Raw genomic sequence first — 144,179 nt, 5'->3', positions numbered from 1 at the left:
TGTGGTGACATCACATCTACTCTGTTGTTCCTAAGGGCTTGGACATAAGCAGAGCTCACATTTTCATTGGAGTTGATGTGTTAGGGACAACAGTGGTCACACAACTAAGACTGAATTTGGCTTGAGAAGAATTGAAATCAGTTCTCAATTCAGCTAAGATTTTACTTGTCTCTGGTTTTTAAATGGAAAAAATACCCAAAAACCAAAAAACCCCAAACCAAAAAAACAACAAAACCAAACCCAACACCTTCCAGGCCATTAATTTGCTACTTAGTGTATAGTGTCCAGCGAGAGGAAATGTATAAAATATCTTGTGAACTAGCAAGACCTGCTAGGAAATAGTATTATGTGTCTCTCTGTTCAACAGGCTGGAAAGTCTTAATGTTTCCTGTCATCTTAAACTTCCTCTTTGCTTTATAAATAATTCCTGGATGCAAAACATTTTCTAGTGCCTTGGCCCTGCACTCAGGAATGCGTGCTGAGACAATCTCCCAGAGACACAAAACACTCAAACAATTGTCCTTTTGGCGCATTGCCAAGTGCTGTAGATTTTCAAGTGGGTCTTGCATATTGAAATCCAGCTATGCAGATCATCATCACGTGGAAAACAGGAAAATTGCTTTACAGGAGAGAGGGTTTGCAAAAGTGGTGAAAATAATTTTCTGGGTCTCATGATGATTTGTACTGAGTTACTGAGCCAAATTGCCCTTTCCCTCTTCTCAGGGCAGAAAATATCTTCTCTCATACTCCTAGGATTAAGGAAAAGTCAACCCTGGATCTTCCCAGAGAGCATCCAGGACCCAGTGTTGGGGACAAAGAAGGAAAGACGCCTCAGATCCTTCCTCATTCTGCTTTCTGCTCCTTGAGCAAACCCCGCCAAGAGGTGGGTGAATATGCTTACACCTGATGTGACCTGCCCAGATCAGCAGGACTCCCAGGAGTTTTCTCCTGGTATTTGCTTCAGGGTATTACACCTCTGCTCATTCAGTGTGGGCAGGGCTGGGATGCCACAGCTGAATCCATCAAAACCAAGCTAAATGTGCCCACTGCAGCAATCCTGCTGCTATTTCATCAGGTCAATATGTAATTGTTTCTGTTGCTGGAGGGCTCCATCACCCCCTTCATTAAAATGCAAATTTTACATTAATTAAAAGTGCTGAGAGCATTTGCACAATTTATGACCAAATCTTAGAGCCCAGAAACCCCCACACTGGGGAGGGGCAGCAAGACAGTTTTGAAACTGCTGAAATAAATCCTTATCTCGGAACACTGGGGATGTTTTAGCTGATAAGGAAGGTTCTTCTTGGACTTTTAAAATTAATTTGCTCACCTTAGATTGGAAAACAGATGAAGCAGAAGGAGTTTGAGCAGAATTATATTCTTACAGATAAATGTACAAACTAAAACTATTCATACACAAAAGAAAGAAGCAAGATCCCAGATTATGCTCTGATGCAGCAGTAAAAATTTTACATATTCCCCTGTATAGCTGATCTACTCTTACAGCACTGGGAACTTGTTTGACGGGATCCCTCAATTTGACTGGAGTAAATCCCAAATGCTCATAACTGGTCAGGAATGGTAAAATTTCTCCTGAGATGTGCTGCTCCTTTGTGGCAAGTAACAGGCCAACAAGAGGAGACCTTCAGGTTGAAGCTGTCTGTTTTTCATTCTTTGAGCTGGTGCCTTTCTACCTGCTCTTTCCTCTGAGGTGAGGAGCTGGAGAGGTGCTGGGAGAGCCTGGGCTCAGTGGTGCTCTGCACCTTGCTCTGTTATGGGTATGGCTGCAGTAGGGTCCATGCCTGGCAGCAGGAAGATGGGATTGGTTGGGGTCTGAAACTCTCTGTGTGACCTCCTGACACATTCACAGCATGTGAAACCACCCTTGGCATCCTGGCAGTGACTGAAGCCCTTTCACTCTGTTCAAGGGGAAGAAGGTGTGTGATCTTCCTGCTTGGAAGTGCCTGGGGTAAAGGATCATGTGTAGGAAGTCTGTAGCTGAGGCTCCACCTCCTGCCTGGATTCAGCTAGCCCAGCTTCAATTTCCAGTGCTTTCACCTTTCCTGACAGTCTGGCAGCCACTGCCTGATGGTCTCATCTTGCTGGTCTGGCATGTGCCTCTGAGATGCAGTCTTTCCCTTATTCTCCTTAAGCTATTAGCAATTCCTAGCTCATTTACATCCTTCTGCCTTGGGGAAACCTGTGGCAAACCCGTTCCTTACTTCTTCTGGGCACAAGCAAATCACAGCATGTCATTGGGGGAAAAAACCCCATCCCCACAGCTGGAAAAATAAAGCTGATGTGAACACACATTCCATCTCAGAAGTGAAATAAATGGCAGTGGAGGGTGGCAGGTCTGTACACACCCTGACCTCATTGCAGGAACAAGAGAAGCAGAAGTGTGACCAGTGTCCAATGCCTGTGCCTGCTGAGCATGCCAGGCTGTGTCGGGAGAGATGGGTGGGCTGACACAGGGATCTCTCCCAAAGTGACATTGGAAGTGCCTGCTTCTGCTGCCTGTCATGCCTGTGTTCAAGATTCCTCTTTGTGTTTCATCTCCTGGAGAGGGTAAACACATGCACCAACCCCAGCAATGCCTATCCAGAGCCTACTTCTGGCACATGTATAAATCAGCAGCAATTTCTACCAAGGTAATTTTGTTACTGATAATAAAATTGGTGTAAGTTAGGTCAGAATCCAGCCTCCAGAGGGACAGTTAATGGGCCCTGGAGAGGCTAGGTATGTGTGTGTACGTGCATGCTTATGTGAGCAAGAGGAAGGGAGGCAGGAACTCAAGCTACTGCTATTACTTTCATTGTAGTGCCCTGTCTGAGATGGGCTTCTCTAGTGCTAAGGTCTCTACAACCCAGGAATAAGGCAAAGGTTCCTTCTGCAGAGACCCCACTCTTTGGCTCAGTACAGAAGTAAAGGTGACAGGCATGAAAATGCAGGAGTGTAGAAGGACAGAGTAATTATAGACACTTGCCTTTGCCCAGCTTCACTGTGGGCACAGTGACACTGTCAGTCCCAGAGCACACATGCCTTTCTGCAGATTAGGTTAGTGTTTTTAGATTAGTGAATTCCTGCAAATTTAGGACAGTGACAGGTCTGGTCTGTTATTTATACAGTGGCTGAACACAGGCATTAATTTCTGTAAGGTAAGATGCTTTATGGCTCCATATGGATCGTACAGTGGATACCAAATTGCTGTTCTGGTCATAGATAAATCATCTACAAGAGTTCAGTATCATCTGAGACTATGTTATTGGGATCATTTTCACATTCTCAGCCCTGGTACTTAAATGCAGTAAATAAAGAAGAGAAAGATGATTTGTTTTTCATTCAGTTGAACTATTCCAAGATTTCAGGGGAAAAAAAAAGTCATCCTGATAGGTCCTGAGTTATAAATAGCAACACTGCATGTACAGGGGAAAATGCTGCATTCCCCCAGATACTTGTAAGAAAAAGGACCAAGAGAATGTGCAATTTGTAAAATTTATGGTGGTTCTTGGCCAGATGTGATGTGTCAGTGGATGCAAGGCACATACCAAACATGAAGTTGAACAGCCAGCGAAGATTTATCTCTCTCGGCATCTCCATCCCAATAACACCATATGTTTATATGGACTGTACATATATTATTGGAAATTGAAGGTCTGCCTCATCACTTCTTACTGGAATATCATGGATTTTTTTTTCTGAAGGACACTGAGAGTAATCCATGCTCCCACTTATCTCCTGGGTCTCTTTTCGTTTAAAATAAAATCTAAAATATGCATTCCTTTTTCTTAATAAGCAACAAGATTCCTGAAATTGGAGAAGGGCAGCAGGCAGCAGGCAGCCACCTTATTTTCATGCTTCTTCTTGTAAAGCCTTGTTTTCATATGTAAGGATTTTTTTAAAAATTACATTTTTCATTGTGCTGTACACATATCCCATCATTCAAGCTGGGTGTAAAACAACTCCCCCGACTGAAAAGCTGCCAAAAATCCAGGATCATCCCCAGTCTGCAACAGGAGTAGTCCTGGAAATCTGTCAAAGCAGAAGTGAGAAATGGGGGCTGGGGCTCGTGTGCTTCCCCAGCAGTCTGGGATCCTCAGCCAGGCTGGAGCTCAGAGCCCCAGTGCCCCGGTTTGCCCTGTCGGTGTCAGGGACATGGGGACAGGACAAAGCTGCTGCTGGCAGAGCCTGGTGTGGTGAGAGGGACACACATGGGAGGAGCAATGGGCAAGAGAAAGTCCAGATGTGAAGTGGGATATGAGGGCAGGGCTGGCTCAGTGAGAACTGCCCAGGATAGAGGCACTGCCCTGCTAAAAGTCCCCCCTGAGCACAGAGGCAGCCAAGGCCACTCACTGCTGTTTTGGCTGACTGTCTTGTGCAGCTTGGAGGGATGCAAGCCATAATATCCTAGAGGAAATCAAGCTGTTTTCCCAGGCACGCATTTCCATGAGCCGGTGGCAGGTGGGGATGCCCTCAGGATGGCGGCCCCCACAGCCTGGCCAGGGAAGAGAGGGTCCCCCTAACCCTCTTCTGAGACTGAAGATTTGCCAGCAGCAGGAAATGGTATCTTAAACATGCATATCCTTGGGTAATTGTTGTAACCAAAATAATATTCCATGCTCCATGGAGATGGGATTGTTGTGGTTAACCATGTGTAACTCACCCATTAAGCAGTTCCTGCTCACAGTGAGGGCTACATTACATTTAATGTCATTTTATTTACCTATAGTGTAAGGTGTTGCTTTTTTCTAGTCTAATCCAGGTCTATGTGAATTTGTCACTTCTTCTGCCCTGCAGGGCTGCTCCCAGGTCACAGTTATCCCATGGAGAGACACACAAATTTACAGGGTATAGCCTCACTGGTGAATTCAAACAGCTGGGACCTGTTCCCCAGCCTCAGACAGGTGTTCTACCCATTAGTGCCATCTCCACATCCCCAGTCAGGTTGCCCACATCCAAACACCCAGCTGGGAACAGGCTCTGGTCCCTGTAAAATCCTAAACTGTCCCCCTGGATTGCAAGGGCCGTGCTGGTGGCCCAGACCTAAACTGAGCTATGTCATTGCTGCCAGTTTAACAGTACATGTGATCAAGGTTTGGGGTTTAAACCTGAAAACCTCGACCTTCAGGATGAGCTTGCCAGTATGGATGTAATCTTTGTTTACTTATGGGGAAGGAGAAGAAACAGGAAAAACTTTTCTCTTATTTACATAAATTATTATTCTGCTTACCCAAAATGCTGTTTTACTAACACATTAACTTTGCTGGAATCTGTTTAGGTTTTGATTTCACAAGAGATAAGAGACTCTGTACATCACCACTGCTGGGAAAGGAGGTGCAAGAGGCAGTAGAAGGCTGTGAGCATCACCCTGGTTACTCAGGCTTGGATTGTAGGTCCAGACACCGTGCTTTCAAGGAGTGCAGCACTGCCTGCAGTGTGGTCTGGGCCAAAACCAACATCCTACCAGCTTAGTGACATTCATTGCTTAGCTTTCTAGCTGAGATGGAGCCAGGGATACCTGATTTTGAGCTAAATGGTGTAAGACGTGCTTAAAAGTTACCTGTCTGACCTCAGGCACAGCAGTGACAGCAGGACTGAGAGAGTCTTGCCTCTTGGTGAGTCTGGCCATCAGAAATACATCTGAGATCACAAATGAAATGTTTGGAAGTAGCAGGGTGAATGCAGGGCCCACCCCAGCCTTGTTCAAATAAATCCAGTTTCTCTCCCACCTTTCTAACTTTGTGCTGCAAAAACACAAACCACTTCCTGATACAAAATGAAAAGGCAAAGAGAGTCACTCCTCGAAGTGATGTTTATTTTCCAGGCTGGCAGGATTTCAACCCTTGGACCAGTCTTCTAAGACAAAAATTGCCCAGCTAGCTGAAGACTGCCTTTTGTTTCTGAATTAATGTGTTTGGCTTCTGTTGATTTATGGGAGCTGTGACTTCATGACCTCAACACGTGCTCTGAAGAAAGTGAGCTTGCACCAGAAACCAGGAGTTACCCACTGGAAAACAAAGCAAAGGGTGATGGATTCAGATTGTAACTGTGCACCGTGCCTGAGGCTCAGATGCCCAGTGCCATCACCATCAGGGAGCATCTGTGGCTGCTTAGCTGGGAGGAGGGAGCTAGAGAGAGACAACATTTGCCATTCCCTTCCTGAGGTGCTCAGTGCTTTCCTCCTCTCATAACCCACCGGCTACCTGTCCTCAGCTATTTCCAGCATCCTCAGGGGATTTCTGGGGTGGCTGATCCCCTCTGGCCACTGGCTCATTGGCCAGTCCAGCATAGAGGATGCTGTGCCTCCAAGTTCAGCCTAAACAAGGTGAGGGGCCACAAGAATATTACTTGATTAGAGCTATATCATGGTCCAATCACAGGCAGTCTGATGTATTTTCTTTATCTGAGTGGAAAAAGCACCAGCTGCAACTCTGCCCCAGCGTGAAGGTAACCAGGTTGATCCAGGTATCTACAGTAGGCAAGTCCTCACAGGCTTTCAGCAATGGCAGAAGGAAGAAAGACAGACCAGCGATAGTAGAGGGACAGCTTTCCACACACACTGAGTTAGGCAAGGACACAAAGGACACACACAGATGATTCAATTTTTTTTTCGTAATTTCATCTGACATTTAGCAGTCGTAACTTTTCATTCGGGTAATAAATGGGTTTGTCCTTTCCAGCAAAACTGCCGTGGACATATTATTCCCTTTATGGTGTGCTTTGCTGAATTCCAGATGTTGCTGTTTATTCAAGTCAAAGTTCAACCAAAGAAGGGTCAAGGAAAAAAAAGATGTTTTGATGAAAGCAAAAAAGAAAATGAAAGATTTTGAAAACTGTTAGTTTGTACAAGTACTACTGTTATATGGAGCTTTGCACTGAGCTGAATTACAGCAATGCAGTGAATCATACCAGGGGAGTGAAAATGACTGTCAGTGCTTGCTTCTCCCATTAACCTTTTTTAATGTGAACTTGTAAAATAATATGTGGTCTGGGAGATGAGGAACAAATGACAACTCACTGAGCTGACCTCCACAGGAGAAATTAGCCTCCTTCCTGATGTAATGATGAAAGAAATAACCCTTTGCTTATCCAGGCTACTCCTATATTAAGTGCCTCTCTCTGCAGGCAGGGATGGAGCAAGCAGAGGAAACACATGCTTATTTGGGTGCCTGTTTGGGTTATGCCCAGTTTCTGTCTCAGATGAGATCCAGTGTGCTACGTGCTGTACAAAAAGAAACTTGACCCATACTAGAGCACTGATAGGCTAAAATAAGACACCATAGTCCTTTCTCAGAGATGAGAAGATGAAACATTCTTCAGTTGCTTTCTCAATAATTGAAAAATCATTGCTTGCATTTTAACTAGCTTTTAATCTTGGGAACCAGTCCCTCTGGAATGAGTGCAGGTGGCTGTGGAGCAGTCTTGGGGTGGCTCTGAATAGCAAACCTCTGACTATACTCTCATCTTGGTTCTGAAGTGAGAAGATGACATAAAACCAAATTTATTTTCTCTACGTAATTAAACTGTCTGTGAATTTGCCTACAATATTGGTAATTTCCTCCATAACGCAAAGGAAAAGAAGCAGAGCAAAATCAAGAGGTTTCTTTTAATCAGATGGAAAACATTCACAACAGTGGCTTGCTACCTGCTGTTGTTAGCTAAATGCTGCTGAGATATTTAGCAGCCTATTTGAACTAACTGCATTCCCTGGAACTGTATTTTAGAATCCAAATTCAGCTTTTTGTTCTGGTCAAGGGGGATGAAACTACCCCCGATGGGTTACCAACCCCGCATGAGGAGGTTTTGATGTGTGAGTCCTTCCTGTCTGCCCATCTGCCACTGGGCTTCTGTGATGAGGGGCAGAAGTGGAGAGACAGCATTCTCTGTGACCAGTGGGCATGATGGAGAGTTTTCCTGGAGCCTTTGGGAACTGGCAACTGCCTCCTCAGGAGGCCAAGAGGCTGATATCTCCTCAGTCCTATAGAGGTGGAAATAGAGGCGTGTGGCATCAGGTCTGAAGAGACCTTATGCTGGGCTGGAAATGAGCAGCAATGTAAAATCAGCACAAAGAACAGTGGGTAGCTTTTCCTTGTCCTGTTTTCATGTTTGGCAAATTCATGAGTAAACTTTTGCTTCAATAACACTTGTTTCTTACAGAGTTGAGCTTGCCACAAGGGATTAGTCACAGTGACACATGCTGGGGGCCTGCCTGTGCCACCTGTCAACTCACAGCTCTGCCTCCACCCTGCAGCCATCCAAGAATCACAGAACCTTCTGGTTGGAAAAGACCTCTAAGAACACTGAGTACAACTATTAACCCAGCACTGCCAAGTGTCCCACTACACCATGTCCCTAAATGCTACACCTACACTTCTTTTAAATACCTCCAGGGAGGGTAACAACTTCCCTGAGCAGACTGTTCCAGTGGTTGACTACCCTTTCAGTGAAGAAACTTTTCCTAAATAGCCAACCAAATCCTCCACTGGTGCCACTTGAGGCTTCTGCAATCCATCCTGTGAAGAATTCTGGGTGGCCTTGGCATGGGTTTCTGGGTGCTGGCAGGAGACTGACACACAGCCAGAAATGTTGGTGAAGCCAAGTGAAGGGCTCCTTCCAGGCTGATCTGGCCCTGTGTCTTCATCTTCATGTGAGACATCAGAGGGAGACAGGAAGGACTTGTCAGTGCTGGGAGCATTTGCCCTGAAGCAGCAGAGCCGAAGGGCAAAGAACAAAGACTAAAATATGAAATGCTTGTGTTCATACAGATTTTTTGGAGTACCTTTTCCTCTGCTCATGAAGAGATTTGATCTTATTTCCCTCAGGTGCACTTTCTCCCTGCTCACAAGGATTAGTAGGTGGTTGTCCTTATGAACCTTTGTGGCTCCTTGCCACAAAACTACCAAAAGTCACTTGACAGCTCCCCAGGGCTTCTATTTCCCTTGGGCTTGGTACCTCCTTAATTAAAAACTCATGTTATCAAACAAATTTTTTTTAATTTGATTTGGCTGCCTTTGGGAAGGGGGAAGGGGAAATAACCTCTACTCTGCTTCCTAGTAGGAATATTTGCCTATGGACAGAGCCTAATCTGACTTTTAAGCAAACAGTTCAATATTTGCTTTTCACCACATCGAAACTTGCTGTTAGCATTCCTGGAACAGAATTTAATACATGTTGATGTTAGTTAGGGACCAGTGATTTGGCTGTTGTATGTAGGTATAATCTGCTTCAATTCAGCAGAGTCAATCTATTTCAGCAGAGGAGCTGTACTCATATATTTCACAGTTGTATCAAGTTTTGTTTCCAAAGTGAAGTTGCAATCAAGATAGAAAAAACCCACAATGAATGGAAAATTACCTGCATGAGATTAAACAGGAATCAGCATGGGCACCTGGCAGGGGTGGAGGAGAGATTCATTTTAAGGAGGGGAGTGCTGGTGCAGGTTGAATTACTACTGTCCCCTGTCTGACTGCCTAGACCTACATATCTCATGTTTCCTAGGTCATAAGAGTATTCATTTTTGCTTACAGTATAGCATCTGCTAGGGGCACTAATGCTCTTTTACATAGCATTATTCAGCCTGCAGTCTACACAGACAAGGTAAGTAGAAAGTGGGAGATAACGTTATTGTTATGCTTATTTATGAGCTGGGAAGATTCAGGCAAGGAGATTAAGGGACATGCCTGTGGCATATGGAACAGTTACAGGCTGATCTCCCAAGATCCCTGTTATTGTCTTCCTTGTATGAGCATCTCTCCCCTGAGAACAACCTTGTTTCATTGGGACAAATGAAATTTGAGCTATGCCAACTAGCTCTGCAACAGGACCTTTCCAAAGGAGGGACTTATTTTGCAAACAGATATACTTTTTCTTTGCAACTTAGTAATAGGTACCCAATAGATCTAACCCATGTATCAGTGCTGCCTTTGGCTTAACTGGGCATATGAGACCCAGCAGAGCTGGATCAGACTCCATCCCAGTGGTCCCTGGGGAGCTGAAATAGGGTAATTTGTCCTCCCTGTATCACCAGGCGATGATGCTTTGAAAGCAGCTGCTACTGAATGTTGCCATGGGAAAGACCAGGTGCTGGACTATCTCCTCTGGGCCTGTAAACACCTCAATGTGTAATATGATGGCCAAGCTGATGTCCTTGCATCTTCACATGTTATCTATGACACATAAACAGTGGGTTGTCCCCTGCCTTCTTGTTTCTCAGTATACCTCTGTGCATTAACATCACTGTGTCTCATGCTGATGGCGTTAATGGCTGTGTTGAAATGTGACTTGAACAGACAGTGAGCTGGCCATAGATGCTCCTAGAAATAGGAACACAGAGCTATGTACATGTCTGGTGCCAGCCAGGAGGTCAGGGTTCAAAGGTCACCTTTGAAATCCATCTTGATGGTGTCCCTGAACAACTATTCCACATGGAGACTTTTGGTTTAACCAATCATTAAGAGGCATTTTAATACAATGGTATCACCACCTTAACTAGTCAGAGAGGGGCTCCCTTCCCTTATTCCCAAAATTGCACTTGGGCTCCCAAAGTTATCCTGTCATGCCAGTGAAAGGCAGAGACTTCAAGCTGTTCATTTCCCATGGCTGAAGCAGACAGAGAAGCAAAGGGATGCTCCTTCATGCCCTTCCTGGGGTCACAGAGCTGGTGAGGAGTGGTGACAAGGGTTTAATCACCAGAGCACTCAGGGTCTGGGACATGTGCCCTGCACAGTGGTATGATCTGAGAAGCCATTTAACATCTCAGCTGGAAAACAAACACAGAAAAGATAACCATGGATTACAGGGCTGTTTGGGATCTATGTACATACACTGTTTTGACAGCAGAAATTATAAACAGCTCATTTTTGTTGACCTGTGCCCTACAATCTGTTTGAAAGCAATTCCTGCTTTTTATCTGAGAAACTGGTAGTGGAAAACATTGCTTGCATGGAAAATATTGTCTTGGTCATCTCTTGCCCAATGGTTTGTTTCCTAATTCTGATTAACCAAGCTAATACTCATACTTCCTTGGCACTACCTGAGTGTGAGTCCCAAAGGTGGTGTTGCTGACTGTTTGGATGGGTCTGTGTTGATGAGTCAGAGCTGACATATCTATGATGAACTGATAAAAGGAGGATAGCACTTCAGGCAACACAAACCATGAGAGAGCCACACATATCAGTCTATTCCATAATACTTTCACCAGTGGTGGAGGAAGAAAGTGGAAAAGGAAGATACAGTAAGGAGAAAGGGAATAGGAGGGAAAACAGAGCATGAATCAGGCAGGACACAGAAAAAAAACAACCAAACCCAAACATTTCCAAAGCAGAGAAAAGTGGCTCCCACACAGAAATCTGTTCTGTTTTGTCCTGCTTACTTAACAGAAGTGCTGCAGGCTTCTCACACCTCTCTTTTTGTTACTGATGAGAGTGTGAGAGAACCAGGCTGTGTCAGCATATTGCTCCTTCTCACTATTGGACTTGACCTCCTTCTTGATATTCCCTTCTTGGGAAAGTGACAAGGTTGAGGCAGGGGGCTGGAGGTCCAGGGCATCCTTCCTGCAAGGTGAACTAAGGCCAGCAAGACACGTATGCATCTAGGAGGGGACAGGCTTGACCAAACAGTTGTTGCAGTGTTACTGCCAGAGTCTGATGCTATGAGCAAGGCAGGAGCTGTAAGGGGATGAAGGAAAGATCACGCTTTCTGGTCTGGTTTCACTCTACTCTGAGGTGTGTAGGTGGGAGTCAATGGTACCTGTGTGGGAGCAAGAGCATTGCTGCTCCTGTGATTGGTAGAGAATTTTGCTCAATTAATCTAAAAAATTACTCCTCTCTTTACAAACCTGTCTGGAAAAGGAGAATAGCAGCTCATTTCAGAAATTTTAAGTATGTTTCTCTGGGTCTGAGGTTCAGGTGGCTCCAAGAAACCCCTCACAACAGAGAGAGCCATTGCTAGACTTATGTCTGTGTCCCCCCAGCCATTGCTCAGCCCAGTTAGCCCCCAAAAAACTCCTTAAGGAACTATAATTGCAGACTACTTGCCAGTCTGTATCAGTGCCTGCTACTTGCATATGTATTTGTCCTTTGATCTTTCCACAGCACTGTTGCTGCCAGGACCATAACTGGGCTTTCCCCATTGTTGCAGTTACAGAACTGCAGAGGATTCAGAGTCAGAGCCAAGCCAGGCTGTTTCTCCTCTGAGACTGGTTTTTATCCACCTGCTATGGTGCTAGAAATCTGCATTCATGGAATGTATTCTTGGTTGGCTGTGCTCTGACTACCTGCTGCTGGCATAATGCTCTCAGGACATGACAGCCAACTGGGTGCCAATTCCACTCTGCTTCTTTCCTTTCTAAAGCACTGATGTTGGCCATCTCTGACATAAATCAGTTGTCATCCTCACCTCCCCAGCTCCATGCCATCACTGCTACCCTATGCAGGTTCACAAGCCCTAATCCTCTCTCCATTCAGCTGTGCTCTTAACTCCATTGAGCAGAGAAGGACAACACGAGGCCAATTGCCCTGGAATGACTCATCCACGACAGTTGCACTCTTGTCCCAAAACCAGGGTAGAAACAGAGAAAGTGCCTGGTGGGGACAGTCCATAGTTCATGCCCTGTTCAGCAGTTGCTTGTGAGAGTGTTAGATGGCTTGAGGACAAAAACCATGTTGGCAATGGAGCAAGTATTCCATTGAAATGGAAGACTCTAGGCCTGTGCTCTGTTCCTATTTATTCCCTAAATCAGACATGATCCAAATTATCTAACTTCAGTAAGCTATGTAGGGAAAATATCAGGCTAATTAATTGTAAAAGATAGATCCTCACCCTGGGAATGTCACAGATCCTACCCAATGCTCAACGCAAAGCCTGGAGGCTCTTGGTGGTGAAGGAAAAACAAAAGGCTGCATTCCCTGCCCAGCTCTGTACCCGCACATGGAGTGTTTGCACTCACTGGGCAGCATTTGTGCTGCTACCTTTGTGTCCTCTTGCTCACAGATATTTCACAGACACATCAGCTTACAATTAAGCAGTCACATTTTTGCTGTGGTGTCCTCTGTCTCACCAGTTCTCACAGAGCAGGATCTGGGCAGGAAACATCTGCTTCAGTGACTACAGCAGCTGGAGTGGTCAAGTGAGCTGTGGCAAAATGGGGAGTAAACATAGCCCGTGCATAACAAAGCGGTGTCCGGGAACAAATTCCTTCTATCAGAAAGAAAACCGAATCTTACCTTTGTTTCCCTGAATCGTCTGTTTCCCTGTTAAGCCCCAACAATTTCAAGCATCTCAGGCATGCAAGGAAATACTGCTGACGTCAGGCAGCCAGAGGCTGGGAAGAGGGGATGGAGCTCAGGAAGTCTGGGTCCCTGACAGTAAAACATACACTGTGTGGAGAGCATATTCTGGGTCATAAAAGGGTTTCCCTGGTGCTCAATCTGTCTGAGACAATTTTCTATTTAAAGTCCCCAGCTGTAGCCTGAGGAAGGGGCAGCAGAGCACCAAGTGACTCATCCATCCCGCCCAAGAGAATCCCAAGGCAGGAGGTTTCCTGCCTTTGGAAAGAAAACAAGACACTCGGTTGCTACTATTGCCAGAGGGGAATCCAGCACCATCCAACAGGGATCTCAGTGATGTCATCCAGGAACCCAGATGTAATGTCCCTCTGCCATTAATGCCTCACATTCAGAAAAACACAGGCCGAGGGCTCTCTCATTGATGGGTCCATTATGCTGGAGTAGGTCCACAAAATGAGTGCAGGCTGCCGCACCACAAAGACCAGTTGCAGTCAGGTTGTACCAGTGTAGGAAGTTGTTCATGGTTCCTGGTGCCATGCTCTTCCTGGATGCTGGAAAAAAGGGGAGCCTCCCATTCCACTCTGCTGCTCCTGAATGCCGACTGTGGACAAGGTGACCAAGTCCATCCTTGCACTGGTTCATGAGCTTCAGAGTATGTCAGGATCTGGTCACCTCATAAGAGGACTTCTATGGCAAATTATTCTATAGAGGAAGGTTCAAGTCACAAAACACTGTCATTCACTGAATCAACATTGAATCATGTCCATACTCAGCACAAAGGCAGACTTTAGCCACAGAAATGCTTAAACTGATGACTCTTAGGAGTAAAGATGTAAAGCTGATAAAATACAGGACAACATTAGCTGAGCTCTACATCTGTTTAAATCCAGTTATCAACAGCACTCAAGTTTTACATTTTTACTTCAGACTAAACTTCATGGCATTTTGTATATTTAAAATGGGATTAAGGGAGATATTTTCAGATATTTTTGGGTCTGTTTTCTCCCTCATTGAGTGTTTCAATGAGAGCATCCCAGAGAGCATAGAAAAGCAATTAGTCTGCATCTTACCAGAATCATTGCAGTCAGACCTGTAAAATGCTGACCTGCTAAAAATTCAGTGCACTGATTCAATCACGCACACATCATATTAATAGCTTAACTTTTTACAGGAATGTTTCATATTGGATCAGACAGTTTTTATTGTCACTTTCATCTCACATGGTAGGTCACCTCATCTGTCAAAGACAATACAGTTTTTAAGAACTTAGTCTACTTCTTAACAAGCAATATTTGTAACCATTTTCTGCATCGCTAACGTAAAAAAACATTTCCATTTATTTGACTATCTTTGCATTAGCTCTAAATTAAGCATTGTATTTAACCATGGATTCCATAAAAAGTCCTCTTTTTATTTTATTCATTAAAGCAGAGAAGTAAATTTCTATTTGAAATATTTAGTAAACAAATAAGGGAAAAGTATCTTTGTCTACAAGTGTGCAATTCTCGCTAATTGTGTCTTTATGGAAGAAGTTTGTAAATGTTTGACAGAAGAAGTAGGATTTGTCCAGCCAACTCCAGATGTTCACAGTGTAAATTTCTGCCTATGAACTAAGAGTCTAAACTGATTTTATAGTCAATGGAGATACACAGGCACTTCAGGAAGTATTTTCTCTTATCCTAATATCTGAAATGGTTCTGAAAGTGCCTGTTTCTTTTCCCTGGCTGTAAAGGGAACCTGAAATGACTGGCACTGATGCAGGTGTTCATCCTATGCCTGCACTAGAAAGTTAAAATGTCATGGATCATTCTTCAGCACAGAAGATGAGGGGCAAGGAATGGCACTAAATACTCTTGCCCTCAGAAGCAGTGAAGAAATGTCAAAGTGACTACTACTGCCCTGACCTGAACCTACCAGGCCACTACCTGGGGAGAGCACTAGATGGCCCAGGCTCAAATAATGCTGGGGCCTGTTCAAATAGCTGGGGTGGTGTAGAACTGTGGATAGCTACAGGAGGAAACCATGGTAGCTGGGCCAGGAACAGACATTTACATTGCCAAACAATAGAAGAGAATGCTACCAAATGTCATGGAGGTGTTCAGGTCCTCCTCTGCTGCCTTCACTGCCTGTAATTATGAATTATTTGGTTGCTGTGTGGATGCTGTTGGTGTTTCTAGTGCCCAGACTATGGTTGTTGGTTAATATTTGGCTGCTTTGACCTTTTCTCCTATCCTTCCTGAAGCATAAAGGTATTTTTTGTCAGTGCCTCCAGCTCTTTTCACAAACCATGCGGGAAAAGGATGGCTCATTTACCTCCATAGAGATTTCCCTAAATTGATTTCCCTCTAGTGGATTTGTGCTGCTGGAAAGATTAAGCTTTTCACTTACTATTTGGTGATTTCTAAAATAATTGGGGATAGGATTGCAAGATCAAACAATGCCTTTGCTAAACCCAGAGGATTTCCTGAGTGAATTTTTGCTGCTCCTTTGATGCCAACACATGGTTCTTCTCCTCTATACTGGAGTCAATTGCCAACTGCACCCACCAAGGCACCAGCATCCTTTCATAAACCCTCGGTCTGGTTGGAACATTAGTTGCCAATATAATGGAAAAATCTAATCATTTTTTCATCTAGATTTCATAGTGGAAGCACACTGTTTTACGTTTATTTTTTTGTACAATAAAAACATTTATTTGTAAACTGTTTCAATATTTTTATGGAAAATGTCTCATTTTCCATCTTTCAGTAGTCCTCTCTTGTGTCTGCAAGACAGAAAGGTCACAATCACAAAGAGCTATTGCTGTGGGTATGTACCATGTATGCTAAATCTAACCAAGACAGATTCTGACCACAGTTTTAGCAGTGCAAATATAGCATGACCATGACCAGAGTCCGTCTGCTGGGGAAATGGCACCTGAATTAATTTCATACAGCTGGGGCATCTGACTCTTCACATTTATAGGCTTTATCTCATCAGTTTCAGTGAGACTTCTCCATAGAGCAGCATAAATGAGGGGCAAGTCTGAGGACAGATAGAAATGAAAAATAAAACTCAAAGCCAAGGAACTGATGTTTCAGTCCAATTGCAACATAAAAAGTAATAGAAATGAGATGTGAGAATCTGAGTGGAATCTAGAAATCCTGACATGGCATTACAACTGCTTCTTTGTAGCCTGAAGTGTTGTTCTTTAGTGATGCATTACTGAGTATTTTATCTATATGCCTTCTCTTCCATGTAAAAATATCAGTATTCAATTAAGGAAGCTTATTTTTGTTGTGAGTTGTTACATTTTATTCTTGAAGCTTTAAAACAGAAGAAAAAAGCATTGACAGGAAGAATGCTCATATATATCACAGGCAGAATTCCTAAAGACAAGGATTTTTTTGAAAATTGGTTTGCAGACCAATTTTTGCACAAATGAGAAGTGCCATGAAAAATGATAATCGATATTAATTAAATCTCTTGGTGTTAGAGAACAAATGGAGACACATGTGAAAGCTGAAGGGATTTGTAATGTGACTCAGTCTTTTTGCCTCTAGGTCACCACTTCAGAGTTGGTGTGGGCTAGTAGCAACTGAAAGTCATTATTCTCTGACAACTGTTTGGAGACCTCTGGGAAATGAGTTTGTGTTATCCTGCTAGCAGTGGTAGTGACTGAAGCAGCATCAAGTAATCTATCCTCCCTGCAGGGGGTAATTGGTGTTTTCCTCCATGATAATAAACAGAGGGTCTGTAGCTAAAACAGGCATAGAGAAAAATTATCATCCTCTCATTGTATCACCAGCATCACCACACTGTTATTTTCAGCTCCTAAAGTGCTAATGCTGTGTGCCCCTTGTCACCATGGGGTCTGGACACCAGAAATAGGCACTGTCACCAGGATACTCCACTATCCTCGGACTACCATTGCTCTCCTTATCAGTAATGCTCCTGCAGAAGGAGGAGTTGCAGAACGGAAGGGAGGTGAACCTCTCCAAACATCCCTAGGATCTGTCATTGCTCTGTACCACATGTGATGCCTGTGATGGCACAGCTTCTGTTCATTTCTGTATATGGAACATGGACACAAATCACTATAAATGACCTGTTGGGCAGTTTTCTCCTGCTCACCACCTGACTCCCCTGCCAGTCACTCCTGCCCTCCTGAAATTTTGGCTTGGACTCTTGACTGGCAGTATCAGCATGTGCCCACCAGTGGTGCACCTCTGAGCACATGATCATGGTAACCAGAGTGCCCAAGGCAGCTTTAGATGAGCTGCTGAAGTTAAATATCAACAAGCCTTGGATGAGGAAAAGCTGGTAGAATGCGTTTGGGCCTTGTTGGCATTTTACATTTTTGTAAAGAAATGTCTCCATCACATTTTGGTCCAGTACAAACACTCCCCAGATCCAGGTTTACTGTCCAATTGAACTTCAGTGTTAGAGATGCTGACACACATCTCAGTGGAAGCTATCTCAGTTTACCCTGACCAGGTCCAAAAAGTTGGGGTTCAACCTCCACTGAGGTTTCCTGTCATTTCCCTGGCAGAGGCTGACTGATGCAGGGGTCTGCACCCAGAGATGCTTTCCTGGCAGAACTTTTTTTCCCATGCTTTTTTCTTCTGCCTTCCTGTGCTCTCAGACTTGCTGTGCTTTGTGATTGATACAGCCTCCTGCAGACAGTGTTTCACAATAAAAAACCAAAGATTAAGCCAGATGCATTGCCGATTGGAGAGGCCTGTCTCACCCCACTGACTGAAAGCTGCTTGGAATGATGCAGTCACAACCTAGATATGGACCTTTGAGGTGCCTGATAGAAGGACACCTGCATCTTAACATATGTATTTCTAGAGAGAAGCAACAAAATGGAGCTAATATTCAGAAGAAGGAAAAAAATACTTTGGAGGCCTGGAAAAATATGTTAAAAGAGTTGAAGGATCAGTTTGATTTATAAAGGAAAACAAGATTTAGTGGTAACACAAGTTGCAGTCAATAAAAGGTCACAATGTTAAAGAGCTTTTAAAATCTAATGGAGAAGGACATGATAAGAAGTAGTGGCTGGAAACTGAAGCCAAATTCAAGAGCAATCTCATAAACTGTAACTCCTATAAAGCACTATGCAACCAAGGGAAATGAAGTTTAATGATGAGCCTGACTCGAAACAGATCATTATTGGGAGGTGACAGCTATGCCACCATCTGCAACAAATCTTTAAGCATTGGGACTCTCTGGGTGTTATGATCAGACTCAAAGGATGGTCAATTGGCCAATGCATGGCCTGAGGAACTGCAGTCCAAACCTGGGATCCAATTGCATATTAATAGGATCCTCATGCCATTTAAGGAGTTCTGGGCAGTCAGATATACACACAGGATTGGCCAGTTATGACACATGGCCTACAGAAAACCCATTTGGAGTAGAAGCTAGAAATTAGGAAGGCTATATTAATGAGTCTGCAAGGATGGTGGACTATGACAAGGAGGTGGCTGAATCTTGTCCTAGTTTCTAGAATCCTCTTACAGTGGAGAGCTCTAAGTAGGCTGTTCAGAAATAGGGATCTGAAAAAAATCTGATGAACCATAACAAGAAAACCCCTATTTGTCTCTGTTCCTTGCAAAATGAAAGCAGGGAAATTTGGCTCAGATGTTGATATCTTACTGTAGACATCTAGTGCTATTTGAGATGAGTCCAGCACTCAGTGACTAAGTAAAGTGACCTGATACTGTAATAATGTTTTTAGGTATCTTGGATTCTAAATTGCAAGATTTTAGCTTTTTCATCTAAATTAACAAAATAAACAACCAAAGGCCACCAATTCAATGTTTTACCTTAGGCCAAACTAAACAAATGAGCTGGACTATGAGTTATTCCCATGCTCTCAAAATAAAAAAAAGCAAAACCCCATACACACACTGAAATCAGAAACAACCCAGGCCAACTTGTGAAGTTTGATGAATATATAACTACTGATGTGATAAGTATTGCTACTTCTCAGAGATCTCTTTTCTCGAATATAGATGCCCAGCAGTTTGATGACAATCCCATGCCAATGCGTTTGCAGTTGCGCAATGTCCAAAGACTCTGAAAGTTGCTCAGCAATACAGAGTGAAGCAATCGGGAAAGAAAAGGAGAGGAAGAAATACACCAACCCAGAGTAAGGGAAAGATCAGAAGATCATTTGCTCCAGTGTCCTTTGACATTGTGTTGCCACTGTAGCTAAGCAACATAAACCCTTTCCAACCCTTTCCTTGGACTTTCCATCTGTAATAGACAATCATACCCTTTGAATGACTGCACTTTCCACCCCTCCTGCATGAGATTAGTGTGTAGTCTAGGACTGAATCATGAAGGAAGGTGCAGAGAAGTGGCAGCAAAGACAAACATCTTGACCAAGGCTGGCAGGTGTGCAGGACAGTGAAGCCAGCTGGGTGTGGGGAAGCAGAACTTTGCTCAATGCACACCCAGTGCTGTTGGAGAAGCACGTGGTACCACACCCTGGAAACACAGCACAGCAGGAGTTAGAGCTGCCAGTTTGCAGAGGCACACAGAGGTCAAGATTATTTTTAGAGATCTAAAATTAATGGCCTTCTTTCCTGAGTCACTGGAAACACAGTGTTTGTTCGGGGGCGGTTTCTGCTAAGAAATGCTCAACACCTTTAAAGGTGTGTTTACCTGCTGTATGTGCTGGTTGGGTTTTGGAGGGCTGACATACTCAAAGAAAAGGCAGTATCTGAATCAGTCATGTTGTCTTTTAGGGCAAACAGAGTATCACATTAAATTGGGCAACAAGTGCTGCTGTCAAGATGTCCCTATTGTCCCAAAGGAAAGCTGGGGCATCTTCTCTTGATGTGATGCTGAGGAAGGGTTTGGGTAAGAATTCGAAGTTCATGCCAGAGGCAAGGGGAAGATGTACTGTAGTCTCTGGATGAAAATGGCGGTATCAGGCCTTTGACCTGATTACAGCAACTGCACAAGTGGCACTTTCAAATTGCTAAAACACTCTGGTTCAGGTTTATTTGATGTTAATTTGTCCTTTTCAAACAATTCCCAGCACCTCAGGCTCATCATAAGCCTAGGACCATACTCTCCTGTTTTGGAAGACAGTGGCAGTCTGGACCCAACCAAGCTATGACAGCTGCCCTCAGGAACAGAATATGTGCTCTAGTAGTGGTTTGTTTGTCCTTTAGATGAAACTGTCATGTCTGAACAGCACAAATGAGACTCACAAAAGCGTTGTGGTAGTTTTGGATTTAGTCAGCATAGGTCCCCATTTAGGCCTCAGTTTTTAGCAGGCCTCAAAGGATGTGACACAGATTAGAGGGGACAGGTATCATCTGACTTAAGCAGCCAAAGAGGTATCTCATATCATCTGACATCATCAGGAAGTGTCGGGGAGTATGGGAGTGGACTTTTTGACTGGGTACCAGGCAGCTGGCATTTTGCCAGCTCAAACTCTAACAGTCAGTCAAAGCTCTGAAGAAATATGTATGGTTTCAAGGTGTCAGCAGGGCCTGTCATTGTGTTAGCAGGTGTTACTTACAACTCCTCTCTCCTTTGCAGGTTTCCTCTAAGCTGATTAACTATTTTAAAATAATCTTGTCTATACTGGGATTTTAATACTTCATCATAACTCCTGGAGTGTCCCTGGAAATTGAAATAGCTCCCAGTCAGCAAAAGATGCTCTCCTGGCCTCACAGGGGATGGAAGGACAGGTGACAGTGAGAGATGGCCAAAGACACTCCCCTGGAGTACTGCTTAAGTCCTTGGACTGCGGAGTCTGGGTCTACAAATGTTGCTGCATGTGCTCTCATCTGAGTTGGTCTCAAGCTGAGCTCTACCAGCTCTTCATGGCAAGAGTGCAATTGCACTTGGGTTTGGTTGCTGAACATTTAAGGTGCTTGAGAAATCTCATGGCATTCAGGTCTTGACAAAGTCAAGAAGATGGATGTGTAACTCCTGCCTTAGCCATAGGACCTGGAGTCTCCACAAGGGCTCCAGACACTGGACCCAAGCAGGAGTTACAAATCCATCTACTTGGGTGTATCAAGACCAGAGCCTTGCGCCAGCTACCATTTAGGTGCTCCAGAAACTCAGAAACTAAAACACAAGTGGAGTTTAGATGCCCCTGGTTGAGGCAGGATAGTAGGCTGAAGTTCTTTATCTAGAAATTCCCTGCCTTTGAGGAATTTCACACTGCAGAGTGTCCTTCAGCCTCTTATCATGCCAAAATACTCACCTGAGCCCTATGGGTGAGTATTCATCCTTCATCTCATGATGACAGGAAGGCTGCTGTCTGGATCCTGCCCAGCTAAGGATAGATCCTGGCTGGGTTACATGCCCAGGCACTGGGAGGACAAGCATCTCTCCCTGGATCTCATCCAAACTTTCAAAGCAGCAGGGCCAAGGGAGTCATGTGAAACCTAACCACAAAGTCAGTAGTTAAAGGGCTTCAGCACTTAAATCACTGGCAGTCATTGTTTAAAAGTAAAAAATTTATTGACCCTGCTGATACCTCCCTGATGCGCTCCACCAAAAATGTACTGCTTGCTTTTTTTTTTTCCTGTGGCCTATGTTACCTTCTTAGGTAAAAATTTAGGAAGAAAATGTCCATGAACAGCCTAATCCAGCAGAATGAAATGGCAATTACTGTGTAGTCAGACAGCATGGAGACTGTACTTTTAATGTAATTAATTCTTCCATGGCTTAATAAATTCATTACACTGGTGTAGTCAAGACTGAAAAAGTACAATGATGAGGGTTCTTTGGTTTTTAAATGTATAAGCATTTAGATATTTAAAGTGAAATTTTGCCTATTCTGAGGCTTTGGCTGCTGCATTATTGAAGTAAGGCACCTACAAAAATATGCTTCTTTTCTGACATAATATTTTTATTTGTTTCCTTTCCATGTGCCTCATAAAATTGGACTGATTTTTAAAAAAGGTAAATGAAATTACCTGTACTTTTAGATCCTCAAATCCTCTGAAAACAAAAAGGAAACCAGTTTTACTGTGCCTCTGTGTATCAGAAGAGCAGGACTTCTGCAGGTTTCACCACACCTTAAAGGTGTGAATGGAACACTTGCATCCCTTCTAGAAAAGCGCTCCATTTTTCAATACAGGATGATGTGTCAAAGGGTTCAGAGAAGACAGAATGCAGTTTGAGTGGGAATCACCCAAATCCCAAAAACTTCGTCAGCATTAAGTTACAGTCATTATGAAAGAGTGGCAGACAACTCTCACCTTCCCTCCCATGGCTCTGGCCACTCATTCCCATTAGGTTATCTGTGACACTTTAGGGTTCATGCAGTTGTACCATCAGGGTAAACATCTGATCTCAGGAGAAAAGGAAAAAAGAAAGAAGTCTGCTAGTGGATTAGTTCCCTGAACTGACTTAGTGGACACTTTTTTGCTTTTATATTCCTCTAGCCAGAATCATCTTCTGGTGGCATGGATTTCTCTTCATTAGCCAATAGTACATGGGCTCAGTGGTAGCATGTCCAGAAAATAATTCCTCCTTTTGTTTTGGACCAGAGTGGGAGTACCAAGGCAAGAGCCAAAGTGACATTCCAGGGTCTCCAAGGTCCAGTCTGTGCTTCTCAGCCTTGTGCTGGGTATGAGAGCTTGGCTCATTCTTAAGGGACATTGCAAAGAATTTGCAGACTTATTTAGAATCTTCCTTGTCCACACAGTCTCAGTCCAATATAACATATACAAAAATGATAAAAGCCTACTGAAACCTGGCTTCCCTTGGCTTAGGCACAATCTCAGATGCCTCAATGCTCACTTTCATTTGTTAGCTCTGAAGAGCTAATAAGCAAGGTGAGGGATGTGCCAGAGAGGACAGCCGCTGAATCCACTCAACTGTATTTGTGACTCTCATGCTGAGGGTATTTATTCGCACCTGCAGTGCTGGTGAGTGTCCAGGCAGTGTGCTCCTTCTTTATAAGGGTGACAACTTTGAACAGTGCCATCCCTTGGCCATCTTGTTCTTCAAGGACTGATCCCAATGACAGCTGGAGCACTGGCATTTATCAGGGCCTGGCTGGAGTCTCATATGCACTTTGGTCACTGTACTTGCAGAAGCAGAAGCTGGAGGTGCTTCAGAAGGAAACAGCATGAATTATTTAAGGTCTAGAAGATATGGTTTGTGGATTAAAAGTACTTGAAGAACATCAGTGTGGGACAGGGAAAGATAAATGTTTGAAACAAGGCAAAAATTCCATTGGAAAGGAAGGGAATAATCTGCTTCTGGGCCTAGAAATAGGTCAGATATTATGAACATTGACTGCAGCAAAAGGATTTCAGTTAGAAATTATGAAAAACTTTCTCAGCCTAAAATAACACAGAAGTTTGGTGCCCAAGGCAAACTACGAAGTTTTCACACCGCAGTCTTGGGGTTTTTTAAGAGCTGATTAGAGGAGCTCCCATCAGGATTAGTTTCAGTACTGTCAAACCTGTCGTGGGGCAAGGGATCTTCACAGTGACCTCTTGAATTCCCTTTCAGGCTTATTTTCTCTGATGCTATTAACCTGTGGAACTTTGTCACAGAAAGTCATTTCTTCATGTCAAGCGAGGTTTCTGGGTGTGATGTGGCACCTTCACAATGCATGGCCGTGCTGCAGAGCTGCTCAAAGCAGGAGTGCAGAGCCCATCGATGTGGCACAGAAATACAAAGCTGAAGTATGAACAAGAGCCTTCAATCAATGGTGCAGCTCTTGAGAGGGGTTCCCTGCAATTCTTAAGGACAGGAGATGGTCAAGACCTCAGTTTAAGTGACTGATCTGAAAGGGCAAGGTGCATGTGTACTGATTTCTGCAGGGAAAGAGGTTGTGTGTGAGTTGAGCATTTGCCCTTAAAGCTCAAAGCCATTGCAGACTCCCAAAAGGCCATAAACTGTGTGCCTTGATGAATCATTTCTGTACAAAGAAGACTTGCTCCGTAACAAGACAGTGGAAATGTGTCCACCCCAAATGTGTACCCACAGTCACCAACAAATGTAGTTTTGCTCAGTAAACCTTGACCCATGATGTCTGAAGCAGTTTTGTAACTCCAAAACCAAATGCATCATCCACCAAATGGCTTTTCTTATTTGGATTCCATGGAAATGCATACTCTTTATTGGCGTCCTGAGCTTCATTTGCCATCTCCAGAGTGATAGATCCTGTCTAGGTAACTGAAAAAGAGCATACCAGGACTTTTCTCATTGTAAACACATTAGGGGCTCAGAAAAATCTTGAACAAGACGGGCTCACAGCAAATGAAATATAGTAGGAACAATGCAAAGCTTTCTAGTCCCACAGAGTGTCTTGGTTTGAGGGGGAAAAAACCAAAATGTTTACCCACAAGCGGGGGAGGGGCCTCCTCCACGATAATCACACCACTCTTTATCAAATTTAAGAAAAGGAATTTTAATACAAGAAGGATAACTGATATATATATATATATACAGACTAGTGCAACCCACTTCCCCAACACCACAAGAGAAAGAAAAAAACAAACAACAACAAAACCCAGCAGGTTTTCCTCCGGGAGGAAAAGTTATACTTAAGTGTCAATGTCACAGCCCGGCTGGCTGCAGAGTGAGTTTCAGTCCCTTTTCCAGCGAGACAGATGAGCAGTGAGCTTTTCAGGTGGACTCCGTCTCTTCCCCCTGTGTTCCCTGTCCAAGAAGCAGAAAAGCATGAGCAGCCAGAAGCAAATCCAAGGCAGGCAGCAGCAGCAACGGGGCCAGAAAACAGTCAGGGGCAGGCAGCAGCAGCCGCGTGGCCAGAAAAGCAGTCCAGGCACAGCGGCAGCGAGACAGCCAGGAAAAGCCCCAGCAGTAGCCAGCAGGGCAGCCTGCCTCCTCAGAGCCCCCACTCCCCCGTTCCACCCAGCCAAGACTGGAAAGAATATCCAAAAAAACCCAAAAGAGACAAATCTGCTCCCACCCAAGTGATCAACAGTTAACTACTTCTTTTGTTAACTGCTGGCCTGGGCAGTTAAGTGGCAGGGGAGAAAATTTACATAATAATCCCAAACTACAACACAGAGGCAGTGGGGCTGACTCTTGTATTCAAATACACATGGACAGTTACTCATCTGTACAGGTATACACAGAAAATGGGAGCTGCTCCTGGTAATCCCTTTCCCAGCTGTGAAGCATTCACAGTTCACAAGTGCTGTAGCCAGGCTGAAAGTGTACCTCCCACGTGGGATGTGCCTCCACAGGGAGAGCTGGAACCAGCAGCGGGTCTGATAGGAAAGCATGGTTCTGAAGGAGGGGTGCAGGCTCAGAGAGGGAGGTGGAAGAGGAGGAGGTGATGCTGCACCCATGACAATTCCTCTCACATGAACACCAGGCACAGGATTCATGGCAGGAAATATTGCCCTTGGATAATTTGCTTCAATATCTCACAACACCTTTGAGGCTGTGAGGAGCAACAGCCAGGCATGTTGTGGTTGTGTGGGTATTTTGGCACAAAACCTTCCATGACCATTTTTTTTGGTATCAGCAGACTCCCCAGTACAAACATGATCTGGGTTTATATGCACATTTTCCATGGGCTACTGACATGGCAAAAAAGAAGGGAATATATCACAGTCCTAAACTCTCAAAATCACACCAGCTGCTGTTCCTGTGTGCTCAGTGATGCACTGCCAGCTTCCTTTCATTCTCACCTTGAGAGCCACAGCTGGTCCTGTGCATACAGCTGCTGCTACAGGTTCCGTGTTTCAATGAGACTCTGCTTCACAGTGCAGCTTTAAAGAGGCTTGGGATGAGCTCGGCTGTTTTGGGCACCTCTGAGAAACAAAGGAAATAAAACTTTCTTTTACTTCATCAGTCACACTGTTTAATGTTGGCAATTGGTGTGTGCATTTGCCATAAACAGTTCCTGCAGGGTAGGAGAACTAGCCAAGCCCCAGTGGCAATATAGCAAATAATTTTCACTAATATTTCTCTGGTTTTGAAGCAGTAAAAAAGATGTGATCTGACAAAAAGCTGTGGGAAGAAAGGCCATACTTCTAACCAGCCAAGACTTACATCATCATCTCCAGGAATTTCTTCTATGCAGGTTGCACAGAGCAGTCCCTCTCTAGAAGGTCAACAGGGTTACTTAAACTTGGATAGTTTTACACAGCTGGGCAAATGAATCTGGCAAAACCGAGGTGCCAGAAACCTCTGTCATTCAGACTAAAAGGGTTGAGAGGCCAGGATAACTCTGGAGCTTCAAACCACTGCTAACAGTTGAAATAGCTGGTCTGATGGTGTCTTTTCCAACAAAAATGTCTGCAGCCTCTGTCATCCATCACTGTCTTTGGAATGGGAGTATGTGCCTAACCAAGAGGCTACCCAAACCCAGTGCCTCTTCTATTTGTACCAGCACATGGGGAAATAAGACCGGGAAAGCCTTAGGAGCCTTTCCTAGAGTGCAGCACGCCACTGGAGCAGCTCCAGTCAGCAAAGGTGACACCGGAGTGCTCGTAGGGAATGGGTGCCTGCAAGGACTGTGCCCGCTGCAGGAGCAGGGTCTAGTTGCACATTCCTCAGCCCTGAGTCACAAGGGGCTGCTTGCTGACCCCTAACCCCACTGCAGCTCCAGGCACAATTTTCCTGCCTTACATCTGTGGGAGAGTGTCTTCTCAAAGAGGAGTGATGAAAAGCGACCACTGAAGTCTATAAAACACCACTCCTCTGAGGCAATGCTGTGCTTTGAGGATTCAGTCGGAGGTGGCTCACAAAGGGACTTTTCTCCTTTCCTCCAGCTTATAGGGATGGAGGGTGGCCCAAAATGCTTGTTAATTTTGCAAGACATGCAAACGGCATGATGCAGCGATGGCAGACATCTGCAGAGCATGCAATGAGAGGTTTCAATATTCATAGTTTATCTGGAGTTAATGAATGATCAATAGATGATCATTAGCCAGATGCTCTGCTAGTTGCTGGTCCTAGACAGGCAGCTTGGTGTTTTGGAGGCTGCTACAAGCCCAAGAAGGCCTTATTAAAATGTTTCTAGCAAAAGCTTCCATAGGTAGAAAATGAGGCGCAATGTCAGCTCAGTCCATATACCTGATGTGACTGCTGGTTGCAAAGAGACAGCGCACACACACAGGAGATTCCAGCCTCACAAAAGTGATGGAGGAAAGGCTAAAACCCAGCTTCTGGCTGAAAACCCTGGGGCTATTTTTTGGTATCTTCCACATGTTGTGACCTCCCCTGCAAACTGAAGTCCATCAGGAGAGGATAGTCTAAAAAGTTGTGTATACTGAGCTGTGTGAGGTTTGCTTGACAGGCAGCGGACAGACTCGTATTTCCCAGGAATGATATAGGGTTTATTGTGCCCAGAGCCTTGTCCCACAACCCCACGAATGGCAGCAGATGTTATAGCACATCAACACACAAGGCTAGGAGGGGAGGGATGCATTTCACCTAAATCTTGACACCTGCACCATCTGAACTAGAAACCTGAAATTCTCTCTCTGGTTGTTACACAGAAAAAGACACTTTTAGGATTTGGTTAATGTTCAAATAGAAGTGTAAAATGGGATAAAAATATTGCTCTCCTAGAGCCTTGCAGCTGACTCCTGGGAGCAGAACAGGCCCATAATACCATTCTGTGTTTTCCTAGCACTCACCTGAAGCACTTCTCATTCTGGCTATTTTTCTTAAAAAAACCCCCCAAACAAAAACCAAAAACCACAAACAAACAAAAAACCAAACAAAATCCCCAAACAAACACCCCCCCCCCCCTTTTTAACATTCTGTTTAAACAAGTATTAAGTGAAGTAAAGAGAGCTGAAAATGACAAGATTGGCTGTCCTGCCTCAAGTATGTGTAGTTAATCTTGTATAAAAGAAGCAGATGTTGCTTTTTTCCAATGACTCTCATGTGCTCAGGGTGAAAATGCAACATTCTGCAGTGATGGTGACAGGGAGGTGATACCAGCAGGGCTGGACAGTTAGCTTCCTGCTTAAATGCTCCAGCAGCCTGCAATCCCAACTGACAGGTGAATGGATTGGTGTAAAAAAGAGGAAAACTTAGACAGACAGTGTTTTTCCAAATAAGGGAAGCTTTAGTCTTCATCCTTCCCTTACTGGCTTAAAAGGATATAATTGTCTCAGAATACAATCAAGTCATATTCCAGATGTCCAAAGTATTTTGAAAAAGGATGTTTATTAATGACCTGGGGACTGAAGATAAACAGACTGCACAAAAATAAGCCCTGAAGCACAATGGTGGAGTTAACCTCTGCATGCCAGAGGTCTGGGTAGCCCAGGGAGTGGACAGATAGGGGTGCACAGGCGGTGAGCCTGCTTCAGGCACAGGTCAGAGCTTCTGCTTATGGTGGTAACAAATTACAGTACTGCAGAGGGTGAATACAGATTTGCTGTAGAAGTGTCTTCTCCTATTGTCTGCTTACATGATCAATTATAACAAGAGAAAATTCTGGTCTCATCGCTCATGTCAAAAGGGGCAGCCAATCCATCTTCATGTAGCAAACACTGCCACGAGAACAAAGGGAGGTTTTACCAGTCTTTCCTTTAGGACACCCATAATTTATAAACCCGCAGCAATATTTTTGCTGGAACAACATCCATGCAAAAGCAGCAACCACAATAAAAGAAATCCTCTTTACTCAGCTTCACATCCCCCCATCTAGCACATAAAACCTCCCTGCTCAAGATCAATAATACATGTTCTGAGCAGGCTGAGATTCAGCTTACCCATTCCGCACACACATATTCCCATAGGGAAAGGCCAAAAGATTCAAATTCCACTTCAGAACTATATTGCACAGTCTGAAACTCAGTGAGTTTGGGCTCTGTGATAACCATGGAGGAGAGATACTCGTGTCAAGGACACACTGTTAAATGGCCTTCCTGTCAGCCCAGTTTAAGCAGTGTCAGTCCCAGCTGATTACACATATCACAGGCCTGTGCAGGAAAAGCCCAACTCCATCCACCTGCCCTTCAGGGTGGATTTACTCCATCTGTTCAATGGCTCAGTTGGTACTCATGTCAAGGGATGGAGCAGTAAATTGCCTCTACTTAAAAAACTGCTACTGTCTCAAGAGTGTTGATGTAAATAAATAAATAAGCTTGCACATAATTTATTAAAAATATATAATATTGTAAATAAACAATTTAAAAATAAAAACATTTATGTACATAAATAGAACTTAAATAAACTCAACCATAAAGGATTGTGTTTAAAATATAATGATAGTCAGGTATTGTCCTTCATTGGGACACTACAGCTAAGTAATTGCTAGACATGGATGAGGCTCCCAGTTGGCTCCTTCTGGTTTGATGTGCCTGGCTTTATTTAAAGTCTGCACACTGCTCTGGTGTATGTGTCAGGCACTCTGCTGTCTGCGGGCTCAGAACTGGAAGCAAACCCTTTCTACCCACTCTGAGGAGCCCCTGTCCTACCCAAGCTACTCCCTGTATCTCCCTGGTCCCAGCCCATTACTCCAGTCAACCTCAGCCTCACCAGCTTAGCTCTTCATTTGTTCTATTCTACACTGACCTCTGACATCTCCCTTCCTTATCCATTACTCATACTCAGCAACTGATATTTTGGATGTGTAGATCAGGGCTGAAGAGACTTCTTTCTTGACCTTGCCTAAGCCACTGAATTTCTTTGTATAAGTTTGTAAGCTATAAAATTGAGCCTTAATTCCTGTGTCAAACTGTGCATCATCTGCTTAGTCTTCAGAGTAGGTCCTTAAATCTCTCTAGTATGTGACTCAAGAACAGAATTTCAAAGTAATATGGAAAACCTGGGCCAAAGCTCTTTTCAGACTCTGTGATTTCTTACTACATATGGATATACAAATCTTTGGGGTATGTAAAAACTTCATGAACCTTGGTCTTACCTGAGACCTATGCCAAGCACTAATAATTGATGCAAAAACCAGGAATCCCATGGACATATGTCAAAACACCCATCCTGCCCACCCACATGCAGCTTTTATGGCTTGTTCCCATGTTCTCCTGGTAGAAAAGGGTTAATATGACCTTTATGTTCCAGACACACTCGTACTAAGATCTAAGACTTTTCAATATATAAGAAAAATAAAGGTCAAGTGAAAATAAAGTGATAAAAATGCTTGGCACATGGCAAAGTACAGTGGAAAGACCCAGTTGGGAAAACTGCATACTTGACCTCTTCAAAAACATATGAAAAATACTTCCCTAACTGATCAACTCTTTGTCTCATTTACCTGCTGTGTGCAGTCTTCCCAGGCTAATAGGAGTCAGCTGGAATTTGTCTGCATTTGCAAAGCTGTTGCTGACAACTAACCTAATAACTCATCATTTCTGCTGGTGCCTTTATCTCAACCAGGGGAAACAGTTTCACATTCAGGTGGAGTAAGGGCCTGTTGATTCAGAAGAGCCCAATTTACTCAGCCTGTTTGTGCATCGCCAGTTGAAGGTCCTCTCAGCAAACATACCATAGTGTCTGAAGTCTGTGAGGTGTTTACCAAGCCCATTTCTAGGGCTCTTCCCCAAGGAAGCACCAGGCATTATCATCAGTTGACATTAGTTAACTCTTCTACTTAATGCATCCCCACAAGAGATATCGCAAACACACACATATCAGCTGGCATTAAGATGGAAAATAACTCAGGCCCCCATTACAAGCCATGTCCAGCTCTATTCATGCTTTACTGCAGTTGCTACCTCGAGGTCAAAAGTTGAAATAAAAAAGTTTTCTTGGTATTGCATTTATAATGGTCTTATTGGCAATGAGCTAAGCTGGCAGGATCATTGAACTAATCCTTGTATTCACTGAGTGGAAACTCCAAAATGTTGACAAAGTGCTGCTATTTAATCTCCAGGAATGCTTTTTGTTCTAAACCAGAGACGTCTAAGACATTACAAATGATACCAAGAGGCTTTGAGTTTATCACAGTATTTTGATGTCTGGAAGAGAGAAGATCCAAAGAGAAGATGTTTGAGAATTTTTCAACTCCTGTTTTTTAACCATTGCATATCAGCTTTTTGAAATAGAAGCTTTTAATGGAAGTAGTAGTTTTGGTTAAATACAGGTTTGTAGCTCCACAGTAGACTCAGTAGTCAGTCAATCCTGAATGAATACACTGTTCAGTCAGAAAATTAGGTATTTGGTTTAGATCTCTGTTTCTGTTATTCAAAGTAAAGATGGCTCTGGAAATGGCACAGTTCAAGCAAGTGCTTGACTAACTACTACTGCAAGCAGGTTTGATCTGCCTTTTTCTTTTAAAATCCCCTAAAATTATCACCAAACTGTAAATGATCCTCTTCTCCATACACGTGCCCCTCACCCAGACACCAGACAATTCAAAGGATTCCACTTTGCATCCAGGGTGTCACTCAAGAGCAAGTTCCCACTGCCCAGGAAGGTGGTTTGGCTGGCTCCTCTCATAGGGCCATTTTCCTTCTGGCTGGCTAGTGCTGAAGAGGATGGGTCAAGTGGAAGGCCTAAGTAGTGGAGCAGAAGAGGAGCAGCCTAGGGTGAGTCCATCTTGTCTGAAGGCAAATAATTTGCTTGGTTCATCAGTGGCTACCAACATCATCTCCTACCTCAGGCCACCAAACAATCAGCCAAGTGTTAGCTACTATTTCCCTGTGATTGGAAGCTCGGTGAGGTACCATGGCATGGATGACATGCAGCAACCACCATCCTTTCCAGCCTCATGACCAATGTGCTTCTGATGGGATGCAACTTCCTAGTAATGCTATGGGAAACAGTGTTTTGGAGATATCCTGATCAAGAGCTGAGGTGACATGAGGGAGCAGTGCTGGTACAAAGCTCACTGTGCCATCACCCAAGGAAGAACTCGAGCTTCTGGCCTAGAGCACAACCTCGCTGAAACTAAGGAAGCCCCAGCTGCATACCTAGTCTGTCCCTGGCTTTGCTGAAACCAGAGAGAACAATTCAAATTTGGGGATTTTAGGTTCCTTGTGGGCTCCCATTTCTCCTCTCAGTGTTGTGTGAAACTGAGTATCATTGTTTTGAGGAGCCTATAAAACTGCCACTGGGGACCTGGTTGTCCTTGGAAACAGATTGCAATCTCAACATGTTTCCAGATTGAACAAGAAATATCTGGGGACTGAACTGAATTGGTGGGACAGAAAGAAAAACTACTACCCCTGTGTTTTAAAGCTGCCAAGGAAGACGCAGTTCCATGAGGAGGTTAACGAAAAAGCCTTTTGAATGAAACAAAAAACCCCAGCCAAGAACATTTGCAACTTCCCCAAAAGAATATGAGCTACTTTCTAATTAAGTCCTTTCTAGATGCTTAAAGATGTGCAAAGTGAGAGGGTTCCTGGCATGACAGTAGCAATGTCTTTTGTTTGGCAAAATGCCACCTCCAGCGTATTTCAGCTCATAAGTGATTATTTTCCCTGCAGGCATCTCTGAGCCTTGATATAGCAGCACACAGGAAAAGGGGCACCTTTCCTCTGAGCAGATTAGCAGCAGTTAGAAAGGAAATACAATGAGTTAGTTGGACAAATATTTTCAGCTCATGGCTGTTTTCTGAAACCTAAATAGTCTTTGGAAGGGGAGCGAGTCTGGCTGTTTACAATCCAGACTTAAATATACTGACATGCTGCCAGGTTTGGAGCTGTGTATGAGACAAAGGTCAGTGAAAGCTCAAACTCCTTCTGACAGGTTATTTTGTGCTTAAATAAATTCAGATAAATCGTACAATGAGTTTATCTGTAGCTCTCAAAAGACTGGCATGCACCATAGCAAGGCTGCAGGCTGTCAGCCAGCTGGTATAGGTGCTAATCTGTACAGTCCAGGACAGAGCTGCTTTATCAGAGTACAAGTACCTGAAATGAGTATCTTTCCCAAAGAAAGGAAGGCTCATGATAAGGAAAAATAATGGAATATTGATGATATTGTTTACACTTGTAGCATAAGGCATGCTAGTGCTTCCAAGTTATGTCCATAGGAGCCCAAATGTGGCCATATTTTCTCAAATTGTTTTCTGTCAGTGGCTGGTGGAGTCTGCAGAGGAAATGGTGCTCTGCTCAGTTTCTGCAGATGGGGATCAGACCCACTTAGCCCCGCCATCCCATGCCTGCTCCTGCAGAGCACCAAGGCACTCTGCATCTTCAAACCCATGCACAGAGCATGGCTGCACAACTCAGCCATTTTCATTCTTTTCACTCAAAAATTGAAAGGACTTGATGCGCCAAACCTGCTCCCTGATAGTGGTGTGCACTTTCAACACCACCAAAGAGACAAGTGTTCAGTTTAGAGCTGTGTGTGCTTAGGCCAACAACCACCTAGAGACCCCTCTCCCCCAAACACAAGCACACATGCAAGGATTAAATCAGGTTTACAAGGAATTTATTAAAGGATGGTTCTGCATTATTGGTTTTATTAATTGAGATGACTACTCCCATGTAGTAAATGATAACATTAATTATTCATCTTTTCACTCCCTCCTCCCTGCTTTTTCCATTTTGACCTGCTTCTTTCTTTGTCTCCTCAATTGTTTCAGGAACAGCAACATAATCTTCCCCCTGTTTTGCAATCCTTTGTAATTACACTTTTGCCAGCGTGACCCCATGAAAATCCTGGCACTGTGAACAAAAGGAGTCAGTGATAACAGGGTTGTATATTAGGCAGAGAGAAAACTGTCATTTACTTGTGTCTTAAGAAAGACACTCATCAGGAAATAGGCAGACATCAGAACAGTTATTTATCAGAACTTCCCTTTTATTTAAGGGAAGCAATGATGAAGCAGTAGGAGTGAACTGAAGAAAAACTTTGCAGGGATCACTTGTTGCAGTAGAAGGCAGTGAGTTGTGTCAGTGATGTGCAGCTTGCTCATTTTTAATTTCTCCTCATTGATTTATCAGAATTAATTTATACTGCCATTATTCAGGAGTAAGATATTGTTCTACAATTACATGACAGGATTACAATTTCTCCTGGGAATCAAAATCCATCTCTGCCTACCCTGCAGAATAGTCCTTGGTAAAATACCTGGGAAAGTGGGCTGGAAGAGCAGGTGCAATGTCCAGCAGCACTGACCAAGCACTTTGAATCACAGAATGCTGGAATCATTAAGTTTGGTAAAAACCTTCTAAGATCATTGATTCCAACCACTAACCCAGCACCACCATGCTCACCACTAAGCCATATCCCAAAGTGCCACATCCATGCATGTGCTTTTTGAACCCTTCCAGGAATGGTGATTTCACCACTTCCCTGGGAAGCATATTCCAAGATGCAACCACTCCTCCAGTGATGAAATTTTTCCTAATATCTAATCTAAACCTCACCTGGTCCAGCCTGAGGCCATTTCCTCTCACTCTGTCAAACTTGTGCCCTTGGTTGGAACACAAGTCTTCCCATACAGAGAGGAAATCTTGCTGGTACAGGAAGTCAGCCTGCCCACCCCTCCTTGGGCATTGCCTCCCCTCAGGAGGTATGTCTTGCTCTGCCCCAAACCCCAAAACTGGCAAAGCAACTGCATTCCTCAAAATCACTTGCTTTTGCAGGCACAGGCAGGGATAACTGCAATGAAGGCTACATCACTTTGGAAGACATGCTTTGGTGTGGGCTCTTGTAATGTGGATTTTCTCCATCCTGGACAGCTCTTGATGGTTTAAGTCATGTGAAGGCATGTGTTACTCAACACCAGAAAATGACCTGGAGAAAACCCAGCTTGCAGGGAAAGCTGTGAAAAAAATTAATCTTTTTCCTCTAATGGGATCAGAAAAAGGTCCTGAAAGTAACTGTGGGATTGAAGAGGGATGATTAGACAGTCCTGGCCTTGCCCATGAGCAATCAGGGTCTCTCAGAGGCAACCAGCCTTTCAGAGGGCAAAACAGGCATCTTTTACAATGGCTGCCTTGGGCACTTAAATCTGATATCCCTGTCCAATCACTTTTCCCACTGGGATAAAGAAACCACTCCAGAATAGTTCTAACAACTAGAGCTTTTTTCACAATATTGACATTTTGGAACAATAGTCAGAAAGCTAGGAGGGAATGTTCTTCTGAAGGTGACATGTAAGACGAGCTAATCCAAACACCAGGTCCTATCATGAGGCTTTTTTAATGACATAGCACTGTTCCTTTAAGTCAAACATGTTTCAGCTCACAGCACTAATAACAAATTGCATTGATGTTTAAAACTGTACCAGTCAGTGTAATTACTCTGTCATCCCTTGTGGCTAAGTCCTCCTCCTTTCTCTTTACGAGACATCCATAAATACAAAATGATTTATCCAAGTACCACCATGTTGTAAACTTGGTCACGTGGAACTGTTGATGAGGGACATCCATAAAGTTTAATTATGCCATTGATTCTTGCTAAAATATTAACTTGAAGGTGGCTTCAGGGTACTCCAGTCACTTGAAATCAAATGAAAGTATAAAATGTCCTGTATTTTAAAGATGTGCAGCATGTACTTTTCAAGTAGTGATCTACAGGGAAAATCTTTCATTGCTTGCTATAAAGATAACCTCTTCTATTAGGATTTAATGTGAAGAGTTATAAAAATCAGAGCCAGAAAGGATCTGTTAAATCACCTCCTGTTTCTCTGCCAACACAAGTTTATTCCAAAAAAATGTATTATTGAGTGTTATTGGTATAGTAAAGCTTTTGAAATGGCCAACTAATGGGAATTCTGAAACTCTCTTTGGATTATGTCCCCCAGGCTAATAGACCTTGGCTTTGGAAAAAGCAGCTCTGACATTTAATCTGCAGCTTCTCTTATTTAGTTTCACCTCACTGCTTCCAGCTGTACCTGCTTGAATCAGCTTGAATTTTGGCTCTCCAATGCTGGTATTACACAACCTCCAACACAGAGCCTTTCTGCTGTTCTCTGAATAGCCTGGATGCTTGGATCAGTTTTTCAAAGCAGACTCAGGGATTCAGCCACAGCTGTAAATGGAGAAAAACAGAAGCAGACCAGAAGATTCAGGTTTATAATTTTTCACTTATTTTTGTGAGAGTCATATAGTTGCCACCTAAAATTAGCTTTGAAAACCTCATCTGTTTGGTTTCCTGTCATTCCACAGAGTGGACATCCCTCCCAGCCTCCAGCTTGATTTTCCTAAGGTTTTTTGAGTGCCCTCCAATTTTTAAATATTTCTTTAACATCACTATCAATTCGATGACTAGTCCAGCTTTCAAATTCCTTGATTTGGACTCTAAATGCATTGTGTAGTGTGCATAAGTACTTGTATGCACAGATATATATGTACACATATCCATACAAGTACCAGCACAAACCCTTGGGGCTGATCTTGTCTGTGTCCACAAGCATGTTAAATTTCTTTGAACTGACATTTTGGGGCTGGGGATTCTTCAATTCCACAAAATAATTGGGTTTCTTTTCATCTGCAGAGTGTAGCAGACTATGATGAAACACCAATAGGCTATGATGTGTCTCGGTTTGAGGGGAAAACCCAAAATGTTTTACCCACAAGCAGGGGAGGGGCCTCCTCCTCAATAATCACACCACTCTTTATCAAATTTAAGAAAAGGAATTTTAATACAAGAAGGATAACTGCTATATATATATATATATATATATATATGTAAACAGACTAGTGCAACCCACTTCCCCAACACCATAAGAGGAAAAAAAAAAACAACAACAACAAAACCTAGCAGGTTTTCCTCCGGGAGAAAAGGTTATACTTAAGTGTCCTTGTCACAGCCCGCTGGCTGCAGAGTGAGTTTCAGTCCCTCTCCAGCGAAACAGACGAGCAGTGGGCTTTCAGATGGACTCAGTCTCTTTCCCTTGTGTTCCCCGTCCAAGAAGCAGAAAAGGTACGAGCGACCAGCAGCAAATCCAAGGCAGGTAGCAGCACGGCAGGAAAAAGTAATCCGAAGTAGGCAGCGGCAAGACAGCCAGGGAAAACCCCAGCAGTAACCAGCAGGGCAGCCTGCCTCCTTGGAGCCCCCACTCCCCCGTTCCGCCGAGCCAAGACTGAGGAGAATATCCAAAAAAAAAACCAAAAGAGACAAACCTGCCCCCACCCCAGCGATCACAGTTAACTACTTCTTTTGTCAACCGCTGGCCTGGGCAGTTAAGTGGCAGGGGAGAGAATTTACATAATAATCCCAAACTACAACATTATCCACCCCTAAATTCTCTTCCATGCCGATACTCTACATTAAACTTAAATTTTCTTTCAAATAATTAAGTGTTTACAAGTACAGTAATATGAGTCGTTTACCCAGAGATAAGTTCCCCTTGAGGTACACATCGTGTCTCTCCATCTTCCTGCATCACCCACCAGGTGGAACCAGATCCTTGAGCAAAGACAACCCCACGAATGGGTTTGCCTTTGCCTGAGGCAGGGTTGATCCAGACTGTTTTCCCTAGCATACCTCTCAGGTGTATTACAGGGACTTTGCCTCCATCTACAGTGTGAAGGGGTTCTGATTGGGCAGGGCCGGCTCGATTGACAGAGCCTCTAGTGTTGACTAGCCATGTAGCCTTTGCTAAGTGTTGATCCCAGTGTTTGAAAGTCCCTCCACCCAACGCCTTTAAAGTGGTTTTCAACAGTCCATTACACCGCTCAACTTTCCCGGCAGCTGGTGCATGGTAGGGGATATGATACACCCACTCAATGCCATGTTCTCTCGCCCAGGTAGCAACTAAGCTGTTTTTGAAATGAGTTCCATTATCTGACTCAATTCGTTCTGGGGTGCCATGTCGCCACAGCACTTGTTTTTCCAGGCCTAGGATGGTGTTCCGAGCAGTGGCGTGAGGCACTGGGTGTGTCTCCAGCCACCCTGTGGTTGCTTCCACCATGGTGAGCACATAGCGCTTGCCTTGGCGGGTCTGTGGCAGTGTGATGTAGTCAACCTGCCAGGCCTCCCCGTACTTATACTTATCCCAGCGTCCACCATACCACAGGGGCTTCACTCTCTTAGCCTGCTTAATGGCAGCACATGTCTCACAGTCGTGGATAACCTGAGAGATAATGTCCATGGTTAAATCCACCCCTCGGTCTCGTGCCCATTTATAAGTGGCATCTCTGCCCTGATGGCCCGAGGCATCATGGGCCCATCGAGCCAAGAACAGCTCTCCCTTGTGCTGCCAGTCCAGATCTGTCTGTGATACTTTCACTTGCGCAGCTCGGTCTGCCTGTTGGTTGTTGAGATGTTCCTCATTGGCCCGATTTTTGGGCACGTGTGCGTCTACGTGGCGGACTCTCACAATCAGCTTCTCTACTCGGGTGGCAATATCTTGCCATATATCGGCAGCCCAGATGGGTTTCCCTCTGCGTTTCCAATTGGTTTTCTTCCATCGGTCTAACCATCCCCAGAGAGCATTGGCCACCATCCATGAGTCGGTGTAGAGGTAAAGCTTTGGCCATTTCTCTCGTTCAGCAATGTCCAGGGCCAACTGCACGGCTTTAAGCTCTGCAAACTGACTCGACCCACCTTCTCCTTCAGTAGCTTCTGCAACTTGTCGTGTGGGACTCCATACAGCTGCTTTCCATTTGCGATTAGTCCCTACAATGCGACAGGAGCCATCGGTGAAGAGGGCGTAGCGTATTTCCTCTTTTGGCAATTGATTGTATGGTGGAGCTTCTTCCGCACGTGTCACCTGCTCTTCCTCTTCATCTGCTAGACCAAAATTTTCACCTTCAGGCCAGTTTGTGATGATTTCCAGGATCCCAGGGCGATTTGATTTTCCTATACGGGCGCGCTGCGTAATCAGGGCAATCCACTTGCTCCAGGTAGCATCAGTGGCGTGATGTGTAGAGGCAGCCTGTCCTGACAACATCCACTTCAGCACTGGTAGTCGAGGTGCCAGAAACAGCTGTGCTTCTGTGCCAATCACCTCTGAGGCGGCTTGAACTCCTTCATAGGCGGCTAGGATCTCTTTCTCTGTGGGGGTATAGTTGGCTTCAGATCCTCTGTAGCCTCGGCTCCAGAATCCAAGTGGTCGGCCTCGAGTCTCACCAGGCACCTTCTGCCAAAGGCTCCAAGACAGGCCATTATTCCCGGCGGCGGAGTAGAGCATGTTCTGTATGTCTGGTCCTGTCCTGACTGGTCCAAGGGCTACAGCCTGAGCAATCTCATGCTTGATCTGGTCAAAGGCTTGTTGCTGCTCAGGGCCCCAGTGGAAATCATTCTTCTTACGGGTTACCAAGTAGAGAGGGCTTACGATCTGACTGTATGCTGGGATATGCATCCTCCAGAACCCTATGGCACCCAGGAAGGCTTGTGTTTCCTTTTTGCTGGTAGGTGGAGACATTGCTGTGATCTTATTGATGACTTCTGTTGGAATCTGACGGCGTCCATCCTGCCACTTCACTCCCAGGAACTGGATCTCTTGGGCTGGTCCCTTAACCTTACTCCGTTTGATGGCAAAGCCAGCTCCCAAAAGGATCTGGATGATTTTCTCTCCTTTCTGAAAAACCTCTTCTGCTGTGTCCCCCCACACAATGATGTCATCAATGTATTGCAGGTGTTCTGGAGCCTCACCCTTCTCCAGTGCAGTCTGGATCAGTCCATGACAGATGGTGGGACTGTGTTTCCACCCCTGGGGTAGTCGGTTCCAGGTGTACTGCACGCCCCTCCAGGTGAAAGCAAACTGTGGCCTGCACTCTGGTGCCAGAGGAATGGAGAAGAACGCATTAGCAATGTCAATAGTGGCATACCACTTTGCTGCCCTGGACTCCAGTTCATACTGGAGCTCCAGCATGTCCGGCACAGCGGCACTCAGCGGTGGGGTAACTTCATTCAAGCCACGATAGTCCACAGTCAATCTCCATTCTCCATCAGACTTATGCACAGGCCAGATGGGGCTGTTGAAGGGTGAGTGGGTTTTGCTGACCACCCCTTGGCTCTCCAGTTCACGGATCATCTTATGGATGGGGATCACAGCATCACGGTTCGTTCGGTATTGCCGACGGTGCACTGTCGTGGTGGCAATTGGCACTTGCTGTTCCTCAACTTTCAACAGTCCAACAGCAGAAGGACTTTCTGAGAGACCTGGCAATGAGTTCAATTGTTCAATCCCTTCTGTCTGTACAGTGGCTATTCCAAAAGCCCATCTATGCCCCTTTGGGTCCTTGAAATATCCATTCCTGAGGTAGTCAATGCCCAGGATACATGGGGCGGCTGGACCAGTCACAATGGGGTGTTTCTGCCAATCTCTCCCTGTCAAGCTCACTTCAGCTTCTAGCACAGTCAACTCTTGAGATCCCCCTGTCACCCCAGAAATAGAAATAGTTTCTGAGCCCACATGTCCTGATGGCATTAATGTGCATTGAGCGCCAGTATCAACCAAAGCCTTATACTTTTGTGGGTCTGATGTACCAGGCCATCGAATCCACACAGTCCAATAGACACGGTTGTCCCGTGCCTCTACCTGGCTAGAGGCAGGGCCCCTCTAACACTGATCCTGGTCATAGCGGTCAGAACCTTTTCTCGATGAGTACACCTGGGAGGTGCCCTCCTGTGGGTCAGATTCTTGCCCGTGGGAAACTGGGACTGCACTTACTCTCACTGACCTTCTTCCATTCTCCTTCAGTTCTTGTACTCGGGCTGCAAGGGCACGGGTGGGTTTCCCATCCCACCGTCCCATGTCTTCTCCATGTTTGGCCAGGAAGTACCACATCTCAGTTCGTGAGGTCTGTCCACTTCCTCTGGCTGGGGGGCGTCTGGCTCTGACTTCAGAGGTTCTCATTCGCACTGGTGCCACTTGGAGACTTTCCCTAATTTCCTCTCTGATCGCTTTTACCTCTGCAGGCAGCGTCTTGAGACTCTCAACCAATGTCTCTACAGCAGAAATACGGGCCTGCATTGGGCTGTGGGTCATGCTTTCATATATCCGGAGCTTATTTGCTACTGCGCCCACTGTTTCATGGTTCTCTTCCCTATACATGGATGCCAGGAAATCGGTGTATTCAGCTGGCCCCGAGCGTGAAAGGTCCCACCACATATGTGGTGTGCATCTGACCTTGTCAGGGTCATTATTGGCTTGCCCACCTCTTCCAAAAAGCACGTCCATCATTGCCATCTCCCTCAGACGTAAAATTCCTTCTTCCATCGTCTTCCAAGTCTTCCTAATATGATGTTCCTGCAGGATTTCTCTATAAACAAACTTCTCTCTTACACTCGTTAGAAGTCGTGCCCAGAGTGAAAGGGGCTTTGATTCCCTCACGAACACCTGTTCAATAGCCACGTCCTGGGCCAGAGCCCCCAAAAACCTGGCTTCAGCACCATCCAGTTGTAAGGTTTCACCCATAAGGTCCCAAACTCGGATCAACCAAGTCAGGATGGGCTCACCCGGGTGTCGAGCAATGTCTTTCCGCAAACTACGGAGATTATCAAATGACAATGACTCAGTGATGATCTCAGGCTCTGGGTCTGCTTGCTGTGGAGGTGCAGCAGCCCCCTCATCGTCTGCTGGATGGTCTAATTTGGTCTTATATTTCCTTTTCTGAATAGGGGCAACTTCCATAGGCTTGGCCTGTCCTCCTGGTTTAGCCTCATCCTTTTCTCCCTTCACTGTGGCATCAGGGGTTTTATTCTCTCGCTTTTCCCCCTTCACTGGGCTAGGTTTCTGAATGCATTCTGGAAAAACCCTGGCCCTACCTTCAAACATTCTGTAAGCTGCAGGGATACAACCCTGCAGAAAAACCATAAAGAGCAAGATATCTCTGGCATCCAGGGAGAATTTAAACATCTCAAAAGCTGTTGTAGCAGACTTGAATGGGGAATGGACAAAGGGTTGGGAGAAGAGATTCCCCTTTGTTCCTTCCCAAGGGTCCGTACTATTATCACTGAATCCCCAGAGGTAGCAGCTTAGGTTGCGGCAGGAAAACAGCCTGGAGAGCACCACCCACATGACATCCAAAGGCATCGAATTCATGGCACCATAAATCCAGAGTAAGAACTCAATAATAATTGCGGCTATTTGAGTTTTGCTCATTGATTTGTTGATAAGACTTAAACCTGCCGCTCCTTTTGGCATGAATTTGTACCAACAAAAAGCCAATATATTATACAGGATGGTCCTGATGAACTCTAAGCTCAAGACCCACATGGTGCCACAAAATAGCAGTTATCCTTCTTTGTTTACAAGCCCCACGTTGGGCGCCAAGAAATGTCTCGGTTTGAGGGGAAAACCCAAAATGTTTTACCCACAAGCAGGGGAGGGGCCTCCTCCTCAATAATCACACCACTCTTTATCAAATTTAAGAAAAGGAATTTTAATACAAGAAGGATAACTGCTATATATATATATATATATATATATATGTAAACAGACTAGTGCAACCCACTTCCCCAACACCATAAGAGGAAAAAAAAAAACAACAACAACAAAACCTAGCAGGTTTTCCTCCGGGAGAAAAGGTTATACTTAAGTGTCCTTGTCACAGCCCGCTGGCTGCAGAGTGAGTTTCAGTCCCTCTCCAGCGAAACAGACGAGCAGTGGGCTTTCAGATGGACTCAGTCTCTTTCCCTTGTGTTCCCCGTCCAAGAAGCAGAAAAGGTACGAGCGACCAGCAGCAAATCCAAGGCAGGTAGCAGCACGGCAGGAAAAAGTAATCCGAAGTAGGCAGCGGCAAGACAGCCAGGGAAAACCCCAGCAGTAACCAGCAGGGCAGCCTGCCTCCTTGGAGCCCCCACTCCCCCGTTCCGCCGAGCCAAGACTGAGGAGAATATCCAAAAAAAAAACCAAAAGAGACAAACCTGCCCCCACCCCAGCGATCACAGTTAACTACTTCTTTTGTCAACCGCTGGCCTGGGCAGTTAAGTGGCAGGGGAGAGAATTTACATAATAATCCCAAACTACAACAGATGAAACATCAAAATAGTAAGCCAATGACACTGAAATGTTGATATTTCTGTCAGTTTTTGCCTATTTTGCTTATGATAAAGCCCCACAAAGTCAGATTGGACATTGCTCCTTGAAGCAAATCAGCTTTGCTTTTGATATAATTGCTTTCCTATAAAATTGGTCTATTTTCATCTGTAGACTGGTTTGGAAGAGCCATGACTGTAGTGAAAGAAACAGATTGGCTAGAGGAACCCACAGAGATGATGAGCAGCTCCCAAATGCTGACTCAGGTCTCACCTGGTCCTGGGGATGAGCTTTGTCTTTCAGTACAGATGACTCAGTTGCTCTGGAAAGCAGCAGAATAGTCATAAGGACCTAACAAATCTCTAAGAAATAGAGATTTTTTTATGGCTCAGGAGTTTACCTCCCTGCATCAAAACAGTAATAATTTAAAATGCAGATTTTTGTTCCCCTACCAGCTATGAGAGGAGTGCCCAGCTTAAAGGCAGTGAATCATATGGAGTGAAGTAACCTCCAGAGGTAGTTCAAAGCAGCTTGAACTCAGAGCTGAGCTTGAATGCAGAATTAATTTATCAAGTAGTCACAAACAAGGTCTTAAGCTGTCATTTCTAATTCCTCTCTCACAGCACCATCTGAGTTTGGTCACATGTGTTCAGTGGTGAACTTGGTGCATCCCACACAGCTGGACAGACAAACAGCTGTGGCTCAGAGATGAAAAGCACCTCTTCTCTCTGGTGCAGCAACATGATCAACAGAGGTAAGTGCCACAGCAAGCAACAAGGTGAAAAATAGGAATTGTGTGTTCCTGAAGATTTATTGGCTATGACATGTATATGAAACTCAGCTGTATAGACTGTAACAGTGCAATCCTGCTGTTGGGAGATTTCAATACTGCAATAAAATATCACAGACATAATTCTGATCTGTTTAGACTTGTATTCTTGAGTTTCACCTCAAGGCCTTGTTACTGCATTTGCAATGATTTCCAGCAACCAGGGAAGATGTGCTGCAAACATGAGCTGTTTGAATAAGTCCTCAGCAGCTCCTGTTTTAATGACTTATTCATGAAAATAAATTGGCAGATGACAGGCCCCCATCTCTGGAACAGAAATGTTGCAGCATTAATTAAACTTTTTAATTGGCATGGCCACCTCCTCCCACCCAGAGCAGACACTGAATAAACACAGGATGCCACTGCATCCTTCTTACAAACAGACATGGAGCCATTTCAGAAAATCAATGACAATGATTAAGAGAGCTCTCATCCCTTGATCCTACCTACATTTTGCTTTCCACACCAAGTGTATTGACTAAATGTCTCCTCCCAGAAGGTTATGTATACAGGCTTTCAACAGAGAGCACCAGCAAAGTTTCTTGTTAGAGACAGGCAAATTGCTTAAATTCCTGGCAAGCACCTTCCTCTGCCTTTGCAGCACAAGTCCTGTGGGGTCTGGGCACTGCATGAGCCTAGCAAGAGATGGTCTGTCCTCAGAGATTCTCTGGTCTCTTAGGCAGACCAAAAGTGGTCAGGGATAAAGTGATGTGAACTTTTCCTGCATGGGGAGCCAGGCAGTAGGAGAGGACATATGGCTCCTAGTTGAGGATGGAAACCCATCACAGAGTGTCCCCTCATTATCTTATAAGCAGAAAACATCCTCCTCTGAGAGGTCAGGCCAGGCACTGTACCACCTCACACCTCAGTCAGTTTGGCATTTGGGAGGCTCTTGTTATGGTGTCTGAAATCTATAAGAAAACCTCTTCCAAAAGTGTAAAACTCTTCAGAATGGTTGAAGGCTTTTTGGCCCAACCTTCCCCTTCTGCTCCAGCTGCTCTGCATGGTCCTGCTGATGTTCAGATCTGGGCTTGAGTCACAGCATGATACAAAACAGAGGGAGTTCAGTGGTGAGTCTGGTTGCCAACACCCCCCAGCTACAGAGCAACGTTCTTAAAGAGGGTTTTTTTTTTTACCTTTTTTGCTTTAAATCACTAGTTGACTCAGATTAGGAGCTTTTACCACCAGTAACAGTGCTTTGTGCACTACTGCAATATTACTCAAGCATATTCTTTTAATATCTTAAAAAAGTTTTATTTATTCATTAAAGTTTTTAAATAATTTTCCCCGTAAAGGCTTAGGGATAGGTGTCACAAGAATTACTGGTGAAATACGCTCTGGCAAGTGGCAGAACATGCCTGTATCTTGTTTTATTACATGGGTTTGAATCTATATCAGGTGAAGTTAACCAGACCTTCACCTCCTCTCCCCATCACTTCAGCGAACACAGATCACTGTAGCTGAGCCAACTTACATGCAAGGCTGAGAAACCTGATCAGCTTATGACATCTCCAGGGCTGCTGCATACCAGCTGAGCCACAGTGACTCTGTTGCTGAAACCCAAGTGTGGACTTTCAGCCCATTCAGGACCATCTCCAGTCTGCTTTAGAATATCTACAAAGATTGAGGCTTCACAACTTCTCCAGGCAACCATTCGTGGTGGCAAAGTAAAACTTTCTTTAGTGCAAGCTACACAGAAAGTGGACAGGACAATGATTCTGCCTCTCTGCTGTTCTCCAGTGAAGGGGATAACTTTTGTGTTGTAGATACACTGATGAAGTAATCTGCTCAACATACATATAACTCTCACCCCTAGAGCTACCAAAGTATTTAGGAGCCTTTATGCTTTTGAAATCCATCATGCCTAAAAGACCTTTGTAGTTGTGGACACTGTTTGTAAGGTTCCAATCATTGTAGCCTGAACTTCCCATGTTCTTAAGCACATTTTTCCTTATAGAGGCCCAGGATATAGAAAAAAAAAAGATTTTAATTCCTTGTCCCTGTCTGAGAGGCAGCAGGGACAAGGACAACAACTTGCTTCACCTGAGCCCCAGACCTGAAACATTGGTGCATTTTCCCTCTCTATTCCAGGATCACATGGTACAAATTGGCAGCTTTAAAGTAAAGGAGGTTGGCACATGCATATGGCTTCAAACTGCAGATATTAGAAATGGATTCAAGCTCTTGGATCCAAATACCCTTGGACCCTGTATGCAAACTCTGCAGCTGATGTCTATGAAGTGGGAGGGATTTCAGGGCAGCTGACACTCCTACTGGAAGATTTGAATGGTGGTGCTGGTTTTGTCATCAGGTCGTAACTAAAAAACAGATAAAAGCTAAACTATGTAAAGTTATGACTATTGCCTATGGGGGCTGAATGACTTGGCCAAAAGACAAGTGTCTGAAGAAGCACTGAAACAGAGCAGCTGCTGCACTGCTGCGTTTCCTTCTCCACAACATTTGTGGCTTCTCAACTGCTCCCCAAACCCCAGAGAGACATCTTTCACTGTGAGAGCACAGGAGGTACTCCAGGGCAAAATAATTCAGTTTTGCTGCCTTTTGATGTGTAAGGACTCTTCTTCCCTCACCACATGGATATCCATTTCCTATGCAGCTGCAGACTTTGTGTGCTCTATATGTAGAATCAGAATCATAGAATCAGAGAATAGTTTGGGTTGAGAGGGACTTTTTAACTCCTCTGCAATGAGCAGGGACATCATATATTGTGGAAACACTGAGGATGGGCCCAACACCTCTGGGCTACAATAGAGAGGGGATATGTCCATGAATTTACTCACAGAGGCTGGATGAGTTAGGTTGTGCTGGACAACATGTAGATGCAGTCCTGTTCAGAGAAGGTCTGGGGAGAGATGAGCTCTTATGGTTAGGGATCTGGACTGCTCTGCAACAGAGACTTCTGTCTAGAAAATATAGGGTTCCTAGCATAGAATTCCTTTTCTTAATTTTTGCACAGCTACTTCCCAAAGACCTTCCAGAATCTGTAAACCACCGGTTGAAAAGCACTGGTTTAATAAACAAAACACTATGAATAGTTGCAACAAGCAAGCATGGAAAAAGGAGAAAGAAGGAAATTGACTGTGCAGTTATTAGCCAGAGCAATTACCACTATTTCTTGCCTTCTAAACCATCCCAGGGGACAGTTTATTATGTATACTATGAAGCCTCTTTTTTTAAAATTTACATTTTTGATTTTTTACATATTTTCATTTCTAATAATGTGTGTGAGGCCAAGTCTCTGAGGAAGCAACATGTTCAAGCAGCAGTCCACAGGCAAGCACAGCATTTGGCACTTGTGCCTATCACAAGCCCAGTTTTCATTAGAGGCCTGCCTCATCTGATGTACACAAGGCTGTGGTCAATGAAAGAACTTGATGGAGGGTGGGAACAATTAGTCACAGCTTCTCTTCTGGTGGCCATTATTGGCAGACTTTTCTGTGAATTATTTAGGAAGAGAGGAAGCTAGACTGGGGGTCCTTGTGGATCAGTGGGGCTTGTCTATGCTGTTACAAGCCACTATGTCACACATATTTCCAGGTCTGTAGCCATTACCTCCCAAACCAAGTTTCACTCCTGCTTCCAGTGCTCCTCCTGCACGGTTGCATCTGAAGTCTCCCCTCCAGTGATTAGAAAACTACTTTTAATTTCAAGCTCAAAGTTATCTGTGACTGACATATACATTTGTACTTGTGCCATCAGTTGCCTTTAGCTTACATGATTTTTTTCCCTTTCTCTGGTGTCTATCTCCTTGATGTAGTTATAGACAGCACACGTGAATTGATTCTCAGTGTTTGCTTTGTCAGACTAAACTGGCCAAAATCATTCGACTCCTTCTCCCCTGAAATGTTTGTTGTTTCCATCAACATCTCTTTCGATGCTAACCAGTTGGGACTCTGGACTAGGGAAGGCCATGATTAAACATTTGGGTTTTTTTCAGAATAGGTTGTAAAGAAGCAAAAGGAACCTTTCAGAAGCTTCTCTCCTAATGCAAGCTGTGACTGTGTTTGCTGTCTCACACAAGAGCACTGAGGATGCTCACATTTTGTGTTTGATCATCACACTCTACTTTACAGCAAAACACTGTAATTTCTGAGGCCACATTTATGGCAAGCCAGTACAGTGAGCCAGGGCCTGACGATGTGGCATGGCTTGCATCCAGGACTCTCCTAATCTCCAAACCAGAGTGACCTCATCCCTACAGTGTGTTGGAGGCAGTCCCTGGCTGGTGCTAATCCCCAAACCATGCCTGGGCATTGTCTAGCAGGGAGTTAGTTGGCCCTACTCAAACAGTGCCAGGAAGCACATAAACATTTATCCTCCATGATGGTCACAGGACAGTTCATAAACCTGCCCTGGCTCGATTTAATTAATTAGTGTAGAGAGAGCCTCAGTGCATGATGGACACTTTGAACTCTTTGCTTCAGGTCAGCTGTTCCAGCTCCCAAACACAGCGTGTTTTTCTTCATGCTATTCCCAAATCACCAATGCCTCCCAACTGTGTATTGTCTGCAAATATCATTAGCTCTTTCTTATTTTTTGTTCCAGAAGAAAACTATCTAAAATTGGCTCCAAGGAATTTCACCCATTATGTTCCTCTGCTCCTATCATTTTCCTTTCAGAAGAACCTGTTGTGTTTGTTCTTGGCTGTTTCCTGACAGACCTTCAGCTCAAATACCAGTCCCTGCTTCTTCCAACACAAACAATAATTTCCCATGTGGCTCTTTTATCAGAAGTGTTGCCGAAGTCCAGACAGATTAGATGTAAAGCATTTCCCTTGTCTAAAAATGCCCATGAAGAACTTTGTTTGCTCTTTATATTTTTTTCTTTTCTTATCAAATTAGCCTCACTCAAGTGACCTTGGCAAATCCCAGATTTATTTTTATCATATTTTGTCCTTTACTTCCATGACTTCAGTCCTTCCTTCAAAATTAGTTTACATGTTGTCCTAACATCCAAACAATATATCCACTCCCTTTTCTCTGAATTTATGCAATTTCAGTCCCCAACTAGTCTCTGTCACTTACATATCCCAGCCTCAGGAGGTCAGAAATTCTCTTTGCTGCATGAGCACCCTCAAGAAATGGGATTATTTTAGGAAGTCTATGGTGAGGCAGAAAAAAAAGTTGGAGCTGGAGCTAGATCAGGCCTATCAATAATGAAGCTGCTCATTATCTCTGTGGAAAAGCCCCAGCTTTCAATGGGAACAAATGAGCTGTGGAACATCACCTTGTTCCATGTGCTCAGAGAGGAAGTAATGATTGCACGTGGCATGGCAGTGCATATGCAAAGCAGCAAGCATGTGGCACAAGTGTTCCCCACTCACCATGATTTTATCCTGCCTGTGTCAGTGTACAGCACTACAGTGCACTGTGGGAACATTCAGCCTCACTTGTATTGAGCTAAAAGTACAGTTGAGGCAGAAGAAAATCACTTGTGAGCTAATCCCCTTTGTATTTAACATTTAGGCAAATGCCTCTTTGTTTCTCTATGGGGGTTTTGCAGCACATCCTGAGTCCTCAGCTGCCGTGCCTGCTCTGCTGGCTGGTCTGGCCATACTTTGCAGTCCCAATCCACAGGCATCCCCCATCCCATGCACCAATGGGTTTGCAAAGATGGATGTGTGACCACATGCAGGCCCAGCCCTGACACTGCTTAGCAAAAAGCAGGAAAAAGGACAGTGCCAGCTAGTCTGGTGTGAGTTTTCTGGGAGACTCATCTGGAAATACCGTTTAGTCAGGACCTGTGGTGCCTTTTCAAGAGATTTGGTTGCTGTCCCTGGGGGTTGTGTGAAGTGCTGTAATCACTTCTGCTGAATTTATTTCAAGTCCTCTTTATTCAGGTTTCACTGCCTTTGCTAGCAAACCTGCCCTTCAACCACCACCATTACACAGCCTGCTTTGTGTCACAAAATACATATATAAAATACATGTACATAAGCACACATACATATATACGCATATAAAATCAATTTATTCCAAGCAATCCCTTGTCTTCCTTTCCACCCAGCCCAACACACACACATAAGAGCAATGCAAAAATCCCAGCAGCTGCAGACAAGCTCCTTCCCCACAGTCTCTTTCAGGCTCTGATCCAGAAGTCTGCTGGTCTTAATCTGGGACAAAGGAGCTCTTTCCCTATTTAGCTGGAGGGTAGCTATGGCAACATGGCACAAAGGCATCTCAATAGCTGGCTAAGGCCAGACCAGTCCCCTGTCTAGCAGACGGAGACGGCTCTCTGGTACTTTAACTCTGCTTTTCTTTGACAAAGGGGATGTTTATTACCAAAAACTGGGCCCCTGGCTCAGAATGTCCAGTAGCTGGAAGTGAAAGCAAGTGCTGCAACCCCCTCGACAAACGGGACATTTCAGGGGATGTCCCTGAATAGGTCTTGCAATGGTAATGAAAGAAGCAGCAGAAAGGGAGGGGAGGAAATGAATGAGCCGAGATTTCGGCAGCTAAAGGGAAGCTCGATGCAGGAGACCCGAAAAGGGCATTCTGAGTTATGGCTTGTCTGTCTGGGAAAGTTACACTGATAAAGCTTTCCTTTTTGTCTCAAATGAACTGTCTTGTGGCCACACACAAACTGTCTCGCATCCTTTCGCCTTGCCTTTTAATGGAAGTGCTGCATTTTTTTCGTGCAAGGGCTACTCCCCTCCTTTGTGTTGTAAAGATGAGGCTGCAGCCACAGCAATTCACTCTGTCCAGTACCTACCAGCCTACATGTGTGGCCACCACTGGCCTTGGGGCTTATCAGAGGCATGTTTGGGAAAGCTCTTGGGACAAATGACCCATGTACACCTCACATGTAGCACTGCACAAGGAAGGTCTTCCGGGGAACATCAGCACTACCACAAAGGATCTGGACTTCTGTGTCGCTACATAAAGCTCCACTTCTGCACTAGCCCCCCAGGACATTTTATCTCCTCTCCTATTTCTAACTTCTACAGCATTTTGGGGGATGATCCTGGTAAAATTAGACACTGGTTTGACCTCTAGGCAGTTGCAGCACAGAATTCACTAGAGCCCTCACTGTTCTTGCTATAGCTCTGACTGGAGTGATCCCAAACAGAGCAGTCCTGAAGACCAAAGGCAAAGGGTGGTGCAGATGGCTGCCTTCCCAACCATGTGGTGTTGGATGCAGAGGCCTTAACCAGCAAGCAACACTTTCTTTCTCCTTCTAGCCATTGGCAGCATTCCTCCCTCCAAATTATTGCTGTGTCCTGGACTATGAAGCCGTCCAGGCTTCTACCTGTAGGCTTGACCATGCATCATGGCACACATGCCCTGTGATGCCCTGTGGCCCCCTGTGGCCCTGGCCTCCTTCAGCATGTACCTCAGGCAATCCCACATAGTTGTTAAGGAAAGGTTGGGGAATCACCGAGTCCCTTCTGCTCCAAAGTGTTTCATAGTGTTGGCAGAGCCCAGGTAGGCTCATTTCAGCAGCCATAGGTGCTGCCTAGTGGTGTTAGGGTTGTGGTATTACTGCCAGTACATACAAGCACTTTCCTCACCAATTAGTTTCCTTAAAAGCACCATGGAGGCTCAGAGCCACCAGCCCCAGCGCAGGGCCATCTGTCTGGCATTCCTGGCCCTGTCACCTCCTGATGACAAGTACCTCAAGAGTGGCAGGACAGCTGGTGCACAGCAGTCACCGCACTGACAGTGTGGACGTCCTTGGGCACTCTGCATGCTCCCTGCCTCCACCTGCTCTCCACAATCACACATGTTATTTGAAAGCCATAAGGGTGGAAGCTGGCCATGCTGCTGGATGAGCCTCACCTCCCCACACCCCAGCCCAGCCAGAGGCTGGAAGCACCAGGCAGGGAGTCAAGGAGCTGCCACATGGCCTTCCATGCCCTGCCAAGGCAGGCAGCATCAGCTGGCATCCAGGCTTTGCTGGATATATCTATGAACCAAGTGGCACATCCAGGGCATGCAGGACCCTCTCTGCTCACTTGAAGAGGAGCTGGAGGCATTCAGAAGATGGCCATCACCTCATGAGGCCACCAGTTCAACTCAGCCTCCTGAATGTGTGAAGGTGATACATGGCTTGCTCCAGATCACTGGGGAACCATACATGAGTGCAGGAGGCTCAAAACAGCCTGACCATGATGTCAGCAAATAGCTCATGTTATATGTTTGCTGCTGTGGAAGGCTGATGTAGCAGCAAGCTGTTTGCAAGGCCATGACCATTCATCACTCAAAAATATGCTAATCTATTAGACTGGGTAATTTATATTTCATCTATGCTCCTCTGTATTTCCATATGTAGCTTCCCACTATTGAGCCCAACAGACTAGTCTTATCTGAAGTAAGAAATCAAATGAACTCATTAAAGATGGAAATTTAACTGCTGAAAAATGTCTAACACCTTGTTTGGTTCTACTTGGCTAGAAGCACAGGTTTTAGGATCAGTGAGGATGCTTGTGTGTACACCCATGTGAGAGATGCTGGCACCCAGAGTACCCTCCTGCTTCTCACAGTTGTTGTGGTGGTTTCCCAACCCTTTATTACTGGTTCTCTGGGCCTGCTCTCTGCTATACCCCAATAACTCAGCACTATGCTCCCAGAGACCCACACCTCAGCTTTCACCACAGCCTGCCTTAGCCATTTCTTTGTGCTAATGCAATTGCAAGCTATTAATTTGCTTTGCTGGATGAGGGTGTTGAGCAGCCTGATGTGCCCTAGAGCTGGAGTGAAGTCAGGGAAAGGAGAGGGAGAAGAACACCCATGAGACTTATTCAGGCTGCCACAAACTGGTCTGAAGTTGTACGAGAGAGGCTGAGGTTCAGCACTAACATGACCTCTTCTGGCTCCTCAGCTTTCTGCTCTGCCCCAGACACATTCTTTCCCTGTCATACAAGTAAGGGTATGTTTTCTCCTGGATAGGAGCAACACACCTGTTATGTTTTGTCTCTCGCTCCCTGTGGGACAAGGATGCACAGTTTTTGAGACCTTTGCCCAGCAGCTTTAGCAAAATTTGGTGCAGAGGCATTGAAGCTGCGAACTTCCAACAAACTCTAGGACTCAAAAGCAGCATAAGGGAGGGAGAGCAACCTTCTGAAGAGAACGACCATTGGAGTTTCAAGTTGAGGACACACCAGAAGGCAGGATGGGGTCTGGGACACTGACACCCACAGTGCAGATGTGTATGTATGCATTCAGGGTGTCTGGCATCCAATGAGATCCTACAGCCATGTTGCATGAAGCAGGACATGTGCTGTCACTTCAGATGTCCAGCCCCTGGGGATGTCAGCAGGGATGTCCACAGTAATTTTCCCAGGTGCCTGATAGGATGGCAGAGAGACACCCACACTCTGCTTTTGGAGTGATCAGGTGTGTTTCCCACTCCTTCCTGGCAGATAGAAGGGTTTCCAGCAGCCCAGAACCCCTCAGCTTAGCCTCCCAGGATGACCAGGGACACTGGGCATTCATATGTTTAGCTTTACGCATCAGATGCCCAAGCAGTGACATCTGTGTGACTTTGTGCAGGTGGGAGGGGGCTCACTCCCACCCTCCACATCTTTGCTGGTGAAGAAGCCCAGCACATCAGGGAAGCGAAGCCACAAGCTGCAGCTCACTCCCAGCTCAGGCACGTCTGAAGCACAGAGCTTTTCCTTTCTGGAGGCCAGAAGTGGGGAAGGCTACTCTTATCTAAAGGTCAGCAAGGAGACAGCTGACAAATACCGCTGTCTCCAGTCTGTCACTGGACACATTGCACAGATGCTGAAATAAGGTTGACTGGGGGTCATCTGGAGGAGAGGCAGAGAGGGTTGGAGGGATTCTGATTTGTTCTAGAAAGAGGTGCATTAGTTTGTGCTAAATTGTGAAGTTGTTACAGACTTTTTCTCTGCTTGTTAGATGGAAGGGGAGAGGAGAAGAAGGTCTGGAACTTGTAGCCCCAAATAACTTAATGGTCGTGATCTGCACTTTGAAGCAAGATAATAAAAGACATCTTTTTATGCTATTCATTTCAGAAGCCTTTACTCTTCAGCCAGGATTTTTGTGCCTGCTGGGAATGGCCTGATGGAAAAAAAAATTAAACACTCAGAAATCCTGTCTGAGACTCTTACTTTGTTCTTTACCTCTGAGGTTTATGTAGCATTTGTATGGCCTTATCCATCAAACAGGACAATAAACATCAAGAAACTTCAGGTCACACAGGAACCAAGTTGCCAATTCAGAACTCAGCTGATCTCTCATAAGTCCCAGATGCTGCACCAGAGCAAAGAACTTATCTCTCTGGCTAACTCCTGAAGGTGCCAAAACCTGCTAGGAATGACCAGAGTGAGCATCTAACAATGACCTTTATGTTGGGCTGCTCATCACTGCTGCCACATGCTGCAGCATCCGATCTTGAGTTCTGGAAGAAATCTAGGGACCTTACACATATATGGGAAAGCTGAGTTCTAAACTGGGAATTGAAGTAGCCTGCACGCCCAAGAAACACTGAAACAAGGCATTGTCAAGAATTGTCTTTTAGGTATCAAAGATGGACAGCATGGTCATAAGGCAAGTGTCAGCTATGGCAGCACCCTCCAGCACCCTGAGACATCCTGGGAGGGCAGGGTCACATGAGCAGCTTTGGGTGTAAGGTGGACTGAGCCCAGCTAAACTCACATATCTAAGCACTCCATGAAGAAGTTCTGGTTCTTCAGGAAATCTGAGGTAAAATCCTTAGCTGCCTATGCAGTGAAGGATCCTCCACAGACAGGCAGCAACTGTGGAGGTATCTGCAGACCTGCAGGTCTGAGCTTGACTAAGATTGAAACCCCAAGTCTGGACTTTTACACCTTTTCCTGGGGTTTTCCCTAGTTTCATTAGGCAGTTGGAGGCTAAATGCAGACCATCTCAGTTCTCTTCAGACATATCACTATAATAAGCTGTTCAATTTTTAATGAAGCCAAGAGACTGCTTTTCTAAAGACCTTCTAAAAATCAATAGTGCTCTTTACAATGATACGACTTTACAATAGTAGGTCAATAAGGAAGGAAAATGCAGTCTCTGGGGACAAGGCTGGCTTCTTACCTGAAGTGATGAATTTTATGTGACTAAGTTCAGTTAGACATATGAATGATTTGGGGATGTATCACAACCACATCACTTGTTCTTTAGAGTTATCAAATTGGTTGCTAGCAATTAATTATTCAGAGGTCAAAGATGGTTTAGTATTTTAGAATTTTAATACAAGAGCATTAAGTGGTCTGAATTTCTTATAACACTTCATAAACTGTTGGGTTTTTTTCATTACGATTGTTCTGTTTAAGAGCAAAAAAAATTGATGAACAGGAACCCTAAGGCATCCTTTAAGTGACCTGTTATTAAAACTTACTATCAATATTCAGACTTGTCATGTCAGAATAAGTGATCATCTGGACAAAAAAAAAGTGAAACTGTCTGGTAAATTCATATTTGTATTAAGTCACTTTGCTGATTAGTTCAGAAATGCTTTGTTTGATCAAAAAGTCAACAGCTAAACTAATCTGAATTCAGTTTGGAAATTCCTGTAAAACTCTTGCCACATGTATCTGCTACTTTTGACTTCAATGAGATTGAATTAAATGCCCAGGGGTTTTCCTAAATGTGGACATTTTCCCAAGTTGAAGTATGTATTTGTGAGCTGTCCTTCACTCTGGCCACCCTCTGCTAGGTGCAGGAAGGAAAAGTAAAGATGAAACACACGTTCCTGCTGCCGATGTTTGGACACCTCTGCTAAAAGTGATTTTCTGGTGTTCCCCACACCCTTAATGGGGAGAGCTGGGAGCTGCTGAGCAAGGGTGCAGAAAACCTGGATCTGCCTTCTGGTACCAATGAGGCTCCCTTCTCCAGACCTTCCCAATGTATTTCTGTAAACTTGGGGATTTTCTCCACTGCTGCTATTGAACACTTGGCAGCTGTTGGCGCCTTTGACTCTTCAGTGTTTACTTGGTCTGTCCCCACTGTGGGGGGACGTGTGACCTTGGAGAAAAGATCTGCTGGACTGCTCTCCATCCCACCCCCACTTCCCTTTGCACTCTTGGACGGATGCTGTCTGCACTTAATGACTTGTCAATAACAAGAGGCTTGAAGTCTTCACCAGCTATTTTAGGATTTATCTTGCAGACTTCCTTATTTTCCTGCATTTCTCTTTTTCTAGACATCTTATCACCAGTTTAGGTAAAAGTCTGTCCTTCTGAGATATAAAAACAGAAAAACAATAGCCCAATAACTCTATTATAACATTATTTTCGGTTTATATTTTCTCTTACATCATTACTGCAAGGAAATACCCTTCTCTGTTGGTGACATTAATTGTAAGCTTTCATATCTTTTTGGTTAGTCCTTTTGTCCTGAAACACTGGATCCTATTTTTGTCACTTTTCTTCTTCTGTATTTTGTAACTTTGTTCTAGTTTTATTCCCCTTTCACCTTTTCCCAAAGTTGTTAGGCAAAAATAAGTCTCACACATTCATGGGTCATTCTGGAAACAGAAATGACAAGGCATTAGAAGCTGAATTGAAGGATAACATTGGATTTGGGTGCTTTGGATTTTTACCCAGTTCTAGCAGAGTGAGATCAATAGCCAGGAGCAAATCACTCAACAAATCCATCTTGTTTCGGCTGGTTTTGAAATGGGAAGGATTTTTGCCAGTTTCTTATTGCAGCTCATTTCAGACATAACACCTTGGTCAGCCTTGGATGAAGGGCAGTGGAGAGGTCTCAGATGAAAATGTAGCTATGCCCAGTAAAAACACTGTGCAGAGAGGAGACACTGAGATGAGCAATGAGCAGGACAACATGATCTCTCAGCAGAAGGCCCAAAGAAAACCCATGTCAGTACAGCTCATGGGCCACAGATGAGGCAGATACACCACAAGTCTTCACAGGAGGAATAAAGAGATAAATAAAAGTAAAGCAAATTGGAACTTTTGGCACACTTTTGCTTTGTACCAAAATGATCAGGTACTCTTTTGATGACATTAATATGGAATTTCCTTACCTTAACACAAAATCCAGATTCAATAGCAAAATAGTTTACAATTCAGCTGATATCTCCATTGACTCTGAACTTCAAAAAAGCAATGTTTTCTTTACAAAAATCCATGGGGATTTTTTGTTGTTGGTGGTTTTTTGGGAGTGTTTTTTTTTTCCAGTGAGCTTGAGATCAGGTTCTTGGAGATAAAATACTCACAATGGATATGCACCCACACCTAAGACAGGGATTAAGAGTCACAAGCCTTCCCACAGCACTACAGTGGGGCACAAAGAGGGAAGATAAAGGATTCTGTATCCAGAAGAAATCACATTTATCTTGAAGTGACAAGCAAGAGTGAGAACAATATTATTTCATCCAGCAGCAATTCTTTCTCATTGCCTTTGCAAAATACTTTTAGTGACCAGCTGGGCTGTGTCCTGGAAAACCATATTAGAGATTAATTAGTAATGGGTTTTTAACAATAGCTTAAAAGATATGCACAAGAGAGAAAGATCAGGCAGTTGAATTGAATTATTATACTTCCATAGGTTTTCAGATTGACTACTTTATGCTTTTGATTAAATTATTATAATTTATGTGCTTTACAAGTAGCAATCTTCTCTGAGAGATTATTTTCTCTTGACCCATCTCCATATAGAATTATTTCCATGGCAACAGAGTGACTTGAGAAACAAAATTATGAACTTCCATTACCATTGGGTTAAAAAACTAGTAGTACTTAAAGACAAAAATACATCAGATTTTGGCTTTACAAAAGATAAAGAATAGCATTTGAAGGAGCCCCTGTCATATAAAGAGGAAATTCAAATTTGATCCTTCATTATTTCTTTGTAGTAAAAATGTTATCTTCAAACAGGGTTATAAACAGACCATTACCATTAGACCAAATAAATCTAATATTTATCTCCTTTTGAAAGTATCTTTGAAAGTAATGTGACATAAAAGATCCATTATTTCTCCTGAGTCAGCAGACTGATAAATCAAGGCATAATAATCATTATTTGGTATGTCCCTGCTATTTCCTCAGTGTTGCAATGTTGAAATCAGTTAAATGTTTTAAATGTAAGGCAAAACTTTATGAAATTAGACCAGATGTGAGGGACAGATGTCAGTCACCCAAGGGTAAGTGAGGGCTCAGCTGAAGCACTGCTTGAAACATTACCAATTATCTTTCAGTGCACAATAAGGGTGGAAAAGGAGATCCCAACAGGCTGGAGAAAAGCAAACAACAAAAGGAAAGTAGAATGATGTGGATGGAGAGAAGAAAGACCAGTCAAACTTGCTTTGGTACCTGAAAGAATTCTGTATGAATTATTTACCACTCTATAAGAACCAGCAGGATAAAATGCAAATATGTCTGAAGTAGATTTTTCAGAAACAAGTTACAGGAGTTCAGACTGACTCGTTTCTTGAACAGCATAACTGGTCCCAAGAACAGAGGAATAGCAGCTGATGTGTTGCATCCTGGCTTCAGAAATCCGTTTGTCCTGGCCACATGATGGTTTTACATACAATCTAAGAGAGTGTGAAAGAGATTAAATCATAACAAGGTGGGTGCTGAGCTGCTTGTCATATGACACTCAAAGGCAAGCAGTTAGTAGTTCACTCCCTGGTGAATTTGCAGAGTTTTGAGATGATTTGTTTTTCACTTTAAGTTCAGATGATAGACTAAAGGATGCACTTTCATCTGTGGAGGGATGAAGCCTCTCGAGGGAAGTCTTCAAACCTACTTGAGGGATACAGCAGGGCTCAGAGCAATCTGCAAGTTAAGGGGAAAGAACAACCAGCAAACTTGAATGAAATAAGTCATTATTGATCAAGCATGAACTCCTAGGCAATTGCATCAGCAGCTGTGCTAGAGCCTGAGGTGCTGCATGTCTATCCCCAGCATTAGAGAGGGCTCCTGTCAGCTGGTCTCAGTGCCAGCACCTCCATGAGGCCCAGAAACAGGCTCTGACATGTTCTGGAGATGAGGAACTGGAAACTCAGATGTCCATCTCATACTGGTCTTGATCTGGGATGGCCTCTTCACTCATTCTGCTCCTTGAGCTCCTCGAGCTTGATGAGGAGCTGATGAGGAAATAAAATGTTGAATTTGGGAAGGGGAGTTCAAATGTGCAGATTCAAAGCGAGCAGCAAAAAAGCACCTCCTCCCCCCTAAAAAAAAACCCAAATCAAACCCATGAGTTTGTATTAGATAGATGAAATATTAAATAAAAGGGAAAATGCATTATGAGTTGTATCAGTAATAACACCACAGGCTGTGAGTTTGCTCTGCTCTTTGTTGATGAATCTCAAGCTTGTGCACCAAATCAAGCTTAAGAAAGATTGGCTACCATTCAGGATGGGCAGCTGTGACAGGTTTAAGAAATGTGAGTCAGGAGAATTGGTAGACAAGTTCCTCTGGAAAAGAGAAGACTGAAGGGAGTGTGCAGTGGTCTCTCCGAAAGCGGCAGGGAGGGCAGCAAGCAGCTTTTCCTGTCTGGCTGGTGCACTAGGCAAAGCATTTTTGATGGGAGCTGCTGCAAACAACATTTGTATGAGATAACAGGGAAATATTTCTAGCTGTAAAGTGGTGAAGCTGTGGAATGAGTGGCCTGGAGATTTCCTGAACCTCTTGCACTTGGAATCATACAGAGCAGGTTAGACAAGTCTTCACTAGGGATGGTCTAGATATGTTTGTTCCTGCCTTGCAACTGGTTGAGAGGAGGTAAGTGCTGTTACTCTCACTTGTGTTGGATGGTATTTGCATGGGAGGTCACAATGGGAAGGTGCAGCTGGATGATGTTCTTCCCTTCTGTTTGAAAGTTTTCTCCATACTCAGTGGAGGTTTTTTTCTTCAATACTTGGATGTCAGCAGAAGGGATCTGTAAGCAGGAGAGGAACCAGCAGTATGTTTTAAACCCCAGGTTCATGGCTTGCCCTGGTGAAGTCCTCCTAATGTAAAATCCCTGACTGCAATGTCGAAGAGCATCTGTACCTCTCACTGCTCATCAGAGCTCAGCTCCTACACCCGTAGGACACCACCTATTCTGGGCACCAGCCAGACATAACTCAGAAAAGCAAAAAAGACCTTTTTAGTTTTTCAGAGCCATCGCTACCTACCTGCTTTAGGTATATATTTATGTACTCACATACTTTGCTAAGCAGAGCCCAGAGGAAGAAAAGTAGTGCCAGGAGCAGAGTCAAATTTGCCTGAAGGTTTTTTGAGGCACCTGCAGGATTTACCTGAAGTTTCAGTACAAAAACACCTCCTTTACCTAGGCAAGCTCTAAGCCTCTAATCTGATCCCATCAATAAACTACGGATTCACTTATTAAGAATCCTATATTATGATGCTGTAATCACTTGTTCTTATGCATTTTTATGCATGCACTGTGCCCCTTGGGCAGAGTGACTACTGGGGTGGGCAGGCTTTCCTGCTGTAAGGTAATCAAGGCTTATGCAAAGGGATCTGCTGGGAACACGCGCCCTGTGTAATCCCTGATATTAAGCAACAGAAAACAGAACTTCCTGTGGAGCCCATTTAATCCAGACAAATGAAATTCACTTTGGATGGTTTCTGTTTCTCAAATCATCATGGGCAAATGAAGACACATTTTACCAGGTTGTGGAGAACATCACTCTCTTCCACAATTTTTAGAAACAGACACTGCCATGTTCACAATGGATCTTTTCTTCTCCTTCTAACAAGTTTCTTCCTTTTTGTTTTGGTAAATTTTCAGGTTTGTCTAGGGACTCTTTTTAAATTCTAATCCTTTAATAATCCTTTGATCTCAGTGTGATAAAGTCTCTTTTAAAAGCTAGCACTGGAAGTGCTCTTGAAAATTGTTTGGAATGCACAAAGGCTTTCAGAAGAAAACCTCATGTATTCTTCTCAGTAATCTAGATCACATTGTCTATTCAAAGAGGCTACAGCCAGAATGGTTATATGTAAATTAGAGAAGCTGATATTAACTACTATTAAACATTTCTGTTTTGTGGTAATAGGAAACTGAGGTCTAAATACCTTGTGGGAAAAAAGGTTGGGTGTGTGATGGAAATGTGGACCGGATTGGTTTTAATGACAAGACCTTGCATTCGTACATTATTTTGCACTTTTCAAGGTGCAGGAAATCCAATAATAGGTTAATTCCCATCGTCAGCAGGATGCAGTTTTGATCCCATCAAAGTTTGGTACTGGCCGAGTTCAACCAAAGCTCAATGGCTTTGAAAGCACTAAAATAACCTTCTCCAGGGACACTGCTGTCCTGGCTGCTGCCTGCTCTGGGTCAGCTTATGCTGCTGTTTCCCACAGGGAGTCACTAGGGACAATGCTCACTGCCAGCATCTTGGGGAACAGGACACCTCCCACTCTGGGCTGCTCAGACCACAACTTCTTACCCAGCTGTTTTCTTGGCTAAGGTGATCAAATACTTCAAAAAGGGCCTCTGGGGAGTAGTAGGTGCATATCACTGGGACACACAGGCACTGGGGTGTTTGCTGGTGGGGATCTATGCATTGCTCACAGACCAGAGGCATCGGTGGGCTTTGGTGCCAGGGCTAGACATTTCCCAGCTGGTGGATCACTTGCCACTCCAGTCTGCCACTGGAAGTTGAGCATCTCATGAAAAGCCCATTTTTATTAAATAAAAAGAGCCTACTTCAGTCCAGGGTAATTTTTTGATTCTCAGAAATGGAATAACTTCACAGCATAAAGTCTTGGGTCTAGTCTTGATAGATGGACACTTTCACTGGACAGAAAACAAAGTTCAAGCTGAATCAGCTTCTTCTGAGCCTGAAGCTAAAGGACCAGCATGAAACCAGAGAACACCTGCCTATTTCTTACCTTCCACACTATTTTTAGAAGTCAGCTGGCTATTGAGGCATCAGTTCCCACTACAGATACGTGGGTATGTGGCAGTCCCTGACATCAGCCTCTGGGCTGTTACTGGGACTTGCTCCTGCTCAGTGCTGCAGTGCAAAGGGAGGTCGTGTTCTCTCCATCCCAGCCATTGCTTGTGCCCCTGTCCCTGCAAGCACACCCACCTTGGGGAGGCTGTAAATCCCTTCTGCTCCCAGCATCAGCAGAAGGAATGCCCTTGCCTCTCTGCTCCAACCGTCCTCAGCAAAGTTTGTCCAGTTTCCCCTGCCCTGTCATTTTTTGCTTTCCTACTACAAGACTTGACCTCTTTAAGGGCCAAAAAAAATTCTAGGCCTTTTTCTGTCTTAGGTATTTTTAGTGTTTAAAGTTCACTGGTGATCCTTCCCTCCTCCTCATGTCTGAGTTCTTCCCTGCTGGGATAAGAAGGAAATCCTCTACTTCCTTTGACTTTGGTCATCTCTCTCTTGTTTTTGAGGATAACAGTCTCATAAACAACATTAGATTCCTGTGTTTCAATTTCATAGGGAAGATTAGTTTTTTTGTGCTGCAACAGCTGAAGGTTGAAGGAGGAAGGGGTCCACAATCAATTCACCTATTTGAAAGTTCCTTTACCCATCTTCCTTTTGTTTGCAATACTCAGGCATAATAATAACTGAATAGAAATCAAACTGCTCTCAGGCACACTGGGGCAGCAGTTCAATAACAGTAAAGTATTTCATTAAAAAGAGCTCAGTAAGATGAAAACACTTTAAAATCGGCTTAAAGGAGAAAGGGCAACAAAACATCATCTACACTAATTGCAAAACAGAAATAGTCAGAGTTTGCAGAGATAGTAGTTCAATCAGTAATTGAAAGGACTATTGTGCAAACCTCAGGGCAGGAGCTGTGTTGCTGTTGTGGGATCTGGTCCAGTTCTACCACAAGGGCTAATGGCATAACTTCCCAGCACCACAAGCTTCACTCCCAGCATGTGCTCTGCAAGAAGGTGGATATGGGTGTCCTTGGATAAAAGGTGTCACACCTTCCTCCTGTGCCTCCCTGAACCCAGAAAGCAAAATGCCCATGTTCGCAGGCAATTTAGCAGGGTGAGACGTAGCTCTGTCATCTGCATTCATTAGCACTCTGTCTGGCACACCCCGTTCTGGGGATGACTGGACTTCTGTATGCTGGGTTTTGGGAGGATGCTCTGAGTTGAGAGGCCCTTTCCATAAATAGTCACGGTCAATTCAGCCCTTTCAGACCATTTCTGGTAAATGGAATGCTGGGTTTCACATATTCTGGAGCATCACATGGGAAAATGCCAGGCATCCGTGTGCCTTTGTGCCACTTGTGTTGGTTTCAGCAGTGTCTGTCTGGATTTAAATAGGAGCCTTTCAAAGGCAGAGTTTAAATGGAGCATTTATGGCTGCTTTGTCCTGGAATGGTAAATGTCAGGAAATGTAGGTTCATTGCAGCAGCCTGGCTCAGCTGACAGGTTTTCTTTGTGCAGCCCAAATTTATGTGACCTTGTGTTCTGAGATCTTCTATCTGTGGCCAATGTTTTTGTGTCCCCTTGTCCCCTGGGACATGGAAAGGCAATACTGCAATGAGACTGTACATCGAGAGGTGGCAGTTGGCTCCTTGAGGACTCTGATAGTGGGATTTTGGTCACTGATTTAGCTTCAATGCTATACAAAACTGCCTGTTGTATGTTCTATAAAGCTGCCTGAAGTACAATCCTGCATAGTAATTAAATAGGTAGGCAAGGCTGTGCCCTCTTGGGACGCATTTCATTTTCACCCTTGATCACTGAGGTTAAACTTCAAATTGCCTTACCAGGGGAGACATCCCTGCTGTTGGCCAGCCTGCCCTCATTCCAGTGATCCCAGTGGACCACAGAGGGACAGCACAACCCATTAAGGCAACAGGGAAAGGCTCTCATTTCCCCAACCTTGACAAAGCAGATGTTTTCTCATTTTTCTCTCTCCAAACTCAGGGAGTTGAAGGCCTCCATCATTCACAAGCCTAAAGCCTTGTCTCCCAACCTTATATCCCCATGGGAGTCAATGGGAGGTTTTTCACCTGAAGTATCCTCATGCTCCTGAGGGTTAAAGCATTCCTGCAGACAGGAGCCGTTGGAGCAGGTTTTGTGGAGTAGGGGCCAAAGGAAGGAGGAAAACCAGGATTTTTTTCCCCAAGTGAAAGCTCTGGCTGATCTCTTGCAGAAGATGAATAAGCAGCTTTGCTTGTATGTTCTTGAACACAGACATTGCACTATAAATACTTTTGACAGCAACACACTTGCTTCGTGCCAGGCATGCACAGGTGGTGGTTGCTGAGGCCTTGGATAAAGGAGGACATGGAGCAAGGTCAGCAGCCTGGGTATCATGTGTCACCTGGAAAAGAAGTCTGGTACCCACAACTGATTATTCTATGAGTTTAAGCCCACAACTCAGTGTAAACTGCACTTTAGTTGCATTAATGACATTTTACTTATGCCCCTTCCCAGAGTTCTCACTTTTCCAAATTTGAAATTGTATTTCCAGTTATTAAAACCTGTTGATATGCTTTCCCTTAGTGCAAATTACCTGCAAATGAACTTATTTAACTGCTGTGGAATAATGCTGGCTGTTTGCTTACATCTCCAGAGACGACAAGTCTGCAAATGCAAGGATAACAGTGGCTTGTTCATCGGGTGTTGGCCCTTCTGAAAATGGTTGGCAGTGTTTGCTCAGAAATTGGGAAGGCATCTAATGATCCAGAACTAATCTAATTTGCATGGACATTTAACCTTAAATACCACCTTGAACAAAATTACAATTCTGAAGAGATTTTTGAAAAGGTAGATGAGACTGAGAAAATGGAGACAAACAGAAAATATCTTAGGAAGGTCGAATTATGCTCTGGAAGTTCTGATCTGTCCCTATGGATTCTACAGAGCTTGATAGTGCTCAGGTAACTAGTTATGACTGAATACTTATTTTTAGCACCCAGTGTGTCAGGACTGCCTCTCTCTGAGCATATGATTGTCAATTGTGCATCACATTTTGAACCCAGTGTGATGGTGATGTGGGGAGAGCAAGGCCATCTCTTAGTTCTGTTACTGTGTGATGTTAATAAAGGCTTGGCTTAACAGGTCCCTACTCAAAGTCTGAACAGTTCAAGATGGGGAAATGAGGCCCATTTGAAGACAGGTAGCATATTTGAGAAGTCATGGAAAGAGCAGAAACTTAAAGGAAGGGAAAAGGAATCAAAATAGAGGAAAAAGCATGTTGAAGTTGAGGGTTAGGCAAGGTGAAGGCAGTCCAACTGCAGCCTGCCTGCTGAAAAGAGGAGATTCAGTTCCTCTTACAGAGAAGGATTAGAGAAGAGTTATTTCTGTCACTGCTTTTTGAGTTGGTTGCAAAGTATGCTCTTACTTGCTTTCAGGAAGGAATTGGATTTGGCTGTACTCCTGTGGAGAATCAGGAGGGGTAGAGCAGGAGAGAGGGGGTATTGCAGCTTTGCTGACTCTCAGGCTACCAGGCAGTTGGGGTGACTGCAAATGGATGTCTGCTAACAGTTCTGCTGTGCATTGTCTTCAGAAAGGTGATATCCCAGTGTTGCAGTAGAACTGGGCTTCCAAAAGGGCTGTGTGACTAGACTGCTCCTTCAGCTCCTGGGCTGGCTCTGCACAGTTCTTCCACAAATATTAGGGAAGTCCATTTCCCTCCCTGGCCTCAGCAATTCCATGAGTGGGATGTGATGATGCAGAGGGGGAAGAAGGGTCCAGCATGCTTCTCCTTCACAGCCTCCTCAAGGAGCAATGCCCCAGTCAGACTGGTTGTTGAGGTGGCAGTAATGATGGGGAGATCACTGAGACAGCTTTGACATTCCTCCACTCCCTGCTGGGAGTCCAGTCACAGCACACAGCAGTACTTGGTGGTATCAGGACCTATCTCATATACCTAGTTTTCTTTTTGTGAGGAGAGGTGAAAGGAGTTAGATGTTCAGAATGATGAGAGTCACCAGTATCATACCTCATTGCTATGGGTCCAGGAACGGAGGAGGAAAATAGCTGGCAAAGGCTCAGAGAATCATGGAACAGATATTCTTGGGCTGGAAAAGTCCCTCAAGGCCATCCAGTTTCAACATCTATGCCATGGACAGGGACATTTTTCACTAAACCAGGTTATTCATAGTTCCTTCCAACCTGGCACTGAACACTTCCAGTGACTGTGTCCTCACAGCTGTTCTGATGGTCAGCAGAGGTCCTTCCTGATGATCTAAGTGACAGCAGCCTCAGTGGGTTTCCATACACTTCCCTCTAGCTCTCCTTTTAGTTTCTGCATCTTTCACCAACCATGTGTAATTCTTCATTGCCAGAGCAAGTAGAACAAGCGCTGACTTCTTTACATAGAGCAGACACAAGTATAAGATTTTCCTTATCTCTGGGACCCTTCTGATGATCAGGTTTTGATACTTCTCATAAGGGGGATATCCTGTTCTGAGGGACACACATGCAATATTGGTGGGATGCAAGGTTGGCTGGGGGATGAAAGCAGCTCTCCAGAGGAAGACTTGGGGGTACTGATGGATGAAAAACTGAACATGAGATGAGAATATGCACTCAAAATCCAGGAAGCCAATTGTATCCTGAGCTGCTCCAAAAGCAGTGGGGCCAGCAGGCTGAGGGAGCTGAGTCTGCCCCTCTACTCTGCCCTCACAAGACACCACCTGCAGTACTGCATCCAGTTCTGGGGTCCCCAGCCCCAGAGGATGTGGATCTGTTGGGGTGAGTCCAGAGGAAGTCATGATCAGAGGCCTGGAGCACCTCTCCTATGAAGACAGGCTGAGAGAGTTATGGGTGTTCAGCCTGGAGAACAAAAGGCTCTGGAGATGTTATTGCAACCCTTCAATACTTAAAGGGGGCTTATGAAAAAGCAGGAGGGATATTTTAGCAGACCCTGTAGCCTGAAATATGTTGTCCAGAGAGGTGATGGCTTCTCCATCCTTGGAAACATTCAAGGTCAGGTTGGAAGGGGCTCTGAGCCACTCAATCTAGTTGAAGATGTTCCTGCATATTGCAGGAGGGCAGGCCTTCAGAGGTCCCTTCCAGACCAAACTATTCTACAATCCTATGCTTCTATGGTCCTTCCTTTCCTCTTCTTGGTTATACACCTGCAACCCCTGAAGCATGATTTGTCTTCTAGTTTCGGATGGACCAGGGGTGGGAAGAAGCCCAGTCTATGGTCTTATAAAGGCAATCTAACACCTTAAGTGCCCAAGTGTGTCCCTCAGGAAGGGCCTCATGGCCATTTTGCCTGCCCTGCATTGTTGGTGCAAGAACAGGTAAGAAAGAAAGTGGTATCATGTGTAAGAGCAGCACACTCACCCCAAACGAGTTGCAGGTGGGGATCAGCATGGACTAGTTCTTCTGGGTGGCCTGGATTCAGGCTTTCCCCATTTAGACAGCACCAAATGTCACCTCTAGCTCACTGCTATGTCTGGGCTGGTCGTCATGCAATGTGAGTATAGTATTAGGAGCCAGAGGAGGGTTGTGCTTTTGCTCTAACTACAGTGTGGACTCTGCTGCTAAGGAACAGCTACCATTTAAACTCACTCAGTATTTCAGAAAGAGTCTGTTGTGTTTCTTCTTTTTCCTCATTTAGATGTCTGTAGGGTGCTTAAGAGCAGCTTATTTGTGTCCCTGCAGCTTACCAGCTCCAGCCTGCCCAGCATCCTCAGATTTAGAGCTTCAGGCACTGGCAAGGGTGTAAGATCTACGAATCACCACAGTGCTGCAGAAAACAAAGGAGATCTCAGCACAACAAGAGCCAAAGATGCTGGAAAAACAGTTGCTCCTTGTTCAAACATGCAGGTTGCATCCATGCAATGAGTCAGACCAGCCAAGAATAAAGGCTTGAGAAAGGGAAAGGATCTGCATTAATTTCCTTCTGATAGTGAGAATGGCTACTTTCTTATAAGCTGAAATTCAGCACTAATTAAATTGCTTACCTGCCTCTAGAGAAAGTAAGTACACATATACAGGGTGGGATTTGAGTGAAAGTTTTCAGGCCATGATGGCTTAAATGAAGAGGCCTGTGAAGACAGGCAGCCTCTCCAAGAAGAATGAAGCTGTGGGTAACACAAGGAGTGGAGAGCCACAATGGCCAAAATGTGTAAACCCCAGCTCCTATCTTGACCTCAGTCCTCTTGACTTCCACAGAAATACTGTGGGAGCTGGCAGGGTGCTGTCACAGCTGCTGAGGTTGGGTGGCGGTGAGGGAGACTCCGCAGGACACAGGAGACGGTGAAGCCAGTGAGCTGGGCTGCAGCATCAAGGGAAGGCTGTCCCCAGGGTCTGGTGGGCACTTAGTCTTATGGGAATTCAGCGCTGTTCTTCCAGCTCAGAACCTGGGTTGATAAGAGATTATCTCCAGCAGAGGCCATCAAAATACCTCAGTATGTGATTGTCCCACTGTTGGGGGCTAAGGATCGAGATGCCATAACCTCTCCGGGAAACCTGAGCCAGTGCTTGGTCAACCTCACAGTGAAAAATTGTTTCCTAATATTCAGAGGGAACCTGCTGTGTTTAGTTTGTGCCTATTGCCTTTAGTCCTGTCACTGGGCACCACCAAAAAAAGCCTGGCTCTTACTTCTTTGAAGACTTCCTAAAGGTATTCATTGTTAAGATTCCACTTCAGTCTTTCCTACACGCTGAAAAGTACCAGCTCTCTCAGCATTTCCTCATAGGAGAGATACTCCAAACCCCTAATCTTTTTCATGAGCTTTTGTTGGAGTCTCTCCAGTATGCCCATGTCTGTTTTGTACTGGGAAGCCCACAACTGGACCCAAACACTCCAATTGTGACCTCATAAGTGCTGAGTAGAGTGGAAGGATCTTGACCTGCTGGCAGTACTATGCCTAATGCAACCAACAGCTCCTGTTCTACTTAGTGTCCAGCAGGACCCTCAGATGCTTTTCTGCCAAGCTGCTTTCCAGTGGGGTGGAAAGCATGTCCTGGTGAATGGGGCTGTCCCTCCCCAGGTGCAGGACTTCACATTTCTCCTTCTCAAACTTCATGAAATTCCTGTTGGCCCATTTCTCCAGCCTGTTTAAGTATATGGTGACAGCATGACCCTCGGGTATATCAGCCTGTCCTCAGAGTTTTATGTAATCTGTAAACTTGCTGAAGGTACACACTTCCTCCTCATCCAGACCATTAATAAAGCTGTCAAACAGGATTGGATCCATTATAGACTCCATACTGCCAGTCACTGTCTTCCAACTAAACTTTGTGTCACCCATTACCACTCTCTGGGCCCAGCCATTTAGCCAGTTGCCAATCCCCCTCACTGTCTGCTCAACTATGCCACACATCAACAGCTTGTCTGCGGGGATCTAACGTAAGACAGTGTTGAGACCTCACAGATGTCCAGGTAGAAACTCTTCACTCCTCTTCCCTCATATCTAGGCCAGTCATTTCTTTATATGAGTTGGTCAAGTTGGTCAAGAACCTCAGTGAAACTGTGCTGACTGCTCCTGGGGACTCTTGTCATTCATGTAGCTGGAAATGGTTTCCAGGGATAAAGCTGAGGCTGGGCAGCCTGTAGTTCATTGGGTCCTCCTTCTTGCCCTTCCTGAAAACAGGAGCAACTTGTGCTTTTCTCCAGGCTTTGGGCACTTCTCCTATTTTATGGGAAAATATGTCAGTCCTTAAAAGATGTGGTAAAACGGCATCATCTCTGCTGGCAAACACTTCAGAGATAAAGGGTGCCTTAAAATCCAGAGGATTATTTTGACTGTAACCTTCTGTGTTTTGATTCCATCTATGGATTCATAAATAACATCTGGTATTTCTCTGCTTATGCAATTTTGTAGGCTATAAAAAAGTTATGAGTGCAAAGACAGGGAAACAAAAGTACAAGTCCCCGTGGGCGTCTCTCCCTAATGATTCACTCCTGGAATGACATGGAGCTTGCAGGACTCTCAATGACTGGTCTGTGCCCAAGGGTCCCAGCTCTGCAGTGAACTGTGTCAACCATTCCCCACTTGGCAGTGGAAATGCTGTAATACTCATCCACACAGCAAAGGAAGTAAGAACATCAACAACAAAAAGATAATTAGGGAAAGATATCCAACAGAGATGCAAATTAACCTCCCTCCACAAAGCCCTTTATAGATCCTGGGATTTTGTGTACTTATTACTTCTATTAAATGTGACATATTTAAAGCTTCCCTTTGCCAAAAGTGCTTTTTCACTCTTTCTCTCTGACCTCACTTAGCTAGTTCATGAACAAAAAGAAGATTAAAGGAGAGATAAATACGATTGATTAAACTCTTGGGATGATTGGAAAAAATGCCATGTATAAAATCCTCATGAAACATACAATATTTTAAAACATTTTATTTTCCTGAAGTTTTGAACTATTAATTACCAGTAACATTTCAAAGTTCAATGCTTCTCTACCAACCATTCCCCTTCTTGCAAGGAGCTTAATCAGCTCCCTTCTCACTACTCCTGTTGCTTCTCCTGTTTCCTCTTTGCATCCAAGCTTGTTTGACATAGGTGAAAAAAAAAAGCACTAAATGTATCTTGGCTCTAGGTCATGGCTCAAAAAAAGAAGGGCTGTTTCTTGAAAAGGGATGGGGTGCTTTCCTAATGTGAGAGGTCCCTGGCAGACCAGCACAGAGCCAGTGCTTTATTTCAGTCTGCAACCCCAACATGCAAGGTCAGGCTCTGGGTGGAGGTGAGTAGCAGCCAGGTCAGTTACTGAGAAGCAGGTTTTGCAGAGCTGAAATGATGGGCTAAGGCCATGAAACAGCAGCTGATTTCTGACTTCAAAAAGGCAGATGCAACCATTTCCCTCCTTCTGCCCATCTGTGGTTTCAGTCTCATCTCCAAAAATTGTCATTTGCTGTTACAGGCCCCCTAGGTTTCAGCAGAAACATCTCGTCCTTATGCACAGCTGGGGTTGGATGATGACTCTGTTGGTGCCACCATACCGTGCACCTCCAGAGGGTACCAACAATCCCATGTGCCATTCCATGTGTCAGCTAGGTCTTTCCAGCTGTGATGGCTGGACACCAACATCCTCAGTGGGCATGAAGTTACTGACAAAGCTACCTGGCATGAGACGGTGAGCACTGGCCAGTGTAAGGCTCCAGTACCTAGTGTATCCATGGAAGGACATGGAGCTTGGGTGGATCCAGCACTGCTGGATGACAGTGGAAACAACATTCTAAAATAGCCAAGGGCAATGATAAGAGCATGGGGAGCATCTTGAAGCATGGAAGGCATATTCTGCATGGTAGATGGTCAGACACGTTCATTCCCATGTGCAGTGGGAGTTGTGATGGCTGCCGGGACCAGCATTTCAGCCTTCAGGAGATATGAGGCAATTTGGTGCAGCTGTGTCCTCTCTCACTGCAAGCTAAATGATGTCATACCTAACCTTTGCTGCCAGAGGCTCGGATCACGCTCAGACACTTGTGGCTGCTGAGGAGCTGTGTGATAACTTGCCAATCTGCAGTCATATGTCGGAGCCTCTTAGTGGGTGCAAATCAGGAGTAAGTCCATAAAAGTCAATTACACTGGGCAACAAGCCTTCTGTGCACTTATCAGTCAGGCTGGGTCTGTTAGTCATGAATTACTCAAAGCTGTACAGAAAAAAAACAAACACCCGGCTGGCATTATTGAAGTAACTGCTTCAAGCTAGGATTTGTAGGAAATGGGCTACATAACAGGAAACAGCTCTTGCCTTCTGAGCTCATGTGCCACTAAGTAGTTTACTATCTTCCACTTGTCCTTGCCAGTCGTCTTTTGTCACATCGATCACTTATTTTGTTTATTAACATCCTTTGGGAAGTAATGATTAGTTCAGGAATTTTTTTAATTTAGAAAACATCTTTCTTGGAACTGAATCTACATAAAATCTCATGTAGCATAGCAAGAAAAAAGGCAGTTCTGAGAAATGCCATGCTCTTTCTTCACGTTGCAACTTCCAGTAAATGCCTCAGCAAAGATGCAGTCCCAGTGCTTGAAAGTGAACCTGCACCAGCCTTGGGCTGGCAGGCACTAGAATGACTTTGCCCATGGAGCTGTTTTGAGGTTCTTGTGAACAGATGTCTTGGGACAGATTAGAGTGAAATGACACTGAATGTCCAGTGTATACATATGGCAGATTTCTTTTAGAACAATTTGGTTGCAATGGAAAGGAGGTATGTAACCATTTTGGTTATCATCTACAGAAATATAATGATATAAAATATTAAAATATAATTTACAAAAATACATTAGGATTAGGAAAGGAGAAGAAAGAAAGGCTAGGAGTAGATAGTGGAGAGGTGAGGTGTCATCACTTGTGGATCCAGCTATGAGGCTTGACAGTTGTGATTTAGGTGTCCATTGGTCAAAGTGATGGCTGCAGTCTTCATCTGTCAAGGGGGTGGAGTGGTGCGAGGAGCCCCGCCAAAACAAAAAGTTCCATGGATTAACATACTTTCAGGTCCAGGTGGGAATGCCCAGGTACCTTCCCTGGAGTAGGAGTATTATGCCGTTTGATGTAACACTGTAGATCATACTCATCTGCCTGTGGAAGGCCCCAGAAATGAGCCTGGAGATGCTTTGGGGGTCCTCAGTTGTTTATGACCCTTTGCCTGCATAGTTGAGCCTTATCAGAAGGGATGAACACCTTCAGGCCTTCGTGTGAATGTCCTGATACCTCCCCTGGGCAAGGTGGGAGGGGGGGATTTCACACTTGAGTCTTATTGGGAGGGAAGACACTGGCATGATAAAAAGAATTTTTGATAAAAAAAAATCCCACCTCACAGGATCTGTTTCATATCCATCTTTTCCCTTATCTGGCTCAAAAAACTACTTGCTGCTGAACAAATGTTGGTTTGCCATGGTCATCTTCCAGCAGTAGGTGTTCATTCCCACTGCACCTGGGCTGTCTTATGGAGATCAGAAGTTTCTGTCATGCCACATCCAAAAACTCTCCTCCTCCTCTTCACTTGGGGGGGTGCAAACCTGGCCTCAGCAAAGCACCTGCTGCTTTTCCAAATGGCTGGCTGTTTGACTTATTAACCCTTAACATTTCAGTCTCTCACAGGTGCTGAGGTGGTTGATGGTACCTGGCACACATCTGGCTCTGATAGTGTCCCCAGGTCTGGGAGCCAGCTCACACCATGGACCACTCCTACAGGATCCCCCTCTGCCAACTAGTCTCAGTGCTGGGTGTCCTGCCGGGAATCTTCTACCAGTAGGGTTGCAAGGTGCTTTTTAATAAACACCTGAAACTTGTCCTGGGCCAGCAGAGAAAGGACATGAGTAGAGCATCAAGAAGAGGTTAGGCAGCACTGCTGGGGGCTGAGAAAGACAGTTCCTCTCATGGCACGAGGTACCTTCCACACATCTGAGTCTTACAGTTCTGTGTCTAACTTTCCTCAACAGAGGCTGAGATTTCACCATCCCAGGTGGGAATCCTGGAGAATTTGTTGTTGAAATGATGCTCCCCAGGAGAGGGCAACCAGACATGCTAAGGATCATGGCCCTGAAAAAGTGTTAGGAAGCAGCAGCTACAGGAGTGTTGAACAAGGAAACTCTTCTGTACTGGCTCCTCCACCACATTAGGGTGATTAAGTGGTGCCACCCTCAGTGCTGACACCTCTGCTGGGGCACCCAGTGCCATGGTCCCCAGGACACAACAGCAGTGGCATTTGCTATGCTGGGGATGTGCTGATGCACCCTGACTGTTCAGTGCTCCCCAAACTCTGGGCTTGATGTGTGGTCCCAGGCCAGGCGTGGAGCTGAGCGTTTTGTTAGCTTCAGGGGAGAACATGTTCATCTCAGTCTGACCTTTCTCTTTCAAATCCCAGTTGTAGAGGAGTTACTCAGATTAGGGACAAAATTGGCAGAATGCAGCAAAGGTTTCTGAAAGGTTTCAGTATCAACAGAAATTTCAGCTTATTTAAGCAATTTCCTGAGTCTTTTAAGCTGACTCTAAATCCAACAGTTTTATTCTGAAGGGTAGGGAAACATTTTTAAACCTTTTAGACTCTCCACTGTTACCTGTTCCTACGGGAAAATGGAAGTTGGCTATGGGAACAAATGAACAGTAGTAATATCCAGCAAGTCATTCCTTGCTATTTTTATTGCATAGCAATACAGGTCACACAAGCATTGTGTCTGTCCACATGGAGGTGAGGGGACGGCATTCCCCCAGCCCCTGTAATGAGAAATATCTCAACATTCCCCAACACTGCAATCAAATTAAATAGCAATCCGTCCTATACGACATGAAGGCAATGCCAAATAATCACTTGATGTAGAAAAGCCCCAGGGTTGTAATCCCTTTAAGATCAAAATATCCTTTTAATATCAAAATATTTCCAAAAGCAGAGACAGGTTCTAGGTTTCCTTAACACTTCTGCTCCCATTTGCAGGATTTATTTTGTTGGAGTGTCAGGCTGGTGTCTGAAGGGCAGTAGCCAAGAAGTGGTGGAGCAGTTCACATGCACAATGTTGGAATGGAGAGGGAAGGAAGGTCCTGCTGCCTGCAGCACAGCATCACCTGCACCACCACATGGCCACATCTGCCCCATGGACTACACCAGCAACTGCTTGTCACTGATCATGTTTAAAACATGTCTGGGGAGGATGTGTCCAGACCTGTGTTTTATGCTCTAGGTCACTGGTTAGGCAGCTGCTGAGAGACACATGCACAGCTGTGCCTTCCTTAGGGGAGAGAGACCTGTGACTCCTTCCTAACAGGTAGATGCCATAAGTGTCCAGCCAGCAGAGACTCTGGACAGGAATACAGTAAGTTTTTCTTGTGAAAGGTGTTTTATTTTGTATTCACTGGGACAAAAAAGGGGTGTGAATGCTAGATATTGTAACCGGGGAGACAGGTTTTTGACCTGTAATGACGATTCCACAGGAATTAGCAGCAACAGGCAACTTTATTCCTACCCGCGGAAACTTTTATACACCTTTAAAACTGTAACCTGCAAGTGTTGCCACTCTGACACTGATTATTGGCCAATAATGCTGTTTACATTACAAAGCCTCTTGTAATTGGCTGATTATGCACATCTGCCGAGAAGGTAGGCTACAGCTTCTTCAGATGTCAGTACTTAGATTCTTAAAGCTACAACACACTAATTCACATAGGCATGTTCAATCTTACAACCACACAGCTTTGCCTTTAGGTCAAACATCATATGAATTCCAACAAGGTACCACACAGGATCCTACTTCAGGGGAGAGTTTGTGTAAAATTACACATCCTTCCATTCATCTTAGACAGGGACTAAAATCAGATACATACCTTCATGTCTGTATGATGGAGACATATTTATTTACATGCGGTCAATAGCCGAAAGAACAATCACTCTTCCTATGCATACAAAAAAAATGAAATAATGTAAATTTGCTTCCCCATCACCACGTCCATGAGCAGGCTGTCCCTGGGCAGGTAGTGACAGTGGCAGTCATAAAAACCAGGCAAATAAATAAGGAACTAGTGATTGCTGCAAAAGATGAGCAAACTACCAAAACAATGCATTTGGCTTCCTAGTCCTAAAAACCATGGGGAGAAGTAGCTTGGGTTGTTGCTAACAGTGGTTCAGCCTTTTTATAGCAAAATTGAGCACTGCTGTTTCACATCTGTCTTTCCTCTGGTGCTACTGTGTTGGTGTTCACAGAACCAGGTTAATCATTAAAAATATCTATCTTATTCCATATACAAAGACAACACCCAGTCCTTTGAATCTGCATCCACTGGAACCAGCAAAGGAAACATGGGTGCATGTACCTGAGTGCTTTGCCTTGGATCACATGTGAACTTTTGAAGTTCCCTACCTACTGCTTCAGTTCACATCAAGGAAAGGTCTCATCACACAGGTCAGCTGCAGGTACAGTTCTCTTTGATTATTCCTGAAATATTTATCACTCAGGCTTTCCAAAATACACTACTAATTTAATGGATTGCAGGAGACCAGAAGGTATTTTCCTGCTCAAGTGTGCCCTCCTTGTGGATTTTACAACATTCTTCACTTTGAGTTTGAAAGAACTTGGAGTGAATACAAACCCTGCACAAGAGCAGGGTGAAAACCCTCTGCAAAGGTTTTCCAATCGCCTTCATGCAAGCCTGAAAGACTGCAGAACAACAAGAGCTTTCCACCACACAACTCACTCAGATGTGCCTCCTCTGTGCACTGCTGCTGTATCACATTCACTCCCAGACACACAGACACCCTCTCCCTTGCCTGCTCCTGGCACCTTGTCCCGAGTACCTGATCATGGTGACAAGGAAGTCCTGGTGGGGTAAATGGTGCAAGAGTCAATGCACCTGGGTCTGGGTTCATCCCTGGCACACCACTTTCATGATGGGCAATAATCCTCTGGCATCATACCACAGCCTGGTATGCCATCTGATGTGTAAATATTTAAAGACTTCAGAGCCAGAGAATGTAATTTTTTTTTTCTGCTGAGAGGAAGTTTCAGAGTCCTCTGCTTTTCTGCCTAGGGAGAAAACCCTTCACATGAGTTACCAGTCTTGAGGAGATGACTCTTGGTTCCCTTCCTCCTCCCAAAGGGTGACAGAGATAACTTAAAGAATTAGCAAAAGTGGTCTTAATATGATGCTGTAAAAGTGCAACTTAATGTGTTAAAAGTTTGATGACAAGGTTTGCTCTATTACTGCACAGCACAATCATTTGAGCAATGATTTAAAACTACCAAGGCGCAAATGAAGTTACCATAACAAAAGCAAAGTAGCCAAGGAACTAATCAAGGTAACCATACTACAGGGTTATGTGTGATATTGGTCACTTACTGAAGATCTGCCATTGGTAAAATGTCTCTCTACTTTGACAATCAACCTTGAGCTGTGTCCCACCTCAAGAGGAGATCACTACCATGCAGGCAGGCTGCCTGGCCAAGAGAGCCCAAAGAAGATTCCCTTAGGCTGTCACATTTATGGAATAATGTGGTTGGCTCATAGTCAAACTTCATAATATGGGAAAGGTATGCATGAGACTCATTATACTAACAACTTTCTTTGTTCCTTGATGAATAGGTCTTGGAAAAGCCACTGGCTGTTCATGTGTTAATTGCTTGATCAGTGTGCCAAGCTCATATGCATCGGTGTCACTCTGCTCCTTTGTGGGTTTTCAGGAACAGGTTGAAATTACAGAAGTTCTTATCCCAGTCATGTCTCAGATCTTTACTTCCTTTTAAGCCTGTACCAAGCCACTGGTCAGGAGTCATATACCTCCAAAAAGGCAGTGGCACAGTGCAGCTGAGGTCTGTAGTAGGGCAGAAAAAAAGCTTCAGTCTTAACACCCCAAATTGAACTTTTTTGAAACAGGGTAGTGCCTTTCTCAATGAACTTCTGGTTCTTAAAGTTTAATTTTATTTAAGAAAAGCTGTCACAGCCATCAACATACCCCTGCATTGTGGTTCAAATTTAAGTTTAAATTATAATTTTATAGTTTTAGGGAAATGTCATGGTCCAAATAAAAACTTATTTCCATTGTTTCTGGTTGGTGCTTTCTTTTATGTTTATTCTTAGGAGGTTTTGTCTGTCTGTTTGAGATTCTTTCTGCCTTTGTGCAGTATTTAGAAACCAAGATGGTTTCTGAAACTTTATTTCCCTGCAAATAGAACAGCCACCATATTTCCAGCTACAGCTCTCTCAGGATTAACAGGTATGACTCAATTTTTTAAAAGATTCCCTGTGAAAATGAACTTTTGCCATGAGGCCACCATGTGGCAGAGAGGGACAGACCTCTCTTCACCCATGGGAGATAGCTCTTCATGGCTTGAGAGGAAAAAGTTCCAACTGGGACAAGCCACCTCTCTCCATTTTCCCTGCACTGGCTGATATGATCTGCCTCACGTACCCACTGCCAGTGCCTGTTTTGGCTGGCTTGTCTGCTGACAAATGACCCAAAGCACATGTGCAGAAACAGGGCCAAAATACTGCTCATGGCACAACTCCAGTCGACAGCTCCCAGCCTGGAATAGCCTCCTGGCAGCTGGTGGGCGGCAGTGGCTGCCTCCTCTGCCTACAGCTCCAGGGAGACCCAGCATGACTTTTGGGGAGAAAGGCTCCTGGGGTAGGATCCCTGTCACTTAAGTTTAGATGCTTACAGCCTGCAGCTGAAAGAGCTGGCCAGGGTCCTCTGTAGAGGCAAGCAGGCACTTCCACAGGCCATGTCACCTCACCCCAGGTTAGATGAAGGTCAGATGAAGTGGTCTGGAAACACCAGTTGTTTCATTGACTATAAAAGGGTTCTCAGCAGCCAGCGCTGGGATAGGATACAAAATCCCTGAGGTTTGGTCCTTTGCCTAAGCGCAGATGTCCAATATCTGCTTGGCCTGCAGCTGCTGACCCCTAAAAGTCTTTCTTGTTCCCAGCTCTAGGCTGTCCCTTGACAGGTGCCACAGCTCCTTCAGAACAGGACACTGGCAGCCAAGTGATGGACTTGCAGGGCAAATCTTGCTTAGCCTCCTCCTGTGCTGGACTTTTGGAGGAGAGGTGTGTTCACTGGATGGCTACAGATGGGCACTGCCAGGGGAGACCACATTCATGATAGAATTTACAGAATTGCAAACAATATTTTAGTACTAGAAGTACATATTTTTTTTTTCTTAAATTTGTTTTTTATTTCTTGCTTCCTTTTTTCATACAGATAAATTTGGGAAGGTTAAGCTTTATTTGTCTGCTTCTAATTAATAAATCAAAAGGCAAAACTTTGACATTCAAGTGATTCCGAAACCCTTCTTTCAAGACATGAGACCACAAAACCTTCTCATCCACCCAGCTTTTAGAAAAAATATAAGTGCTAAAAGAACTTTCTACAACTTCTTTATCCAAAGACTGCTGAACTGTTTGAGCTGAAACTTTCTTACTATCTCTGTGGGACCCAAATAACAGAGCATGTGAAATGTGATCCTGAACAATTAAAACCTGGTAAAGTTTAAGGAACTAAAAACAGGAAATAAAAACACAAAGGAAATGGCTAGGCATATTTATTTGCAGTAGGAATAACTTGCCACTTCATACTAATAATGATCATGTTCATATTGGTTTAACCAGGTGCCAAATGGGATTATTGTCTCATTTGCGACATGTAATCAATGACAAAAGAATGGCAGGAAGCCTCCACTGATTAGAAACAACTCAGATGCCAGGAAACTATGCCTTTATTCATGCTCCAAAATCTCACTTCTCACTCTGCCTGCAAGTCCCCTGCCCCCCTCCCCGCCCCCATATAACAAGGTGCAACGATGGCACAAAGACCTGCTGCCAACAGTGACCCGAAAGCTTGTGGGTTCAATCCCTGCCCTTGCTTTCCCTTTTAGAGAAGTGCACAGTCACACTCCTACGCAAGGGCTCGTTAGTCAGCATTTCCTTACACTGTAAGCATTTCCATCACTGTGTTTCTAAAAAGCAGGGCTGTCGTCAGCCCAGTGCTTTCAGGCTACAGATGAGAACGCTCAGCCTTTTCCATTTCTGGCGTGGCTACACACCTGCCTCTACTGGAGCTGCAACAGCCTTTCTCTGTTTTGTTCAGAAAGCATCCCAGTTCGAGGAAACTGCAAAACTGAACACAAAAAAAAAAAAAAAAAAAAAAAAGAAAGAAGGGCCTATCCCGTATCTTTATCTAGTACCTATTTTTTCAGGAAACCACAAAGTCTATAGTCCTAGTGCTTGATCCTGGGGAAAGCCACGCAGGCAGCTTTCTAGTGTTTCTGCCTCCCAGGGCATCTGTGGGTTTTGCTGTGACAAGTTGACTATGATTTAAAAAAAAAATGTTTCCCTAAAAAGTTTTGTCTTGTGGTGTCCTGACACCAATCTAGTAAATGCTTTATCCACTCAGATTCTGAGCAGTCTGTGATGGCTGAACTGTGAGTGATTCAGGGACTGGAGACTGATGAAGAAGAGAAAGCTGATTTTTGAAGGAATTTCCAATTTAGACCTATTTTGTTGACATAATAAAGAAAACACTTAAGCTTTTCCTCTTTTATTTTAAAAAGTCAGTCATTTCCTTCTTATATTTTATCAGGAAAAAATAGGAGGAAACCCAGATTCTCACACCCTTAGTATTGGGAAAACTCCTTAGCAATCCTAACAAACATTGTTTTTCTCTCAAATATTGTTCAAATATTGTTTGATATTTTAAAATGAGACAGGAATTCAGCTGGGTAAGAAATTAAAACTTGTAATACCAAAACTGATACTTTTCCCTCCTTTTCATCTGTTGCAATGCCACCAGCTTTTTGGCTGTCCAGCAGCCAAAGCACCTTCATGGATTTCTAAAAAGGCAAGAAAGGCAGGCAGAAAGTTTTCTGAAGAAGAATGTTTCAGGTCATCCTTATGTACATCAAAAGAATGTAAAAACAAATCAGAAAATCCCTTATCCAAAACATTGTTTGGTTTATATTTTTAGTTTAGCCCTCAGGTTCATGGCCAAGATAGGAAAGCAGACAAATCTTTTGCTGGCTCTGCTACAAGTCCCTCTTTAATTGTGGGAAGATTAATGAATGTCTCTGATTTTTCCATGTTCTCATATGTGCTATATACATACATATTATCAGACAGAAGAAGCATGGAGTCTATAAATGACTCCAAAGTCTTAAATCTCAGTCTCTACTAAAGTGTCTAAAATAACTGAATGTTGTTTTCATGAAATAACTGTTATTAAAATAGCCACAAGAAAGGAAAGGGGGGCAGCAGACAGTTGCACCCAGGTGAATACTTCAGTCCCTGGGCAGCAATCCAGTGCTGTGTCCCCTCTGTCACCCTTACCCAGCACCTTTTGAAGTGTCCCTGCCAAACAGCACAGTCTTCACAGCAAGACAAGATATTACATCAGTGATGCCTGCTATCCTAGGATCTCTTACTGGATTTCTTACTCCTGGCCCGTATAAATCCCTGTGTGGATCTCTGGATGAATTAAGTGGCTCAAACATGGCTCAAGGAAATTTTTTTTTTCCACTGAACTCAAAATTTTTCTCTTTCTCCTCTTATCATTTGGCTGAACCATAGAAACACCACGATTTTCTTTTACAAAGCTGGTAAATCTGCAGACCAGGTGGGAAAAAGTAAAAAAAAAAAAAAGAAAATAATAAAAAATAGCAACAGAAAAGGAAAAAAAGTTGTGGTAAATGAAGCCATTACAGAGTTCATCCACAGTAATTACAGGATGAGCCAATGTAGGCCAGTACTTTGAAGAGGAAGGCAGTCAGTCTGCTTAATTACTGCATTAAATGGAAATAGGTCAGCTTATGGCTACTCTGCAAAACCAGTCATGATGCATAGACTTGCAAATGTGGGAGAATTGAAGCTGGTACATCTGGCAAGTGCAACACTATCCAGAACAGCCTTTGCTTGTCACCCTTAGCTGAAAACACACCTCTTGGCAGAGCCATCCAGCCTGGTTATGTGGTGCCAGCTGGAAAAGGGAGAAAGCAACAATACCTCATAATGACCCCCAGTGACCACTTTTTGAGTAAGGCTTGGGAGTGAGTCTCCTATCTTGGTGCTTAAGCAAAGTTTTACTTCTTCTACCTTTTTTTTTCCTGGTGCACTGCCCAAAGTACTTACCCAGGAGTAAGCTTTTTGCCTTTCACAGCTGCAGGGACTTTGGAACATTCATTTCCCGTTGCTCCAACAAATATCAATCAAAGCAGAGGCAAAATCATGTATTACCTTTCCAGATAAAACTATAAAAGGATTCCTAAAAAAAGAAACAGGGATTTTATAGCAAGTAGGACATCTACTTGGGAGCAGGAGATGTGGGAGTTTGTTTTCTCTCCTGCCGTCCCCACACAATACAATTTTTTCCCTTTAATTGAGCCAATGTTTACTTAATACAAAACTCACGAACAGCCTGGAGAGTGGAAACAAATGAGCAGAGACCAAGCTCTTACAGGAAGGGTACCAGGCTGGGTATTATGAAACCCATTCCAGCACCTGCTGAACACCTGAACCTCCCTATGATTTTGCCCCTTTCTCCTTCTGCTCCCTCAGTACAATCCCTTATTGTAAGGGTGGAAGGAAACTGGCTGAGGTCAGCATGATTTGGGGCTCAATTTACCACCAAACATGCACTGATGACATCAGCAAGCGCAGCAGCACAACAGAAGAGGATGTGCAAAGTGGTGGTGAGTACCCACTGCCCATACGTACATCCTGAGGAAGCTATTTCTGCTTATAGGTGGGTCCTCTGGGCCCAGGTGTCTTGTTTGCCACCATGGAAGCTCTGTGATGGGAGCCAGAATACTGTAGGTTGAACTATCCAGATGTGCTATGAAAATGCTCCCTTGAGCTAAACTAAATTGCTGATGAAGACAGCCTCAGATTTCTTTTATCACTCCTCATGAAAAAGAGGAATTTTCCACATCATTCCATGTAAATGAGGGTTTGGGTTGGTTTTCTTCCACCCCCTCCCCCCCGTTTTTTTTTTTGTTTGTTTGTTTGTTTAAGGTATGGCATTGCAACTATAATTAGACAGCAGTTCTGGACAAAACAAATTCCTGTGGGGGACTGTACACAAGATTAAATATGTAAGCTATGAAAGGTCAAGACAAGGGAAGGCATAAACAAGAAAACAAATCATAGTAGCCTGCAGATTTCAATGCCTAAGGTGGGAGGGAAGCACTAGGTACCTTTGATTCTCAGCATTCAAGGTAAAGAAATTACTGTTTTTATTCACAGTTTGAACTTGTTAGGATACCCAGACATTATCAAGTGGACTATTTCTTCTGAGGTAAAATCAGTGTCCTTAAATTATTAGTGCCAACAAAATAATTTGAGAAGTTTGTGATCATTAGCACAAATTCCCCAGTCAAACTTAAAAAGCAGACAAATTAGCAGAGAAGAAAAGTGTTCAGTAAATACCCCAGAAACTTTGCAATTTTATTTCGTTTGCTTATATGTTCATTTGAAAACCCGTGGAGCTGCTCTCGCCAAAGAACCATTAAATGAAATGTTGATTTCAGCCCTTCAGTTGTAATATTTCAGGAGAAGTGAAAGGCTCTGGAGCTGTGTATAAATCAGGCAGATGCCTTCTTTCATTCTGTCCTGTCACTCCCGTCTCTCAGTGGTGCTCTCCAAGTCGATCAGGCTTGACAGTGGTGTCACATCCTATTCCTTTCCTCCTCTCTTCAGCATCAGCATCAGCAGGCTTCTACTGATCTGCATGGGATTCGGACAGCTTAGATTGACTGCATCACCCTCCCAGCAGTCAGAAGAAGCAACCCCTCAATGACATCAATGGCACAGAAACATTGCCCTTGGCAGAAAATAGCTAAATGGCATTCTGAGAGTGTTTAATGAGTTCAAGGAGAAGCTGGTTGGTATTTTTTTACCAAAATCCGACAAAATGATGGTTTTCATACATCATTGTGATTTGTCAGGGTGACTGCAACTCCCCCACTGAGATGCAACACTGACCTCAGTGCTTCCCCACAGCTTTAACAGCTCCAGACCTCTGAATCTGATAATGTGATTCCTCCATACTTTTTAATAAAAACAATATACCTGAGTAACAAATTACGGTGCTTGCTGATGCAGCAGTGGGCTGTTAGGTCGTTTTGAGTTTGGTGAGGACTTCAGACTCTGAGGTTCCCCAGCACATTACTGAAAAAGATCGTAACATAACATCAGATGGTCCTTTTAGGGGTTATTCCACTGCAATTTGTTGAGTGTTGTGATGATGCCATTTGTTGTCTGGTTACCTTTGGTAAATCTCCCACATCTGACATCCTAGGCAAATTGTAGTATCTACTAACCTTATCATTCAGGGTGGGATCACAGAATCATAAAATAGTTTGGGTTTGAAGGGACCTTAAAGATCATGTAGTTCCAACCTCTCTGCCATGGGCAGAGACATCTCCCACCAGACCAGGTTGCTCAAAGCCTTGGACATTTCCAGGGATGGGGCATCCACAGCTTCTGTGGGCAACCTGTACCAATGCCTCACCATTTTCACAGTAAAAAAATTCTTCCTAATATCTAATCTAAACCTACTTTCTTTCAGTTTGAAGCCATTTCCCCTTGTCCTGTCACTATAGCTCCTTTCTGGCTTCCTTGTAGGCCCCTTCAGGTACTGGAAGGTTGCTATGAGGTCTCCATGCAACCTTCTCTTCTCCAGGCTGAACAGCCCCAACTTTCTCAGCCTATCTTCATAGGGGAGGTGCTCTAGTCCCCTCATCAACTTCATGGCCTCCTCTGGACCTGTTCCAACAGTTCCATGTCCTTCTTATTTTGGGGGCACCACGATTGTAAGCATTATTCCAGGTGGGGTCTCACAAGAGCAGAGGATCTGGATCTGGAAGAGCACGCAAGAATGGTTGAAATCTCCCTCTGATATTACCAGGACTTTTACTGCTCACTACATGTCAAAAGTGACTTTTGAAAAAGTATATATTGGAAATCAAAATTTCCACTGACTTCAGGAATCTCTCCTGAGTAAACAGGAGAAATGGCTTTGTTGTTATAAGGCCAGTGGACAGATCTTATGAAGAATGCCAGAAGCAGGATGATAAAGCACTGATGTTCTTTCAGTCACCAAATCCTCCACGAGTGACTGATTTAGTGTGAGTTTGGGGTTAGCCCAGAACAGAATTCCTTACAATAGCCAAAAGCAGATCACTGTAGAGAAATACCACAATACTTGCTTATTGAGTATTGTCCTTGCTCCCAGCAACTTGTAGCTCGAGGACTTCACAAGCTCTAAGTGGCATAAGCATAGAATAATTTAACCTTCCATGAGTCTAACCTTGAGCCCATATAAATTTTAAGCATCCATAACATCTTAGTATGAATAAAACTTAGACTCTAAATATCTGTGACTAATCAATCCTTTAAGCAGCTTCATTGACTTCTGAACTCTCATAGCAGCACTTAATTTGACTATTAATTTAATTTACCAGTTTTCACTGCCAGTATTTTAACTCAAAGAAGTGTACATGATCTTCCCATCACTTGAATTCTTCATTAAGTTCAATGCATGACATGAAATATTAGTATGCAGGAGGTCAGGAAGGAAGATCAGTGTTATGGTAAGGCCTGAAAAACTTAGGTCAGAAGGGCTTAAAGATCAATCAATTAAGGAAGGAATGGGCACAGTACAGAAAGCAGCTGAGTGACTTTATTCAGTCCTGTTGTTGTTGTTGAGATGAAAAGTAAGAATACAGATATAAGAAGTAAGAATATAGATAAACCCTCACAGTAAAAGCCTTCTCTCTTCTAGACTTACAGAGGTTTAAACTATCACCGATGTGTGATCACATTGGTATGAAATGTGGTTGATGCATACACACACAAAGATTCAAGAATCCTTGGTGACATTAGTGACAGTCACATTTTTAAGTGAAACACCAGTGCTTTCTGGTACTCTATATTAAATCTAACAACCTCAGGGATTGCTCATTTACAGTAGATAATGCCTTAGTGCCCCACAAGTGTGCTGGCTTTTCATGGCCTTAAATCGCAGGCTGACTTGTGTATTCTGCTATAGCAAGGTCAGCTTCTTTGCAGAATCTAACATGTGGGCAAAAATTAGCAGAAATATCAGTTTCAATGAATGTATTTTTTTTAGACAACCCAAATTGTCACTGGCAGAACTAAGCCTTAAATGCTACGTGGGAATTAGCTTTCCTAGAAATTCCGCCACTGAACAGACTTGAGCAGATGACTGACAAATCATCTGTGAAACACTCAGCTTGGTGAACTAATTTAACTGTGACCCAAATAATGAAGTATACAGTGTTATTTGTCAAGTAGTACTGTACCACATAGCAAGAAGGTTATGCAAAACAAGAAGCCACTTGCAAAGCAATAGAGATACCTACTATGAGTGCCAATCACTAAACTCCCCATCTTTTCAAATCTTCTGATGAGCTGTATTACTAATGTTGGAAGATGATGCTTGTCAGCCAAGAACTACATTAGAGTCCCTAACTGAATTTCATGAGTTGTCAAGAGCAGGCAAATCAAATAGCTGCTACTGGAAGTGATATATGAAAGAAAGAATAAAAGAAAGTTCTGGCCTTGCAGGAAGCAAAGTATATTGTATGGTTTCCTTATGGCATTTCAAATCATATGTTCCATTTTTCTGGGCTACATTTGTCTGACACTCTTCTCTTGTATAATGATTCATCATATATAATTTATTCAAGGACTGTAACTCACCTCTAAGTGCCCACAAATATTACTGCAGCTAGACATCTGCATTGAAAAACAAATGCATAACACCAGTATTTATGAAGGATCCTTTTATATTAGTTCCCTGACAGGAATGATAGATTTTTAAAAAAATTAAAACACTAACCTTAAAATAAGCTTAAAAATCTAGCACAGGAAACCATCAACAGCTCTTCCTTCCCTGTGTTTAGGTAATTTGACAATTTTAGGGAGGTCTGCATAGCAAAATATTCCTTGGCCATTTCTAACTGATACAGATAGAATGCTGTTACATCAGTACTACCAGGAATGTTCCCATGACTATGAGGGTAATATATAATATCCACCCTCCCACTGCTCTGCAAAAGCATGAGCCATTTCAGAGTGGAGCTCTAGAGGTGGTGGAAGGCAGACAGAGGACATTGCTCTGAGCGAAACAGTGAAAGAAAAGCAGTCCCAGCTGGAACAAAAGTTGTGCACTGTGACACTGCACAGGGTGGTGTTAATGAAAGTGTGTGGGATACAGGCATCCTCCACTGACCCTGGTGAACTGTGTGTGGGTATGTAACAATTCTTCAAATAAACAAGCTAAATCCAGTGCAAGGTGACAATATTTATCCAGGGCACATCAGGTTGTGAGAAGCTGGTACTGTAGTGGTGTCCTGACTTGTCTTGCTGCCACCCTCACTGGGCAGAGTTGTTCAGTCTGGAACAGAGACTCTCTTTCTGTGGTGATGAGAATTAGAGGTAACAGGATTAGCTGCAGGAAGGAACAGTTACGTCAAACTGTAGAAAAACATTTCTAACAGGATGGCAAAGCATTGTAATGGCACACCCAGGGGGGCTGTGATATCTCCAGTGATGCTCTCCAGACAGGTAAACTTTTAAGGACAGGTTAAAAAAATGACAGATAATTCCAGCATAATTATTGCCACTGCATGAATAATTCAGTGCCCATGTTCAGGTTTCTCTCCAGCCTAACCATGCTCAGCCACCATGTCCTGCCCTGGTACCTGCCTATTCTTCCAGCTGCAGCCTCACACCAGAGACACCTTGTCCCAGCCAACAAGAACTGCCACATAAGACAGATATTCCCACTCAGGACAGGACAGTGGATAAACGGGTCTCCCAGAGTGCTGCCAGTGTTTTTCTTCACTGATTTCTCTAATACACTTCAAGAAATCTTAATCCTTTTCCATTGCTGACCCCTCACGGAGGGTGAAGATCTGCACTCAAGCCTACTGATCATTAATGGCCTGCAGTTGGGTACTTTTAACAGTGTTCAGGACATGTGATGGGCTGTAGGCCAAAACCACAGAAATGCAAGCAGTGTCCCCAGATAGTGCTAAATAAAACGGAGACGATGATTCCTCAGCCCTCAGTTAAATAAACAGTGGCTGTTCATGACAGCAGGTGCTGCAACAGGAAGGCTGCCCTGAATTAATTTCTCCTGCCTGCTACTCCCTGCCAGCTCTCTGGCAAGTAATTTATTTTCTCCCCACTGCTTTTGCTCCCCTTTTGCAGGCTGGGATAAACAGGATTCCTAATTGCACCAGGACACTGTGGGAACAGACAGGATCAGGTACTACCTTTGCCCATATGTAGTTCTACCTTTAACTGCTCTCAAAGGAAATCTGACTGCAGCTACACTATTGGTTTAATACTTATTTATACTTTAACACCATGTAACACTCCTTGTGAGTTAAATGGAATCCATCCTTTAACTCTGATTTGTTGTTGCTGTACAACCTAGAGAACAACAACAATAACACCTGTGGGTTACCAAAATGCTTTATTATAGTAAAACACTGTACAGAGACAATAGCCAATGGCTACATTTTATCTGTGCCATCAAACCAAAAATACCTTTATAATATTTTCCATTGGCTTAAAAAGGAAGTACTAAGAGAAGTAATTTCATTATTAAAAAATATAGTGCTTTCTATTTATTTTTGCTCTATATTAGAAAGGCAAATATTGGGATAGTGATATGGCTTAAATATATTAAAAATTTTGCTCTGGGGAGCCTGTATTCACCTCTGGCTAGACCACACTTGGAATAAGTTCAGGAATCTCCTACATGACAGCAGGTACCAACCCACAATAGATGTAAATTCAGTATGTTCAACCAGAGTGCCTGAGCCAGGCAAGAAGAGGCACAGTCTGGGATGCCTATTCTATCATGGTTTTCTTTTCATGCATATTAAAATTTATCCAACACATTTCCTTATTTTTTTTTATTCTGGATAATTTCAAGTTTGTCCTTCCTCTTTTTAACCATTGCATAGTAAAGAAGAGCCTGCTGTTTTATCACAAAAAATCATTGTAGCTTTGTGGAATTAACCACCATGGCTGGTTCTTTTAAGTTTTGGGAAAAGTGAAGGAAAGGAGAGAAAGAGTGACTCTAGAGAGCAATTCAGAATTCTTCCACCTGCACTGAATCACTTCCTGGAGAAATCTCTCTCTTTCTCCACTAACTACAGGGGAAGCCCAGGAAGATTTGGTGGAAAAAAATTAGCCCTTGTGAATCTGGAGTCCTACAGCATTCAAACCTCCTATTGTACTGCAACATCTCTCTATGCCTAAGATGCACAGTCTGGTGTTTGCAGGCCTAAAGTTCTCTTATAAGTGGCATTTGTGCAGCAACTAAGGCAGCATAGTCAGGTTTAGCTGGGATTTCAATGCTTCTCTGAAATACAGAGGAACTATTACCCATACTTAGCAGTTCCTGTTAGAAATTACCAGAATATCATCAGGGAGGAAAAGGCTGCTACAAAAATGCACTGGATAAAAGGAAAATGGCCTTTCCAGTGAGCTGAAATACTCTGTCTAAAGATGACAGAAACAACAGCCTATCCTGCCTCAGACCATTTGCTGGACATTATTCACAGTTGTCATGTGTACAACATCATTTTCAATCAACTGGCCAAAACTAGTATGTTGATAGTAAATTAGCAGCAGACAATCTGTAGTGCTGCATCCTTGTCCATATTCCTTGTAAAATGCTGAAAAACTGAGGCAGCATTGTATCACAGCTGCAGTTTTGAAAACCTCTTGTTGAGGTTCTGCTACTCAAACTTGCTGCTCTGATATCCCAGGACATAAATGAGCACTGTGACAGTAAAAACACCTCGTCAATTCTTGCTTGTGTCACTTGAACTCACCAGGAGTTAGGGCCAAGAAGGCATCATAACATTTTAAAAATACATATGTTCAAAAAAGACTGGTATCTTCATTGTTGATAGATTCATTTTCCTGGATATACTGGAGAATGTCCACTTCATTCATTGTCTGAATCCTGTTTTCATTTGGCTTTGCCAGTGAAGATGAATTAGCACTTCTGGGGGCAACTGCTGGCTTCTGAAGCAGTGGTGGTTTTGGTGGTACCTTAGGTTTTGGTTTGGAGGTAACTTCCAAGAGTTTCTCAAAATCATCTGCAACTCTGGAATGGAAAGAAAACATCACTAAAATCTTGGGTTTCTGAATTGCTTTTTTTTTGTAAGAAAATACAATCTTTCAAAATGCAACTTTTTGCAGGAAAGGATCTACTTTGATGAATTTCTCTTTCCACAGAAGCTTTCATAAAACCTGTCTTTTTATAATGTGGCTTTTTTAAGTTAATTAATTTTACAGCATGTTTTCAAATGTCTAAATTAAAAGTAATTTGCAATTATCAAAAGAACTTAATTTTAGTTTGGGAACAAACGTTTTTAATTTGTGACAAGATGATTTGCTTCCCATAAATTTACATGGGAAAGTAAAATTTTTCTCATTCAGCTCTTCTTCCTCTTCATTCCCATTACCCAAAACTGAGATTGAGCATACCCATGCTCAATCATGAGAAACTGGAAACACTAATGGACCTAAAAATACTGTGTGCACATTTGCTTCCAGGAAACTGAAGAAGTTTTGTAATCTGTGACCATACACAACGAGCCCTTTTTGTGATAATTTCCCTCTGTTTCCTAGTGAAATACCCCAGGACACTCAAACATTTCAGGATATTTTCTACCTGCATTGATTGACCTTATCAGAGATGCAGTAAGTTGTGCGTGCCCAACTCTGTTCCCACATGAGTTGTTAAAGGTTTTGAGAGAATGCTTATAATAGATTGTCTTGTAATTCCAAGTTCTGCCTGCCTTTGAAAAGTGAGTATGTGGAGGAAAGGAAAAGAAGGATGCTCTCCAGTGGCTCCACTCACTGGGAACAGGATAACATGCAGGAGTCTAAGGAAAATGTCCTTTTAGTTTCTCCTTCTAAATGCCCTATAGGTAGGCAGTCCCTGGAGCACAAATGAGTCATTTCATATCAGGTGTTTTTTTGGTTCTTCCACTCATGTGTCTTATGTAACCAGAATCACAGAATCCTGAGTTGGGAGGGATCCATAAGGATCATTGAGTCCAACTCCTGGTCCTGCACAGGACACCCAAAGAGTCACACCACGTGCCTGAGAGCATTGTCCAAAATGTTAAGCTTGGTCCTGTGACCATTGCCATGGGGAGCCTGTTCCAGTGCCCAGCTACCCTCTAGGCTAATAAACTTTTCCTGATGATCTGTTCATATCTTCCTCACTGCCAGGCAATGAGGTCATTTTGGGGGGAGTGTTACTCAGATCCTTCTGAAATCTGTTGACTAAACGGGACAGTGATTCCTCCCTTTCCCTCACAGTTCACCAGTAGTCTAAGGAGAGATACTGTAAATGCCTCTAACACATGGCAGAACAAATGGCAGTGCTTTCTGCAGACAGTTAAAACAAAGTTAAGCTTTTTCATAATTTGGGAAGAAACTGATGAGGGCAACTGTCCAGGACCATAGGGAACATGATCAACAGAAGAACCAGCCTCACAGAGACACTCTACTCCTCCATCCCTAATGAATATTGTTTCAATGCTAAAACTACTGGTACTTCAAAAGCTCCAGTCCCCTCTGCTAAGGATCCCACTATTACCAAGATAAACTGCATGATTTCAAGGGTTTCTTTTTTGTGTTCACCCTCATTAAAAGCTGTGGGGAACTTACAATTGTACTGCCCAGGCTGAGAAAAACTACCCTCACCATGACCCAGCCATAAATTCAACACAGATTAGCCTACATTTTCTGCTGTACAGACAGTCAGAACTCTTTTAGGTAAAACCATTCCTGAAGTTAGATAGATCTTTTTGCAACTCCCAAAGGGAATCTAAAAAGAATCAGTCTTAACCAAGGCTATGCTTGTAAAATCAATTGCCTAAACAGTGATATCTAAAACTAGGAAATACCTAAACAGACCAACTGATGAACAGAGGTCTATGACCCCAGAGCTCTACCTGCGGTATTCCAGCAGGCAACTCCTCAAATTTCATCCTCCAAATAACTCTGAAGATTATAGTCTCTTTTATTTAGATAAGATTTCTGATGTCTTGTAGTTTCCATGATTACCTGTGGGTGACACATCCCACTTAACTTACAAAACACACTCTATGTATTTCTGAATTTCTCATTTACATAGAAGAAATTAATTTCATTTAAGACTAGGCCTTTCTGTTTGATGCAAACTCTGATATCCAAGAGATATCCCACCTGTGATCACATTGCCAAGACATGTTCTTGTTCTCTTTGCTGTGTAATAAACAAAACATGTTAGGGCTGGTATTTCTGAAGTCTTGCTTGCTTTAGCTGATCTGATGCCTCCCTTCTTGGCATAAACAAATACTGAATGAATCAGTATCCATGTCATAAAGTTCTGGTCATAAATAACAGAAAGTATAATAAACACAGAACAATACACAATACACATACAGACCATATGGGGAAGCATGATTTTGAAGTAGGTGCACTGCCCAGAAGGGGCAGCAGTAAATCCAGCTCATTAACCTGATCAGATGGTACAGCTTCCCAAGTTCTCTAGAGCTGTGTGGCTCTATACTAACTTCTGTGCTAACTACAGCAACAAAATCACTCAGCACAGCCGAAAAATCCCCCCAAAAGGATCCAGTCCAATAGGTTGCTGGTTTTTTAGGCAGTGGGGTTTTGATACTGTGCTTTTAAGCCAAAGATTCTGCTGGAGATGATTTTTCGAAGTCTGGAATCTGTTCACATTAATTCCCTGTTTTAGTCCTGGACTTTTTCAATACCTTGGTTAGACAGAAGTCTCTTACAGAGAACACAGCAGATAATATGTGGTCTTTGTCTCAAACTGCTTTTCAGTGCTGCAGTGATAGGCAAAGTCTTTGATCCACTGCCATTTGATCATGTGAGACACAACTGTCTTTGCAAAACTAAAGAGGTAAAATGCAAAATGCCTCAGGCAGAGAAAGAACAAGGACTACTATTTCTTGAGAAGCAAATGAATTGTTACAGTGCATAACTACTACCATATTTAACTCCAGGCCAGGAGGAGGAAGAAAAAAATCAAGAGACTCTTCTGAAACAAGATTAAAGGAAGAACCTTCCCTCCTCCATCTTTTTATAGACCACCAGGCACAGAATCCATGTAATTAATCATTCTTTAATTAGTCTCTTTTTCTGTAATGAAAAAGCAGTGCCACATTGTTTAAAATTTCTGCCATACTGTTGTGCTGATTCACAGACCCTATTGGTGTAAATTCTCTTTGTTTCCAGACACAGAAAGGAATCAAAACTCTTACTGAAGAAAGGCTGTCACAAAGCCCTACAACATAACTGCCAGCATGTGGACTTCAGGACAGAAAACGAGTTCTGACTTCCTGGAGACAGACGCAGCTGCCATCTGAACATCAACATTTTATATGCCACTTCTCTGAAGTCTGTCCTGTCTCTCTGGACAAGACCTTTGGGACAGTGATGACTATGTGCATGGACAGCATCTAACACGATGGGAAGAATGACCTCTGCTCGCTGGGAATGCTCTAATGAGGAGAATCAAGTTACAAAAGCCAGAGACAAAGACTCCCATAATTTGCTTAAGTATCCAAAAGGCTTATGCTTGAAGCTCTGTTGTGCAATTAATTGCAGTGCTTGCAAAATAGACTTTTATCTTTCCCCATCTTACTATCTTTATTTTGTCTGGTGTTAAGTTCAAGTACAAGAGATACCTTACTGAAGCCTTGAGGGGTGGTGTAATATCACATCTATAACTTGGGAAAAGACTTGGGCCCAAAAATAGGCAGGAGCCTTAAAAGTATCTGTGGACCATCACTGCTGCTATGGTCAGCAGAGACAGTCTGATGTCTAGCAAGAGAAACACAGAGGCTGGAGTTAACCACAGGAATGCCAAGGACTGGGGGCCATGTAAAAGGTATCTCTCTCTCTTCCTGATTCAGCTTTCTCCTGCAATCCATTACAGGTAAATTCTCACTGGTATTTTACCCAGGGCAAGGAAATGTGTCTGGACACTAGAATGTGAGCATGAGTACTGCTGAAATTCTACAAGAACCACTGGCACAGCTTTGGTCTGGGACAAATTAGCTCTCCTCCAAAAAACTCTCTAGAACAACTCTGGCACAGCACAGGGACCATTCCCAGGAGGCAGCTGCATACATTCACCTTGTTCTGCAGTTGGAGAGAGTCCCAACAGCATGGATGCAGTCCATGGTGCTTCCTGGCCAAGAGGCGGAGAACAGGCTCATTAGCACAGGTAAGTCCTACATGCACATGCCCACAGGCCCTCTTAGGAAAACAGCCTGCTGGTTACATCACTCACCCGGGAAATGAGATAAGTCAATTTTTCCAGTCTGAAAAACATTTAAAACTCTGTCTCCTGCTTCTCTAAAATGTTCCCTAATCACCAGACAAAGGCACAGCTGGGGCAGGGGAAAGCAGGCAGCTTTTGCCTGCTGAGCCAATAATGTCTTGTCAAAAATGCAAACAACCCGGAGCAAGGTGGTTAAAATCTGGCGAGTCTCAAGTCCGGTAAAAACATCTCTTCCTAGACCAGGACTTGGGTCACCTCTCTGCACTGTTCTAGACAACCCATACATGTTCCTAAGGGAGGGGCAAGGATGCGTCCTGTCTGGCAAAAGGCTTTTTATTCTGTTGGCCAGATTTACTTTATAGCTGTTCCAGTGTTCATAGGTAGCATCCCTATATATGAAGAATTAAATGAAGAAAATAAATGCTTGAAAACCAACACAGAAGAATTTATTTGTTTACTGTAACCTACTGCATCCAAATCAAAGACATTTCCCCACAGTTAGGTCACAGTTAGCAAGCAAGAGAAATTGCCCTGGAGTGGTCAGGAAAATTCTGACTTAGGAACTGCAACCTCCCTACCACCTGCCCATCACCCACATAACCCTCTGCCCAAAGGATGGGGATTTAAATCCTCTGAAGTTTCTCAAGGCTCTTTCCCCAACTGTAGTGCTGTTCTTGCACCCCAAGGACAATGAAAAAGCATTGATGATGGAGACAGTGCCCCACATGACTTCTGGCTAGTATGGAGACTAAGTGTTATTCTCTGAATTCAGCATCTGCTAATGCCTGCTGAAAGGAGATTACACCAAGTTTTTCTGTTTCAGGGGTGGCAACAGTGTCTTGACAAAACTGAAGCTGACAAACCTCTAGTCACAGAATCTTCTGAGTTGGAAGAGATCCACAAGGATCATCAAGTCCAACTCTTCAGTGAATGGCCCATATGGGGATCAAACCCATGACCTTGGCATTATTAACACCACACTCTAACCAACTGAGCTAATCTCGGGGTCTGTATGGACTGAATGTGTTGGGAATGGACAGTGTTAGGATGTGGTTTCCTAAACAGCTTCAGCCTCTAAGCCTATAATGCTCCTGAAAGGGTTATCAGTGTAATCCTAAGAAACAACACACCGGGTCTGCCATTACAGGGCAGCAAAACTGGGATCCTGCTGCTGCTTTTCTCAGCACTGGAAAAAGACAAATGTTGTGCTGACAGCTGCTTCCTTCCATCCCAACTCCCTATTCATTATCAAAGGTGAAGCTAATTAAATCTCTCCTAAAAAGCTGCTCAGACAACTGCGATAATTATTTCAGGCTAGGATGTGTGATAATTTATGTAATTCTGTGGGCCCACAGAGCTGCTGCAACATTCACAGGATCAATTCCAGCATTGGTTTTCCACAAAAACCTGATCCATCACACCAGACAGGCATGATTTAGATTAATGAGGTAGAGGATACATGCCTGCAGGGCTATGATCTCACTGGCATAAGGGAGTCATGGTGGGATGGCTCCTATGACTGGAGTGTTGGAATGGAAGGATACAGGCTCTTTAGGAACAACACGCAGGGGAGGTGAGAAGGGACTGTCACTCTCTGTATCAATGGAGCTCAGTCTGGGGAAGTACGAGGAGCCATCTAGAAACTTATGAGTCAGGACTGAAGGGAGGGCAGGGACAGGTGACATTATAGCAGGGGTCTGTTGTAGGTGACCTGGCCAGGAAGACTACATGGATAAGGTCCTCTATAGACCCAGCAGCATCATGTTCATAAACCTTGGTCCTCACAGAGGACTTCAAACACCCCGATATATGTTGGAAGGACAACCAGCAGGCCAAAAGCAACCCAGGATATTCTGAAACATGTTGAGGCCAACTTACTTCTCCAAGTGACAGAGGAGCCAACAAGGAGAGGTGCTATGCTAGACCTTATTCTCATCAACAAGGAGGGGCTGGTGGGGAACGTGAAGCTCAAGGGCAGCGTTGGCTGCAATGGCCATGTAATGGTGGAGTTTCAGTCTCTCAGGGCAATTCAAGAGTGTGCTAGAAAGCTCACTTCCCTGGATTTCAGCAGAGCAGTCTTTGGGGATCTGCTTGGTGGAGTACCATGGGATAAAGCCCTGGAGAGAAAAGGGGCCCAAAATATCTGGTAAATATTCAAGAATAACCTGCTCCAAACTCAGGAGCAATGCATTCCAACAAAGAGAAATCAGGCAAAACCACCTGGTTACCTATCCCTCTCTTTCTCAAAGCACACTTCATGAAGGAAGAGTATGACATGCTTCTGTATTCCTGAAGGCAACACAATGGGACTTGACCTTACAGGTTCCTATCACAGCAATTATCCCTTTTCCACAGGTTCTGGAAGGACATGAAGTATAGACACCTCACTAATGTATCATGGTGGACCTAGTGGTAGGAAAACAGTGCCTGCATCTACAATGCCACTGGTTAGGGTTGAGGTAGCTCAGCAAGATTTCCCATCACCATCACTAAATAACTGTCAGTAGGCCAAGAAATTAATAACCAGTAAAAGGCTGGTCAATGGATGAGAAGAGGGAAGATATTTGTTTGAATGGACATGGGTATTTTACCATAAAAAGAAATCCTCCATTATATTTACAAAGAAGTTGTTTCTTCTCAATGCTTGTGGTGATTCTATTTAAAACAGTAATAATTCTCATTTCATATGAGCAGGTATTCACAGAGAACACAGTCTTCAGTTTGCAATAAGAACATTTATCATATTCTCTTCTCCCTCACGTTGTGACAAGCACAGCCCACGCACATTTTGCAGACTTGTCTCTCTAACAGTCTCTGCCGTAAGAGTTACAGTCACTGCTGAGGATTCACTGCTGTGCTGCTGCTGCTACAACCACCCAGGTACCATAAAGCCCACTAAGGATTTGGTTGCTCCTGTGTTCTGCTCTGAACAGTATCATTTTCCCATCTCCGCTTTGGAAGAAGAAGGTTCTGCCTCCCTCTGCCTTAGGCAGTGCTTTCTCATCTCTGCCCATGATTTACAGTCAGACACTTCTCAGACATGTCACATGCACCTCAGCAGACCCTGTAGCACATATGGATGTTCACTGCACAAGTGAGGAGCTCCCACATTTGCATTATTCAGCTAATCCATCAGTGTACAGTGAACATGTCCAGGTTTCTGACCTGCTGGAATCAGAGCTCAGGACAGTCTTAGATCCTAATAAAATGCGTCCAGGCAAATTTCTGTGTGGTATAACAAAGTATGTTCAACAGACCCAGATGTTTCTGTTTTCCTCCAGTAGCTTATACAGTTCCAGTCCACTAAAGCAATGGCTTGTCACAGCTTCTAATTTGATCTGAGGGCTGGGGAGAGATTTCTTCAGTTCCCTCTGGGAAAGGAGAGTACTTGTCAACACCTTTGGGGCAAATGTAAAACTTATTCTTAGGCCTCAAAATATGCTTTAGCTCCCATGCCAGGGAGGTTGCAAGGTTCAGCTCAAGTTGAACGTTTCCTCTCATCACAAATGGACACTGCCTGGAAAGGAGACTCTCGCACTGCCCTGCAAGAACATGTAACACCAGTCTGGTGGTAAGGGAAGGTGGGAGATGATTGAAATCCTGCCTCCAAATTTATTATAGTTCTGCTAAAGCTGAACACTGAAAAAAGTGCATTGTGCACAACCACTCGAGAAAGTTTTGCTGTGGGACTTTAGGTGACTGCAAAGAATTTACACAGAGGTGAGGTGGAGTGTTGGATAGATTAGGTTAAAAGAGCACTACCACTCCTACCCCTGCTTTGACAGCAATTTCTCCTTTACCACCAAATTCCTTGCACTCAATCCAGCAGCTCTCTATGATATGCAGATAACACCATGACCTAGGTTTACCAGGGGTATTTCAGAAGGTCTTAGGCACCTGAACAGGTCAACAGATCCTGACCTATCTGCCTATACCTCTTGCACAGCCAGAAGTTGCCTCTGGATTCCCATAGCAACTTTCCCATTGGACCACTGGCATAATTTTCTGCTTCATTAACATGCATTCATTTTCAGTTGGATCTTGATGACTTGTCAGCTACTGAAAGCACTGAGACAAATCAAGGATAAATGAAAACAACTGGAATTTAAAAGAAATGGAATCTTTTCCCATGGGTATCTGTAACCATCTGAGTGTGTTGCAGTCACTGATGACCCAAAATGATCTAAAAGCATGGTCTATTGGTCTCAGAGCAGACTTCAGAGACTCTTCTCTGCCACACAGGAAAAGAACATATATAATCCAAAACACATCAACATGACAGATGGAAAGGCTCTCTCTAGTGGATGAAAACGCAAGGACTGCATTTGAAAAAGCACTTCCAGCCAAATGAACACTCTGGATCAAGGGCTGTGTGCTGAGATCCCCAGCAGAGAAAAGCAAACATGAAAATAAAGCAAGCACATACGTGTTTGGTCCCAATAAGCCACTGCACTGAATCAGGTCATGTCCTGCCCCATCAGCTTCTATAAACATCAGGTGAGCTGTCAGGATGTAATGGAAGATGGCACCCAACCCAATATAACCTTTGTTTAAAGTGAGCCAGGTATTACTGTTGAGGTAGCGAGCACTTCTGCATGTGTAGAAAGCAACAGCTGCAAAATTACCTGCTTCAGGAGAAGTTTGAAACCACACACAGCTTCTCTCTCCTGGGTTTAGTACCTGCTGTGGAAATCATACATCCTAACAGGAGCTGGCTGGCACAAATTAGCACTGGAAGCAGGCTGCCCTCATCATTCAGGTGCCAGCCTAAAATCCAGAAGGCATGAATTTGAGTCATTACTGCAGCACAGATTCCCTGGTGATGGTGGTCTTTCTGGGCATTGTCTCCTTGCTTGATCTCTAGAGGATTATCAGTGCAGGCAAACTAGTCTTGTGAGAGAGATGTCAGGGATAAAACATGATGTGCTGTTATGTTCCACTGCTGCACTATCAAGGAGGAAGCAATACATTATTTCCTCTTGTAACTCTGAGCTCCAGTTCTCCTTTCCACTAGATTAAAAGTTAAATGCAGGGTGATAAAGACTTTAATGAGAGTTCTTTACTGCTGTGGAGGTATGCCTAGGATTCCTCCTGGAAGCATGCACAGAAGTCTGTGAGCCATCAGCATAAAATCATTCCTGCTGTGGTAAGAGCCCCTGATTTCACCTCCCTGAAGCTGATCTGCTCTGTCTCTGGGCTTTGATCCTCACTTTTCAAAATGGAGGTCTGGTTCCTCATGGATAGTCTGCAGAAAGCAGCATCATCATATTAGAAAACAAGAACTAGACAGCATGCCTGGGGCCTTCAAGCCACTTCGTTTGGAGTCCCAGAATAATATCTTGCACCTCACCTTTCTCAAAGGGTCTTCCCACTTTCCTTTTCAATGTTTATGATTTCCAAGCTCTATGACACATCTTACATGTTACTTGTCATTACAAGTATTGATTCACAGTTTGCACTCCAAGTATTTAAGCTTTCCGCTCATTCATCCTACATGACAGATTTAAGATGAGTACCTCAGCAGCTCCTTGGTGTCCTCCTCAGGACCCCAACTCAGCACAGATTTGCTGTTCTCACAGGCAGCTGGGAGCAGCAGTGAGTCACCCAGTCTCACCGCACCACCAAGGTCTGGATCTTCAAATAATTTCAGATCTGGAAAGGGGAATCACAAAACCCTATGTTAGATCATGCTATGTAACACAATACTTGCACTAACACTGGCTTGTAAATCTGCTACTGGTCTAAAAAAACAGATCATGTAGACAATTATTTTTTTAAAAAAAGATTTCCAATCCACAAATTGCAGTGACAATTTGCACTCTCAGGGGCTTGGTAAATCTCCTTTGCCCTTGCACTCAGCAGTAGATCACACTACTCTTGTTAGTGTCGCTTGAGTTTACTGTGGGATAGCCAGCTTACACAGACCTTAATACCCCAGTTCAAAAGGTTTACAGTGAACAGCTATGGGGGCTGCATGGGTCTTACTCCTTTTGAATGATTCTAGATGATTCTGCTCCGCTGAAAATTTACCTTAACATTCCCAAGTCATTATTTAGCATGTATATTCTGTATCACCATAACTTAAAAGCTCTATTATACACATGCTTTAGATAAAAAATCTGCATATATGCAAATATAAAACAGATTTACTCTCTTTCATCTTCTTTCTGGGACCAAGAGGTAAGAAATCTTTTTCTGGGCCAAAGAGTCCTTCATCTGGATCCACTTCCTCTTCAAAAAGGGTTAATTTGGGCTTCTCTTCCTTGGTTGGAGGAATAGGTGCCTTTTTTGCTTTTTTAGTTCTAAAGAGAAAAGAAAGTCAGCTGCAACTCCTTATTTAACGAGGAAGATTTATGGCTAGAAAGTCTCATCAGCTGAAAATAGATGGTGGAAAGCTAGGAAAGGTCTAGAGAAAGGTGTGCAGACATCTGTTAGTCACCGGCAGAAATGGGATCCAGAGCTGGAGGGACTGATGTAGTGTACATGTACCCATGTTGCGTATTCTTAAGAACTGTCAAGAAGCCCAATGGGACTGGGAAGAGCAGGGCTAACAATGCTGTACTGTGCAAACTGACACTCAAACCCATTCGTCTTACGTAGCTTCACTCCTCCCACATAGAAAGCTTAAAACAAGAAAGAAGGCCAGTTTCAGCAACACAGTCATAAATGGACAGAAGGGATGGCTTGAAAAACAAAGTGCAGGTTGATCCATTGCATTGGGCCCTCTGGGCAGGAATTTAAAAATTTCTTTGGCTCCATTTCCTTGCAAGTTCCTGCTGCTGTTCATGATCGCTGCATACTTCTTCCAAAAAGGTGTCAGACGCTCCCCTCATCTCCAGAGATGTGCTATGAGACCACAGCACCTTTAAGTTGAAGCAATCAGTAACTGGAAGAGACTTGGTGGACAGGCTGTTATTTGCAGAATTTACAAATGTCAATCAGTACTTTCTTGAACCAAGGACAGGATTAACTTCCTCTAAATTTAGTCTTCTAAAAATCTGACAGTGAGACAGTTAATTTTTAGGCTTCTTCTCACTCAGCGGGAAGAGACACACATCTCCATAGGGAAATGAATCCCATGTATTTTGAACACTGATCTTTGGATACAATAAATCTCTGAAGATCACATCATCTCCCCACTGTCTGGAGAAGGAAGCTAAAAGCTAGTCTGGATTACAGGCTTCCTCTGCACATGGCTTGAACAAGGAGAGTTGAATCTCCTTCCAAGAGCAGAGTGAAAAGCATGTGCTGCTTAGTCTCACACCCAGGACTGAAGCTTCACTGGCTGAAGCCACAAGGCAGTTCTCAGAATAAGGCAGCTCGAGTTACAAGGCAAAGCACAGGGTATAAAAAAGAAAGTTTACAGAACGGGACAAAATCTTTGGGTGAAAAGTCCAATTCAAACTAAGCTGAAGGAGAAGCATTCTTTAGGACTCTATGTCCTTACTAAGTAATTGCCGTATTTCAGAGATCTTCAGATCCTCACAGCAGTCTTGCCCTTGCAATTCCTAAGGTAGCCCCTTTGAGGCCTCTTACAATAGAAGATCTGATCTTCTTTGCAGAGAGCAGGTCAGGTTTCAGTCTAGAGCAAACCCAATTATCAGCACTTAACATGCCACAGTCATCAAAAACTAAAAACAGGGTCAAAAGATTATATATACATTCCAACTACATCAAAGAATCTTGTAAAATCCTCTTCCGATTACAGCTGCACACAAGAGTGGAGTTCAGTTACTTCCAGCTATTTTCACAAGTTTTTTATCAACAAAATAGAACCCATGGATGATATTACCTTGCTACCACCATTTTGTCTCAGCAATGGCCAATGCTGCACTTTGGAGGCCTAAGAACAAAGGCCATGCAGAACTTAAATATGGTTTTATTTGGAAATATACCCTATTTGATACAGTAAAGGTATCTGCAGTTGTCAGTAACTAGTTTGCTGAACTATTTATGACACAAACCTTAATTTTAAAGCAGGAGAAACTTCCACTAATTTCTTTTTTTTTGCATTCATATTCATTACAGATATGCTGTGAGTGACTTCTGAATTTGAGCTACTTTTGAAAGCTCAGCTCCAAGGAACTACTTCAGACTGAAGTATTTGTAAAAGAGTCTTCTTCCAAAACCTGACAAAATCTAAAGTTATAATATGTACAAATCAGACATCTTTCACTCAGGATTTCTACACAAACTCGATTCATTGCTTTATTAACTGTGGTAAGGAATCTATCACTCAAATGAACCTCAGTATTAAAGTAAAACAAAAAACCAAGAAACATTATATGTAACCACTAAAACAGGAGAACAGTGAGACTGAGTCTTTCAGAGCTAATTAAAAATAGATTAAAAATAAAATTAGTAGACATAAATAAACCCAACCTGCTAGGGAAGAAGCAACCTTTATTTGTAAAATTCATACCTTGTAAAGTATTCTTTGAGAGGTGAATGACAATATAAATGCAGATTTGCTAACCTACAGAATTCCAAATATCCCTTGTCCATTCAGAGAGTTACAACAGCTGTCCTGATGCATAAGAACCTGTTATGAAACAGATACTTATATACACAAGCCAGCACATTTCCAAGCAACAGGTCTCCACCCCAGTGAAGTTAAGAAGGAGTTTACTAATAGTTTGCTGAAGTATTTACAGGAAAGTTTACCAGTATGGTGGGAAATATCGAAGAAAGGGAAGAGAATCATAAAAAGTGTCATAAAGAACAGCATGTGAAACAAAAATACTTGAACTGAAAGGTCCTGGTAACAACCCTCTGTTTTCAGTCTAGCCACCAAACCTGCCCACTGACATGGGCTCACTCTGTTTTGGCAGGAAACTGCACTGGCAGAAACAGAGCACAGGGTCAAACCCACAGGGCTTGACCTGCTACCAGCAGGAACATGAGGAAGTTGTTTTTCTGACTTCTAGTTGTTTCCCCTCACTACCATTCTAAGGAAGCCACAGTCAGACTGCCAAGTAATTCCAACATATCCATAGAGGGACTCTGTTGAGGTCAGTCTTTAACTGGGAAACAGGATTCCCACGGTTCTGTATTTAGCTGTGTCAGTCAGACTGCACACTGTTGAGCAGAGCTCAGTGGATGAGGACAGGTGAGTAAGACATTTCAGAGCCTGTCCGAATTCCTGTTTCAGCATCAGCTGCAGATGGCCTGAGTGTGCATCTGCCTGCCCTCTCATCCCCTCTCTACATGTTCCTGCTACCTTCCCCATAAGCAGTGACTTAGTTGGAACTGAGCTGATTGTGAAACCATAAGCTGGTAGCCCTTCAGAGGAGAACTCAAAAGGATATTTAATTTGATGATCATGATGTACCAGAGTGAAGTAAACTAGTGCGGGGATGCAGAGTCTTTGGGAAGAAAGAAATGAAGTAACATTTGGCCTTTCAAAGTATTACTGTACTCAAGCTCTGCACCTCATTAGCATCTTCTTCATACATCATGCTCACAACCTTGGCATCTGACATTTTGAAACTACCAGCATCCAGCTGCTGGAGGATGACCTGTGTCATTGCTATTTCTTTGCTGCTGAAACAAGTGAACCTTTGGAACGTCACTCAAGTGAATTTTAAAAATCTCAACAAGAACCAAACCAGCCCAAAGGAAGATGTATCCTTTGTTCACAGAAACTACTTACCTAGTTGAGCCTACTCAGTTCTATACAGGAAGCACTGTGAGAATGACTCAGATAACACTGCTGTCTCCTGCTCTGACCTCCTAACTGACATGGACCAAAACTGGATGATCAAAAATTAGAGTATATCAATCCATATAGTCAGGCTGCTGGCATACTTGAAACTCCAGCTGAGACTCCTGGTTCCCAAACGATTCTCAAATCACCCAAGAAAATGTCAACAAAATCCTGTAAGCAAAGACAGTTTCAAACCTAAGCCATTTTGTGAGCACAATTCTCCTGTTACTGTTTACCAAACACAATGTAGGTCACTCATTTGGCAGGCTCCAGGTCTCACTAGCACTGCAATAATGCAAATATGCTTTCTGGTCAGCTGTAGAAAAGAGCAACAAGGATGACCAAGACACTCCAAAGTCAGAAGATTTCCAGACCTGTGTGTGTGATAGCTGTATTATGAATCATTGGATCTGCAGATCTAGCTCTTGGTAACATGTGGCTTAAATCATAGAGTGTGTCTACTGTGCTCTCCACAAAAGCATCCCTAATCCATGATTACTGCTGGGTAAAACAGTGAATGTTGCCATCAGAGTATGTGAAATCTCTGCACACTGACAAAAAATTACAGAACATATTATTCTGAAAATATGACCATCTCCTTTTTATAGAAATAAAAGTATGCTCCAGGAAAGAAATGTTACCATAATCTTTAAAAAAATACTTATTCAGAATAAACATACTCCTATCTTAGGTTTCCATAGGATTTTACAAGGGAAGAGCTCTCTAATATAAACCAACACCTCAACTCCTACAAATCTACGTTCAGCCTTGAACAAAAGACCTACAGCTAAAACAGCAGCAATATTAACACATCTTCTTGAAAATCATGTCTGAAAAACAAAGAACCTATACACTAGTTCCTGCGGAAAACAAAATGTCATCTGCTGCTTTCTTTTCATTCAACAGTGCTCGTTTTCCAAAGCTGCCTGATAATAACACACAGGACAAAAGGGGTCATTCTCATCCCCCTTGGGCAAGGGATAGATGCCCAATAGAAATTCTCAGCCATTCAGCTCAGCACAGCCTGACTGCTAAGCACTAAGCAAACGTGGCAAGTGTTTGCCACAGAGATACTTTACCTTACACAGTAATCCTTCTCTTGTGGACATCATGGTAACATACAGTACTTTAAATGGCTCTGGCATGTCCCAAAATAAGATAATGTATAATAGATGGAATAAATCTACTATCAGAAATCATTTGGAAGAGAAGCATTCAATTGCAGGCAAGTTTCTCTGCTGCAGCCCCAAGTCAGTGTTAGACTATTGTTTACTTGCAACAGATGGAAAGAAAGCCTGAAGGAACAGATTTTCAAGGGTTCAGGTCCCAACTAGGGACCTGCTTTTGTGAAAAGATTTTTCTGAAGGGCTCAGCACTGAAGAGTACCTGTTCTTCCTAAATGAAGCCAAGCTGGTTTTGTAATCTGTCCTTCAGCTTTCTGATTATATTACTTTCCATATAATTTGAAAACAGATAAGAAGACCACAGACAAACAGCTTTTGTTTAGTACACAGCTCATTAGCCACAATCATAATACAGAAACATTTCCTAAAATGTTTTCAACTAAATAACTAATAAAGCACACAGGCATATGGCTGGCAATGGAACTAAGGTTACGGAGTAGATTGCAAAGAAAGAAAATGAACATAAAGGAAATTTATCATTATCCTGTGATTTTCTAGACTAAACCAGAACATCAGACTTGCTGAAATAAGGACAACGAAAGACAAGTTTCAAAACACAACCATGATTAAATGAAACCACAGTAGTCCAGAACAAGACACACATAATAAAGTTGCCAATAATGATGTGAAAGAGCCAGAAATATTCACTAGGATTTTGGGTTTCATCTGCAAAGCAGAAGAACAGCATTTCAGAGTCTCTGACAAGAGTGAAATTTTTCTTATCCTAATACTCATGTTAATGATGCATATTTTCAAATATGCACTACCAGGTAACACATACTAAGGTGTTTTGGAAAATGTTGGCCAGGCATCTTTGAGCATCCTGGATATAACTACTCAACACATTTGAGAATTCCAGGGAGGTTAGAGAGGGCTGAAAGTAAAGCTAATTTAGAAATCAGAAAAGTTATAAAAGTACAACACAAAGAAGCAAGGGCTGCTGAGCATTGCCTTGATGCTTGGTAAAATCATAGAAAGGCAGATAATCAGATGTAATCAGTAAGTAATTAAAAGAGCATTTATTACTAAAATCTGTCTGGAATCATGCTGCTATTTTCTTTTCATGAGCCTACAGGCTTGGTTAATAATGGTATCTTATCCAAGGACTGACACAGCAATCACGAAGTTCCCACCGTTTTCTTCCAAAGCAGAAGCAGGACAATGGAAGCTCCTATCCTCCAGGTTTCTGCAGGCAGGGATATCACTGCAGCATTGCAAGGATCTGCTTGTCTATAGAGAGATCTTGAGCTATCTCTGCATTAGCTTGTGCACACAGATGCCTCAAGTCAGAAGGGATGAAACCAGAACACTCTTTGGTTCTTCCTTATGTCTTTGGTAGGGCAAGGAGGAGAGAATACTGTCTTTCTGTTCAGTCTGGGAATTAATAAAAGCTAAAAGGCAAGCATGACTATGGTAGTGTCAGGGCTTAGTGTATACCAGATTTTATTATGTCCTTAATTCTCTTTCTCTGTATGTTTGGTATGTTGATTTCAAATTGATAATAGGAGAGAAACACTGATTTTTTTCTCTGGTTCCCTTCTCTGGAACCCCTTTTATTTTTCTTATACCTAGTCCTAACAATTTCTTCCCAGTTCCACCCTATTTCCCCTTTTCATCTCTCCTCAATAATTTTCCCAAATTTCTGGCTAGTATCAGACATTTTCTTGCTCTACCTCCAGAATCTGCAGTGCTGCCTTATCCTGCTAACTGGACCTCCTTGTCATCTTCAGCTCTCTTCTTCACATTATGCACTTCTTGCCCTCCAGACCTCTGTTCTGGACTCCTCTTTGTCAGCTCTAACACTAAAGATTACTATTGCTGGTCAAACTACGCTTTCGAAAAAGATCACAGGCAGTAACCAAAGGAGAGAAACAGGAAACTTCAATGGGAAAGTAGGAAAGTGGGTAAGTTAAAAAAAAGGATAAAATTAAGCAGAGGTAACAGTAGGCAAGTTACCAAAGCAAGAGAAAGGGAAGCGGCTGAAGCTGACAACAAATGATAACCAGCTACAGCTGCTGACCACCGAAAATAAACAATTATATTTGCCAGTCAGTTTTTGAAAAAAGACAAAATACATGTCAAATCTTAAATAAATGCAAAATCTTTTTGGAGAACAGAAGCTTTATCAGGAAAAAAATTACGGTGAACAGTTTGAACTTAACAAATTCTGCTAGACATTATTCCTTGATTTATTTATTTTAAGGTCACTATTAATCCTAATGAAGTTATTTTCAGGAAGAAGCTTCATGTTTTAACCCTAAACATGTAAAAATTACACTCTAAGAAAAAAATCCATTTGCTTACACCAATTAATAATTGTTACAGTTTTGTAGCTTCAAAACCAACAAATTCTTGAATGAGTACTCTGTTTCATGCCTGTAAAGTGACATCTACATGGAGTAAACTCAGCAGTAAAATGTGCCATATGACAAGAATTTAAATATAACAACTGCAATGAAATCAACCTGCCAACATAGTCCTTTATGAGACATTCTTCACAAAACATCCTGACCAGCTTCACAACCCAAGTCAACCAAGCTGAAACAGAGTGTGAAAAAAATTTGCTAGTGAGCATCTTAACTGTCACATGGTCAACTGATTCAGGACCAAACTTTTAAAAAGGATTCACAAAGAGGATATTGAAGGTACTAAAAGTATCAATGTTGTACTAAGAATTCTTATAACTAGCAAGTGAAAGCGACAAATAGCAATCATTTTGGAGAAGTGACTGGTTTCTTCAACACTAAAACCATACACATGAACATACCACCATAGCTTCTTGTTAGATGTATTTGAATATTTTCTGAAAAGCACTCAACATGTGAATACTTGATGTCTCATTTTCAGAAGTGTTGGGCATTCATACCTCTGAATGATAGAACTATAAAGTCACAAAATTATTTGGGTTGGAAGAAATCTTAAAGATCACCTAGTCCAACTCCTCTACTGTGGGCAGGGACATCTTCCACTACACAAGGGTGCTCAGAGCCCCATCCAACCTGACCTTGAACACTTCCAGGGATGGGGCATCCACTTCTCCAGGCAACCTGTGTCAATGTCTCATCACCCTTATTGTACTTTTATCTCATCTACATCCACTCTTTCAGCCTAAAACTGAAAGTTTTAAAGTTGTCCTCTCACTACAGGCCTTGACAAAGTGAAATCAACAGGATCTGCAAGTGTTTGATGCCTGCTCCCAAGGACAGGCAGCCTAACTGTTGCTCATATATATTTATATGATTTTCATTTTGTGTTACCTAATCTTCACCTCCTCACAACAGAATGAGGTCATATCCAGCAGCATCTCGTGCTACCTATGTTTGACAGCCCCCCAGCCTCACATTGTGCTCCCTGGGAGGAGACTCATTTCCCTGCACTGCTGCCTCACCTGAATTCCCCCTCATTGCAATCTAAAGCAGAATGGGTACAGGAGCCCAGAGTGCAGGCACAACTCTAATTTTTGTCTGTCTGTCAACAGAAAAGCCTCTAGGAGATAACACAACAAGCAAGGATACTTGCACCAAAAAATGTCTGGCCTCTCTAATGACAGATGCTCCATGCAAAACTCAGTCTGAAGGGTGTCTTTCCTTTTTGTTGCCTGGTATTTGCACAGATTGACCCCCAATCTACAGAAAACCTCTAGCAACCTGTACATGATGTTCCACTCTAAAATTCTGCCTGACATACCTGTCACGCCACATCTAGAGAGCTTATAAAAAGCCTGAGAAAGGCTGGTTACCAGGGCAGTGGTAACCAGCAGTAGCCAAGCAGGATTTGGAAGCTGGGCAGATTGCTTCCAAAGCGCAGGGTCTCAACTGCTCCACGACACAGCCCAAGAGGAGATGGTGGGGCTGAGCCTGGTTCCTTCACCCACATGTTTCTGCTCACAGAGGTCACTTTTTTATCTCGTGGCTGTGCCATGCGTAATACAAACCTCTCACCATAACTCAGAGATGGCTGCACAGGAATTACAATAGAGAAGAACACAATTAGACATTGTCAGAGCTAAATGACACTGCTGTTGCAGACACAGCGCCGTGCTCTGGCTGCTGCCTCTCCTGCTGATCATGAGATCAAAACCTCTTCCATAAAAGAGTACACAGCTCTCCTGCCTAGAGGTTTCACTAGTTCATTGTTTTTTAAAACAAAGGTAAGATAAAATTGCTCTGAGTGAAATATTCCCCGGGCCATTGATATACCTACTGCATGAAGCAACTCCACTTGTGATGATGCAGACACTGCTGGAGGTCAGACTGTAGGAACAGTCACACCACTGTAGGCAACAAACTCTCCCTGCCAAGCGAGTCACTGAGGCTCTGCAGTGGCAGCTTTTCTGCTGCAAACAGAAAAACAGATGACATAATTCTGGATTTTTAAATTGGATTTCTATTTATGTTTTTCTTGCTAACTGGTCTGACTTCACAGCAGAGAAGCTTTTGCTCAAATAAGTAATTTCAGGGCCTGGGCACTGAGCTCAGTGTGCCCAACAACTGGTTGCCAGGTTGAAGGGAGAATCCTGCTGGGGAAGCACCAGGAGCCCTTTGTGGAGCACAGTGGGGTCGGCCACTGAATGGCAGAAACCTGCTAAATGCAAGCAAGACACAACACGTGACTAAAAGAAGAAATAAGTAGTCTTCACAAGTGTTCTGCCTTGTGTATGAGGTTCAACTCAATGCTGGTGTTACTTGGCAGACACGATAATATTCTAGAATCATAACCAAAATCATTTCCCTCCTATTGGCAAAAAAAATCCCTCGCTTAGCCCAGCCAGAGCAACCCTTGCTATTCTCACAGTCCTCTAAAGAGATGGCAGATGGATTATCTCAGCACGGCCTCTGACTACCATCTCAAATCCCTGGAGAATTATGCCGAGACACAAGCAACCCAAGCCTGTAGATCCATACAACTGATACACTGCAGACCCTGCTCCTCATTCCTGCTGAGCTGCTGATGATCTGCTACTGCCTACTGGACCCTTGGGGCTGGCTCCATTAGAAACACTGACAATTCCTGTGCTGCAAGGGATGCTACAGTGAAAATGGATCAGGAAACATAGGCTGTGGGTAGAAATGCTGGTAAACATCTCAGGCTTTCATAGCCCAGACAATGTGAGACCTCAGGCTTCTGTAGGGACAAAGAGCAGGAAGCGTGTAGTGGTCTTTGAGCCCAAGGAGAGGTCTCTCCAGGTTTAGCAGCTGTTGACTCACAGTCTGAGTCTGGGCCTATAATTTGATCCTTTAGGTCAGTCAGTTGACTCACAAATCCTAGATGCACTCAAAGAACATTAAAGTTATGCCATTTTACATCAGTGAAAAATCTTGTGCCATCTAATAAGTTGGAGGCATGTGAGAAATTCCCTGAGGTTTGCTAAGGGGACTCTTTGGTTGAGTACACAGGAGGGGGAGCAGAATCACTGATCTGTGTCAGTAGGACTAGTTCAAAAGTGCTGAAATGATGCTGATGACAGCAGGGGAGTAACAAATAACTGCACAATGTTTTAAGCTTTTACTCCCTGGTGTTACAGTGGATATGGCAGTGTTGGGGGAAGAATGATTTCAGACAGAAAACAGACAGGGCATTTCAGAATTTGGATCCCTAAGGAGGAATGCTACAGCAGACATTTTGCATGCCACATGGCTAGGACACAGAACCAACACCACAGGGTCAGTGTGACTGTAAACATATAGTGCATCAGATATGGCTGAAATGCCATTTGCTGATTCATGGGGCTGTCTTGTTCCTGTCATCAAGCCCCTCCACACTTCCCTATCCGCAGCTCCTGGCCCCACTCCTGTCTTTATTCACTTTTCTCTGCACTCCCAAGAGAGGACACTGGTACCTGCTGTATTGGGCTTGCATGGCAAGGTTTTGATAGCAGGCAGGGGACAGAGGAGTGGCTTCTGTGAGAAGTTGCTGGAAGGTTCCTCATGACCATCAGAGCCAACACCAAACAGCTCCAAGATGGACCTGCTGCTGGCCAAGGCCGAGCCCATCAGCCACAGTGGTAGTGCCTCTAGGATAAACTATTCTTCAACTGCAGCCAGGAGAGGAGTATGTGAGAGAAACAGCCCCACAGACACCCAGGTCAGTGAAAGAGGTGGAGGAGGAGGTGCTCCAGATGCCAGAGCAGAGTTCCCCTGCAGCCCGTGGTGCAGATTAGGATGAGGCAACTGTGCCATTGCAGCCCACGGAGGACCCCACACTGGGCAGGCTCCTGGCAGGGCCTGTAAAGAGAGAAGCCCACACTGGTACAAGTTTGCTGGCAGGACTTGTGACCCCACAGGGGACCCACACTGGAGCACTGTTCTTGAACGACTGCATCCCATGGGAGGGATCCCCAGTGGAGCAGAGGAAGAGTGTGAGGAGTCCTCCCCTGAGGAGTAAGGAGATACAGAGACAATGTGTGATGAACTGACCACAGCCCCCATTCCTCCATCCTCCTGTGCTGCTGTGGGGGAGGAGGCAAAGAAAATCAGGAATGAAGTTGAGCCTGGGAAGAAGGGAGGGGTGGGGGGAAGTGCTTTATAATTCAGTTTTACTTCTCATTATTCTACTTTGATTTGATTGGTAATAAATTCAATTCATTTCCCCAAGTAAGAGTCTGTTTTGCCCGTGACAGTCACTGGTGAGTGATCTCTCCTTGTCCTTATCTCAACCCATGAGTCTTTCATTATAATTTCTCTACCCTGCCTAGCTGAGGAGGGCAGTGATAGAGTGGCATTGGTGGGCACCCGGTGTCCAGCCAGGGTTAACCCACCACACCTGCCTGTGGTCTCTCCAAGAAAAGGAGGGGTTTTGAGGCTGTCTACCTTCCTACAACTGACAGAACTCCAGGGCAGAGGTGCCATGAGCACACAAGGCAGCACACACACCTACCCTGCTGAACGAGAAGGTTGGGGCAGGGCTGTATCCATATTATAAAACACTTGGCCTTGGTCTTCCCTTGCTCTGTGTGGTGTTCTAGAATTATTATTTATTCTATCTGATTTTCAGTTCAAGTGCTTGCAATGATGTGAGGGTTGTGCTAGAGCTCTGCAGAGTCACAGCCTGAAACACTGCTTGTGCCATGCTCTGGGCACAGAACAAAGGCATAGGGGGGCGTTTGAAGGAGCAAAGGTTGGTGAGATACTGCCAGAGGACTGCATATGGAGGCAAGCTCGATGCAGTCTTCTCCATGCCACCTTTTGGAAATGATCCTTGAGAGAGGCCCCTCCAAGGAAGAACTAATAAGTAAAGAGCAGAAAGGAGGCTGTCCTTTGCCACATTTTCCATTTGGCTGTAGGATTTAAGGACAACTTGGCATCCTTCATAATATCCATCAGTAGCACAGAACAGCACCATGATGGCAACGCTCCTGTGAGCAACAAGTGCTCTGCTGCCAACACCTGGAAAATGACTGGAAGACCAAGGATGGTCCTTCATGAAAGTAAAGCGATACAACAGGCTGGATAACATCTCTGACCATATGCCAAGGACAACCTAAACAGTGCTTATTGCCAACAAACCGCTATGTTTGCCAGCAAACCCCTAACACCTCACAACCTTGCAGAATTCACTCTCTCTGGACCTCTACCTGTCAGGGCATGCGAGTACTGTTCTTTTACAGTTTAGGAATGAAGTGCAGTCCTGAAAATCAGAATTGAGCTATCTGCAGCCTGAACTTTATGCCTTTGCAATGAAGAGTTGAAAACTAATTCTCCTGAAACCCTGGCCAGCAGTTCCGGACCACAGGCTTCTCCTTCCCATTTCAGCATCCCACCCTGTGTAGCACTGCCTTTGTCTCTTGGCAGCACCACTGAATAAATAAAAACAAGTCCAGTGAGGTCAGGGTTTGCTGTAACAGCCTCTGAGGGAGGAAGTGAGGGTTAGCCCTCAGGAGCCTCGTGAGAATGGATTTACTTTTTTTCATATTACAGGACCTTAGGGGCCAAGGCTCTGTCATTCATAGCCAAGATGAGTAAGATGGATGACTCGGGAAGAAGTTTCCAGGACAAGAGTGTTACACACAACAACAGCCTAGGCTGGCAGATAACCCAACACACAGATGAAAAATGAGATGTCTGTTGCAAATGGGTCCAGATAATGTTTTGAGAGCATGACACCATGTTTTGTGTTTAATGATGCCTTCAAATACGCCTCAGATACTATCACAGACAAAAAGCAATAAAGGAAGAGGAAATCTTGGAAGTCTTCCATCCAAGGCACTCCAACCTGTTTGTGTATTGAGCCAAATAAGCAGCAGTTATTACAGAAATTCATGGTTCAGAGAGCAGAGCTCAGAAAACAGCCTACACTTGTGAAAATCCAAGTCAAGACCTTTTCCAAGCTGCCTGACACACCACAGCTCACACCTACGTGGCTCAACTGTTACAGTCCAAAAGAGGCAGGCTGCACCCATCCAGTCCTGGATGAGCTCCGGAGCTTTGCCATCATCCAGAAGAGTGCCAGCTGAGAGGAACCACAGCAGCCAGCTCCATGCTTGCTGCAAAATGCTGTTGGTGGTTTATGATGACAGAGCATCCTCAAGTGTCAGGCATACACTTAGCACTGCCTGCATCAAGAAAAGCCTCATTACAGGACCCCAGTGGCTCCAATTCTGACTCTTAAACATGCACCTTCTTCAGGCTGCCCTGTTGCAACAAAAAGCTAAAACCTATACCAGCAAATATATGTGGTCAGAGGCTGGGCTCAGATAATGGCACATTAACTGTTACTTCCTGGCATGAATCTGGCCCGGGCTAATTATTGCTTTCCCAAATGATGCCTGGACATAGTTGGGTGATCACTGCAAGCTTAGGGCCCTTCCTGTTTTGGACATGGCCAACTTCCTCTGAGGATCAGAAGGATGCAGCCATTGGGCAGAAACTACTTTATTCTAATTGGCAAAAGCAACACTAGAGTTCCTGTTTGCTATAATTTACTAGTTTAGCCACAGTCAAAGCACCTTGTACAGTTATGTATTTCACTGTGACGATAAATCTCACTCCCCCTTTATGATCTGGACATGACTGAGCATCACAGGCAATTTGGAAAGAAAGGTTTTGAGTATTTCCAAAATTTATAGAAGGTAATGGAAAACAAAGAAATTAAGAATTTCTTTTCCCCAGGCAGATCTACAGCATCAGTTTTATTCCTTTTACCAAAGGGGTAAGGGAGAGATCTAACCTTTTAGTACTGTGATATGACCCAAGAAACTGATGTGCAGAATGCAGAGCTGCCGAGTCTCAGATGTGTGCCTGTCCTTAGGGACATTCCTCCTTTAACTGGCACTTCAGATGATTCCAGACCTGGCCAACTGCTGCAAGGGCAGTAGCAAGAAATGTGATCCCCAGGTGTGTTAATTAGTACCGGCCTATAGTTACAATGGCTAATTCATGCATTTTTGGCAAAGTTTTACAGATTGCTTCCAAAAATGGTTTTCCAAAAGCTAATTCTTTGATCCTTTGAAACAAAGACAGAAATGTCTGCAGCTGATCCCTGGGGAAAAGGGAACAATGGTTTTATTAAGTCTGCTGAATTAGAGACCTGACAGCATCAGATGAAAAGAAAAGCAAGTCTCCCATCTCGATTTAAACTGAGCACACATTCACCCCATGGACAGCTTCTTCTATGGCAAACAATTCTGTTATAGTCGGTGAACAGAAAAGCAATAGGGCAGCTCTGAATCCATCCCTCATTAGCAGTCTGTCTCATCTATGAGCAGTTGCTTGCATCTGTCGGTTAAAGATTTCCCGTGCCTAGTGAAAGGAGCAGGCTCATTGATGAGGTAATGCTTTTTTATTCTAATTAAGGACTTGAGTCATCCTATTATTGCAAAGTCCATGAAACAAAACATGTTTAAATCTGCCCAATTACATCATGTTCAATGGTCTCACAGAGCAGAAGTGAAAAAAAGACACTTCTGATTCGGTGTAGTCATAAATTTACCCTATGGCCCTTCTATAGCATCTCCTGCCTCCTACAAACCTGTCCCAGTTAAGTAAGGACTTGCTGAATATGCCTGCAGACCAGCTCACAGCAGCTCCTGCATGTCTTCAGTGCTGGTTAGTTCTGCTACCAATGCATCTCTGTTAAAAAGGATGGGGAAACCAAAAGCTGAGAGTTCACTCAGAGGACTATGGGAATTATTTGAAAGCTGATGCCAGCTAGTGGCAATGGTATTTCATTCCAGTTCTCTGATATTACTTGGCTCTGCAGTTCTTCTATATACAGAAAGTGTGTGGTTAAGTTTTATTGCTTTAGTACATTGTAAACAATTAACTAGGTCTGCTAAAAATCCTGTGAAATCTTCCTTAAAAGCAGACTATCTACTTTAGCAATCTGGTCAAATTCCAAATTGAGTATTTACATGGATGCAATTCCCTCTGCAGTTCCAGTTAAGTGTTCTTCACTTACAGTCTGATGCTGCAATGAAGTGCTGCACTAAGCTATTCAGTTCTTGCTGCATTTTACCCCAGGTGTAGTTACATTTGCGTTCTGCTTGAAAACACCACCGGATGGTACACACAGCTCTAACACCACAAAGACTAGAGGCCTATTTTCAGCCCTTTGGGTTTAGCATGATGGCATAAACACAAATTAACTATTTATAAAACCCATTAAAGTATATTCAGTGTTCTAATCAGAAAGAAAATGAAGCACATTAAAATAATTACTTAAACTTCTTCCCAAAGGATCCTCATGTTCCAGCTGTGTATGTACTGGAATCACTCAAGCCAGTCATGACAGAAACCTACCACTGAAATTGAAGCCAGGCAATTGCTTCAAAACCTGGGGAAATAATGACTGTATAATCTCATGGGACCAAAAATCCAACATTAGTCAAGAAAATATGAAAGCAGATAAGGGCATTGCTGGCAGAGGGGAGGACTCTCACAAGTTTTCCTTAGGTCAGGGAAGTTACTACTTCCAAAATAAAACACAGAGCAGACAACTTTAAATCTTCAAGTTATGTATCCACTCCTCTCCAAATCTCTCCAACAGTGTGAGGTCTCCAGCTCTCAACCCCAGGTACAGTCTTTTCTGATTGCCAGAAGCAGACATAATAGCAAAAACATGTCCAATATGCTCCCCTGAAGGAGTGTTTATGGATATAACATATGGGAACTACAAGCCCAGGAGTACCAGAACACCTCAGTTTTCCTGAGTGCACTTCCATTCAGTTGGCCTTCCCAATGAACAGCAATCAGAGAAGAGGGCCAAGTCCTTCACAGATCAAACTCCATTCCCATGGCTGGAAAGTATAGCTAGGAAAGGTTCAGAGTTCCACCACTTGCAGTTACACAGGCCTTGGTAGTGTTCTCTTCCCAAGAGAACAGGTTTCTTGTACTCAGAAGACAACACAGAAAGAACATGGATGATTCTGTGAGATCCAGCAGCCAAACATGGTTTCATTTTTTATTCTTTTTTTTCAATCACCCTCAACCTTCCATCTGTGAGATGACAGCAAGATTTGCAATAAAGCAGCACACTGGAAGCTGTGCTCAGGAGATGGGACTGGCAGCAGAAGAGGAAAAAAAAACCACTGCATGGGAAAATCACTCACAAAGCACCTATAAACACAAAAAAGTTCAGAGGAGACAAACTGGAGGGACTGAATTGCTGCAAGGAGATCATCCCTCCCATCCTGCTGCTCTCCAGCCACTCAGTTACAACACCTCCAAGGAGAGGCTACAAGGTTGCCCCTAAAAAGGGTTGAGAGCAAACAATTTATGAAAAATAAGCAAGGCTTATCCTTTAACTGGGTAATACAGACTTTTTTGCTGCCCTTTCTTCTTTCTCCTCACGTTGACAGGGAAGAACACTCCACCAGGCTATGTCTGTAGTTTTCAGAAAAATTTCAGCTGTCAGTTGAAAACCAGTGGGGTTGTTTACTGGGATTTTGCGAACTGCCAATCTGACAGCAGCTGAATTGGAATTGCGACAAATACTTGTGTCACTTGGCAAAGTGATGGTCAAGCATGCCTTGCAACCTAAGCTTGTGACTCAATAACCAACAGAAAATAAAGATCTGTCTGTTTAAATCTCTGAAGGCTTCACAGCTGTGAGCATGGATATACACACTGCTAGGAAAACAAAGCTTTTTATTTTCTTGTTCGTTGTTTTAACGATCTGAATTTTATTAAAGAAAAGCAACCTGCATCTTTTCTCTGGTGTTTTGACACCTTCACACTCTTTCAGCTGATCTGGACAAACAGACTGGTGTTTCTACTGCTGTACATGTATCCTACTGGATTCAGAGGGGAACTCAGACACATACCTGGCTAAACCAAAAGGCAGCTGTGAATTGGTGAGTGGCTGAGGAGTAGGAGGATGCCCAAGGAGTGGCAGGAATACAACCCTGCCAGCCAAGGACCAGAAGGCACAGCAGCTGAACACACATTTTTACAAGTTTGCTCCAGACCATCTGTCCAGCAGGCAGCAGCTGTGCCACGACACCACTCCAGCCTGCAGAAATTTTCTTCCTTGGAGGTGACAATCCACGAGTAAGAACACTGCCCTCACGTATTACAGTTTTGGGCACTCCATCAATAAAACCACGTGGAAAGATGCTAAATGTAGGATGATTTCTGCCTCTTCTTCAGCCCACCTCAGCAGCCCAAACTTTCTGGCAGAGGAAGCAAGATCAAATGTTGCCACTCATATCCTCCCCAAAGACAAAAGGCTGAGGTCATCCGTGGCTCTTCTGCCACAACAGGGAAGAAAAGGAAAGGGAAGGGAAGGGAGTAGTGGGATGAACAAACTCTAGCCTGGCTGCCATTAAGGGGCTGGGAAACACGAAGGTGTAGGATGCGATCCAGAAACAACTGCTGGTTGTGTGCCAACCTACCTCCCTCCTGCAGCCTGCCTGGCTCTGCAGGGCTCTGGCAAGGCCGGAGCTGGCTCCTGGCTGCTCATTCCCTGCCAATCTGCTGCTCAAAGCCATCACCCATTTCATCTGCAGCCAGAGAAGGCCCTGAGTCCTTCAATAATCTCCAGAACAACTAAACCCAGCAACGGCAAACCTCTGGCTCTGGAGGTGCTTGAGCTTGACCCCAGCAACAATCAGCAGCAAGGCTTTGAAAAAACCTTTGGCAGAAGGCCCCCAAAAGGTCAGCCCTGACCAGCCCCATCGCTTCCTAACTATTGTCAGGACTCAGCTGTATCTGCATTTAAACACAACAGATGCAAAGCTTCCACCCACTCAAGTGTCTGTCTGTATTCCACAGGAAAGGCACAAATTTGGACGGGGAGAAGCCATGTGGGGAAATCCTCCAAACAATAGCAAAGGCAGAGAGTCGAGACAGAAACTGTCCAGGACCCACAAGGAGACAGAAGAACTCTTGCCTGGGGAATACCCACTTCTGGATCCTTGTGCAGTTTGCCAGGAAAACCCTAAGGTTCAGGAAATATATCCTGTCACTGAAAGATTTAGGGAGGCAAAGGAAAAAGGACGGAAGGGAGGAACCATGTGTGGAGGAGAGGTTCCTGAGAGGGCTGTGCAGGACTGATGAAGACAGAAAAGGAAAGCACAGGAAAAGGTGGGTTCTCCCAAAATGGTGAACAAATATTACCTCAGAAGTTAATTGCAGATGAAAAAATGAATGCCCTGGAAGGGCTGCTGCTTGTTTTAACCCATTAGGCAGTCACAGTCCTTTAGCAAAATTGTTGCTGCTTTGTGCAGAGGAGCTGGTTCTCAGTCATTTTAATCAGCTGCTGTCTGAGGTTTATTGGAATAAACTGAATATGAGTACTAAGGTGAGTTGTTTTAACTACACAGTGAGAGGAGAGAAATGCTAAAGCTCTTGGCTTCAACCTACAAACAATAAAACTGAGTATTTCATCCACAGAGGAAGAAGACAACACTCAGTTCAGTTGCTTTAAGATTCAGACCTAGAAATGCTAACTTGATCCTGCTTGAATCAAGTAAAAAAAATTTACAACTGGATGCCTGAATTCCCTATATAAAGCAAAACCTTAAGGAACTTCGAGGGCAGACTGGAGCAAACATGGGAGAAAGCTTTGTGGGCAGAGGTGCTCAGAGCCTTACTGTCTTTCTTATAATTCCTTCACACCCTGGGCCTGAGCACAGAACTCAGTTCAACAGTTCAGCTGTTCAGTCCCTGCTTACCCCCTTGGCATGGGACAACACATCTTCTCCTAAACCATCCTAACCACAGCCCAGGAGGCAGCACGGGCCAGCAGCCATTTCCAGCAGGGCATTCTGGATGTAGCAATCCACATTTGGAGGACAGGAGAATGTAATGGTATAGACACAGTCAGACACTGCTCAGTCAGCCCCAACCAGGGCACCCTGGCACAGCTGAGCTGACAGTACTGGTGCTGCTCTGGATTCCTGCTTCACACAGCAATCTTCACTCTGTGCCAATCTCTCCTCAAACCACTGGCAAATTACACCTTTTTCCACAGCAGAATTTTCAGCAGTACCAAGACCTGCAGGTGAACAGCTCATCCAACTTGTGGCTATCTTTCATGCCATGCCCTTCAAAGGATTAGCCTCTTTCAGATCAGTGCTCTTGCTTCATTCATTCCTGAAGGCACTTCAGTTGGAGAACCTCCTGTAATTGTGACGAGCCACACAGTACTACTTGCAATTTTCAGGGAAAATCTTTTAAAACACAGCAGTGTACAAAGATAGTGCAACTGCAAAAATCCTGATCTATTGCCAAAGTAATATGTTAGCCTACCACAGACATAAAAATATGTATCTGCAAATGTTGAAATGGAAGGATTTAGAGGAGAGTGATAAAAAGATAAATCAATATACCTAACATTGTGCCTATAATGTTGAGTTCAATATATATCTGATTTCCAACTCATAAAGGGAATTAGAACATTTTAACAAAGGAATATTATAATGTTTGTGGCTTTGGAGCAAATAAAAGGAAAAAAAAAGGAAAATATGTTAACTTTAAAAAAAAGTTTGCTATGAGAGCTGAAAAGATTTCTAAAAATGTCCAAGAAAACGTGCAGAATAACTGGTGACAATATGCTGAAATAATAATACTCCAAAATATCGCAAAAGACAGAGGATGAAGAAGAGAAAAGATATTTCAAATAAATTTCAACATTGCACCCCACAAATGTGACATAATTTTGGGCAACTTTTATTCTAGGAAGAACCAGGCCTGTTGTAAAAGCTATTAAGGAGGAAGGGTGCTAATAGCTGAAAACAACCACAAATACACATTATGGTTTTTGGTATGTTTCTGATTAGAAAAGAAAAAACCCAGTCTTTCTGTTGTTAAGAATCCCAAGATCACCCTGCTAACACAGAAAGAAACCTTTGGGGCATGAGAACCATATAGCAGAGAAATACAGAGTTTGCAGATCATCACTAATACCCATAAAAGCTGAAGAGCTGAATTGGCAAGTGAGTTGCCCACCTGACATCAAAGAGCAACTCAGGCAGCCTTGAATGCAAGGAAGAGAATCAGCACAACTGAGATGTCTCCTGCAGGCAAAAGGAACCAGGCCATCATGAGCTTCCACCTGGATGATCAGCAGCAATACAAAACCAGAAAATAAAGGCCTGAGTTTAGCATTTTACCCCTAAGGCCAGTATATTTAACAGAATATCGGGTGGTTCAGCAGCACAGCAGCAGTGCTGGGCTTAATCCAAGTCACAGCCTTCTGGCCCAGGAGGAGAAGTTGTTACCAAATGAAGCGTGTTGACAACATATGGAGGCCTGTGCTACTGAAGCAGTTTCATCCTTATCCAGAAAGCAAAAAACCTGTAAGATTATGCCAAACACATGATTCAATTTAGGTCGGAGCTTTGCTGCTCAAAGCACTCTGGCCACCAGTACTGTAGGGGATGGACTGGCTTGTTTCAGTGCCGACTTCACATCTTTTCACAGTTTTTTTTCAGAGAGGAAAGGCTCATGGATTTTATTTTTCCCCTTTTTAGCCTGAATTTACTAGGCCTTAGGGTGCAGTTGACTACTAAACACATTTATCTGTATCACCTCCCCTTTTGTTCACTTCCATCCCAAAGTAACTTCAAGCATATCTGAAGCACTCAAGCTATGAGAACTGCAGCTCCCTCATCAAAGCACACAAGCACATTTTAACAGGCATAGGATATAGCCTAAAATGGTCCCCAAGAACTGCCCATCCACTGAAAACTAAGCTCCTGCCTTTGGCCTCTTAATTGACACCTACTACTAAATGGCACAGAGCCAGGACACAGTGTTTATGCCCAATCAGAGCTCCACTGATGTCAACTGAAAGTAACTACCAGGATGAGCTACAGCAGAACAGAGACAATGTAAAATCAGATTCAGGATTCTCATTTCCACTTTGACGTTTCTGCCTCAACACTGTACATGTGAGATTCACAAAAATAATAATAAATACAGATGGAAATTTCTTCTATAGATAGCCAACCACTGGTTAAGAGTGAAAACCATCTGACTGCATTAACATGTCACACTGCAGCTCTGTCCCAGTGAAGAACTTCTTACATAAATGAAGCTATTTTGATTCAGGAAGAATTCAGTCCTCGAAAGGAATGGAAGCAATAAACTAAACGAGGATTAAATACCAGATCTTGTCTTTCTTCAATGCATTAAAAGACCAAAATAATCAAGATTTTCAAATGCTATGTCAAACTGTGCAGAGCAGAAAAGCAAACTTCTTGCTTGTTTTGGCATAGCAAGATCTTTATAGCTTCTACTTGTTATAAGTTGGAAAACATAACATTGCATTTGCTAAGCCAATAGATCATTTTCCTATCCAAAAAAGGACAGCTTCTTTTGTAAACTTAGCATTTTGTGGGAAGTACTGCTTTATCTAACTTGTCCCTGTGCATAGTTATTTAAATTTTTAAACTCTTCTTCAACAAAAGAATGATTTTGATGTTGAGTAATTAAGCATGTTTTGTCAAAAGAATAATACTCAGAGTTTTCTGGTGATATGTAAAGGATTAAATACTTCAAGGAAAAAGGATGGTATCTGGAGATCCACTATTATATATGATTATAACACCAGGAGCAAAGTCCAAATAGTGATTCCAGTATTAATCATTGCATTTGACCAAACTTAGTGTGGGTGACTCCAGCTTAGAGCATGGAGTGAATGGTCCCCTGGAAATGCTATTGGGAAACACCAAGAGAGGGCTCCGGCTTGTTCCTATCAGTTCACTGCCTATTGCTACGAAGAAGCATTTTGAAACCACTGTCTGGATCCAAAACAAAGAGCATTCAGTAGTGGCTGGTGGCTAAACAATTCAGTTGAGTCAGTTAGTGCTTACTGAAGATAAAGAACAGCTAAGCCTTCTCTACTTAGACATCTAAAGCCTGAGTCACCCCAAAAAAGTAGTCAGTACTCATGATTCCAGCCACCAAGAAACTAGATTTGCTTCCAGGCTTCAGTAGTTAGAAATGGTTTTGGAATTCAGTGAGAAATTCTACCTAAAAGTGAAGAAAATAACTGTCTGAAAATTACTGGACAGGTAAACAAATCTAGATCAGTATCAGAAATCTTTGATTCACTTACTGTTTCTCAAGGTGTTATTGCTTATGCCTAAGTGACACTGAGCATGTAAAACCTTCAGACAAGGGAAGAAAGAAAGAAATGCCTATTTGTGAATATTATGTTTGAAATGTTGACTCTTTTGGTCTTTAAGCTGCTCTAACTTCACCTCCTTGTAGACACAGGTGAGCTCAAAAGCAGTTCCAGACACTAAGCAGCAGTGTGCTTCAGAACAGCACATCCACTGGATGCTGTGGCACTGATGCTTTGTGGCAGAACCCTGCAGTGCCCAGTAAAGTGCCTCCTATGGCTGGAGCTGTAATCAAGGCACTCATAATGTCCCTGTCACTTGGATTTCCTGAGGAATGCACTGAAAAGCAATTATAAAGTCTCTTTCCCCTACCAAGGCACTTCCTTTGTGAACCGCAGAGGCCTTTCCTTCTCTGTGAAATTCAGCTGGAAGTGGTCAATGGAATAAAATTTTGGGATGAGAAGACAGTGACATAGAACAGCCTTACTCAGAAAACTAGGCTAAAATCTAAATAACAAAGGCACTAGCAGCCATACCTGATTATACCAAGAGGGTCTAGAACTTCTTCCTCTTCCTCCTCTTCCTCTTCTTTTTCCTCTCCTTTTTTGACCTTCTGTACTGATAAAAGCTGTGAGATTAAGTCAGGTGTCTTCTCCTCTTTGAAAAAATCCAAGGCCTCATTTTCTTCATCTTCTTTCTCCCTGTCATCAGGCATGTTTTTACCCTTGAATTCAATGGCACCAGAAGACTTTGTACCTGCAAAACACAATAACGGATGCAAAACTGAGTACACAGGATAACAACTACAGTTTTTTAATACCTTGCACCTGTTTCTGATGGTTTTGTTTAAGGAATGAAGGATGTGATCAGCTTTTCCGAAACTCTTTCAACATTCTCACTGAACCCACTATCCACTATGTGTCATTATGTGTCTGATCTGTTTACTGATTTAGAGCAGTTAAGTAGAGAAAGACAGAGGAAATGAACCTTTATCTGAGACACAGCAGTGCATGTCAAATCTGCTTATTTATGTTCCTTCTGTATCTCACAGAAACAATAGATTTTCCATGTGGTGATTCATCCCATCCAAAAAGTCATATGAGAAGATTCTCTCCAAAGTGCCTATTTCTCTTCACTGGCTACACAGGGCTGTAAATACTCTGCTTAGATGAGGCAGTTAACTTCCACATAGGTCGTTGAGATAAAGTTCACTTTTTGACACTTAATTTGGGCTAAAATTAGAGCACTGGACAGCATGAAAAAGTTTCCACAGCAGCTCTTCAATTTACACTTAAAAATGATGCCTGAAGTTCTAACACCCTTCAGAATGCAAGATCCATCCAACTGAGAAAATTCAGCCAACTGAAACATGAAACTAAGTTTTCTCACCATACTTGTTATATGCAGAGCCCAGAAGAATGAGGAGAAAACTGTTCCTTGCTGTCAAGTCTCTGGATGTCCAGGGAAGCAATTTAAAATAATGAGACTAGGAAAAAAAAGGTTAGTGAAAACCATGACAGCTAAAATTCATGGTTTCATGCTTTTGATTGTTGAACTAACATGGCATGGGAAACTCATCTCACCCAGCTTTTCAGGTCTGCATCTGCAAAATGACCCAGGGCAGACTTCATTAACTAAATGTGGGTATTCACACTCATCTTTGGTCTTATGCTCCCCTTATAGCCAAGAGAGCACTGTTCAGGGTAGGCAGGGAATGTTAGCATGCCTTATTCCAACAGTTATCTGTGTTTTACCATGCTGATTCTCTTTCAATATCCCTGACTATATCAACCATGTCCCCAGGATCTGTAAGGAAAGCATGCACAAGTAGCTTGAGGATCTGCAGTGTATGTACTGAATTCCACCTGCTTTGGTGGGGTGAGAGTTACATTATTCTAAGACAGATTTCAATGAGCAGGTCACGTTATCTGCACCCAATCTGTGCACAGGATAAAGACAGTCCAGGCTAGTTCAGCTGTAGACATGTACACCACAGTTAGGTTAACCAGCACGCAAAGATCAATCAACATGAATTCTGAATTCCCTGTGCAAGGGGTCTGCTTTCAAAAGAACACTGCCAGAGAAAAAAACAAATGAAAAACCAAAAAAGCCCCACTCCAGAATCTTATTAGCAAAAGTACTATGCAGCTTTGCCCTGCTTGACTTGAGGAAGCTGCCAGTTTCACCAACTTCTAATGTGGCCACACACCTGACACTTTTGCAAAATGGGCTGTTCACACTTGTTAGCACCTTGCAACTTCACTTCCTTAAAACTAACACTCCACTAAGAATCCTGCACAGCACCAGGCTGGGGTATTTCCTGCTCAGCAGCTTTCAGCTGAATAAAAAGCAGAGAGTTCGTATGTTCCATTCATTCAGTGACTCCCTTCTATGCCCAAGGGACAGACGAAAGGAACCATAAGAGTCACTGGAAGAGGCAACAAGAGCAAAAAAACAAGACAGTCAGAGAATGCATTTCACTAATATAGAATCTTCATTTTATTTAAATCTTTCTCAGAGTTAATAACTTGCATGAAAACCAGAAAAATCTTGGAAGAGTTGCTTACTAAGGGAGAGCCTGTCCCTTTAGGGTCCATCCTGGGATCCACCTCTGTCCACGCAATGACAATATGATTATTTAGCCTTCTAGAGTTACATGTTCTGATTTACAGTAGGAAATCAGAGACATGACAGCACAATGCTTGCTTTGAAGATATCTACTAACACTCCTGAATGAGGCATGTGTCCACAGAGAGGAGGGCAAAACCCTAGCACAGAGGACTATGCAGCACTGTAAATACACACAAGAAGATATTTTCAGTGACAGCCTTTAATCTGGCCTTCTCTAGTTTTTGACTACCTGAGTCAAATGCTTTTTCATCAAGCACACCTTTTAGTTACCTAAAAATTCCAGTAACTCAGGACTCGTTGCTAGATCCTCATCTTTGGAGATGGATTTCATGATATCATTGAACGCAGCTCTTCGTTCACAGATGTCAGATTCACCCACGAAGAGAACTTTTCTAGGCAAGAGTGGAAGAGAAGCCTGTGGATATCGTGCTGTCAGTCTCTGGTAGAGCTCCTCTATCTCGCTGTACTTCTTGGAAACCTGCAATGAAATATGCTGCCTGGGTACATTTTTTTACAGGGGAGCAGGAGCAGCAAAGCAGCAGTTCAAGTGCTGTGAAACATTAACTGTGGAAACTGAAGTGGAAAAACATGTATGAGTAAGGAGCTTTCCCTACAGCCTAGTAAAAGCCTGTTATGTACCCAGTGAATCTCCCAGCATCGTTGCTGGTCTTCTAATTCTGTTACTAAAACCTAGTGCCCAATGCAATGGGAATTCATTCCCAGATACACAGCATCCATTTGTCTGACTCATCAACTAATAAGATACTGTGAAGGTCAATGGTCCAGATACTTTTCTGACAGCAGAAATCATTGTGCACCAGAAGTGATGCCCAGTCCTAAGAGAAAGGAGGAAAAGCCCTGCCAGGTAGCTGATGTGATGGAGAAAGCTACCTGAACCTTTTCACCATGGAGTTAGATGTTCCATTTCTCATTCCTTGTGGCTACAGTGCCCTTTGGCTGTTTCAGCCTAAAAAACTGGCACATTTGCTGCCCTCCAGAGCACATACAGAAACCTTAGGGCAAAGACCTCAGCTGATCCCTGACTATTCAGTTTATCCATGTGAAAATAAAAACCAGCAACTTGGCTATGGCCTACAGGTTCTCACACAAGAAGAAGATGCAAACGGTGAATGGAGTCATTCCTTCTGCACACAGAGACAGGAAGCCTGAGCAGAAATAAGGCTCAAGATATTACTAGGAAAGCAACAGCCATGGGAATGTTGGGTTAGAAAAGGTGAGGCTTCTATGCCACATTAAGTTTTGAATTCAGTACCTCAGAAAAAACAATACACAAAACCCACACACAAACAAAACACTGTCTCTAAGTGATGTTGCAGATGCAATGGAGAGTGATTGTCATGCTATGTGGTATTATACAGACAATGTATTCATGAAGACCTTCCATGCTCCCATAATCTATGAACATGTTTTAATGAATACAGAGATGAAAAACAATACAAAAAGCTAGTGCTAGTGGAGTGCATATGGCACAGATCCTCTGCTAGGGTCCAGGTCCTACCCTCCTGTAACATGCAAACATGCATGTTGGTGAACTCTAGTGAAGTGAATCCTCATTAATTCTGCAATGTGTGCAGTATTGCACATACTGAGATGGATAAAAAGATAAGAGATTCACGCACCACATTTCTGGACAGAAGAAGGCAGAGTTCCTCCACCAACACAGTGATAAAATAAAGTCAACCTAACAAAAAGCACAAAAGTAGAAGAGAAATTAGTAACAGGTTAGTGCAGAATTCCTAAACTGCATCTATACCAGCAAACTAAACAGTATCAGGCACTGGAACATGGGAGTGTCTACTAGAAACCTTAATAGTGTCTACTGGACCCTGACAATGCCTGGCACAGTTTTGGCTCTGTGCAGTTAGCCCTCACCCAGATAACTTTTCAGCCCAAGTTCTGGCCTGGTGCAGAGGCCCCACAGGAGCCAGTCTGGGTGCTGACATTCACTGCAGATGGTAGGAGTTTCCTACTATGGATGAGCCAGACTGTGTGAGCTGAGAACAGGCCCTGACATTAACAGACACACCTCGACTAGTTTACTAAATCAGATTTAGGCAGACAGAGCAATACCCACCTTAGCTTTCACATTTTCCTGCCTTTTGCAGTAATCATCAACCAAGCTGGCTAATTTGAAAAGCATTCATGTTTCGACTGTACAATGTTCACTGTGGGTTCAGTGTCCAGTCACCAAAGGCAAGCAGTTCCATAACAAAGATCTGGAGCACAAAACTCAACCCAAGCTAACAGGGGAATGAAAAGCAAGTATTTTAGACTTGTGTCCTGAAAGCAATAAAGGTAAGTGTCAGTAACACTCAGCTCCACATACAGGATCTGAAATGCAATTCACCAGCCAAGCACTGAAGTGAGGGCAATAGAGGTTGTTCCAGAAAATGGAAATCCTCCCTTCAAAAGATAGCCCAAAAAGAGAGAGGAAATCAATTACAGAATTCTGAATTGCTGTACATTTTTAGTTTGCTATGTCTCAGTAGCATTGAACAGGGTATGATCCCTGAGCCCCTCCCAACAATACTATGTAAGCACAAATGTAATGGACAGTGAGGGGTTCACTAATACTTTTCAAAAGAATAAACACTATTACCTTCCACCACGGAAAAAAAACCGAGTCTGACTTGTGAAAAACATTTAACATCTAATTAATTTTAATAATAAATACCAAATTAATGTCTGAAAGTATTACGACAGCAGCCAATCAAGACTATGCCAAAACAGTTTTAAAATACTCTTAACACTGAGCTAAGATACACAAACTTATTTCTTTCCCAACTTAATTTTCATTCCTCCTCTATCAAACTCTGTAAATTATTCATAAATCTCAATTTATGTCTAATTACATCACTGAACCTAAAGCAAATGCACACCCTAATTAAGCCTTTGTGGATCTGCGTGGGCTCTGAACAACACCACCAACCGTACACGCGACACAGCATACCAAGTGTGACAGCACCATACCAAAGGCATACTAATGTGCCTCCCCAACAGCCATGCAGGCCAATATCCAGCAGTGCCGGGATGCCCTCTGCTGGAATAACCCACTGCACCAGTGAGATTTCAAGCCTCCAGCCAAAACCACTCCCGGCTTACCTAAGCCCAGTGCTGGCCCCTGTGCCTCAAACCCTGGCAGCCACTGGCTCCTCAACACCTTTGCTCAACACTGCTGCCAGCTCTTCCTTGGGTTTGGTGCTGGAAATGCAGCACTAAGGCTGGCTGAGTCCAGCAATCTCAGACTGATGCATTTCGAAACACAGAATGGTTTGGGTTGGAAGGGACCTTAAAGATCACCTGTTTCCATCAAAGCCCCATCCAACCTGCCAGCCTGGCTTTTAAGATTTCCAGGGATGGGGCATTCACAGTTTTGCTGGGCAACCTGCTGCAGTGCCTCACCACCCTCACAGTAAAGAATTTTTACCTTATATATAACCTAAATCTTGCCTCCTTCAGCTTAAGTTCATTCCCCCTTGTTCTATCACCCCAAGCCCTTGTCAAAGTCCCCTTTCCAGTTCTCTTGTAGCCCCTTCAGGTACTGGAACAGGCTGCAAGGTCTCCCCAAAGCCTTCTCTTCTCCAGGCTGAACAGCCCCAGCTCTCTCAGTCTGTGTTCACAGGAGAGGTGTCCCAGGTCTATGACCACTTCTGTACCCATCCTCTGGATCCGCTCCAACAGGTCCATGTTTTTCCTGTCGTAGGGAACCTAGAGCTGGATGCAGCAGCACAGGGACAACACAAGGGCCTTACAAAGTGCTGGCCAGGTTCTATGGCGTGTATTTTCTCAGGTTAAGTTCCTTAGATCACTCAAAGAATTCTCACACCTTTCCAGTCAGGAAGCACTTCTCTGCCGTGACAATTTTGTACCCTTTCCATTCAATATCCTCTGTCAGTTTTCTGAGAGAAAGGCATATCAGCATGCTAACAAAATCAAATCTTGTTTTTTCTAGCTATTTCTCATGATTCTTTGAAAATAGCTGATGGATCATAGGACACAAAATGTCAGGATGAAAAATAAATGCTGCTTTAAACCCTCTTTTATCAATCTAATTAGGTAAACAAAGCCTCATTTGATTAATATTCAAATATTTTTCTTCTGTTTCCTGTAAATCTTCCAGGTTTTGATCCTGCAGTTATCCTCTCTCCCACCATGCCTCTAACTGAACTCTGTGAACGCTGTGGAGCTAAACCCCCACCACCTGTAAGTCAGCCTGAGTGCACACACTTCAAGGAGTTCTGTCAAGTCACAGTATCAAAGGCTCAATCTATTTCACTTCAAAAGAGTTAATCATGCAAATACAGCAAAGCATGTGCATATTTGCCAGGTCAAGACCCTATCTGCCTGCAACAATTAACATCCAACACAGAACTTAAGAGAGACAGGGATAGGTTGAATTTTTTTTTCACCAGGAACAAATAAAGTTGAAAGTGATCAAATATAGCTAGAAGGTTAAGAAAACCACCGCGAAGTTCAAAGTGAAAACTTGAAGTTTGCTGCTAATCCCTCAAATCTCATGCATGTGCCTTGCCCCCTTCTTCACAAAAACTTCATGCATGAAAGTATATACATCAGAATGCCTGTAGGATATGAGCCTGGGACTCTCAGTTGTGTGTAGAATTTGATACCACTCAGTATTAATAGGATTTAATGTGTCCTTTCCCTTCAAAGCTTCTTTTAATGCCCCATTTCTGACCTCAAAGTTGTCTTCGTATGCTTTTCATCTACTGCAAAAGTTTCAAGAAAATGGAGATTTCAGAGCTAACTCAAGCCTTTAGCCAGCCAATGCACACCAGTGATGAGCACTCATGATTTTACAGTATTTCATGAAAAACATGGCTACTGTGATGTTCTTTTCACAAAGCCTACTTCTTAACACCATCAGAAAATGGAGATCCAGAAGCAATCTCCTTCAAAACAACAACTAGCTTTGGGTACAGGAAAAGCATCCCTTCTCCCACACAGCACAACCCAAGCTTTCACTTGGACACTCCCAATTCAAGCCATACCAGAATTAATGTTGCTTGGTGACCCCATGGGTATGCATTACAGTAGATTTTAATTACATGACCACATGCTGTTCTCCCCATCTGTTTTGCCCAGCAGAAGAGCAAGCACTCAAATATTTCTTTTAATCAACAAAAAGTCTTAGTGGCTTCTGAACCAATTGCTACAGTGAGCACAGGTTTTTTTTTTCAACCCCTCTCACATCACAGAGGTTACAAGGTGAAGGAATTTATCTTCACAACACACCTGCATGGTCAGGAAATAGCAACTCCAATGCACAGATTTTGAAGCTCTCAAAGAGAAAGCCTACATATGCAAACAGACAATGAAGAAAACATAAATGAATACACACCCACGTACTTATACTCCCTCCTTTTATGAGAGGAAGACAGTTCTATAGTAAATGCCTTCCTAAATTACGCTGTGCCTGTCAAACACCAGCAGGTATTTGTTCAGCTTTGAAAAAGAAAGAACTTGACTAACAAATGTAACTTGTAAAAAACAATCAAATAAAGTACGTGCAGATAGAAAGAGAAGGCAAGGCACTGAAGGCTGGGTGGATTTTTAATAAGGCTGGGGAGAAGTTAATTGCTAAAAAGCTAAGGTGTGGTTAGCAGAAATGCATCTAAGAAAAGCAACCTTTTCTTCTTCTCACAGAAGATGGCAGATCTACAGACAATAATTAAATATCACGTTGGCAGTAGTACCAAAGAGAAAAACAATTTCCCTCTTTTGATAGGGCAAGAGTATTTGGACCTTTGAAAAAAATGCAGCTGACTTTTCCTTCAATTACCAATTATAACCTCAAGGTTAAGCAGTTCTACAATCCATTTGCCCTATTTTATAATTAGTATTTTTTAAAATCAAAAAAATACCTTCAATTTCTAAGAATTTAGACCATAAAGTCATCACAAAAGTTCATTTCTTCTTCTGTTAATGTTTCACAAACATTTCAATTAGAAACACTGATACTGATTTTGCACTGTCACATAAAAGGCTGGGGAACAGGGAGCTCTGCTTTGTTCAGACCCAGAGTAAAAGCTCCACAGGTCAACTCTGGAATATCTATTTGATATTCACCTGGTTTTGGTTACAGGCCCTTAAAAATGTCTTGATCTTGGGAGGACAAGAGTACAAAGCTTCAAGCTGCACCAAGGGAGGTTCAGTTTGGACATAAAGACAAATTTCTTTATGGAAGGAGTGGTTAAAATTGGAATGGACTGCCCAGGGAGGTGGTGGAGTCACCATTCCGAGGTGTTCAAGAAATGACTGGATGAGGCACTTAGTTAAAAGGTGGTAATCGGTCAAAGCTTGGACTCGGTTACCTTAGATTATCTCGATTAACCTAAATGATTCTGTGATTCGATCCAGTGTGGCCTAGATCGCATCCTAGAGACCACAGTTAGCTTAGAGGGCGCTTCTGCCTTGCTCTCCATCATTTTCCAGGGAAAAGGGAGGCGCGGTTGGAGCACAAGCGCCGGTCGGTCGCTCGCTGCTGCCCCCTGGCGCCTCACAGGGAGCGAGGCAGGCACTGCCACGGGAGCCAGGGAATCCGCCAGGGAAAACCCACTCACCTGGTGGTTCAGGGGCACACAGAGGGAGACGAGGAGGTCTCAGAGCACAGACCTGTCTCCTGAGGTGGTCAAAATTGGATTAATGTATGCCAGTCGGTGAATATCCTACCATGCCTGCCTGTCTTCTCTAACCTACCTGTCACCTCAGCACTCCGAGGCTCCTTCCTCAAAAGGAACAAAAAAACCCCAAAAGCCAAAAAAAAAAAAAAAGCTCCTCTCCTATCCCGCTCCAGAGCAAGAAAAAAGTAGTTTCTTCCTCCTCCTTCAGATGTCTCTGCTTTGTGATACAAATTTGATGCTTTAGATCTACCACCCAGTGTAACCTTATTCTTCTCTCTCTGCTGTTTCCCAGCCACCTTGTTCTCATTTCAGCTCTCTGGGGAAGGACGGTGGTTCTTCTCTGTGCTGGTACAGCATCCAGCAGAACAGATACTGCACAGGCACTATAGGTGCAACTCACCTCATGTGGCAGCCACAGGGTGAGACTTGTCCCCAGGTTAAGTCAACTGATTGCACATGTAGGAGGTGCCTCAGCTCTCGTGACAGCCAGATACAATCATTACATTTTGGCAATATGTCACTGAAACTCAACTCAGCTGAACACAGGCAGCTACAGGTCCCTTGGAGGATGCCCTGTATCTCACCTCACTCTGTTCCAGGCAGCGCTAATGCCTTTAGGTCCTCCCCTATACCTGCCAGCCCTGTACACATCTCAGATAATTTAGGGTTTCTCAAATGTTTCAAGCCATGCAAAATGGGTTCCCCCACACCACAGATGCTCAGCTACATCCTTCTCAACAGCAGTGCAGTGACTGGGATGGGAGTTTAGAAATCCACCATATGCAGACACAATCACAGAGAGCAGATTGTTCTGCCTAGAGATGGGCATCCCATGGTATCTGAGATGCTTTGGGGTATCCAGGGGACATATGTGGGGCAGGTAAATAACACACAAGACCTATGTGAGACCACAACCTCCTGAAGGCCAGGTGGAAAATCCCAGGGCACCTTTGAGTGCACACAGTGACTTGTGTACAACTCTACTAACCTTTAAGCATTTCAGCCTGGAGTTGAAGCTCCCTGATGCAGCGGTCTAAAATGTAATGCTTTCCCTTTAGGGTCAAACAAAACAGACATTTCTAGAGGATGAGTCACCTCATTCCCCTTCTCCCCACTGACCATAAAAGCAGGGACAGACTCAGATTAAAATATCCAAGTTACAGAGAGATAAATTAGGACAGGTGAATCCCCCAGTTCCTTCCAGTAATACATACAGACAAGATTCATTGCAATGAATGCAAAGCATCCATCCTCCAACCTCCCAGCTCAGGGTTTTAAATTACTCTCACACAACAAACTAATATATCAGATTTAGTCAGCTGAAAAAAATGTAACTGATGAGATAAATGCTATTCCCGCCAGGCTCCACCAGTTTTCTTCTTCATGAAGAATGAAATGTCAGAAGGCCTAACCAGTAGAGAAATCAGGAAAGTTCATTTCACTAGAGAAGAGCACCTAAGTGCTAAAAATCCTCCAAGAGAGAACAGACATGGGAACAGGCAATTCCAGCAAGCAGGGGGGCCACAGGAGGAAGTTTGTTTACCCTCTTTATAGACAAGATGATTTTATGAACTTAAGCAAAATAAAGTTAGATGACAATAGCCCAGTTTAACACCTCAGATTTAGTCAGATTCTTTCTTGCACAGAGCTACATGGCAACATTATGTAATACAAATGGGCATTGCTGCACAAAAAACCCCCAAAACAATTGCACATCCTCTATCCTATCTGCCCATTTCTGGCCCTTTCCCTCTCCTAAGGCAAATTTCAATGGAGCTGTGTAACTGATAGGCTTAAGAAACAGGTGCAAATCACGACTGAACAACAACCGCCCAAATACCCATTTTTAGCCAGGACCAGTTCCTCAGCTGATGTTATGGAATAGCCACATGACACTGGCACACAAAAGGAAACACTTCAGAAGGTACAACAAGCAGTCAGGGACAGGGAGGGAGAACAGAACAGACTCTTATGCCAGCACTGCTGTTCTTACCATAAAGTTATACATAGCATAAGGTGTGGAATATGTGAATGAGATCACCTCATCATGCATCTCTTTACAACACTGACAGATGTTTACCTGCAAATCCAACTGCATAAATAACTATTTATCAACTGTCTTCTACGGAGTGTTATATACAGATCATGGTCTACCAGGTAACCACACACTCACATCACTCTCACCTTACAGCAAAACATCTGAAAAAGGAACATGTTCACAGCATGCAGCAGGATGTGTCCCTTTATGGACAGACAAATGCACTTCTTGGGAGTGGTTCAAACAAAACATACACTAAGTGCACCTTTTTCCATCAACTCAATACAGTCCCAGGTGAAGGAGCTTACATGGACAGGCACATGCTATAGATGAGATTAATTTCACCTGTTTTAAGTCGTGCTGTTTTTGAATCTTTGCAGGTATAATGAGAAAAAGACAATCCAACTCAATAATGTTTTATATGGACACCTCCTTGTTAAACACTCTAGTTTACTAAGGATTTTAAAAACCATGCCAAGGTTAATAAATCCATTCAAATAAGCTATTATATAGTTACTTCATGTTTATGTACCAAGTCCCAGTGCTTGAGAGAAGTCAATTTTGTAGCAGACTTATAAAATGCTTAATTGGTTTCTATCTGCTGGCCGAAAATGCAAAAGGCAACAACAGTCACCGTTGCTTTGAGCTCCTGGAATAAAAAGTTCAATAGATAGAGGTAGAATACTATTTCAGAAATGGCAGACTGTGTTGAGGCTGTGATTGATGACAAAGTATCTGCTACATCAGGACTGAAATAATCAAAGCTGGTTAAGAAAGTGATCACCAATACAGCTCTGACTAAATACTTACCATAAACTGAACTACATCTTCAGGCTTGTGCTTTGCTGATTTGAAGGCAGCCAGTCGGGTTACAACAACAATGTGATACTCCACATGGCCAGACATCATCTTCCCACGGATTTCCTGGTATTCTGGCACTGACAAATCCAGCCCCGTGTGCGTATTCTGAATTTGCCTAGGGAAGAAAAAACACAGAGAGTTCAACCATTGGCAGAAAGACTCATGCCAAGCCCTATCCAACTCTCCTTTGTCTCAGGACAGTCCCAGGAATAGCAGAGACAATAAGCTAGAGGGGCCACTAAAGGAAGAAGGAGCTTGCTGGAGCACAGGGACAACCTAAGGATTGTGAAGAGTCAACCAGGGAAGTAGATTAAAGCCTGAAACACAAAGGAAGCTGCTGGAGTGGACTGATGACCCAACCACAGTTTCCATCTGTGAAGATACTTGAGGAAAATTACACAACCACCTATCAGGACCGAGCAAGAAGGACCTGATCCCTTGGAGCTGCCTTCTGGTTTTGACTGCCTGATATACAGTCTTGTTGCCAAACAGCTCAAAGGTGCACTGGTTAAAATATCTCACCTCTCCCACAGAAAATCCTACTGGAAACAAAGCTACCTGTCCTTTCATAACCAGTTAGACAATCACAGCATTAACCTCTGAGAGTTGCCAATAGTCAGAATCACCTGTGGCTCCTGTTGGAGGAAAATGCAATAGGACAGCTGCTGAGCAGTTTACTCAACACATTTTCTTCTGCTGCCAGCTTCAGATCCATGGAACTGTGATGCCATTTTTCCCTGGATTCCCACCCAAGGAATTATTCATTACATTTTTGCAAGAGGAATGCCAAAATTGTATTATATACGCTCACTCATCAAGAGCAAGACCAAGCAGCTGCTGTTGGGGCACAAAACAGTATTTTTAAGCAAATAAGCAGTCTGTTTAAGTAGACTGAAAACCAAAACTGATGAGCAATTCCTTCCCCAAAGGAAGGGGAACCCACACTTGCTACTGCTGTCACTGGAATCAGGTACCTTGCCAGAACCAGAAAGAAGTTTGTCATCCAAAGGATGACATCACATCTCTGAGTGCATCCTTTCCATGTGTGAATGAATGGGTTTTAGTGAAATCAGAGGGGATTAAAAAAAAACCCAGACTAGAATCATTAAACATCTTTTCTGCCTTTTTAAACCCTAACCATAAAGGGACTATCAATTCCCATCTTCCCTGGACTTCTTGTTGACTGAGGAGGTGTTTTGTGGAATTCTCACCTCTTTCTTTAGGAAGTCTAGATTAAGACAGGTGCCCTTTCACCTAAGGATACATGATGTGAAGAAGTTAAAATACACTTTCAAGAGGTTTAAACCATCTAGTTTCAAATAAAGTTTCAAGAGGGTCATCTCATCATGTCAAAACTTGACCAGTTCTTTTGAAATCTGAGCTTTCCCAAGAAGGCAAACTCTGTATCTCCAATACAAAACTTGAATAAAAAGCTTTTTAAAGAGAGTATCTTGAGAGTTCTTGATAAATAGGACAACAAGGGCACAGGACCATTTTTGTACCCAAGTCTCTTTGCAAGCCATGTTTAAAACATTAGGGCTTTAACAACAGCTCCACTACCTCCTGTATTTTAGAGTAGGTACATAAATGCTATTCTGTCTGCTCTGATTCTGTTCTTATTTTCTGCCAAAATGCTACTAAAAGGGCACGTGCCAGTAAAATCAGCTGCATCTAGAGTTTTTTTACAATATACCTGCAGCAGAGGAAACTCCCTCCAGATATGTAGTCACTCAGAAGTTGTGTCTATAGCTTAGGACGTAAAAAGGTTTGTCAGATGGGATTGAGGAATGACTTACTAACCCAGTGAAGCACTTGAGTCACCAGTCCTGGAGATATTGAAAGGACTTGTAGATGTGGCATCTGGGGACATGGTTTAGGAATGGACGTGGCAGTACTGGGTTAATGGTTGGACTCGATGATATGAAAGGTCTTTTCCAAACTAAATGAGTCTATTATTCTATTTCTCTCAACACAGAGTATAAATGACAAATTATCCTGCCTTTCACCTCTGATGTAAATAAAAGAAATAACCACCAGTGAGCCATCCTTTGTGAGCAGCCTTGCTTAGCTAAAAACACCAACCACATACAGATGTTCTGAGATGATACAACAACGTCACCTTGGAAGCTGCTGCCTCAGAGTCCTAAAAATGTCAAGAAAATAACTTATCTATACCCAGGTGTTTTCTTTTGAAGTTGTTTAAAGTCTGAGCTAAAGTGACTCTAATGGAAAGCAACAGAGGGAGGGGCAATAGCTACATTTTCGTTTGTTTGTTTGCTTTGGGCCTTGTGATCACTTTCATTACCATTTCTTACAGGAAACTCACCCCTATTACTTCTTCCATATCAACAGGATTTATTTTATATAAAAAATTATTCTAAACAAACAGAAATCAGCAGGGAGGCTGTGACAGACAGAACCTACTCTCTAAAGTGCTCACTGATTCTTGTAATGCCTTTGTTTCAAAATAAGCAGCCTCAGTGTTTTAATTAATTAAATATTGTTATTGTTGTTATTCAAACAGAAGCAGCACCTGCAAATCCCAAGACAAAATATAGTTTCATTGCATTTTTTCACATGAAACACATTCACTTTTACACTTTTTTAAGAAAAAGCAGCAAAAGTAGAAAGCTGGTTGTTTAAATTGGACACGCAGGTTTATTGCCTCTACTCCTTAGTAGTTTGTTTATCTCCAAATTACACTTTTGTCTACAATACCAGTGGTTCAGGGGAGACTTGGGCACATGGTTAACCTTCCTAACAGGAATCACTTCACCTGAATTCAACAAGACCATTCGTACCAGTAACACTGTGCTTGCACAATCAGATCATGTGGGACTGGCAGGGGACAGAGGAAGTGGAGACTGTACAAAGGTCAGCTGAACAGAGCAGCTTCCACAGTTCATGGAACAGACACAGTTTCTCATTCCTGTCTTCTGATTTGCATGCAATAATTAAATCGTACTTTAATTAATCTCTTTCTGTGCTAAAAGGCTAAGACGGGGAGTGAGGAATAACTGCTGTGACCAAGAAAGCAAGTAAGAGAATTAAGTGGCCAGAGAAACTATTCCAGTGTCTGTGTGTCCAGGAGTGCAGACTCTGTGCTTCCTGCCCCAATAAAGTCAGCCCTGGCAACAGCACCCAGCTCCAACAACCTCTGTCAATGGGGACCAAAACGTGGCATCTCAGATAACAGTAAAAGGAGAAAACACTTTTACAGCCAGTTTATTCATTTAAAGGGAAAATATCTGACACAAATTACCCATCAAACGTTTTTTTTTCTCTGCATAGGCTCGCTACAAGTATACAGACTACAGGCTCCCCAGGGAAGTGGTCACAGCAACAAGACTGTCTAAGTTCAAGAAGCATTTGGACATTTTCAGGCATATGGTGTGATTCTTGGGGTGTCCTGTGCAGGGCCAGGAGTTGGACTCAGTGATCCTGATGGGTCCCTTCCAAACCAGCATATTCTAAGATTTATATTACCACTGCAACCAGGAATCCCATTCCTGAAACCAGTATGTATGAAGAGTGGAAAAGGTCACAACTATACAGCTATTTTACCTCACAAGCTAGAAAATGTTTATTGGCCAAAGTTTTAATCACACACACATATGATTTTATCCTTGAGAGTATTCTAGTATAAATGGGACAATTTGCAAGTGGGTCTTTTACAGTCTATAGACAGTAAAACAAGCCCAAGTGTTCAAATTTCAATTTCCAAGGCTAAACAACATAAAGTCAGTCCTACAAAATACCTATTAGACAAGTCAGATACATTTGAAGGTTCAAGGCCACCACTCCAAAGGAAGCCAAATATTTAAGGATTAATACAATGGCTTTGAAGTTAATGTGATTGAAACAGCTGTTATTTATGTTCTAGGAGGTAGGAACCTTGCTGAATCAACACTTCTTCTCAACACTCATCTGATAGGAAACTGCTTTCATGTGGGCTCAAATATCTCGTGGGGATGGAAAAAAAAAAAGAAGAGCTATCCCTATCATTTTTCCATAAAGATTGCCACAAGCATTTTCCTTTTGAGGCATTTCTCTTGAGGGTTGTTCCTTCACCGTATCCAGGAAATACAGGTTTTTAAAATTGAATGCACCGGAAAACAGCACCTCTGCACCCACCTAGGGCAGGTTTTCAGGAAGGTGGGAAAAGAGGGAAAACCCCCTCATTTTGCCCATCAAAGGGCTGGCAGCCAGAGGGGCTCCCGGTGGGCTGGCGGGCACAGAGTCGGGATGGGGATGCAGGGCACGGCAGCGCGGAGCGCGCATCAGCCACAGCACTGGAGACACCGCGCCGGGAAGGCGCTTCGGGATAAATCCAATTCCTCCTGACCCACCTCGGCATAACGACAAGCAAAAATGTTTCCGGAGGGCGGGATCACACGCTGCGTCAGCGTGGAAGGGAAACCACCCGAAGTTAACAAAGGAGGAAAGGGGCTGGGTATTTCTCCCAGCTGTGAAATGCTGCCGAATTGACCCAGGGCAAACCCACGCAGCAGATACTCGGCTTCCCCTACGCCGCCTCCCTTCCCCCTTCCCTTCCCTCCCTCCGTGCCGCCAGCGCAGCCGCCCCGGGCAGACCGGCAGCAGCAACCCCGGCGGGGCGATGGGGGCGCGGGGGCCAATGCGGGCAGGGGGAACCGATACGGGCGGAGGGGCCCGCTCCCCGCTCCGCCGGCCCCGGTACCTGGTGGTGACCAGCACAGCGGGCGCCGAGCCGCGCTGCTCCATGGCCGCGGGAGGAGGTCCCGCCTCCCTTCCCGGGGCCGGCCCTGCCGGATATCGGGCGGCGGCGGCGGCTCCGGTGCAAAAGAAGTGGGGGCAGGAAAAAACGTCCGGAATGGTGGAGGAAGAAAACAACACATCACCTCGTAGTCGGCAGGATTCGAACCTGCGCGGGGAGACCCCAATGGATTTCTAGTCCATCGCCTTAACCACTCGGCCACGACTACATCGACAGGCAGGAGTATGTCCACAGGAACCACACTAAGTCTCCCCACCCGCGCATCCTCTTCCCCATGGAACCTGACATCCCTCAGAGCCTCGGTGCATTCCTGCACCCCCTCCTCACGGGAGACAGCTGGCACACATCTCCCTGCCATACAGCGATGAGCACGGCGCTGCTCGGCAGCGCTCGCCTTACTCAGCGCCATCCCGGGACAGCGCCGGCCGGGTGCAGGGCGCGGCTGGTTGGTATGGTTGGAAAACACCTCTAAGATCACCGAATCCAACCATCAGTCCAGCCACCGTGCTCACCAATAAACCAAGTGCCACATCCACGTGTTTTTTGAACACTTCCAGGGACACTTTGGCCACAACAACCCCCTGCACGGCTACAGGCTGGGCACAGAGTGGCTGGAGAGCAGCCAGGCAGAAAGGGACCTTGGAGTACTAATTGACAGGAAGCTCAACATGAGCCAACAGTGTGCCCAGGTGGCCAAGAAGGCCAATGGGATCCTGGCCTGTATCAAAAATAGTGTGGCCAGCAGGACCAGGGCAGTGATCCTTCCCCTGTACTCTGCATTGGTGAGGCCACACCTTGAGTGCTGTGTTCAGTTCTGGGCCCCTCAGTTCAGAAAGGATATTGAGGTGCTGGAGCAAGTCCAGAGAAGAGCAACAAGGCTGGTGAAGGGACTGGAGCACAAGCCCTATGGGGAGAGGCTGAGGGAGCTGGGGTTGTTTAGCCTGGAGAAGAGGAGGCTCAGAGGTGACCTCATCACTGTCTAGAACTACCTGAAGGGAAGTTCTAGCCAGGTGGGGGCTGGTCTCCCAGGCACTCAGCAATAGGACAAGGGGACACGGGCTCAAGCTCTGCCAGGGGAAATTTAAGTTGGAGAGCAGAAAAAAATTCTTTACAGAGAGAGTGCTCAGGCATTGGAATGGGCTGCCCAGAGAGGTGGTGGATTCCCCATCCCTAGAGATTTTTAAACGCAGATTGGACGTGGCGCTGAGTGCCATGATCTGATAAATGGACTAGAGTTGGCCCAAGGGCTGGACTTGATGATCTCGGAGGTCTTTTCCAACCCAATCGATTCTATGATTCTATGATTCTATGACAGTAATTCCCCCACTTCCCCAGACAGCCTGTTCCAATGTTTGACCACCCTTTCAGTGAAAATATTTTTCCTAGTACTGAATCTAAACCTCCCTTGGTACAGCTCAATGCCATTTCCTCTTCTTTCAGTTGTTACATGGGAGAAGAGACCAACCCCCAAATGTCTACAACCTCCTTTCCGATCCTCCCTGAGTCTCCCCTTCTCCAGGCTAAACACTCCCAGCTCCCTCAGCTACTCCTTGCCACACTGCTCCAGACCCCTCCATTGCCTTCCTGCACAGACAGATTCCACTAATATGATGGAGAATATTAGAAAAGCAATAAAAACCAGACTCTGACACTGCATCAATGGAGCCAAACAGGCTGTGCACCCCAGTGGGTGCACAGCGGGGTCCAGGGGTGCCCCCCAGAAAGCAGCAGCCTCTGCAAAAAGACCCGGTGAGTAGATTAGGACTTTTCACTCCCAAAAGGAATAGCTGGAGTTTGTGATGTGATCAAAATCTGTGAAAATCAAGAGAGGTTCAAAATGGCAGATACAGAACAGCCTTTTGATGCTTGTGGTGAAACGAAATCTGGAGCATGAAACTCATGAGTTGAAGGGAAGACTTCTTAGATGGGGTTCCTTCCAAAATCCCAGTTGTTTTCTCTCCCTGACACTAAAAACCCTTTGTAAAGCAGAGTGTAAACACCACCACCCAGCTGCAGCTTTTCTGGCACAGGGGTCCTGGTTGCCAGAAAAGCTGCAAGCCACCAGAAAGTGATTTTGCTATGTGATTTGTTCTCATGTGGCATCTGAAGGGTTAAACAGCTCTCGGCTGGAGTTCCTGAAAGCATCAGTATATCATGAATAGTTTTATGTCTAAATGAATTGCTTCTCTAAAGGCATTTTTATCCACATTTGGCTTCCTGGATAATCCAATTTATTCAGATAGTAACGAGGAGTAAGCAGCTGGCAGTTGGCTGCCTGAGACTGCAAAAATAGAGCAGGACCTAAGCCATGAGTTCCCACTGAGGCTTGTTGTGCTTGCTGTGCAGTGTCCTTCCAAATATTGCCAAGTGCCTGTGAAGATGCATCAAAAACTGGGGCTTTTCTCCCCTAACAGAACTGTCTGCTTGGCCCCAGTGTGCTGACCCTCTTTGTCCTGGAGAGGTTGTGTGTGCTATGTTAGTATGCTCATGAAGTCCAAGGGCTACCTGTTTATCTAACTTCCTAACGAGTCTTATCATATATGGCATTTTTATAACTCCACAGCCTGTATCTTTGTAACAAATGACCAAAACAAATGCCTCAGTGGTGCTAACCTCTCTAATGTTGTGGAAATAATCAGCTGACTTTCCCATGAGGTTAAGGCAGGGTCTTCATCAGATGGTGACTGTGAAGAGTGAATCTTGTACAAAAGGTGCACGTAAATCAAACCTGACAGGAGAAAACTTTAGTTAGAGGTGCCTGCTGGAACTGAGCAACAATCTGCTTTTTCAGAAGGAACATCCCAGAATACTTGGAGTTTGATTCTCATGTTGCTTTGGATGCCACAGAGAAATTTTCTTCCTCTGAACTTTTTTTAAATTTTTTTTTTCTAGCAAAAATGAGCACATGGTTGAGGGTTGGCCAGACCCTGCACGTAGGCCATCAGTCATGGTGGCATTGGGACTTGTTTAGTGTAGCTGGTTGTCAACTCGAAACCTGCAAGGGAAGGCTTATGGGAGAATGTGCAGCAAAACTGAGAAGCAATACCACTAAAAGTAATCACTAATAGAGTTATGATTTCCTACCAATATTTGGAGTACCCTCAGCTGCTCCTCTCACCTTCGTGGGTCTTTCTTGTCTGTGTGTGAGTGAAAGAAAGAGGAGTAAACTCTCAGAAGTTTCAGGGCTATTTCTTTGGGATTTCTGGCCTTTTCCCTGCCTCTTAACTTCCAGTGCTGACTAGTTTGCTAAGTTTCTTGATTTATTTTTATCCATTCTTTTCCCCCCCCTTCTTTCTGGACACTCAACAAACTGAATTAACACATTTGTGCAGCCTTACTTATGCATAGCTGCAGCATCTCTGTAACAAAACTATTAATTTATTTGCATAGAATAAGTGCTTGCATACAAACCCATGTTCTTTTACTGCAGATATGTGTGGTACTGTGGTAGAGCCTCAGTGGTTTCTGACTAGATGAGGCAAGGTCAAAGATGACTGACCTAAGTGGAAGAAGAAGCTCAGAGGAAAGGAGGCAGTCTGATTTCAGTCAAAGACCTCTAGAAAGTGAAGGGAAAGAATGAATGGGAGACAAGTAATTAAGCTCAATAGGATGATGAAGGAGTTTTATTTGGGTTCAAGATGTCTGAACATTGGGAAGAGTCCATATAGAAGGAGCTCTAAATGAAAGACAGTATCATCCTGGAAACCTAAGATAATAGCTCCCAAAACACAGAGGCAATGGAGATCTCAGGTTTTAAACAGTTTAAGGACAGATGCATATAACCTCTGTAGCTGGTGGGACTGTTTCGTGAGTCAAGTGGCTGTTTCTGGTTTTAATATCACCATCAAAAAACCCCCAAAGTTTTAGCTGTCACTTCACAGAAATAAAAGGAAAATGTGATGAGTTATTCTCAGAACTCAAAACTGATTTAAGTAAATCCCAACTGAAATACAGTATCCTTATACATCTCATAATTTTGGGACACCTTTTGAAAGTTTGGGTTTGGTAATATGATTCTGCTCATCTGGGAGCACCCACTGCTCACCCCTTATGGCCTGTGTCCTGAGCTGACTTCCATAATAACCTTCTTGTCATAGTGAAGTAGTCTAAGTTCCCACTATATCCTGTGGGTTATCACTTTGTGATATGAAACAAGAACTATTTTCCTTCAGAGTGTTTATGTCCAGCACTGACTGGACCCTCAGAGCAGAGGGCTCCTGAAGGCTCATCAGTGCCTGGTAAATGAGTTGATATAATTTTTTCCCCACTTCCTTATAAAATCCCTTCCATGACCAATGTTTCTGCTCTCCTACTACAGTACCTCTCTGCTCTTCTACCCACTGACTGCACACATAGGACCAGGTCCTTCAGGAGTTTCCTTCAACACAAGGAGAAGCACGGAAAAGTCATGTAAATGGGAAGAGATTGGGATGTTAACCATGCTCTCTGTGTGAGCATTTCTCCAATGAGATGTGCATCCCCTGTCACCCTGCACCACTCCTGCATCAAACCACTGCCCTGCAGCCTCACGGATCAGGAAGACCCAGATTTGAACCACTCCTCCCAAACCCTGCTCCTGGACACTCAGCACAGGACCATGGTGTGTGGAAATGCCTCAGACACCCAGGTGAGGGTGACAGGCTCAGAGAGAGCCTCGTAACTGTGTTCACCTCCGGACTCGTTTTTCTCTCCACTAGAGAGCAGTCAAATACAACCCATAGACCTGGGATGGGCCACTGGCGCTGACTGCAGCCCCCAGCTCTGTCTCACTGTGCTGGGTTTGGCTGGGCTAGAGTTAATTTTCTTCACAGTAACTAGAAAACCATGGCACTCACCCTTGGGGAGTCAATGCCCAGCTCCTGTCTGGCACATGTCTTTGCACATGCAAATCAACCAACTCCAGTCTAACCCTCAGCTCACAATCAATTCTGGGACTAGTTACACTGGGATTTTCTACAGAGATTAAGTCAGTCAGTGATATGACCATATTTGCAGTTAGGACTGATATTTGTACTTACTTTTGATAAACAGTTTTGTACCAAAAGCTAAACTGTCACGGACATATAGCCCAGAGTTTTCTCATCATGGGTTGAAGGGGACCAAGTGGTAGTGGGATGAAAAAAGGGGAGAAGAAAGAAAGGCTAAAGATCGGAAATCAGAGGCCTGCAACCTCTGTGCTCTGTGACCTCTCCCAGCATTACCACAGGTCTTTTCTGCCAGAGAGTAGATCATTCTCCATCCATGAGCCTGTGGCAGGACAGACAAGAAAATACAGGTAAAAATGAAA

At 43.7% G+C, this 144,179-nt stretch overlaps 1 protein-coding gene and 1 non-coding gene across 3 annotated transcripts; both read right to left on the bottom strand.

The window, feature by feature from the left end:
• Positions 1–83,064: 83,064 nt before the first annotated feature.
• HS1BP3 (HCLS1 binding protein 3) lies at positions 83,065–138,934 on the bottom strand. Of its 2 annotated transcripts, none has more exons than XM_071548283.1 (7): positions 138,836–138,934; positions 134,086–134,251; positions 124,846–125,053; positions 122,481–122,700; positions 99,699–99,850; positions 99,065–99,200; positions 83,065–83,350 (listed from the first exon to the last, which is right to left on the bottom strand). In XM_071548283.1, the coding sequence occupies exons 1-7, from the start codon at positions 138,877–138,879 to the stop codon at positions 83,323–83,325; spliced, it is 954 nt and encodes a 317-aa protein (XP_071404384.1). In that variant the 5' UTR covers positions 138,880–138,934; the 3' UTR covers positions 83,065–83,322. The 2 variants fall into 2 exon arrangements, with proteins under 2 accessions (XP_071404384.1, XP_071404383.1); XM_071548282.1 differs by lacking the exon at positions 83,065–83,350 and adding an exon at positions 87,679–89,339.
• An 84-nt stretch (positions 138,935–139,018) lies between these two features.
• On the bottom strand, positions 139,019–139,100 carry TRNAS-AGA (transfer RNA serine (anticodon AGA)). Its single transcript has one exon. It is a non-coding gene; the product is annotated as a tRNA-Ser (tRNA).
• Positions 139,101–144,179: the final 5,079 nt, after the last annotated feature.

This window comes from Pithys albifrons, chromosome 2 (genome assembly GCF_047495875.1).
Source record: "Pithys albifrons albifrons isolate INPA30051 chromosome 2, PitAlb_v1, whole genome shotgun sequence".
NCBI lineage: Eukaryota > Metazoa > Chordata > Aves > Passeriformes > Thamnophilidae > Pithys > Pithys albifrons.
The sequence above is the reverse complement of the archived record's forward strand: the minus strand, read 5'-3'. Positions and strand labels throughout refer to the sequence as shown.

Bases quoted from the DNA above. Each gene is read 5' to 3' on its own strand.
- HS1BP3 (XM_071548282.1), bottom strand. From the start codon at position 138,879: ATGGAGCAGCGCGGCTCGGCGCCCGCTGTGCTGGTCACCACCAG. The intron at 125,054-134,085 runs GTAAGTATTTAG...ATTTCATTGCAG, and splicing joins AAGATGTAGTTCAGTTTATG to GTTTCCAAGAAGTACAGCGA. The intron at 99,851-122,480 runs GTATGGCTGCTA...TTTTCTCTTTAG, and splicing joins GACCCTCTTGGTATAATCAG to AACTAAAAAAGCAAAAAAGG.